This window comes from Balaenoptera borealis, assembly GCF_965194805.1.
Source record: "Balaenoptera borealis genome assembly, chromosome: 9".
Classification (NCBI taxonomy): Eukaryota; Metazoa; Chordata; class Mammalia; order Artiodactyla; family Balaenopteridae; genus Balaenoptera; species Balaenoptera borealis.
In genome coordinates, this window is record NC_138873.1 from 44,724,023 (window position 1) to 44,868,201 (window position 144,179).

The 144,179-nt window shown below is 37.6% G+C and overlaps 1 protein-coding gene across 2 annotated transcripts; it reads left to right on the forward strand.

Moving 5' to 3' along the window:
- The first annotated feature begins 9,898 nt into the window (after positions 1 to 9,898).
- FRK (fyn related Src family tyrosine kinase) lies at positions 9,899 to 107,250 on the forward strand. 2 transcript variants are annotated; one of them, XM_082404805.1, is made up of 8 exons: positions 9,899 to 10,827; positions 68,471 to 68,592; positions 89,475 to 89,638; positions 91,321 to 91,492; positions 94,033 to 94,191; positions 103,239 to 103,420; positions 104,801 to 104,966; positions 105,349 to 107,250. In XM_082404805.1, exons 1-8 carry the CDS (start codon positions 10,457 to 10,459, stop codon positions 105,555 to 105,557), a joined length of 1,545 nt encoding a protein of 514 aa, XP_082260931.1. In that variant the 5' UTR covers positions 9,899 to 10,456; the 3' UTR covers positions 105,558 to 107,250. The 2 variants fall into 2 exon arrangements, with proteins under 2 accessions (XP_082260931.1, XP_082260932.1); XM_082404806.1 differs by having other exon boundaries at positions 91,324 to 91,492.
- The last annotated feature ends 36,929 nt before the right edge of the window (positions 107,251 to 144,179 follow it).

Consider the following 144,179-nt stretch of genomic DNA (forward strand, 5'->3'; position numbering starts at 1 on the left):
TTGCCAATAGGCAAGCCACATTTTTATAGCAGTCACTAGAGTGTACTTCCTTCAACCAGTCCATTAGTAACATATGGTTTAATCTTCTAAAGTGTGAGTGTTACACACAATTGCTTCTGATAAGCCAGCAGATGAGTGTTTTTGTAATTGAACAAAATTCTGATTGCATCGAACACTAACTGGGCAATGGAGCTTTAGCAGATGACTCCAGTGGCTGGAGACAGACCCTCTGCTGGAGGCCAGAGTGAAGGGTGATAAGAGGGAGGTTTGTCACATTCTATACGTTTGGGGCTAGGTTTGTAACATGGATTTGTAACTCAATTCATATGTACTCTTTTAAGTTTTGATATTCTGTAATTTCTCTTAACTGAGGAGATGTAAAAATGTGTACAGTCAACCATACTGTAATGAAAACTCCTTTCTGAAGATGAGCATAGCACACAGATTATAGGCTTTTCATGCTAACGTGAAACAAATGCATATATCACTCTGTACATGGGGGTCAAGATGTTACTTATGGTTTAAATTCAATTGAGGAAATGCAAACTACCTTCTAATAGGCTTTTATAATATGTTGAACATATTTACCTTGATGATTCTCCAAGGAGCATTAATCCTCTGAGACTTGGTTACATTTCCAAGATCATCAACCATTTTTCAAGGTCCAGGACAGCAATTACACCACGTACAAGTCTGTAAATTGTTGTGCCATACAAACCTCTACATATTACATGGTTTAACAAGAGAGTTTCAATATAAATATTGCTAAAACATCATTATTACGAGCTTAGTTATTAAAATTCCAAGAGCTTGAAAAAAATCTAACCATCTAAAGTCTTTTATTATTTTTGAAAATTTATTAGAGGTATTTATCTGAAGTCAACCAAAATATTTTTTTTTTTTAATTTTTTTTAAGGAATTCCTTTATTTTTTATTTATTTATTTATTTATTTATTTTTGGCTGTGTTGGGTCTTCGTTTCTGCGCGAGGGCTTTCTCCAGTTGTGGCAAGCGGGGGCCACTCTTCATCGCGGTGCGCGGGCCTCTCACTATCGCGGCCTCTCTTGTTGCGGAGCACAGGCTCCAGTCGCGCAGGCTCAGTAATTGTGGCTCACGGGCCCAGTTGCTCCGCGGCATGCGGGATCCTCCCAGACCAGGGCTCGAACCCGCGTCCCCTGCACTGGCAGGCAGACTCTCAACCACTGCGCCACCAGGGAAGCCCCAAAATATTTTTTTAACCTTGACTTTAAATAGTAGGAATTTATGAAGATAATAGGATTGGTTTTTCTTTTAAATCAAGGAACAAATGAAAAGAAATGCTTAAAAACATGAGACAATTAGACAATAACCATTTATATGAGCAGTGGAAACCTGAATGTGGTTACTTAGGAATAGTTCAATATCAAAATAAAGAATGACAAATATACTACTTATTTATTGAGACACAAAAAAAGGCCTAGCTGAACAGGAAATTTGTGAAGCTCTGCCCAATTACTTGGCATGGACATTGGAAAATTCTAAATCTGGGAAGTTTTGTATAATAATTTTTTTCTTTGATTTTATATAAAATCATGTATGTATAAGTAAGAACCAGTACATTTGTTATTGTTGCTAGTGACTAATAGAAATAAATCTATTACAATCTCTTTCAATTGGAGAATGCCTATTAGACGTATGGCAATGTTCTTTTTACCCCTTGGGTTAGGATTTTTGTAAATACTCTTGGAATTTTGCAAATACTAAAAAATACTAAGAATGCTAAAAAAATTACTACTGGGATTTATTGTATCATAAATGAAGCATTATAAGAAAGGGAAGCCTGGGTTCAGGTTACATGATTCGTGGACATCATAATTAGAAGGATACAAAATAAGCTGTCCAGACTGAAAATCAGAAGATTGGAGTCCTACCCCAAAGCTCACATAATCCTCTTCTGGGATCCTGGATAGGGTCACATCAAAATGATCCTTGGTCCTTTTCATCTTCTACTCCTTGAGTCCTCTTTCCCCCAACTATGACAACCACAGATTGTATGGAATCCTCTTTTGACCGGACTTCTTGAAGAGGACGGCCGTGTGGTGGAGAGGAAGGATCCTCCCGGGCAGGAGTGCTGGGTATTCATTCCTTTGTCATCAATATAGTAGCTCAGTGACCTGAAGCAAGTCACTTCCTCATTTCTGAGCTATTTCCTTCATTCTAAAACGAGGTAATTGGACTAAATGGTCTTTAAAATCTCTTTCAGGATAAAAAGAGACTAGACGATAGCATTACTTTCAAAGGTAAATGATTGTCAGCTGAGCATTTGCTGATGTCCCACTCAGAGAAGCAAGCTGTGATTTGTCACTAAATTCTGCTACACAAACTGTGGTCTAGAAATCAGCAGCATGGGCATCCTCTGGGACTTCGTTGGAAATGCAGACTCCCAGGCCTCACCCCAGATCTACGGAATCAGAATTTACGTTTTTACACGATCCTCAGATGGTTCACAAGCACATTCAAGTTTGATGAGCAGCTGGACTAGATCAGGTTTGTGAATGTTGATGCCTGCTCAGCTCTGCTTTGTGTCGAAGGTGAGAGAGAGAGAAGGTAGCCCAAAGCCCCAGCCAGTTTCCCTTAACCATCTGCAGGTCTCCCAGCCTGAATCCTTTCTTGTTTGATGTGACAAATTAAGCAGAGTTGAGTCTGCTCTGTACCTGGATAAGACCTCCTGGAAATGTCAGGTGAGGGTGGCCTTTAGTTCTCAAAAGACACCAGCTCTTGTGTTTCCTCTGGATCTTTACACTTGCTTTGCCTCTACCTGGAGCCCTTTCTTTCACTCCCCTTTTCACTTGGGTAACTCTTCTTCTTTCTTCAAGTCTCAGTTTAGATATCATTTCTTGTTTCTAACTGCCCTCTTTTCCCACATGCTTATCTGGGATAGATTCCTCTTCTATATGTTCCAACCTATCTCATTAACAGAGAAATTGGGGTGCGTGCGTGCATGCGTGCACACACACAAACACACAATCTATTTACTAATGACGCTGTTAACTTACATGGCTCATACAGACCTATTCTCAGACTTTTCAGAGGTCCTTCCATGCTGAAAGCAAGAGCAAGAAAGAGACTCCACCCCATCCATGGGGCTAGGGCATAATAGATTGAACAAAAGCATTCTAGTGTTCTATAACATTATTTTATCATTTAAAATTTTATAATAAATGTTGGTATTTTGGAATCTTTTAATGCCAAATCTTAACATAAAATATAAGATTGAAACATACTTTAGTTGATCTACTGGGGGCGATGCAGGTGTAATTTTATTTTATTTTATTTTATTTATTATTATTATTATTTTTGGCTGTGTTGGGTCTTCACTGCTGCACGTGGGCTTTCTCTAGTTGTGGTGAGCAGGGGCTACTCTTCATTGCAGTGCTCAGGCCTCTCATTGCGGTGGTTTCTCTTGTTGCGGAGCACAGGCTCTATGCTTGCAGGCTTCAGTAGTTGCAGCACGTGGGCTCAGTAGTTGTGACACGCGGGCCCTAGAGTGTGCAGGCTTCAGTAGTTGTGGTGCGTGGGCTCAGTTGTTGTGGCTCGCGGGCTCTAGAACTCAGGTTCAGTAGTTGTGGCGAAGGGGCTTAGCTGCTCCGTGGCACGTGGGATCTTCCCAGACCAGGGATCAAACCCATGTCCCCTACATTGGCAGGTGGATTCTCAACCACTGTGCCACCAGGGAAGTCCTGTAATTTTAATTTTAGTTCATACAAACTTATAAGTTGATATTTTCCTGAAAGAAATATGCGAATGAAAGGATGATGAGAGATGGGGAGAGGGATACAGCTGCGGAGGGTGAGAACTAAGAAATGATGGGTGGGATAGCAGTCATATGGAGAGAATTTATGGGGAAAACCAGAGATTTTAAAAGAGGTTTAAAAAGGTTGTTTTCCCATGCAATGTAACTGTCTCCTTCACATCCTCACAGATCCATAGTTTTAGCTATGTATGTAGCAGTGCTTTTGGAATTGGATATATTGCCTGCATTTTGCTTTTGTTTGAAGTGGGAGTGAGCTGGGAATGTGATAATTTCCTATAACTATTTTTAGTAGTACAAGGAGAGGGCACAGGTACCCCAGGGGTGGTCCAGTTACATATTTTCATAATAACGGCTAATATTTATTGGGCAGCTACCATGTCCTGGACTGCAGGCTAAATATTGTAATGCATTTTCTCATTTAATTCTTATAACTCTACGAGGTAAATGTTAGTGTCTAGGAATTGTCAGCATTTTACAGATGAAGAAACTGAGGCTAGGCGGTCAATAATTTATCCAAGACCACAGAGCCAAAGAGTGCCAAGGGAACAGGAATTCTCACCCCCAAGCCATGCTGCCTCCTTGAGATAGTGCACCAGAGACCTCCACTCAAACAACATCGATTAACAAGCTATGCTATTTGGGTTCATTTCTTCAGCCAGTTGTGATTCTATCTAACTTTCCTGTTATCTCATGTACATTAGAAAAGTCTTTTCCATAGCAATATTGAGTAAGGATTAATCTTTTGAGAGGAGTTAAACCCCAGCAGAGTCATGGCTCTGCTAATCTTATTTTGCACATGGAGTTTGGAATTAGCCAAGAAACTTAAAAGATTAACCCTAGGAATCATACTTTAATACTATATATGCTCATGCTCTGTCTACCCAGCCACAAATTTTCTATCGCAGGTTTGTCAAAATATCAGAAGGGCTTAAGGAAAACAAACAAACAAACAAACAGACTTCTAGGTGTTTCCATTTTCTATCATTTGGGGGAATTGTGATGGTTTTTAACAGACTAGAGAGAGTCCTCAAGATTACTAAAATAATTTTGCTGCTAGATAGATGAGAACCTTGATTAATGAAGTATTTGTTTAACAGGCAAGGACAAACCACCTGGGTGAAACATGTTTACTTATTTCCATTTTGGAAAAGGCTTATCAGCTGCTTCTAGGAGATTGTATACATGAGAATATTCAGTCCTTTTTGAAAGCAAGTGAGACTTCCCTGGTGGTCCAGTGGTTAAGACTGTGCTTCCACTGCAGTGGGCACAGGTTTGATCCCTGGTCAGGGAACTAAGATTCTGCATGACGTGCGGTGTGGCCTAAAATAAACAATAAAAATAAAAAATAGTAAAAAGAAAGCAAGTTCTTTATCCCTTTACAGATATCTCTAGAATATTTTTTTCAGTATCATGCTGAAATCTAGACATACTATGCCTATTTCATGTCTTTGATAGTGCCAAAGAAAGAAGCAAAGAGCTTTAAAGAGGTTTTACCATTTTTTTAATGAAAGATTTTTAAAATTTTTTCTTCCAAGCTGAACTGATTTACTTGCAAGCAAGAGAACTCATATCAGTAAAGAAATCCACTGCCTAGTTCACTGAGGGGAAATGTCATGGTTTCTGAAGCGTTAGAAATGGAGTTTCCTGGTTATACTCTTTAAGTATTGAAAACAACCCTTTGGATAGGAAAGGATGATTCCCGTGTTGGCTGATGTTTAAAGTAGTCCATTGTCATTGGTCAGGAAAAATACTTCAGTTACGAACAGTAAGGATCTAACGTGCAACGGCTCCTCAAAGTTCATATCCTTCAACAGTTCTAGCTTGTTTCAACTAATGCTGAACAGCATTTGGCTTTGATATTCCCTAAGTGCTGCTGTCAGTGAAAAATTTCCCCTTTATAATAGCAGTTCCTATGACAAAAGAAAATTGAGGTTAATTTAGCATCTTTTTTTTTTTTTTTTTTCATTTTTGAGTCCATGTTGGCTTCTAATAATTAAGGTGTCTGCTGGAGGTCCAGCCATCTCAACTGAGTTTCAGGCAAGAGGAAAAAGAAGAGAGGGAAGGGAAAGAGAGTAGATCCTTCAGGTGAGTCTGCCTTTTTTAAGGGACTTTCCTGAAACCCCCACCCAATGACTTCTGCTTACTTTCTTCTTGGCCACTTCTAGTTGTAAGAAATCTGCAGCCTTTCACTTCTATAAAAGTAAGGTTCTGTTAGTAGGAAGAACAAACTGGATATTGGATAGGCAAGTAGATGTTTTTGTCTCAGGGAGAAAGAAAGTGCAAGGATTTGCCGATGTAGATAATATTTTTTGATGCAAGAAAAGGACATTGAATCGGTTAATATTGAACAGATTTGGAGTTTCTGTGACAAGTTCATCATTAGAGAAAAAGGATATCTGCAGAGAGTCTAAGAAGAATGGTGGACGATTTGGAAAAGTGCTACTAGAAAATGAGGAGAAGCGCATCTAAGTGGACCAGCATGTAAAAGAATGTTGAGCAGAGCAAAGGGCTTAGCAGGAGTTGGAGATCATTAATTTGTCCTGGTATAAAACTGAGTAGCTGTGGGATTTTTTTCTGTTGCAGTGCTCAGCAAATCAGATACAGGAGCATGGCTAAATTCATTTAACGCTGTGTGTGTGTTGGATGTGGGGTTGCAGGAGCTAGTAAAACTCAAGGAAGAGAAAAATCATTTTGGCAGAAATGGACAAGGAGGTTCTAAAGGAGGTATGGGATTTTTATTCAGGCCTCAAAATGCAGGCAGAAGTCTGTTGGGAGGGGAAGGAATACCAAGAAAAAGCATGGCAAAGGAGACAGGATCAGAGGCGGGAATGAACAAGACCTATTGGAGACACAGTAAACCTATTTGGCTGAGTGGGAGGGTTAACATAAGGCAGTAATGGAAGGAGGATGTTGAAAGGGTACGTCTGATAAAGATGGGATAAAGTACAAATTCTTTCGTCTTGAATTCCAAGCCGTATCTTCCAGGCAATGTGAGGATCTGTTGAAGGTTATTGTGCAGGAGAGTGATTTAAGAAGATTAATGTGGTGGCAGTGTTTGGTAAGGATGGAAGGAGAGTGGCTGTAGGCAGGAGGCTGGCAAAGGAGTCTAACATTTGGGAAACAATGCGTGGAAAAAAGGGGACTGAGAGGCAATAGACAGAACGTCACTATCCTTTGTGGTCCCAGCTCTTTTCACACTCTTTGCTCTCATTCGTGAATACTTGTATACGTGTTTATCTTACCCCAGTGGCTCCTTCCCTTCCCTTCCCTTCCTTCCTTCCATCCTTCCCTCCTTCAACAAATACTTATTGGGTGTTTACTACTTACATACTGGACATTGTACAAGGCACTGAAGACTCCAAGAAGGAAATTTTATTCTCCTGGGGAAAGCAAACAAGTAAGGGCATCAAGTGGAATTTAATAGGAGACCAATAGAAGTGTGTGTGCCAGGTTTTAGGGGCACACAGAGTAGAGGCCCCTAATCTATTATGGCAGAGAAGGTGCTACTTGAACCTGCCTGGAAAAATCACAAGGAAGTCACCAGGGGAGCAGGTACAGAAAGGAGCAAAGGTGCAGCAGGAAAGAGGGCCTTGGGCTTCAGGGGCGGCTGGTGGCTTGGTGAGCCTGCATCACAGTGTGTATATGTAGGAGTAAAGGGCCGTGAGGTTCGAGAAGTTACCAGAGCCTTGTGTGTCCTGATAAAGACAGCAGGTTCTATTCCAAACATGTTGGAGATCCGTGAAGGATTTTACACCGAAGAATATTAGCCTTTTTTTTAGAGTCATTGAAACACAGGAGTTAAAATCTCAGACTCTGGAGTCAGATTGAGACCAGGGTGTTACTCATGGTTTAGCCACGTGGGGGCTGTGTGACCTTGGGCAAGTTACTTAACCTCTCTGCTTCAGTTTCTTCTTCACTAAAATTTAAAAAAATACTACCTTCCTCACAGGTATTGTTGTTTTTTATTTTCTGAGAGTTAAATGATGTATCATTTGTAACATTCTTAGCACAGTGCCTGGCACATAGAAAGCCCTCAAAACTGATAGCTACTTTTACTAGTACTCATATCACCTCTGGCATTGTTGCTATTATAAAAACTGCTCTGGGAGTGGTGTGCAAGATGAGTCAGAAATACTAGATAAGCTGGAGGAAAGGGGATTAGTTACGAGCCCTCTGGAATAATCTAGGGAAGAATATTTGTTTTGTCCAACACCCAGCTGTCATTCAGAAGGAATAAAAAAAAGTGTAGAATAAATGGAAAGACAGACAAGTGGAATTTAGTGATTGATTAGCTCAAAGAAACCAGGGAAAGAGTAAAAGATGACTGCAAGGCTTCAAGCTTGGGTGACGGTAGAATTCTGGTGCTATCGACACAAGGAAACCTTTTCTCTCCCCACCCCTTGCCTCAGGTTTCTCAGGCCATTACTTACCTGATGTCTTTGGATGGCTGGTTTCTTTTTTCAGTTTCATTCACTAGCTCAGTGACTGTGCTGTGCAGATCTACCACTCTGTCTTTTTCTGGAATGCCTTGTCATAACCATAATGGAGGCATATTTGAATTTAGAAACTTCAAATTTCTTAAGTCTTAAACTCCACTTACAAATTGGTTTTGAATACATCTCTCTAGTTGCTTCCAAATCTTATTTCATATTCTAGATCATGTAGATATCTCTGGAAGGACTTTAGCATCTATGCCTCTGTTTAGGGGCATTAATAGGATCCTACACTTTTTATAATTAATATTGTGTTTGGAACCAAATATTCTTATGGCTTCTCAATATTATATAATCATTATTTTCTCTTCTGTTTTATATTGGAATTATCTTTTCGGTCCCATATCACAAATAAACAAACAAACAAACAAACCTGGCTTGGCTTTTGGCTTTTCTCTTCCTGCCAAATTAGTACTTTCTACTCTGACTCTGAAGACAATTGGAGAAACCTAGAAAATGAGATCTTGTTTTAACCAAATGATCTGTCCGCCATGAATGCCTGATTTTAGTACAAGGAAATAGCAGGAGGGGCTAAGGCCGTGGTCCTCTGGTTGTCTTTCTTTTCTTTTTTTTTTCTTTTTCTTGAGTTCAGTTATTCCGATTACTAAAAATGCCTTGCTATTTGACAAAGAACAGGAATTTTGAGTTTGTACTGGGGTTAGGTTAACCAGGTTCAAGGCTCCAGCGACATTTAGAGAAATTGTTTTTAAGAGAGCAACTTTGTAATAAAGGCCTTATACAAAAAGAAGTGACACATGATAAACAAGTCTGCAGTGTACTCTGCTAGTGAAAATGGTCTTGTGTTGACCCACCTATACTTACTGCCTAGGTGTTCTTGGGACCAGGGCACCCATTTGTGAGACAGCTGCCCTGAACTAGGGGAAGTAGATCAAAACTCACTGCCTATCGCGATGGCTGCCCTGATGTCGGCTTCATTAGTTCCTGAGCTCCTGCCAACGAAGTTAGCAAGAACTAGTGCAGACCTGGAGTCAACGTGGAATAGAAGGAGCTTCCACAGCAGCTCACATGCAGCCCTCCTACTCTTTCTCTCTGCTGGTCACCTAGTCTGTGTGTGTGTGTGTGTGTGTGTGTGTGTGTGTGTGTGTATGTGTTTCTGAAGGATGGGAAATTACATGTCTTTGTGGGAAAATGCAGTGTTTCGGTTTCTCACCATTTTAGTCAGCTGCTCTTGTATTTTTCCAGACTGTAAATGCATTTTGAGGCTATTAAAATCTATTCACAGTGATTAAAAAAAAAAGGTAGGAACTCAATGGCTCTTTCCCAATTGCCCTTTGTCCAGTAACAAATACCTAAACACTTTAATTTTCCATTTTATTTCCCTTAGTGGTGGCAAAACTATCCTACTCGTCCTTATGGAAGAAAAATATCTCTGCCTTTAATTTCTGTGCCGGTAGCATAGCAGGACAAAATGCTCCCTGGGCTAGCCCGTCTGTCCAGGAGCATGGATTTTGACAGCTGCTCTTAAGAGTTTGGTTCCCTGGTGAGGGCGCTAGTCTCTCTTGGGTGTGGGAGAAGGGAGAGGTAGAGAGGCCGGGAATCCCATTTAGATCACAGACACAAAAGAACCAGGAAGTAAGAAGAAATTATTACAGTCTGTTCCCAGCTCAGGATGTTAAAGGCAGTAGCCTGGGCCGGTTGGTTATTCATTGGCATAAAAGAGCGAGCCGTGGGGGTCAGGACTGGTCAAACCACAGAGACAGACCTGACGCGGAAGAAGAGCTGCTGGCAAAGGTAAGAGGTGGAGATCTTACCTGGAGTTCACCTCTTTCGCTTGGTAACTTTTTCTTGGGATGAGAGGCAAGAGGACTCTTTTCTGTTCTCAGACGTTTGTCTAAGTAAAGCCCTCCCATATTTATTTTTGTGGTGGGATTCCTAAGCAGACAAGAAGAAAAGCCACTCTCCCACCGAGCAGCTGCCCAGCTCCCACCCGGTTTTTCTCTGGGGCAGCAGCTACGGCCACAGAGAGCAAGCCGGTGAGTCTCTCCAAGCAGGTCGGCCGGACTGCTGTGAACCAGGGCTTGGTACACGCTCCCCAAACCTGGAGGACTGGTGCTGATTTCAAAGTTTCCAGGTGGAGGAAGAGAAAGTGGATCTGCAGAGAGTAAGGGGAGAGGGAGAAACCCCTCTCCCCCACTGCCTACGGGGGCGCCATGGGTAACATCTGCCTGAGGCTCCGGACGTACCTGGAGCCCTGTCTCCCCTGCTTGTCTCGGGAGGCAGACAAGTCGGTGGTGATTCAGAACCCATGGACTGTCTGCCCCCCCGATCCTCCCCGGCCGCCGTGTCCGGAGCCCGAGAGAAGCCAGGGCCAGTACTTTGTGGCTCTGTTTGATTACCAGGCTCGGACCGCAGAGGACCTGAGCTTCCACGCGGGTGACAAGCTCCAAGTCTTGGACACGTCCCACGAGGGTTGGTGGCTCGCCAGGCACTTGGAGAAAAGGGCAGACTGCTCCAGCCAGCAGCTGCAGGGCTATATTCCTAATAACTATGTGGCTGAGGACAGGAGCCTCCAGGCAGAGCCGTGAGTAGTACACACATTTTATTTCTCAGCTCTCTGAGGGCGGGTAATGAGGTTTCCTTCTTACCTATCTGCAAACCCACTAATTTTCAAAGAACTGCCTAGAAAGTATAAGGAAGTACTGGCAAGAATCTTCTACTTGAAACACACCTCCCCTGCTAGGTGAGAGTGAAACTGGAAGGTAACTGTTGAAATGACTTCTATTACAGTTTGTATACCCACAGGCCCTGGGTGCATTTTCATCAACAAAAATGAATGGTGCATTTAATGCTCTATCTTTTCTTTGGCTATAAAATAAGTCATGCCTCATTTTAACACAGAACTGCATTTTATTTGCAGGTATATCATAGATCTTCCTTAAACTACACTTGCAAATCTAAAGTCCAGCTCTCTCTTTTTTTAAACTTTTGGAAGCATCAACTCCAGTTCTGATATGCACACACAGTGGTAACTAATGTAGAAGGTCACATTTAGAAGATGCTACATTTTCCCAGTGAAATTATAACTGGATATTTTTCTTTGAGTCCCAGGTATGGAGTTATGCTACCCAAATTATGATATTTTTTGGGTTTTATTATGATTAGAAACTAGCCAGCTACAGATGTTTAGGAAGTTTTAACAAGAAAAATAATGACATTATTTCTCCAGAAAAGGAGATTAAGACTTTACCCTGATATTTGAATAAATCCTATGAGTTATAGTGGAACCAAGGAAGAAAATTTTATGTACTTATGCACATATCCATCCGTCCATCCATCCATCCATGCAAGTGTCAGGTGGAGTAGTGGCATGGGGGGAGAAGGGGCAAGGTTATGCTAGTGGTAGTTGAATATAAAGTAAATAAAGCAAGGTCTTGACAATGGATACTTGGGGTCTGGTGTGTTGAGAAGCAGGCACAGACTGCTACTTGCCCTAAACTTCTTGCTGCCTGGTTCCAGTGAAACCTAAGACTGGGAATGTCTCTCAGGACTCATTTTATAGAGTGGGTCCTTAGTAGAGGAACCTCTGGGGATTCACTCATTTTCTCATGTGTTTTTTCTTTTGATGTGAGCTGCAGCATCCCTTACTGGCCCAGGGAATAAAATTGTAGGAAGAGCCATGGTGCATTGTTGCTGCTTTCCAAACTCAAAGTCAAATACAAAAGGGAGTTGGGGGGCTTTTGAGATTCTTTCCAACGCCAAGGGCCTATAAATGTTAGGAAGCGTCTTATTTTACACCTAGATAGAAATGAACTGAAATCTAGAATTTTGACAAATGGAATCGTTCAATTCTCAAATGAGAAAATCACCTGTATGAACATTTATTTCTGTGATAATCTATACGAAATATCCTTACTTATTCATTGAATGCTTAATTATGTGCATTTATGATATGATTTTCACTACTACATGATTTCCATGTAAGGTATGGTATTATGTATGTTTTATATTCAGTGTAACATATACTATTAAATTAATGCTGTAATATTAATACTAGTGCCTTGAATTCATAATCTACTAGTCTTGGATATTTTCAATTCATTTAACTGCTTAGGGCCTCCGTTTCCTCATCTGTAAGGTCTCTGGGGTCTTCTAGCGCTCTAGATTCCTTGATTATCTGGGAACATGACTTCTTATGTTTCAAGTGTAGTGGTTCAGCTACATTCATACCTGACAGAACAGCAAATGCTGAAGAGAGCAAGTAAATTAATACAAGACAAGCAATTCAAAAGAGATAATGTTTTGGGTAACAGGATCAAGCACAGCACCCTTACTTATTTAGATTCTTTTTGCCTACCAAAGACAAAATAAGACAACTAAAGTATTGTGGATATTTTTTCATTCTCAGGGGCTGTCTGTAGCCAAGAATACTCTTTTCCCTCTGTATATAACTCCTGACCTTTCCTCTTGGAATTTGTACTCAGCAGTGTTCCCCTGTGTCGCTACCATCTGGTGTCTCTGTGGTGGGCTTTTCTTGGGATCGTCGCTACCATCTGGTGTCTCTGTGGTGGGCTTTTCTTGGGATCTTCGCATCCACTGGGATAAAAACTTGTTGCCCAGGTGCTGCTGTTACGCCTCCTGGTCAGCATGAGCAACTTGTTTCCTTTTAAGTGTACACCATGGCTTTCACCCGTGAACCCAGATTGCTAATGAGGTTTCTTGCCACCAAATGGCAAAATTGCTTCAATACTTTTAGTGCAGGTGGCTGTAGCCTCTAGAATTTCACCCCATTTCAAGTAGAAGCAGTTTTAACTTAGTCTTCTAAGTGAGGGTGTCCAAATGACCCATAGTGCCTTAATACCCAGGGAATTATTAAAAAAAACTTCTTTTAATAACTTTCTTATATGAGTTTTCAAACTTGTACTTCATTTTTTTCCTTATGAATACTATGAAAGTTAACGTTTATTTTACAATGAGCTCAGTATACAGTATTAAGTAAAGATTATTGTTTATATTCACATGTGTGAGATGAGAGGCAATGGGAAACCAATGAAAGTTGAGTCATCTAGTTCCTTATTAGACTAGTTTAGTGAATGTATTTTAGTGTTCATCTGTTAATGTCTTTATTATTGACTTACATTAATAAGAAGACAGTGCAAATACTTTTGGAGTTATTAGTGGCAGGGCAAATCAGATAAGTTTCAGTGTTTGGTTTGTTTCTTTTTTTTTTTTTTAAAGTTAATTTTTAATAATCTCCCAAATAGTTGTTTTTTTTTTTAATTTATTTTATTATTTATTTATTTTTGGCTGTGCTGGGTCTTCGTTTCCGTGCGAGGGCTTTCTCCAGTTGCGGTGAGCGGGGGCCACTCTTCATCGCGGTGCGCGGGCCTCTCACTGTCGCGGCCTCTCCTGTTGCAGAGCACAGGCTCCAGACGCGCAGGCTCAGTAGTTGTGGCTCACGGGCCCAGTTGCTCCGTGGCATGTGGGATCCTCCCAGACCAGGGCTCGAACCCGTGTCCCTTGCATTAGCAGGCAGACTCTCAACCACTGCGCCACCAGGGAAACCCTGGTTTGTTTCTTTGTTTCTTTTAACACTAGGAAGTAAAGATGTTAAAAAAAAAGAACTAGACTATTATTAAAAGATAAAGCAATTTTATAATTGACTATTAAATTCCACCTAGAAATGCTTTACCTTTTCTGAATATTTTACATTAAGTGATATATTAAACCCATTCTTAATGATTTATTTTGTTTCTAGGAAGAATAATTGTTTTATCTTCAATTTGAACTCCTAGATCCTTTCATAGATGAGTGTTTTCCTTCCACATCTTCAACATGGAATCCCTCAAAAATCTTACTCTTAGGCTCTGATCACTCAATACTCTCTGTACACTTTTTAAATTCATAGTGTTTTTAGAGATATAAAGTTCACCCAAAAAATAATGGTATGGAAATTACATACGAATCATGGAGCCAAGAGCAATGGCTTTAAATTGCATTGTTTTTATTATTAAAAAAATTCAAGTAATGCAATATGTTGATGAAAAGCAAAATGATCAGCAGTTGTATAATTTACACAAAGCATCATTCATCTACAAAGAGTTTAAAAGGTGTTTGTCTAATTGTTTAAGTGTGCTTTATGCTAAATTGCTCTAGGCTCAGAATTACTTTGTGGAAAGATTTTCCTACTCCTCTTATTGCCATGTAAAGGTAGATTATTTCCAATTCCTCTCCTATTCACCATTTTATGGGCTGCCTTGAAAAAGATCTCAAGAATAAATATTTGTAACTTGTAAGTTTGTTGTTAGTTTATGCTTACGGGATAAAAGTGTTAGAATTTTATGAAGTTTGAAGGTAATGGAATTTCTCTCCGTTTGTTTAGGGAATATTTTCCTGATCGTGGGCCTCTTTAATGTGTCAGACTAGAGTGCTGTCAAGATTTTATCTAATTTAAAGTCATTGCCATTGTCTGGCTTGAAGAGAGTAGCATGGAGAAATAAAGTAGTATATGCTCAGAAAGAGAATTCTTTTATACCACCATGTAAAAATACAATTGCAACTTTACTATTTGGTGATTTGAATACTGTGGAATTTAATAATTATCTAATACAAGTTGTACACAGTGTTCCTAGTCATCTTCAGCCTAGATGTCAGTGGATTTCTTTCTCTGCTGGGATATAAAGCCTGCTTTTGAATCTTAAAGATAGAGGAACAAGGGGGTTTAAAAATCAAAATTATTATTAATAAAGAAAGAAAGAAAGAAAAAGGCATCAGAACATTCACAAACCAGTCTAACATATCTACTTGGGTAGATATGAGTAGTTTAAATCACTAGAAAATAGTGAGTAGTTTAAATCACTAGAAAATCACCTATCGGCAAGCAGTCCCATAAATATTCTTTTTTTTTTTTAAGATTTTTTTTTGATGTGGACCATTTTTTAAGTCTTTATTGAATTTGTTACAATATTGTTTCTGTTTTATGTTTTGGTTTTTTGGCCGCGAGGCATGTGGGATCTTAGCTCCCCAACCAGGGATCAAACCCGCACCCCCTGCACTGGAAGAGGAAGTCTTAACCACTGGACCCGGGAAGTCCCTCCTATAAATATTCTTAATCCAGATCATTTATTTCTTTTTCTTTGTGCTAGTTTTCAGGGAAGACTAAATGCATATATGTAGAAATTGAAAACAATACATTTTCAGTTTCTTTCCTCTAAGACAAAGTATACTTAGATCTATAGTTTAAGAAACTAAAAAAGACGTTTATGTATATAAGTTAAATGCATTATAAAAATATATATGGCTGTTTATCAAATTAAATGTTTTGGATAATCCCAAGATAAGAATTTTAAGGCAAATAATTTAAATCAACAAAAGCATATTTATATACCAAGATTGATTAGAAAACTCTATTGTTAAATGACTGCATTATAGAATTATAGATGAATTATGAATTCATCTATAGAATTATGATGTAGTCTTCTTTCTTTATCCTTTGATATAAAATAACAATATGACAAATAGGTTGCTAAAATAATTTGTAAAAAATTACATTTCAGGTATAATGTTATATGATTTTTTATATTAATATAACTGTACTACATTTATGTTTATATAACTGTTTATCTCAGTTATTTAATGCATTTTTATATACATTGTCACCATTTTTAAGAAAAATGATAATTAACTGCTAAATTAAATACACTTTATAAGAACAATGGCAAAATCACAGAAGTGAGGGAAAGAGGAACCAACTGAACTTCATTAAAGTCACAGTTAAAGTGTAAGTGTAATTAATAACAGTTTAAAATAGTTGATTAATAGAAGTAAAACTTGATTACATGCATTTCAAAATACCTTTGAGAAGCAATTAAGTGCCATAGTATGGAGTCATTAAAATAAGTCAGGAGTCATTCTTAATCTTTTCTAGGAAAATTGATAATACTCTGGAAATTTCAACTGCAATATGCCATTCAGAACCACTCTCTCTTAATAAAAACATTGATTATATTTTTCTTTTCAGGTTTTTAACAAATTACTAGTAGTGGAAAAAATTTTGTGAGTGAAATAAACTCACATAAACTACTTTGCTTCAGTCTTAAAGATTAGAACCTAAATTCCAACTTGATTGAATTCATTCTTTGAAAAAAAAAGATAGATTCTATTGGTTTGTTTTTTCAAATTGGTTTGTTTTTGTTCAAGTGAATTTATTGAAATGTTTGGTTTGTCTCTGTAGATATATCCTAGTGTTAACTTTTTCAAGCATTTCACCAAACTGACATCTAAGTAGACACAACCTTCTATATAGTAAAGTAAGACTGTTGTTACGCAACTAGTATGTCCTGTGTACTAGGTCTTGAGGGTCCCCAAAGAAAAACAAACAAGACTTTGCCTCAGTTAACTGTCTGGTTTTCAGCTCAGAAAACTCCCTTTGTATTTTCCAACTGCCAATACCACAGTGAGAATCTATATGGTAAATAAAAATCAAATAAATTTTTGGGTTTTTCTGGTGGATATTTTAACTAGGTCCAAACGTTAGTGGTACAGAGTTTTGACTGAGGTATAATGCTGGTCGCCCTTTTTGATCTGCCCTGTGGTGTGCTTAAAAACACAGACTATGGGCCCCAAAGATCTGAATTTGAATGTGGCTCTGTCATAACTTAGCTGTGTGACCTTGAGCAATTTATATTAAATAGGAATAAAAATGACCCCTATCTCATAGGATCGATATGTGGCATAAATGTGATTATTTGTGCAGAAAGCATGCACCATAGAGAACCTGACCATAGTAAGGGTTTGAGAAATGTTATCTGTTATTTAGCTGGGCAATTCTTCCTTCACCTCTGCCTAAATATATAATATTTTGCGCACCTCCACTCCAGCCTCAGCTCACAATATTTTCTCCCTATAACAGCACTCACATGCCAAGCGTCTTTACATCTTTCTTCCATACTTTCCTTCACCTGTGGTCTTGGGCTTCTTATAGGAGTGGGCTCTTCTCCTGCTTGCCAACTCTCCCTCCTCTTCTTTTTCTGACCAACTCTCATTCATCCTTCAGGTCTCAGTGTCTATTCCTCTCTCCCTGAAGCCTTTCCTGACATTCTAGACTACATTAGGTCTTCCTGCTCAGAGCCTTTAGCATCATTTGTCATTATTCTCATTTATTTTCTGTAAGACTTGTAAGCTCTGGATGGGGAGGGGGGAAGAGGAGCTATTGCCATGGGCTCTGGAGCTTAGTGTGGTGCCTGTGCCTAATAAACACTCACAAATGTTGGTTGAGTAAATGAATAATTAAATGATGATCGCTTATCTACCAATCTCAGGTCTTTTAAAAAGCAGCTGTCAGAGCCACCTCTTTTCTTCAACTTTTCCTCTCTGAGTTGCTTTTTTACCTACCAGGAAAATCTACTGAGTTTCCTTGTTAAAGGCATTAGGCCATTTTGCATTCTTTTCTCAGTGAATTGTTCATGCCTCAATTTCTGGTTGGACTCATAATCATAATAGTATAATTTACAGGCTTCTAGAAATTAGTGGCTTCAATCTGTCCCTGGGGGAGAAATACTAAGGGTGTCACAGACTGATTTGTATATTCTTTGTAGTGTGGAATGAATATGAAGCCAGGAACTGATTGTGAATCTCACTGAAGTGATATCTAAAAATGACATATATACACGGTAAACTATACTGTGGTTAATTTAAAGTAAAGGAATCATTGGCCTGAGCTTTTAATGGACAGAAAACCAAAACCCAGTTTGCAAAATTATTGTTGTGGGGCCAGAGTTGTAATTTCAGTTTTTATGGTGAACAGACATAATTTCAAACTATTATGTATATGAAATATTTTTCAGTTCATGCATGCTGAAAGTTTGACTCTTTTACTGAATATTAGTAGATTTTCACTGTTACATTCTAAAACATTACCAAACAGAATAATTACATGTTCTTTTCACTAGTTTTCTTACTGATTAGCTGCTAATTTCTCTGCAGCATTCTCTGACTCCCATTTTTAATGGGAGTTCTTAGCACTGGAAAGATTGGGCCAGTTTTTCTGGGGAAGGTAGTTATGCAGATTAATAGCAGTTTGAATAACATTTCAGACCTCCTGATGGCTATTTTCTTGGGACTGCAACTTTAGCGGTTAGTTTATGTGAATGTTTCTTTGAAGATTAACATAACAGAAGAATTTTGCTAAAATGCATAGATGCAAACATAGAACGTGTGATCTGTATTACCCAACTTCTTGCTTGTTTGGCTAATTTCAGGTACTACACTAGACTATCCCTTCTGTAATATCATTTTTTTCTACAAAGGTTTTCAGTTAGATTTTTTTTTCCTATTTAAAAATTGAATTGATTTTAGTGTTAGCTTCTTTCATTGTTTTATTCATGCTTTCTTTTTTATTGATAGGACATCTTTTATACTGCCTTTAAATCCAGACTAAATTTCTAAATTAGAGGTTTTTTTCCATTAATTTTGTGCCTTCTTAAGGGTAAAATGAGAATGTAATTCAAGAAATAGTATTACTGAGAACTTTTTTGAACTTTTTATTAGGTTGCTAATTTGAAAGGCATTTAGAATCTTATTTCAAAATAAATATTGCCACGAACACAAATGTTGCATAGCACGTTGGCAGCATGATTTGGATGATTCAGAAGAATCCTATATAGTTCCAATGAAAGGCCAGTAATTCAATAGATTTAAGTCACTCTAATGCTGTTCCAATATCACATATACTTTTAGCCATTTCTGAAAATCAGTTATGACATACCAAGATTCCCATTACAGGAAGGACATTATTGCAAACCCCAGAATTGTGCTGCTTGCAAAGTCACTGCCAGGAAGTCATCTCAGGAGGGTGCCTGTGTAATTTCTGTGAAGTAGGACTCAGGACACTTTCTCCAAAATCTTTTCAGCATTTCTAGTCATTGAAGAAGATACAGTCTATGGGATTCATGTATCCATTCAATAAACTTTTTGTCTATATTTACTTTGTTAAAGGCACTGTTTTTGAGCAATAGGAGACCCCAAATGAATAAGACAATTCTTTTCCTCCAGAGAATTTTATAATTTCCGGAGGTAAGACTATTAAACCAAGAATGTATGTCAATGCCTATTAGACAAAGACTACCAGCAACACACCTGTAGTAGTTTATTGTTCATTTCAGGAGAGGAGAACACACACCACGGACAACAGTGGAGCATCTCAGTAAGAGTGTGTTAGGACACATTACAGGATTTGGGGTTGTGACTCTGGGGAGAGTTGAAGGAAGCAAGACTTTGCTCTGGATTGACTGCTGTCAGGAAGTGAGGGTAACTGTATGATTGTGTATTTTAATTAATCTTATAGAGAAAGAGGGAAGACTAGATCAAGATTAAAGCTATAATTATATATATTATATATAAAGCTATTATATATTAATTATATATATAATATATATATAATATAATAATATTATAATAATATAATATTATTATAATATTATTATATTATATATATATTATATTATATATTAATATTATATATATATAATATATAATATAATATATTATATATTATATATAATATATATATATTATTATATTATATATTATATATATAATATAATTATATATAATTATATATATTATATATAAAGCTATAATTGGGAAAGAAACAGCAGTCACTTATATTAGTTAAGATAGGGGGATGCTTGGTTATTTTTGCTGTTGGACAATGTCCAGTCTTTTGTGAGTGTTCAGATATGATTAAGAGTGATCGATCTTGATCGACCTTCAAGATGGCGGAGGAGTAAGACGTGGAGATCACCTTCCTCCCCACAAATACATCAAAAATACATCTACATGTGGAACAACTCCTACTGAACGCTGGCAGAAGACCTCAGACCTCCCAAAAGGCAAGAAACTCCCCACGTACCTGGGTAGGGCAAAAGAAAAAAGGAAAAACAGAGACAAAAGAATAGGGACGGGACATGCACCTCTAGGAGGGAGCTGTGAAGGAGGAAAGGTTTTCACACAGTAGGAAGCCCCTTCGCGGGTGGAGACTGTGGGTGGGTGGAGGGAGGGAGCTTCAGAGCCACGGAGGAGAGTGCAGACATGGGTGTGGAGGGCAAAGCGGAGAGATTCCCGCACAGAGGATCGGTGCCGACCAGCACTCACCAGCCTGAGAGGCTTGTCTGTTCACCCGCCGGGATGGGCGGGGGCTGGGAGCTGAGGCTTGGGCTTCGGGTGGATCCCAGGGAGAGGACTGGGGTTGGCGGCATGAACACAGCCTGAAGGGGGCTAGTGCACCACGGCTAGCTGGGAGGGAGTCCGGGAAAAAGTCTGGATCTGCCTAAGAGGCAAGAGACCATTGTTTCAGGGTGCGCGAGGAGAGGAGATTCAGAACACCGCCTAAACGAGCTTCAGAAATGAGCGCAAGCCGCGGCTATCAGTGCGGACACCAGAGACGGGCATGAAACACTAAGGCTGCTGCTGGAGCCACCAAGAAGCCTGTGTGCGAGCACAGGTCACTATCCACACCTCCCCTCCTGGGAGCCTGTGCAGCCCGCCACTGCCAGATTCCCATGATCCAGGGACAACTTCCTCGGGAGAATGCACGGTGTGCCTCAGGCTGCTGCAACTTCTCACCGGACTCTGCCACCTCAGGCTCACCCCGCATTCCATACCCCTCCCTCCCCCCAGCCTGAGTGAGGCAGAGCCCCCTAATCAGCCGCTCCTTTAACTGCCTCCTGTCTGGGCAAAGAACAGACGACAAAGGGTGACCTACACGCAGAGGCGGGGCCAAATCCAAAGCTGAACTCCAGGAGCTGTGCGAACAAAGAAGAGAAAGGGAAGTCTCTCCCAGCAGCCTCAGGACCAGCGGATTAAATCTCCACAGTCAACTTGATGTACCCTGCATCTGTGGAATACCTGTCTATGAATAGACAACGAATCATCCCAAAATTGAGGCGGTGGACTTTGGGAGCAACTGTAGACTTGGGGTTTGCTGTATGCGACTGACTAGTTTCTGGTTTTTATGTTTATCTTAGTATAGTTTTTAGCACTTGTTATCATTGGTGGATTTGTTTATTGGTTTGATTGCTCTCGCTCTTTTTTTTTTTTTTTACTTTAAAAATTTTTTTATTTTAATAATTAAAAAAATTTTATTTTAATAACTTTATTTATTTTATTCTATTATTTTTTCTTTCTTTCTTTTTTTTCTCACTTTTCTTCTGAGCCATGTGGCTGACAGGGTCTTGGTGCTCCGGTCAGTTGTCAGGCCTGAGCCTCTGAGGTGGGAGAGCTGAGTTCAGGACATTGGACCACCAGAGACCTCCCAGCCCCATGTAATATCAGTCGGCAAGAGCTCTCCCAGAGATCTCCATCTCAATGCTAAGACCCAGCTCCACTCAACGACCAGCAAGCTCTGGTGCTGGATGCCTCATGCCAAACAACTAGCAAGATAGTAACACAACACAACCCATTAGCAGAGAGGCTGCCTAAAATCATACTACGTTCACAGACACCCCAAAACACACCACCGGATGCAGCCCTGCCTGCAAGAAAGACAAGATCCAGCCCCACCCACCAGAACACAGGCACCAGTCCCCTCCACCAGGAAGCCTACACAGCCCACTGAACCAACCTTACACACTGGGGGCAGACACCAAAAACAGTGGGAACTACAAGCCTGCAGCCTGCAAAAAGGAGACCCCAAACATAGTAAGTTAAGCAAAATGAGAAGAGAGAGAAATACACAGCATATGAAGGAGCAAAGTAAAAACCCATAGACCAAACAAATGAAGAGGAAATAGGCAGTCTGCCTGAAAAAGAATTCAGAGTAATGATAGTAAAGATGATCCAAAATCTTGGAAACAGAAGGGAGAAAATACAAGAAATGTTTAATAAGGACCTAGAAGAACTAAACAGCAAGCAAACAATGATGAACAACATAATAAATGAAATAAAAAATTCTCTAGAAGGAATCAATAGCAGAATAACAGAGGCAGAAGAACAGATAAATGACCTGGAAGATAAAATAGTGGAAATAACTACTGCAGAGCAGAATAAAGAAAAAAGAATGAAAACAATTGAGGACAGTCTCAGAGACCTTTGGGATAACATTAAACACACCAACATTCTAATTATAGGGGTCCCAGAAGAAGAAGAGATAAAGAAGGTGACTGAGAAAATTTTTGAGGAGATTATAGTTGAAAACTTCCCTAATATGGGAAAGAAAATAGTCAATCAAGTCCAGGAAACACAGAGAGTCCCATACAGGATAAATCCAAGGAGAAACACACCAAGACACCTATTAATCAAACTATCAAAAGTTAAATACAAAGAAAAAATATTAAAAGCAGCAAGGAAAAAGCAACAAATAACATACAATGGAATCCGCATAAGGTTAACAGCTGATCTTTCAGCAGAAACTCTGCAAGCCAGAAGGGAGTGGCAGGACATGTTTAAAGTGAGGAAAGGGAAAAACCTACAGCCAACATTACTCTACCCAGCAAGGATCTCATTCAGATTTGACAGAGAAATTTAAACCTTTACAGACAAGCAAAAGCTAAGAGAATTCAGTACCACCAAACCAGCTTTACAACAAATGCTAAAGGAACTCTAGGCAGGAAACACAAGAGAAGGAAAAGACCTACAAAAACAAACCCAAAACAATTAAGAAAATGGTAATAAGAACATACATATCAATAACTACCTTAAATGTAAATGGATTAAATGCTCCAACCAAAAGACATAGACTGGCTGAATGGATACAAAAATAAGACCCATACGTATGCTGTCTACAAGAGACCCACTTCAGACCTAGGGACACATACAGACTGAAAGTGAGGGGATGGAAAAAGATATTCCATGCAAATGGAAATCAAAAGAAAGCTGGAGTAGCAAATCTCATATCAGACAAAATACACTTTAAAATAAAGACTATTACAAGAGACAAAGAGAGACACAACATAATGATCAAGGGATCAATCCAAGAAGAAGATACAACAATTGTAAATACTTATGCACCCAACCTAGGAGTACCTGAATACATAAGGCAAATGCTAACAGCCATAAAAGGGAAAATCAACAGTAACATAATAATAGTAGGGGACTTTCACACCCCACTTTCACCAATGGACAGATCATCCAAACTGAAAATAAATAAGGAAACACAAGCTTTAAATGACACATTAAACAAGATGGACTTAATTGATATTTATAGGACATTCCATCCAAAAACAACAGAATACACTTTCTTCCTAAGTGATCATGGAACATTCTCCAGAATAGATCATATCTTGGGTCACAAATCAAGCCTTGGCAAATTTGAGAAAATTGAAATTGTATCAAGTATCTTTTTGACCACAACACTATGAGACTAGATATCAATTACAGGAAAAAAAACTGTAAAGAATACAAACACATGGGGGCTAAACAATATGCTACTAAATAACGAAGAGATCACTGAAGAAATCAAAGAGGAAATCAAAAAATACCTAGAAACAAATGACAATGAAAACACAACGACCCAAAACCTATGGGATGCAACAAAAGCAGTTCTAAGAGGGAAGTTTATAGCAATACAGTCTTACCTCAAGAAACAAGAAAAATCTGAAATAAACAACCTAACTTCACACCTAAAGCAATGAGAGGAAGAAGAACAATAAAAAAAATTGAAAGTTGCCAGAAGGAAAGAAATCATAAAGATCAGATCAGAAGTAAATGAAATAGAAATGAAGAAAATGATAGCAAAGATCAATAAAACTAAAAGCTGGTTCTTTGAGAAGATAAACAAAATTAATAAACAATTAGCCAGACTAATCAAGAAAAGAAGGGAGAAGACTCAAATCAACAGAATTAGAAATGAAAAAGGAGAAGTAAAAACTGACACTGCAGAAATACAAAGGATCATGAGGCATTACTACAAGCAACTATATGCCAATAAGATGGACCACCTGGAAGAAATGGACAAATTCTTAGAAAAGCACAACCTTCTGAGACTGAAACAGGAAGAAATAGAAAATATAAACAGACCAATAACAAGCACTGAAATTGAAACTGTGATTAAAAATCTTCCAACAAACAAAAGCTCAGGACCAGATGGCTTCACAGGCGAATTCTATCAAACATTAAGAGAAGAGCTAACACCTATCCTTCTCAAACTCTTCCAAAATATTGCAGAGGGAGGAACACACCCAAACTCATTCTACAAGGCCACCATCACCCTGATACCAAAACCAGACAAAGGCGTCACAAAAAAAACTACAGGCCAATATCACTGATGAACATAGATGCAAAAATCCTCAACAAAATACTAGCAAACAGAATCCAACAGCTCATTAAAAGGATCATACACCATGATCAACTGGGCTTTATCCCAGGAATGCAAGGATTCTTCTATATATGCAAATCAATCAATGTGATACACCATATTAACAAATTGAAGGATAAAAACCATATGATAATCTCAATAGATGCAGAAAAAGCTTTCAACAAAATTCAACACCCGTTTATGATAAAAACCCTCCTGAAAGTAGGCATAGAGGGAATTTACCTCAACATAATAAAGGCCATATATGAGAAACCTATAAGCAACATCATTCTCAATGGTGAAAAACTGAAACCATTTCCACTAAGATCAGGAACAAGACAAGGTTGCCCACTCTCACTGCTATTATTCAACATAGTTTTGGAAGTTTTAGGCACAGCAATCAGAGAAGAAAAAGAAATAAAAGGAATCCAAATCAGAAAAGAAGAAGTAAAACTGTCACTGTTTGCAGATGACATTATGCTATACATAGACAATCCTGAAGATGCTACCAGAAAACTACTAGAGCTAATCAATGAATTTAGTAAAGTAGCAGGATACAAAATTAATGCACAGAAATCGCTTGCATTTCTATACACTAACAATGAAAAATCTGAAAGAGAAATTAAGGAAACACTCCCATTTACCATTGCAAAAAGAATAAAATACCTAGGAATAAACCTACCCAAGGAGACAAAAGACCTGTATGCAGAAAATGATAAGACACTGATGAAAGAAATTAAAGATGATACAAACAGATGGAGAGATAAATCATGTTCTTGGATTGGAAGAATGAACATTGTGAAAATGACTGTACTACCCAAAGCAATCTACAGATTCAATGCAATCCCTATCAAACTACCACTGGCATTTTTCACAGAAGTAGAACAAAAAATTTCACAATTTGTATGGAAACACAAAAGACCCCGAATAGCCAAAGCAATCTTGAGAAAAAAAAATGGAGCTGGAGGAATCAGGCTCCCTGACTTCAGACTATACTACAAAGCTACAGTAATCAAGACAGTATGGTACTGGCCCAAAAACAGAAATATAGATCAATGGAACAGGATAGACAGCCCAGAGATAAACCCACGCACATATGGTCATCTTATCTTTGATAAAGGAGGCAAGGATATACAATGGAGAAAATACAGACTCTTCAATAAGTGGTGCTGCAAAAACTGGACAGCTACATGTAAAAGAATGAAATTAGAACACTCCCTAACACCATACACAGAAATAAACTCAAAATGGATTAAAGACCTAAATGTAAGGCCAGACACTATAAAACTCTTTGAGGAAAACATAGGCAGAAAACTCTATGACGTAACTCACAGCAAGATCCTTTTTGACCCACCTCCTAGAGGAATGGAAATAAAAACAAAAATAAATGGGACCTAATGAAACTTAAAAGCTTTTCCACAGCAAAGGAAAACATAAACAAGACGAAAAGATAGCCCTCAGAATGGGAGAAAATATTTGCAAATGAAGCAACTGACAGAGGATTGACCTTCAAAATTTACAAGCAGCTCATGCAACTCAATATCAAAATAACAAACAACCCAATCCAAAAATGGGCAGAAGACCTAAACAGACATTTCTCCTAAGAAGATATACAGATTCCCAACAAACACATGAAAGGATGCTCAACAGCACTAACCATTAGAGAAATGCAAATCAAAAGTACAGTGAGATATCACCTCACGCCAGTCAGAATGGCCATCATCAAAAAAATCTGCAAACAATAATTGCTCGAGAGAGTGTGGAGAAAAGGGAACCCTCTTGCAGTGTTGGTGGGAATGTAAATTGATACAGCCACTATGGAGAACAGTATGGAGTTTCCTTAAAAAACTAAAAGTAGAACTACCATATGACCCAGCAATCCCACTAGTGGGCCTATATCCTGAGAAAACCATAATTCAAAAAGAGTCATGTACCACAATGTTTACTGCAGCACTATTTACAATAGCCAGGACATGGAAGCAATCTAGGTGTCAATCGACAGATGAATGGATAAAGAAGATGTGGCACATATATACAATGGAATATTAGTCAGCCATAAAAAGAAATGAAATTGAGTTATTTGTAGTGAGGTGGATGGACCTAGAGTCTGTCATACAGAGTGAAATAAGTCAGAAAGAGTAAAACAAATAACATATCCTAACACATATATATGGAATCTAAAAAAAAAAAAGGCTCTGAAGAACCTAGTGGCAGGACAGGAATAAAGAGGCAGATGTAGAGAGTGGACTTGAGGACACGGGGAGGGGGAAGGGTAAGCTGGGACGAAGTGAGAGAGTGGCATTGACATATATACACTACCAAATGTAAAATAGATAGCTAGTGGGAAGCAGCCGCATAGCACAGGGAGATCAGCTCCGTGCTTTGTGACCACCTAGAGGGGTGGGATAGGGAGGGTGGGAGGGAGACGCAAGAGGGAGGGGATATGGGAATACACGTATACGTATAGCTGATTCACTTTGTTATACAGCGGAAACTAACATAACATGGTAAAGCAATTATACTCCAGTAAAGATGTTAAAAAAAAAAAAAGAATCTGATCTTGTTTTTGTCCTGATCCGTCATGGTCACAGAGTGGCCTTTTCTGATGTTGGTATTCTGTGATGTTGTTTGTGTTCAAGAGGAGAACACCCAGGCCTAGTCATAAGTGCCAGGCAAACTCCTGGATGCTAGGGTCTGCTTTTCTCTTTTTCAGCCAGCATAATACAGATGCTGAAAAATGCTGTAGAGTCGCACGACTCTCTGTCATATAGAATGCACTTAAAAATAATATGTTAATGGATGAATGAGGAAACAAATACGTGGCTGAATGTATGCAGACGTAGAAGAGACAAGTCCTGGTTTGGGGAGAATCACACCTTTTTGACAAAAATAGAGATTGAAAAGGGCTTGCATGTTGGGGCTTGCTTTCTTTTTGCTCTTGGAGTTCTGCAACTACTACGAAAAAACTCAAGCAAACCTCCTGGAGGAGGGAAGACCATGTGAAGAGAAGCCCTATTTTGTCCCAGCTGACTTACCAGCTGAGTGGAGACTCATGATCAAGCCCAGCGAAGGTCAGTGGAGCCCATCCCAAATTGCTCACCTTTAGATTCCTGAGTTAACCAAACACAGTCAGCTCTTCATATCTATAGGTTTTGTATCTGTGTATTCAGCTAAATGTGATAAAAACTATTTGGACAAAAAAAATCCAGAAAGTTCCAAAAAGTGAAACTTGAATTCGCCACATGTTGGCAACAGTTTACCTAGCATTTATGTTGTATTAGGTATTATAAGTAATCCAGAGATGATTTAAAGTATCTTTAAGGAATGTGCGTAGGTTATATGCAAATAGTACACCATTTTATATAGGGGCCTTGAGCCTCCACAGATATCAGTATCCTGGAACCAATCCCCCTCAGATAAGCAGGGAATACTGTAGTTGTTATGAAGCAAAACCTAACTCATACAGGGAAGAAGAGCCCCTGAAGGAAACAATGAGCATCTTACTCAAAATAAGAAGATAAAATGTCAAGAAGGAGGTTTTGGGTCAGATGCTAAACAAAGGTCAGAGTAATGAGGAAGAGGTAGAGACCATTAGATTTGCTGGAAGATTACTGGTGACACTAAAAAGCTGTTTTATAATGTAAATACAGATGATGTCATTCAGTAAAGAGAATGAGCGAGTTATAACAAGGAACTTCGTACTCTGTCTGGGACTCTGCACTGGGAGGTTTAGGCTGGGTTGAGCCATAGAAAAAGTATTGTATGATAAGGCTCTACACGTTGGACTTGGGTCCATCCTGAGAACCTGAGCCGAGGAAAAGCAAAATCAAAAGAGGCAGTGGAACTTAGCTGCCTTCGTCTCTGAGCAGAGTATGCAGGGTCCTAAGGACTATGTCTGTTTGGTTGGGATTTACCAAAAATTTCCCCTTCTCTAGGGCATCAAAGTTGGTAGCTTTTAAACATCCTCTGATAAGTTTAGATATTTAGATTTAGAAGTTGGGGCAGAGTGAGGATAAGTCAAGGGTTTACCTTTAGTGCAGTTTGGCCTTCCCAAAATTGTGGGCAAAATTAAAGAATTTTTCTCTTGAGTGCTATACTCCCAAGTTTTGGGGTCATGTGGAAAGACTGAGTTCAAGGTCTTAAAGTACAGGCAGCAAATATATGTAACTTTTAAAGAAGTTTGTCTGTGAAGGTAAGCCCTGTTGTCTTCTATGATATACTATAGTTGTAAGATATTCCTCAGTTTACTTCAGGCTATTATCATGCAGAGAATACAATGATGTTTCAGATAAAAACAATAGAAAAGTGACTCAATATCTTTTTTTTTTTTTTTTGGCTGCGTTGGGTCTTTGTTGCTGCACGCGGGCTTTCTCTAGTTGTGGCGAGCGGGGACTACTCTTCGTTGCGGTGTGCAGGCTTCTCATTGCAGTGGCTTCTCTTGTTGCAGAGCATGGGCTCTAGACGCGCGGGCTTCAGTAGTTGTGCCTCGTGGGCTCAGTAGTTGTGGCGCACGGGCTTAGTTGCTCCGTGGCATGTGGGATCCTCCCGGACCAGGGCTCGAACCCGTGTCCCCTGCATTGGCAGGCGGATTCTTATCCACTGCGCCACCAGGGAAGTCCCAGTGACTCAATATCTTGTATCTGTGTTAGGCAGTAGTTTATAGGAATCAGGCACATATTGGTGTTGATGCTGAATCACTCTGAACTCTGTACTACCTCTTATTAAAAGCTTCACTTTAAAAAGCAGTAGTTTAGGAAAATGGAAAGTCGTGCTATTGATTTAGCAGGTCCTGGTAAAATGGTAGAAAGCAAAATAGTTACATAATAATTAATGGAGATCAAAGGATCCCAATAGATGATTTTTCTCTTATGATAATTTTGGTGCTTACTGAAACCCCTGATATATTTTAAAGCATAATTGTACATTTTCTGAAAATTTTAATATTAGAAAATATTCTAGTTTACCAATTTTTTTTAAAAAAAAACTTTATTTTTTAAAAAAACATGTTTGATAAATACAAAACAGTATGTGCAACTTTAAGGTAAGATTTAAAGCATGATGATAAATGAACATCCATTTAACCAGCTAGCCTATGACCTAGACTATTACTAACAATGAGCCTATGAGTTCTTCCCTTCCCCCATCTCTATAGTAAAACCTTTTCCTAGGAAATGTTGATAGCAATTCAATTTCTAATAGCGAAAGACTGGAATCAATCCAAATGTCCATTAGTAGGAGAGGGATAAATTGTGGTTTATTTATTCAATGAAATATTATACAATAGTGAAAATGATGAAGTGAGTGGCATGCAACAGCATGGGTATGTTTTTGAAATATGTTGAGTGGATAGTAAATTTCAAGAGATGGCATATAATATGATTCTAGTTTGTGAAGTCTGCAAATAAAACCAAATAATATATTGTTGAGGCATGTTTATTAGTAAACTGTAAAATAAAGTAGGAGAATGATAAACAGCTATTTGATTTACTTATCTGAGTATTGTAGATTCTGTGCTTCTGTTGAACATTGAAAGAAATGATTAAAAGAATGATTTTCATGATTCAATCATGAAAAGTAAAGGTTACAAATATTCTGGCCAAAAGTTCAAATGTAGATATTGATTGATCAGATATTGTTTATGACTCTGCCCTCTTCACAATACTATTTTCACTGAATTATCCTTGAATATTATCCTCCTAATATAAGAAAGACATAAAAACTTATAGCTTTTGGGACTTCCCTGGTGGCACATTGGTTAAGAATCCACCTGCCAATGCAGGGCACACGAGTTCGAGCCCTGATCCGGGAAGATCCCACATGCCTCGGAGTAACTAAGCCCATGAGCCACAACTACTGAGCCTGCGCTCTAGAGCCCGTGCTTTGCAACAAGAGAAGCCACTGCAATGAGAAGCACCCGCACCTCAAAGAAGAGCAGCCCCCACTCGCCACAACTAGAAAAAGCCCACGCACAGCAACGAAGACCCAACGCAGCCAAAAATAAATAAATAAATAAATTTATTTAAAATAAAAAACTTATAGCTTTTGCAATTACTGTTGTCATTATCCACTCTGACTTTTAAGATACTCCTTCCCCAAATTCCAGTGATAAGAATTCTTAACCTTAGACCATGAACTCCTAAAGGTTCCAGAGAGGGGCTTGAGACAGTCTATGAACCCTCTGAAATTGCATATAAAATTTGTGTGATGTATGTTTGTGCATTTTTTAGGATAAGGGGTTATAGGTTTTATGATATTCTAAAAGGAATGGTGTTTAAAAAGTGTAAGAACCTGTTGTAAAATTAGCACAGGCAAAGTTTGTTTGTTTCTCTTGAAAAATTGATTTACTTCTTTATAGCAGGTAATAAATTCTTAATTTATTATACATCACATTTTTATTCTTAGCTATGAGGAAGCTCAGAGTCCAGTTAAATGCTTGTTCACAATAACTGTATTTGACCTTAATTCTAGCTTATTTTCTTCCTTCTCTCTCTCTTTCTTTTTTTTTGAATTCTTTTTTATTTGTACTTTCTAGAACATAATATTGAGTTTTGTAGGGGTCTGTTGTTATAACCTACTTTAATACGTAAATAATGATGATCAGTCTAGACGTGTCTTATGTTTTAGGATCTTAAATTATAAATAAAAATAATTTTATATCTTTATATACTAATTAAAGAGTACTTTAAAAGATTGTCTTTCTGAGCTTTGTTGAGCGACTAGTTCTAAGCCAAACTGACAGGTTGTTTGATAGAATACAATTAAAGACTGTTGGCCAAAAACCTACCTCGCTACTCCCTTACTTGGCTCCCACTTTGCTTTTCTGGCTCTAACACTGTTTGGTGCTGTCTCCTCTGCCTCTTACTTGTTTGTTTCATTTCTTTTCAATTTCAACCAAGGGCACACATCTTTGTCTGCTGGAGAACTTGATACAACCTCCCCGCCATTTCTCCGTGTTTCCGGGATTGCAGTCAGCTTGTGTTTGTGCACATGTGTAGGATTCATTCTGATTATCTCTTGATCTGCAGAGTGAGGCAGAAAAGTGCCCTCACTAGAGGCTTCAGCCCTGTGTAAGACCCACATGCATTAGAGGAGAAACACACAAGGAGCCAAGAAAAAAAAAAATAGAGACAAAGGGAAGGAAGGGACATAGTTTAAAATGTTGGTAAAAAAGACAGATGAATTTTTAATAAACATCAGAAAAGGAGATGTAAGGAACAAACCAAAGATCCCATAAGCTAAAATAAAATAAAATAAAATAAAATAAAGCTAATGTTTAAGGAATACAAAGTGAGAGTATGTGAGAAATTAGAGAGGATAGGAAAGGGGATTGAGGAGCAGACAGACAATATGGCTTGGTTTGTAGTTGAGGGAAGCCTAGGTAAGGATACCTAGCATTTCCATGCTAAGAATGGAAGTATGTCAGACACATGTGTTCTGTAGGGAAGTTCATGATTCTAGGCTTATAGTATTTAACCGCATTAAAATAAATATCCCTGGAGCTTTTGCATTTGTGTTACATAAGCATTTATACTAAGGAGACTATAGCCAATGTAACTTTTCAAAGGCAGGCTTTCTGTTGGGTCCATAGTGAAGAAAATAAAATGCTAATCATTGTCACTGAAAGTGAGTTAAACCCTTTTCTTCCCTCATTCTATACCCTCTTTCTACCACCCAAATGGTATGTTACATTTTAGGGTTCATCATCTTTCACAATGTAAAAAGAAAAGAACCCACAAAAATATGCATATTCATCATACAGAGAATGAAACCAAGTGACTTCAGGGACCTAGCAATGAATTGGCCTCCTGCCTGGACTGTGGGCAATTCGGATTAAAGCAACTTGATCGTGATATAAGAAGTCTTTTACATTCACTAATGGAAAATTGGCTGTATAGGCAAAGTGGTACAACAGAAGACTTCTGTAGGGAATGAGAGGAAGTTAACAGCCTTGCTTGCTCCCACTGGTTGAGAAGGTCTCACAAAGAAAGTACTCCATTAGGGCAAACAAGAAGGATTTATTATTTGCTGATTTAATTGTCAAAGAAATACTATGTTCATAATAGTAAAACCAACTTTTGTTCTGCTGACATGTTCACATGTAGACTATGAAATCTCTTATGAAGAAATAATAGATAGCTGAACATTTATCAGGGAAGGTTTACATGAGCTTCTGCACAGTTCCAATGATGACTTTTCCTAGGACAGAGGTCCCTTACTTTGCTTACCTTATCTATACATTTACATTTGCAATTAAGAAGACTAATATTTATCTTGTAAAGCTTTCATTTCATTTATTTAATGCACAAAATACTATTTTTTTCCTTTCCAAAGGAACATTTTCAGTTTGACTTTGAAATTAACTTAATAGAAGCTAATCTTCTTCAAATGCAAAGAAAGAACATCTCCCAGGAATCTTTGCTTAACAGTTCTAGGAAGATAAAATATTTCAAAAAGCATTTAGTTTTAACATTCTAACTGCATTGTTGCAGCTGACAGAGATCACTGAACATGCTGAGTGGTTTAGTTTTGTACAGGGGTTGTTGTGAGAAAAATGATCCCAACTTGTTTTTCAAACCTATGTTCTTATCCATTTGACATATTTTAGTAACTTTTGGTTATTATAATTTTGTGCCATTGTAAAGAAATAGGAGTATAAATAACATACAGTTTAGTTTGATCCAGCAGAAAGTAAGTATATTTGCTAAGGGTAACCCAAGTAATTGGCAAGGTTACTGCATTCCTGGAGCTTAACCTATCTGATGGATCTCAGTCCCTGCTGAAAGAGGGGAGCAAACTATCCTTATCACTGGAGGATTTGTCATGGAGAGAGGCTTTGTCCAAGCAAAGAAGGTAACTTTGTCATTTCTTCTTAAATTGCTTTTCTATTTTTAGAAACCAAGTATTTGGTCAGACAAACTTATTAAAAAAGAGCAGACAGATCTCCTACTGCATGTCCTTTTTCTGTCCAGACACTTTTCCTAGAATGGAAAATTGAAATGAAATCATGTTTAATGGAACTTAGAGGTAATGGTCATTGAGAAAGAGAGCCAGATGAAGAGAAAGAAAGTAGATGGAACGCAGACAAGACAGAGGAGAGGAAGGAGAGGATAAGGAAGGAGAAGGCAATTTCTATTACAAAGGAAAGTAACAAGTGTCAAACAATCACTGAGCATGTTCTTCTCTACTGTAAATAGAAACCACAGAAACAGACATTCACCCTGCTCACTATTTATTTGTGAGAATTTGTTGCAACACAAAAATTCATCACCTGTTAGCTTAGCCACTAATATTGAAAAAAGAAAATCAGTACAGTGGAGTATTAAGGAAAACCTTTAATAATAACTCGATTAAGAGGTCAATGAGTTGGAAAGCTTGATTTTAACGAGTGGCTACACAATTTATATGACAATTTCTCTTGCTTCTACCTTTTTTTGATTCAGTCATTTTGTTACATTTAGTTCAAATGTATTGACTATCATGCACAATACTTTGCTAAACAAATATGTTAGCAGATTATAACTTTGAAACAGAATTTTTCAATCAATGTTATTAGGTGAAAAGTTTCTGGTAGTATGTTTTTGGTGGGTGCATAGGAGTGAATAACGGCTGAGGGAGCATATTGAAAAAGAATTAGCAAGTTTAGAATGTGCCTGAATCTTAAGCATTCTGTAGGTTCAACTGAAATTGAATCTATGGATATTCATTTCTTATAAAAATTCTTGACCTCTCTTAAGTTCACCACTATAATTTAAATTCCAGTTAGTAAAGAATTAAATTATTTTTCAGAACTAATTTCCTCTTGGAAAGCCATGCAGCAATAAGCAAATGAAATCAACATTCTTAACTCTTAAAAACAACCCTTAACTCCTCTCCCCCTCTGGCTATTGCACATAATCTCTTCCCTACAGCAAACCTTTGAAAAAGTTGCCTTTACTTGGGGTCTTTTTCCTTTTTTTTTCCCTCTCTCTCTCAACCACACTCCTTCTTTAAATGTTTTTACTATATAAATTTTCCAACATTTACAAAACTGTAGAAAACAGTACCCCTTGTCTCATCACTCAACTTCAACAAATATCCTTATACTCCTTTTTCCCACCTCTGCTCCCACCCCACCATGGGTTATTTTGAAGCAAATCCTAGACATCATATAATTCTATCTGTAAATTCATTTGTAAGTATCTCTAAAATACATGAAATACTCTTAAACAAACAAACATAATTAGAGTATGATGATCACTCCTAAAAATATAAAATAACCCTAATATCATCAAATATCTAGTCAGTGTGAAACTTCCCATAATTTTATAAACGTTTTCTTAATATTTGGTTTGAATCTAAATTTTTGTGGATTTATTTTGTGATTTGTTTGTGAATCTAAATAAAGCCCATACATTACAATTGGTTTATTTGTACCTTTTAATCTCTCTTAACTTGGATTCCTCTTCTATGCTCATTCTTTTTTTTTTAATTTGATAAGTGGTTTTTTTAAAATTTATTTATTTTATTTATTGATTTTTGGCTGTGTTGGGTCTTCGTTTCTGTGCAAGGGCTTTCTCTAGTTGCGGCGAGCGGGGGCCACTCTTCATCACGGTGCGCGGGCCTCTCACTGTCGCTGCCTCTCTTGTTGCGGAACACAAGCTCCAGACGCGCAGGCTCAGTAATTGTGGCTCACGGGCCTAGTCGCTCCGCGGCATGTGGGATCTTCCCAGACCAGGGCTCGAACCCGTGTCCCCTGCATTGGCAGGCAGATTCTCAACCACTGCGCCACCAGGGAAGCCCCCTATGCTCATTCTTGATACATTCCTTGAAATGTATTTCCTTTGCTTCCCAAGCTGGATTTTGCTGACTGATTCTCTCTTGAATTGACTGCAGTTAGACTTTGTCACTCCAGGAAGCTGCTCTTATTAAAGGTCACCAAGAAACTCCACATTGCAAAATCCATCGGTCAGTTCTTAGTCCTCATCTTAGTTATCTTACCAATACTATAATATTTAACACACTTGATAACTCCACCATCCTTAATACACTTCTTTTAATTGATCTCCAGGATACCCAGTCACCTGGTTTTCTCCTGCATAACTGACTGAGACATTTGGGCTGGCACCCTCTCTTCTCCCTGACCATTAAATATCGGAGTGCCCAGTCCTCTGACCTTAATCCTCTTCTCTATCTGGCCTCATTTTCTTGGTCACCTCGTTCAACTTGAGACATGTATACTTGACATCACTATATCCTAATGGAAGTTTCCAAATTCCAGGCATTTCCAACACTTCCAAAACTGAGCTCCTACATTCCTCCTATGAACCTGTCCCACTGTCTTCCCCAGCTCTGTCAATAGCAACTATGCCTCCATTTGCTCAGGCCAAATATCTTGGAATCACCAACTGCCATTTTCCTTTCAGACCTCACTTCTCATCAGTCAGAACATCATTTTGCCTCTATCCTCAATAAATATCCACAAATCAGTACCTTACCAGCCCCTGCCGTTGTCTGGTCCAACTCATCTTGATCTTTCAATATGGCTTAGTGTGATAGCATCCTAACTGGCCTCTCTGATTTGACTGTTGCCTTAAATATAATCTATGCCCAACCCAGCAGGCAGAATGACTCTGTTAAAATGCCAAAAAATTAAAATTACTTCTCTGCTTGAAACTCTCCAGCAGCTTCTATCTCACTCAGAGCTAACTCCCAAGTCTCCTTGAAGTGACCACCGTCCCCCCCCCCCCCATTTCTACCATTACCTCTCTGACTTCACTCCTCATTTCTTTCCCTTTGGCTTCTACCTCTGCCACCTGACTTTTTTGGGGGGAGGGGGAGTGCAGATCTAGCTGAAAATGATTTTGTAAAATTTTGTTTAGAGTCTGGAATTTGAATTATTATTGCTCATTAAAGTTGTAAGACATAGGGAGAAATAAAGAACTTTGTAGGTGTTCTCATAGATGCAATAACTTGCTCTACCCTGAACCGTTGATATACAAGGTATGGCCAAATTACTCCTAAATCATTAATTTTGATATTAAGGGAGAGGAAGTCTTTCTTGGTCCATGAATATGTATATTTATCCTAAGAATATTGGAGAACATAACCAGTTTCAGGTCTATTGATCGGGTACGAAAGACTATTATTTTCACTTAGATTTTGGAATTGAAGAGTGGCCTTTTAATTAGCTTGTGCTGATGTTTCATCTGTGTTTGGCATTTCAAACTGATTCTCTTTAATAAGGGACAGCCTATGTGCCATTGTATAGTTTTGAGAACACAGCCTTTCTTGCTCATTGATGCTGAGGGCAAAAGGGGAAAATCTGGGAGTTGAACAAATTGGTCTCTTGTACTAACATCAGCAAAAGGCTGTGTTATTACTAAACAGGTATTTAGATTTCAGTCCCAGGCATTTTAAGATCCTTGACATTGCATTTGCTTTTCTCTTATTTATGTCTTTATAGGAGAATTTTTCTTAATGAATTCAATGCAATGTATGCACATCTAAAAATAGCTCTAAACACACAAAAATAATGAGTAATTCTGTGTTGTCATCATGTAAAATTACCTTCTGCATCTCAAATATGTTTCTCCTTCCCCTAAGAAATTAAACACAAACATGAAAATATAAATAAATATGTTCTTGCTGTAATGCTACTTGACATTTTAGCTGTAATTAAAAGGACTTCGAATATTAACCAACATTAATTAACAATGTAAAGTGCCTTAAGCATGAAGTGTAATAACAATGCTGAGTAGATTAGGCACATTCATCAATACACTTCATGCTTATTAAAGATTTGTTTTTGAATGCTGCATTATTAAACAGGTTTATTCTGCCTACTCTATGAATCTTGAGTTTCTGCTATATTTGTTCCGTAGATACTACTCCTTCCTGAGGCTGTGTGGTGTTGAGGACAGGCTCCATTGTCTGAGTATGCAGAGTGAGAGGCTGATTGGAGGTGTGCTTCTGGGAGAAGCAAAGCCGCCTTCTGTTTTTGATTTTGGTTATGCTAGTATTTTATTTTTCTTAAGTCCCAAAGTGCACAGGGGAGTTGAGGGGGGAAGCAGAAAGGAGGGAGAATAATACCTCAGGAGTCCCGCAAAATGCTATTTCTTTTGGTGTGGTAGGCCTGGCACTTTATGATATTGCTAACTTACTTCTAATGAATCCAAGAACTCAGCAAAAAAGCATTCCCCAGGTGGTGCTATTTGTGGATACTGTTCACTTATAATGTCTACGCTGGTAGTTTTCATTCAAGTAGCTTGTGGCTAGAATGGCTTTGTGCCTTAGCCGCCCATCCTCTCATGACATTATGTTGCACAGTCCCTGCCTTGGACACTTTTTATGAATATTATAATGATTTTCAGTTTCCCTTTCTTGTAGATACTGGCTGGCTTCTCCCTCAACCCCTGATCCTCCCTCTGAATAGTTCTTTTTGACCAGTGTCTCTAACTATCCTGACTCACTCCTGTACATTAGCATTAAACAAACAAACAAACAAAACCCTCAAAAGTTCTTGTTTCTCTTTGAAGTTTTCTTCTAATTTTTTAAAATCTTAACCTTTTTAATCATATTTTTTCTTCTTTAAGCCATTAACATTTTTTTGCTTACTGAATCTTTTGTAGACCTATAATACTGGATTAAAAATCTTCTGTTTTCCCTTTTAATTTCAACTACTTCTTGCTTTATGTTATTTTGATTTATACTACTTTATACATATTAACATATTTTAATTTTTAATTATGATTATCAATTACAATGACCTTTTTATTCTGATGCTTTCAAAAACCTCCAAACTCTACTTCTTCTAAATTGATATTGTTTTTTCAAGATTAAAAAAATTAAGTGGATAACCATCTATCTAACATTTTACTTTTATTATTTCTGTATCTTTTTACCTTTGGTGCCCCAAATAGTAAAACATGCAGTTATATTTGGTCTTTTAAACCAGTCTTAAATTCTATGACCTGATGGACCATTTAGGCTGCTTATATCCATTATTCATTATATAATATTCATTTGCTTACATAATATTTATTGTTATAAGTATTGTCATTTATCATCCTATTTGACACTTTAAAAATTATAGCTCCTTGTCTCTTTTCTATCGAGGGTCTTTATTTGGGACTGTTTTTATTTTGCTCTACTAATATGACGGATGGAAGTTATTTCATCTTAAAGAGTAGAAGTGTTTAAACACTACTAGATGATTTAAATATGTTTTCTCATTAGTCCTTTCATCATGTAAAGTAATTAGTAATTATTATCTTCGACACATCAGTCAGTTTAGGGTGGTCCATGGCCAACTCTTTAAGGCCTGATCCTAACCCTGTGGGAGCATATCACTCTGCATAAAGCAAACATGATGGCCGTGTCCAATACTTTTTGAGATTTGTTATGAACTCCTTATCATCTCTTCCCTACTCCATACACTTATTTCTTGCCCCATATTGACACCTTTCTCTGTTTCTCCAGGTCCCAAGTCATGGCATCCTTTACTTACAGGCTGCATTTCCCTTCTTCTGGTAAATCATTTGTGAGGATTATCTCTTTAATAACTCACCTTTTGTGTTCTCAAGATCTTTCCTTTTCGATTATTCTTGTGGGAAGAGTAGCCAGTTTTCTCTAACTTGAATCCCTAAGAACTTGGCTCCTTGAAGTACCCATTATTCACATACCTGACACTTTTTCATCAGTGAAAACAAATCTTTATCTATCTATCTATCTATCTATCATCTATTATTTTCTTATGGTAACTGGTGTTTGATCTACTCTGGCCCCTTTATTGTCCGTATTATGCTTTGGCCATGAATGTGGGAACTACTTAAATGACAACAACAACAACATCAAATTTCTGGGCACTATTACTCAAGAATTACTCTAGGTGCATCTCTTCTTCAGTCACTTAGAATTTCCTTACTAACCAGTATGTCTTGTTTGTCATCTCACTGACTTCAAACATTTTACTGGAAAACTGGGGCACAAGGATTGGTGCCCTGTGGCTTTTTCTCTGTCATCTTTCTAGAAGTGGATGTTTATCTCCTCCTTGTTCTTTTTCTTTACATTTTTTTTTAACTTTATCAGTATATGTTATTTTTGCTTGCTGTTCAAATTTGGTTCCTTGAAAAGAGTAGCAACTCAATTTCAACTAATAATTTGGATACCTTTAAATATATCACACAGTTGATATTTTAACATCTTGTGCCACAGTAATTTATAATTGCTACAACCATTAATGCCTGCAGCATAGATAAAGTAAACCTCAGTTTCTTCTTTGTAGGTCTTTTATTTATTAAACAAGAAAGCATATTAAATTATAAACAAGTGGGATAACTGATTGCACTCTGAGTTTTAAGAGACTGGGCAATTTGTAAACATCAGTTTTATTTTAATTGAAGTAGAGTTGATTTACAATGCTGTGCCAGTCTCTGCTGTACAGCAAAGGGACTCAGTTATACACATAGAGACATTTTTTAAAAATATTCTTTTCCATAATGGTTTCTCCCAGAAGATTGTATGTAGTTCCCTGTGCTGTATAGTAGGACCTTGTTGTTTATCCATTCTAAATGGAATAGCTGTAAACATCAGTTTTTTAAGTTAAACATTTTATTTTGAGATAATGGTAGGTTCACATGGAGTTGATAGAAATAATACAGAGAGATTCAGTATATCTTTCCCCCTCTTTTCCCTAATGGTAACATCCTTCAAAAGTATACTGCAATATCAGAACCAAAATATTGATATCGATGTAGTCAAGATTCAGGCAGTTCCATCACCACAGGAATCCCTCTTCTTACTCTTTTGTAGTCAGCCACTGCCCTGCTTCTCACCACCCTACTCCTGGTCCTTCCAGCCCCTGGCCCCATCCCCTGAAAACTATTAATCTCCATTTCTTAGTTGTATTTCAAGAATGTTACATAAATGGAATTATACATTTTGAGACTGGATTTTTTTCCCACCCAGTGTAGTGCTCTGGCAATTCATGTAGGTTGTTGTGGGTATCAGTAGTTTGTTCCTTTTCATTGCTGAATAGTATTCCATGATGTGGATGCACACAGTTTAACCATTCACCCACTGAAGGGCATTTGAGTTATTTACATGTTTTGGGTATTATAAGTAAAGCTTCTATAAACATTCTTACTCAGGTTTTTGTGTGAACATAAGTTTTCATTCCTCTAGGATGAATGCCCAAGAGTACAATTGCTAAGTATATGATAGTTGCATTTCAGTTTTATAAAAATTAGCCAAACTGTTATCCAGAGTGGCCGCAGCATTTTATATTCCCGCCAGCGATGTATGAGTGATCCAGCTGCTCTGCGTCCTTACCAACATTTAGTATTGTCGTTTTTTATTTTAGCCATTCTGAGAAGTGGTAATGATATCTTTTGATTTTAATTTGCATTTCCCTAGTGGCTAATGATGTTGAAGATCTTTTTATGTGTTTATTTGCCCTTTGTATATCCTCTTCCATGAAGTGTCTCTTTATGTCTTTTGCTCATTTTCTTAAAGGATTTTTTTTTTTCTACTGTTGAGTTTTAAGAATTCTTTATTTATTCTAGACACTAACCCTTTGTCATATATGTGGTTTGCATGTAATATACATATTTTCTTTCAGTCTTTAGGTTGTCTTTTTATCTCCTTAATGGGGTCTTTCACAGAGCAAAAGTTTTTAATTTTGCTGAGGTTCATTTTATCATGTTTCCCTATTATGTATCATACTTCTGGTGAAAAGTTTAAGATCTCTTTGCATAACCCTAGATTCTGAAGATTTTTATTTTTATTTTACATTAGTGCATTTTAATTGGAGACTTACTTGCTGCACTCTTCTGAAGTGAAATCAGTAGTCTTGATTCCAAAGTCAAAAACTATGTAAATGAATAAATGTATGAATTAGCCATAGTCTATATCACTGGAGTCTTTAAAAAATATTTTTGATGGTTTTAGCATTATGAAGAAACACAAAGTGCCTCTACTGTAGGTACTGTCATGAAGGAAGAAGAGCATGGAATGATAGGACTCCTGCTCTCTGTGCCTTATAGAGTTATTGGTAGATTACCAGAATAAGAGGCATCCAATAGAAATGTCGAGAAGGAAGCTGAGGTCAGAGGTCATGCAGCATGTAAAACATATTCATTTCCAGAGAGTAAATGGCCGACTTTGGACTCAAGCATAAACCGAGAACTTTTAGCTTGTTCTCCTAGGTGTGTTTACTGTCCTGTATTACAGAATCTATGTAACATGACTCATAACAACAAAAGATTATAACCCATGAAAGGTTAGTAATAGGTAAGAACATTGCTGAAAAATAGACTATCAGAGAAAGATATAATCACATACCTTGGGTGTTTGGGCCTTCTAATAAGCCTGGTCTTTTAAAAAGGTCAAAATTATAAGGGTGTGGCTTCAAGCTTTATTATTTCTGAAAAGGGCTTGATTACTTTGAAAATATGTTCAGGGTTCAGGCATAAATTCACAATGCCTTCATCAGTAGTGGTAGTTTCCTTTTAGAACTGAAAATTAAAATAATTTTTTACAGTTAAATAAGCATAGAGTCCATATATAGATTTTAAGATGAAGTTTATAGTCATTTTTCAAATAAAAGTGAAAGCAAACAATGTATTTTTGTTTACTTCTTGGTCTTAATATTTCCTTTCTAAAAAAAACTAGCTAACCAGAAGCATAGCTTTGTATGACATATTGAAGATTAGATATTTACTTTCTTGACTTCAGGCTTTGAGCACCAGTTAGTCCCCTGAAAATGTGAGTATGTCTATATTGTCATAATCAAAGAAGCAGTGGCAGCCTATGTGGTATCATTTGACAGATGTTATGAGGCTGCACTAATCCCAGCTTCTCCTTTTCATGGAGCCTGGAATTTTTGCTGTCCTTTTGAGTTAAAGCCTTCTATGCAGAAGATCTTTTTTAAAAAGGTAAATATCTTACCAGGGAAGTAGATATTAATATCCTCAAGAGACTAACATTTCCATACCCATCCCTTACCTGAGAATAGAATCCTAAAGAAGCAGAAGCCAGGACAGTTATATTCATATGGGGCATCTAAAAAGGGAGGGTGGACATTTGTAGGTGCCCAAGGCAGCACAGACACATTTTATTAAAGGGAGATTTCTGAGGAGGTCAAACTTTCCAAGTGAATCTTTTTTGCAAATGCCAACCTACTTATTTTCAAGTATAACTAAGGAAATATTGGCATTATAAAAACTACATAGTGTGGTTTTTTTAAAAAGTAAGTTTATGAAGTACAGATTACACACAGCAAAATGCATGGATCCTAAACTTACATTAAGAAGAAGTTTGATAAATGTATACATACGCCCATACAAACAACACAATTAAGATGTAGAACATTCCCATTACCTCAGAAAGTTCCCTCATAGTCCTTTTCCAGACACTCCCTCTTCCCTTGCCCCTGGACCAACACTGTTGTGATTTCTTAGTTTTGCCTCTTCTGGCACTTCACATAAGTGCAGTCCTACATTTATTTTTGTGTGTCTTGCTTCTTTTGCTCAGCATAATGGTTTTGGGACTCAACCATGTTGTTGTATTACCATTAGTTTGATTTTTAGTGTTAAGTCCTAGTTCATTGTATGCTGTACCACAATTTGCCTTTTCATTTTCTCTTTGATGGATATTTGGGCTGTTTCCCATTTTTGCCATCATGAGTAAAGCTGCTATCAGTACTTTTGTGCAAGTCTATTTGTGGACATGATTTCATTTTCTTAAGTCAATACCCAAGAGTGGAATGGCTGTGTCATAGGGTCAATGTATGTTTAACTTTATAAGATATTGCCACATAGTTTTTCAAAGTGCTGTACTATTTCACACTCTTACAACAACATATGAAGGATGCTTTGTATCTTGCCAGTGTTTGATATTCTTGGTCTTTTTCATATTAGCCCTTCTACTGGGTATAAATATCTCACTGTGGTTTAAATTTGCACTTCCTTAATGACTAATGATGTTGAGCACCATTTCCTGTGGATGTTGGCCAGTCTTATACCTCCTTTTGTGAAGTGTCTGTTCAAGTCTTTTGCCCATTTTTAAACCCAATATCTGGGCCTACTTGGAGTTAATTTCTATTGACTGCATTTTTTTCTTGAGTGTGGATCACACTTTCCTGTTTCTTTGCAATACTGCTAATTTTTGGTTGAATACAGGACATTCTTGCAGCTACTCTAGACTCTGTCACATTCTTCTGAGAATTAGTGGCATTCTATTTTAGTAGTTAGTTAAACTTACTAGGCTTTAGCTGCACACTTTGCCTCTTACAAGGTATATAACTACTTGTATCTCTATCCTGTTCTTATTTCACCATTGACTGTGATGTTAGGTTAGGTTATGTAGTTATTATTTTTAGTCCATTAACATGGTCAGTTACATTGAATTTTAAATATAAATCAACTTTCTTTATCCCCAAGTGGGGATAAGCCCCACTTGACTTGTGAGATATATATATATATATATATTTGGATCTAATTTACTAATATATTTTAAAGGTTTTGCATCTGGGCTAATAAGAGATATTTATCTGTAGTTTTCTTTTCTTGAAATGTCTGATTTTAATATCAGAGTAATTCTGGCCTTATAAAATAAATTGGAAAATATCCTTTCTTCTTGTATTTTCTGACAGGGTTTGTGTGTAAGATTGATATTATTTCTTCCTTAAATTTTGGTAGAATTCACCTGTAAAGCCTTGGGGACATGGAGTTTCCTTTGTGGGAAGGTTTTAAATTATGAATACAATTTCTTTAATGAATGTAAGGTTATTAAGAGTTTATATTTCTCCTTGTGTTAGTTGGGTAAGATGTATTTATCAAGGGACATGTCTATTTCATCCAAGTTGTCAAATTTATTGATATATAGTTGTTAACAATATTCCTTTATTCTTATTTTAATGTCTGTGGGAATCTGTGATGGTCCGTTCTTTAACTGCAGATATTGATCATTTGTTTTTGATTTTTTTCTTGAATAATATTGTTAGAGGTTTATACCTTTTATTAATCTTTGAAAAAAATCAATTTTTGTCTTGTGGATTTTTTCTGTTTTTTGTTTTTTCCACTGTTGTTTTTATTATTTCTTTCTGTCTGTCTCTTAGGTTCAATTTGTTCTTCTTTTTTCTATTATTCTTAAAGGGACTCTCTGGTACGGTTTTGAAAAAGCACTAGGAAGATATGTATACGTTTGCTTAGAAAATTTATGTTAAACAGTTTTGCAATCTTATTTTTGTTATCAGGGATTTCTTCTAAAGTGACATGATTACTGCTGTAATTTAATTTCAGTTAATTACATACAATGGACATGAAGATTGTAGGCAGCATAGAGAAATTATAAGGCAGAAAAATCCTTATTTTTTATTTGTCAAATCAAACTCCTAAAAATAGCACTTTAATTTGAAAGTAGGAGTATAGTTATATATTTCAGGCAATATACAGCATTAGTCTTTTTTTTTTTTCATAGTCTCTGCCTTATCAGCCACTATATGTGAAATTTTTTCTGCACCGTTGACATATTGATCATACATGTCAATTATGAAACACTTCACAATACATTTCTTTTAAAATGTATTTCTCCAATTATCTGACATCAAAATGATATATGATATGGTTAGGTAGTGTAAATGTTTTGACTTTTTTTTCTTTTTATACTGATCTACATGTATGTTTTTCCAATTATAATTTAAATTTGTAAAAGCAAGCATAGTCTCAGAGTAGGCCTCAGTAAATGTTTATTTATTTTAACGTTTTTCCTTCTAGATATTTCTCAGCATTTAAAACATTCTAAAATTTATTTTTTTAGTTTCTAAAGAATATGAAGAATCTGATTTTAAAAGTTAGTTGATCATAAAATGTCATTTTTAAAAATTAACATAAAACCATTGAAATTTTTGTAGTTCTTTTTATTTTACTCCAATTTTCCCGCCAAATATTGGAAACCCTGTGTTGAGTAAGTCTATTGGTGCCATTTTTGTATTCAGATCAATTAGATATATACAGGCATACCTTGTTTTATTTTGCTTTGCTGTATTGCACTTCTCAGATATTGCATTTTTCACAAATTGTAGGTTTGTGGAAACCCTGTGTTGAGTAAGTCTATTGGTGCCATTTTTCTAATAGCATTTGCTCACTTCGTGTCTCTGTGTCACATTTTTGTAATTCATGCTGCATTTCAAACTTTATTGTTATTAATACATTTATTACAGTGATCTGTGATCAGTGATCTTTGATGTTACTATTGTAATTGTTGGGGGCTCCACGTACCACATATAAAACAGAGAACTTGATAAACTTTGTGTGTGTTCTGACTGCTCCACCAACCGGCTGTTCCCTCATTTCTCCCCTCTCCACCAGCAGGCATCCCTATTCCTTGAGACACAGCTATATTGAAGTTAGGCCAGTTAATAACCTCTACGTGTTCAAGTGAAAGGAATAGTTGCATGTCTCTTGCTTTAAATAAAAAGCTAGAAATGATTAAGCTCAGTGAGGAAGGCATGTTGAAAGCCAAGATGGTCTGAAAGCTGAGCGTCTTGTGCCAAAGAGTTAGCCAAATTGTGAACAGAGAGAAAAAGTTCTTGAAGGGAATTAAAGGTACTGCTTCAGTGAACACACAAATGATAAGAAAGCGAAACAGCCTTACTGTTCATATGGAGAAAGTTTTAGTGGTCTAGACAGAGATCAAACCAGCCACAACATTTCCTTAAACCAAAGCCTAATCCAGAGCAAAGTTCTAACTCTCTTCAGTTCTACGAAGACTGAAAGAGGTGAGGAAACTGCAGAAGAAAACTTTGAAGCTAGCACAGGTTGATTCATGAGGCTTAAAGAAAGAAGCCATCTCCATAACCTAAAAATGCAAAGTGAAGCAGCAAGTGCTGAATGTAGAAGCTGTAGCAAGTTGTCCAGAAGATGTAGCGAAGATAATTAATGACGGTGACTGCACTAAACAAGAAATTTTCAATGAAGATGAAGTAGCCTTAGGTGGGAAGAAGATGCCATCTAGGACTTTCATAGCTAGATAGGAGAATTGGTTTTAAAGGATGGGCTGACTGTCTTGTTAGGTAGGGGCTAATGTAGCTGGTGACTTTAAGTTGAAGCCAGCGCTCATTTTCCATTGCAAATATCTTAGGGCCCTTAAGAATTATGCTAAATCTACTCTGCCTTTGCTTTATAAGTGGAACAACAAAGCCTGGACGACAGCACATCTGTTTACAACATGGCCTACAGAATATTTAAAGCTCACTTTAGAGATCTGCTGCTCAGAAAAAAAGATTGTTTTCAAAATATTACTGCTCATTGACAATGCACCTGGTCACCCAAGAGCTCTGATGGAGATGTACAATGAGATTCATTTTGTTTTCATGTCTGCTAACACAACATCAATCCTGCAGCCCATGGATCAAGGAGTAATTTCTACTTTCAAGTCTTATTATTTAAGAACTACATTTCATAAGGCAATAGCTGCCATAGATAGTGGTTCCTCTGAGGAATCTGGGCATAGTAAACTGAAAACCTTCTGGAAAGGATTCACCATTTTAGATGCCATCAAGAACATTTGTGATTCATGAGAAGAGATCAAGAAATCAACATTAAAGGAGTTGGAAAGAAGTTGATTCCAACCCTCATAGATGACTTTGAGGGGTTCAAGGCTTCAGCGGAGGAAGGAACTGCAGATGTGGTAGAAATAACAAGAGAACCAGAATTAGAAGTGGGGCCTGAAGATGTGATTTAATTGTTGCAATCTCATGATAAAACATTAACGGATGAGGGGTTGCTTCCTAAGGATGAGCAAAGAAAGTGGAATCTACTTCTGGTGAAGATGCTATGAAGATTGTTGAAATGACAACAAAAGATTTAGAGTATTACATAAACCTAGTTGATAAAGCAGCAGCAGAGTTTGAGAGGGTTGACTCCAAATTTGAAAGCAATTCTGTGGGTAAAATGCTATCAAACAGCATTGCATGCTACAGAGAAATTGTTCATGAAAGGAAGAATCCATCGATGCGGCAAACTTCACTGTTGTCTTATTCTAAGAAATTGCTACAACTGCCCCAACCTTCAGTAACCACCACCCTGATCAGTCAGCAGCAATTAACATGGGGGCAAGACTCTCCCCCAGCAAAAAGATTACAACTCACTGAAGGCTCAGATGATGGTTAGCATTTTAAAGCAATAAAGTATTTTCTAATTAAGGTATTACATTGTTTTTGTACACATAATGCTATCACATACTTAATAGGCTACAATATGTGTAAATATAACTTTTATATGTACTGGGAAACCAAAAAATTCATGTGACTCACTTTATTATTGTGATATTCACTTTATTTCAGTGGTCTGGAACCAAACCCTCAATATCTCCAAGGTATGCCTGTGCTACAAGAAATAAGATTTTAAAAATGTTGATAATTATTAAAGTTGACTATTGGGTAAAAATGGGTCATTAAACTATTCTCTCCACTTCGGACTGTGTTTGAAAATTACTATAATGCAAAGTTTAAAAATGTTATGAGTATGTACATGGAAACTAAAGGAGGTGGGAAACTTGTGTCTTGTCATTGAGATTTTCTGTCTAAGAAAACATTTCTGAACATGGGTGGATCTAGGTTTCATGGGCCTATAACTTACATAGTCTGGAGGGGGAGGTTCTCTTTAAAAAAAGAATTCAAAATTATGTAGACAAAATTTGGTAAGAAGGGGAATATTTATCAAGAACAGAAGGTGAAATCACTACAAATTATTTAAAGAAGCTGACACATAATAAACATTATAACTATAGTAAGATATTAATGAACTACATTCTCTATAAATTTTTCCCCTGCTTTTTTTGACTTCATTTTCTTTGATTGGCTCTTCATGTGAAAGTGATTTTGTAATATCATTTTCTATAGAAAGAATAAGTGATAATTTGGTTTTATTTTTGAGATGCTTAATCAATTTTTTGGTTGATAGTATAGAAAAGCTGCTTTAAGCTTCATAATTCATTATTTGCAATATCATCTATAATTTTAGGATTGTTTTACTTATTTAAATATGTATTTGAATCTTATTTTGCTTTCCATTTTCAAATTTTGATCCTTATGCAACCGAGCCTACCTCTGAACAACAAACAGGAATTAGTGTTTAACTTTAAAAAAGTATACTCTGTTATTCTGTGGGAACATTTTTTTAAAAGATTTTTTTGGTGTGGACCATTTTTAAAGTCTTTCATTGAATTTGTTACAATATTTTTTCTGTTTTCTGTTTTGGTTTTTTGGCCGCGAGGCATGTGGGATCTTAGTTCCCTGACCAGGGATCGAACCTGCACACCCTGCATTGGAAGGCAAAGTCTCAACCACTAGACCACCAGGGAAGTCCCTGTGGGAACATTTTTAATAAGTTGGCTCTTAGTAAGTCAAAACTATTGAAAGTGAACAATACTTTGTGTTGCATATAATATTTTTTTAGGCAGAATGTCAAAGAAAATAAAGGGTAAGTATCCTCATGTGATTTTCTTTTTTTTTTTTTTTTGGTGGGAAATCAGTGAAGTTGAAGAGAAATTTAAAAAATGAAAAATGAAAGTATATGATTTGTTACAATAGTCCAAAGCAATGGTTCACTCTGTTTAGCATTCTCTCTGGGAGACAGCTAAAAGAACTTATCTATTCACAATGAAAGGGATGTGTCCCCAGACATCCTGTTTTTTACTAAGACCACATTGTGGGGCAGTTTTCTAAGAATTTAGGTAAAATTTTTAAAATGTCTTTTTATAATAGTTTCAACCTGATGCTCCTCTTTATGCAATTGTTTCTTTATATTTCTGACCCACTCTGTAGAGTAAAATTTTGATTTGAGGACAAGTCCACATTTCCTACACACATTTCCTGCAGTTTTAGAGAGGTCGTACCTAACTGCTTCGGACATCTACCAACACACTGGCACTGGTTGCTCTCTGCATGACTTGATCAGGTTATGCAATTTCTTCTGGCTCTAGTTTCCCCCTCCACAAAATGGGGATATTGAAGCGCCTGCTCTGACTACCCCAAGATTTGCCATGAGAATGAGTGCCATGATATAGGTGATGACGCTGTGAATTGTAAAGTGAAATCCAAATGTTATCCTTATGGTGATTGTTGTTACTGTCACCCTTTTTATAGGACTGTGATCATCTGATTGGCTACGAGGATATTCAAGACTGATAAAATCTGACTTATTCTTTTGCTCTCTGTTCCAAACCTTCAGACAATTCTCTCTATAATAATGATCTGTTTTTTGAAGTTATTTGGTCAGCTTTAACTTTGTAACACTCACTTTAACTTGGTAAGACTCATATCCCCAAATAATAATTTGTTCATTCATTCATGGTATTTATTGAGATTATATTTAATACCAGGTGTTGTGCTAGGCTCTGAGCATTGCAGTGATGAGCAGAAAGATAGGGTTTTGCTCTCTTGGCACCTGCAAGTATTATGCGGAGACAAGGATTTCCTAGCCCAAGAGGCTTGAGCTGCAATCCAAAGGAGGAGTAGGAGTTGAATGGGAAGGAGGTGTCTTATATAATAAATCTACCATCACTCAGCCTTGCAAAACCTGCCCCTCGTTCTTATTGCGGGTCCCAATCCTGAAGCTCTAGGGTACTCCTGTCCTGTGCTCTCATTCCAACAGCAAGTCTTTTCAAATGTGTAAGATTTAAAAATCTCTTTGCTGGGACACAACTGACAGGTCAGAGTTTAGTGTACTCTGTATTTCACTGAGTTCTTCAATTAATCCCAGGCCAAGAAGTTAGCATACTGTTATAGTAGCTGGAAAAGTCTTTGTATCACCAAAATTATGAAATGAAACCTTATTGAATTGCAATTGGCTAATTAGTAAGGTGGCCATCCACGCAGGGCATATTTCAGCTTCTTAGAACACATACTTGTGTACAAATAGTTATGTGCTATTTATAAGTAATATTTACATTGTGTATCATTAGAGTTTATCCCCTAATGAAGACACTCTGAGAGAACAAATATTTTAACCTAATTAAAGTAATTCATTATTTTAATAAAGTTGCATTATTTAAAGCATAAATTGTAACTGGACGAAACTTTGCCCCTTCACCCTTATGCTTGGGTGTGTCCTTGTCCTTGTCAGCAAGAGAATGCATATCAGAGGGCGGCATAACTGCATCGACGCCCTCTGATATGGACTATGGTGTGAGAGATGCTCTGCCTAAGGATTTGATGTGCTGAAAAAAATTCTATTTTCAAAACTCTGACTGTTGGTGCTGATGAGACTCAAGACCTGGAGTGGATGGGCCTTTATTGGACAGAATAATTTAATGTCTATTGGAGTATCCAGAAGGAGGCCCAGAACCAAACTGCCTTGCATACAAAAGCAGAGGGTATTTTGTTGTAAAAGCAGGTGGCCCTGGACCTGAGGGAAAAGAGGTGATGGGAAATTTTCTCCTCAGGGGAGAGGATATAAATTTCTAAGAACAGAGACTTCTGATACATGTTTGAACTTGTTTTCTATTCTAGATTGTACTTAAATCTTTGCTCTTCACAGATTTTGCATGAAGTTTGGACTGAATTTATATCTTGTTGGATGGGTTGAAAATGAGAGAGTGAAGTCCAGTGTGGGGCAGAGTAGACCCGAGAGAACAAAGGTTTGGGGTCGATGATAAAGACATAAGAGAAAGGCTTTCCACTCAGAAAACAGGGCTGTACTTCTCAGACCATGGTACCTGGTTCCAAGCCTCTGAATTGTGTGCTGCCCTTGGGAACCTGCAGCACCCGGAGCTCCACCTCAGGCCTGGGGGCATTTGCCTTGTACACATTCTTCCTGGCTTTCTTAGGCAAACTGGGGTTGGAAACTGAGGCCCTGGAGGAAGTTAAGTGGCCCTGGTGTGTGTGGGGCAGGTGAGGGACAGTTTTGCTTTTAACAGACAACCTTTCCTCATAACAGTTCCCAGGAGTGAAGCTTTAATATACTTGTGCAACTGCCTTTTCCTCTAACTCTAAGCAAAAACAAGCAGAAAACCAATTTTCAGGTTCAGAAAAATCCTCCAGGGTTGGCAGAGCCTTCCTTTTGTTTCCTGACAAATAGCTTGTTGACACTGAAAACAAAAGGTGTATTTTCTGGCACTGCTTCTGGCTTTCGTTTTGACAAGAACCAGCTGCTTTGTGGACGCGTTCAGCTTCTACCATTTCAAAGTCCAGTGGGTGGCATTTACATAGGTTATAAACTTTGGTTATTTATGCTAACATTATTATTGGTAATTATTAATGATGTCATCTTTAGTGGGTAGCTGGGTGCACAGGGTCAAATTATTAAAAAAGAAAAAAACTGTTTTTTCTGACCTTTAGTGAACTCTTTGTCTCACTCTTTGTCTGCCTGGGAACACCTGCTTCATTTAAACCCCTAAAAAGGCAGTAAAATTAGTGCACATCTGTGATGGTAGCTGCAGGCATACACACACACACTTACACATCCACATCCACATATATATGTGTGTCTCTGTGCCACATATGGATAAAGATTAAACAGTAGAGATTTTGTTTTTCATTGTATGTTTGCCAAATGTGAAAGACAATTTCATTTAAACATTTTGATTTTTATATGGATTTAAGAGATATCTATGAACAAATCCTACATTATTTATTCTATTATAATCAAAAATATTATTTCTATTCTGTGTATAGTTATTTTTCATAAAATGGTGCTCTTCCCTTTAAACAGATTGCTCACTTTTCTTTGGCTAAGGAGCCATTGCTTCCAAGAAGACCCTTGGAGGAAACTCGTAGCTCCTGTTGTTTTGCATTTCCATAAACATCAGTGATAGAAATGAGTGGAGTTGATGGACACTGTTTATTCCTTAATTAGAAAAAAAACCTGCTGATAGATCTTGGCCAAACTGCAGTTGAAAAACCTGGATATTGGCTTCAATCCTAGAGTGGATTATGATCCTCACTCATTTACTTCTCTCAAAGATTCAATTCAGTTTTTCTCCACAGCTCTATTTATTCTGATTACTTTGACTTTAGGAACACACAGGAAAACCCTCTGGAATTACTGCCGCCTACTAAGAGTGATTTTAAAAATGCACTCTCCCTCTTCCTTCTTTTGCTTCTTTTTTCTTTCTCCTTTGCACTTATCACCTTCGAACACACTATATAGTTACTCATTTATTTTGTTTATTGCTGTCTTTCCCCACAAGTACGTGAGCTCCACAGAGGCGGGGCTTCTTGTTTCTTTCATTGACTGCTGTAATTCTACCAACTAGAACTGTGCCTGGCACAGTGTAGGTGCTTGAATGAATTGTTGTAATTGTTGAATGAAAAATGAATGAGTGAATGAATTTTTTGGTGGTAGACTCTGGTTATAGCTTTGTCACCAGCTCTTGTGTGAACCTGGAAAAAACACTTAGCCTTACTGAAGAAGATGAGTATTTTCTGTCACAGGCGTCACTGAGAATTTAATGAAATGATGGATTCTTTTCCCAGAAAAATGCATGTACTCTTTAAAACACATTTACAGTGAGTTTCAAAGATTTACCCGTGAGCCCAGATAAAAATTTCTTTCCAGCTCTAAACTTCTGACCAACTCTCCTGTGTTCCTCCCACAGAAGAATTCTTCCTTGTTCCCACCCTCCATACTGTCATCTCTTAAATTTATTGTTTAAATAATTTTTAAAGAACAAGTCAAAATTTTCTATCATTTTTGCTGGTGTGTCCCAAACTTAATATTCTCTACCATGCTAAATCTTAAATGCAATATCTTATCCTCCTAATGAACTTTTTGAATTTTGCTGAAGATCTACTTCTTCCATGGAGTTAATAGTTTCCACATGGAATTACCTATAAACATCAAAGAAATGGTTTTCTTGTTTCTTCCTTTAATGGACCCTTCTCCCCCGGTGTTGCCCACCAAACCTATCTGCTCACAGACACCTTGTTGGTTCTTTACTTGTGCACATGCCCTTGCCCTTCATTTCTTCCGATTTCTCATCTTTTCCAAATCCGTATTCACTTAAGAAAATACACTTGAAGCGTATTTTCTTTAAGAAGGCTTCCATCGTTGACTCACTGTTAGTTGTTCATATCTCTGGTGGTACACCCTTGGTGATTAAATGTTCTTTTTGTTTTATCACTTTCTTTTTTGAGTTATTACTCAGTCAAAAACGTCTTTTATCCCTCCCTCGATACTCTAAGATTCTCAAAGGAAAGGAAATACACCCTTCTTTTCCTCTTTTGCTTTTTCACCTGTTCTCCATATAGTTATTATGAAGTAAATATTACTGATATATTTCAGCTTATAAAGCACATAGAAAATTATATCAATATTACCCTGTAGGGTAATAAGAAGGTTAAGATATTTTAAAGATGTTTACTATCTTTTATTTGGATAAAGGATTTAATGAAAGTAAGGGATGGCACAGTGCATCCTTTAGTGTTAAAATGATAAGTACCACGGCTGAAACGTGGAAGTGAGCCTCTGCTTTTGCTGGTGTCTGTCCTAATAGTGGGTACCTGTGCTGTATCAGTCATAAAATACTTTGAATATCACCTCCAATATTGGCAAAAAAGAAGACAGATACTCCTCATTTTTTCTTTTTGTATGAGAAACCTGTATCCAGTAAATGCAGACTGGGCTGCAAGTCCAAAGCATATCATTATTAACCCATCCAGAGCAGGTGCACACAGGGACTACCAGCTGATTAGAGTCAAATGTTTGGTCTTGTTTATTCCATGAAAGTAGTTCCCAAAGAACAAGTTATTTTGTAGCTTTTTAAAGGATACTCAGCGGCTTAAATAAAGTGGGATGAGATAATATCATTCATGACACCAGAAATTAAAATTCTTTAAAGTTAAGTGAATTTAAAAGTTCATTTTATTTTTGTCTTGGAGTGAGAAAGGAAATGATTCATGAAAGTAGATAACTATTTTTTTGGTAGGAAACTAAGTGAGGCTGTCACTCTGAAATTGGTGACCCATATAACTATTAAAAAGAAGTGCTACTACCCCAAAGCTTATTGATATAAGGAATCCGAATGAACATTTGTGGTGTTTTGTGAAGTAAAGCATTTCCCTAGGAATTATAAAATCAACTGCATATACTTTCTTTGGATGGGACAAAGATAGAAACTCTTTAATGGTTAATGCTTTCAACTCTAACCCATATTCCTCTAGTTTCTAGGACAAACATTATCACAAATGTACAAAAACAAAGCAGACAGATTTAAATTTACACTTTTATCTCAGGCTTGATGATTGGAAATACCATAATATATGTGCACATCTTGTTTTTTATTTTAAAAGAGACATCAGTATTAGCTTTTATTTCCTTTTACACAGTCGGGAATTGTTGTGAAGCAAAAACACTGCCTTGAGATTAAATGCCCATCTGAACTTCGCTGTATTCTCTGTAAACTTTTTGTGAGGAATTGCATACTTTTGATGACTAGACTCAGGGAAGTGGAGTCAGGTTACAATCAGATTCTTTCATAAACACACGGTACACACCTTCCTCAGTGGGGAAAGTACCAATTAGTTCACCTTACTTCCTCCCTAAGAAAATTCCTTCAAAAGTCCCCTTTTGTGATGACTATAAAGGTGAATAATAGCAACAAAATAGCTTTATCGAATGACCCACGCAAGGAATTTCCTGGTTTCTCTGTGACTGCAAGTCGTACTTCAGATACTGGCTGTGACATTGTCATTCATTCATTCATTCATTTATTTATGGCTGTGTTGGGTCTTCGTTTCTGTGAGAGGGCTTTCTCTAGTTGCGACAAGCGGGGGCCACTCTTCATCGCGGTGCGCGGGCCTCTCACTATCGCGGCCTCTCTTGTTGCGGAGCACAGGCTCCAGACGCGCAGGCTCAGTAGTTGTGGCTCACGGGCCCAGTTGCTCCGCGGCATGTGGGATCTTCCCAGACCAGGGCTCGAACCCGTGTGCCCTGCATTGGCAGGCAGACTCTCAACCACTGCGCCACCAGGGAAGCCCGACATTGTCATTTTATCACGCACAGTTTCCATGTGTGCAGCCCTGACATGCTCGTGTTTTGGAGAACAGAAGAGTCAGCCTCATTTTTGGGCTCTACATTCATGTGGAAGTGTTTTTCCTCTTTGGGAGAAGAGAGTGGTCAGATTGGTATCCGTGGTTTGAGGCCAATTAACATTCGAATCTGTGCTGCAACTGGCCCAGAGCAGGTAAGGCTTCTCTCTTAAGTGCTTTACCCTCCACGCTCTGTGGCAAGCACAGATAAAAGATTACATGAAAACACAGGTGTTATCTAAAGTCCAACATTCAGTATAAACCAAAAGACTATATAAGATGCCCACATTGAGGTACAATGTGTTAACTGTTCATCAACAAGTATTTATTTAACTGCTCCAAAAGACATATGTGGTGTTATCAGACTCAGTCTCTGTGCCAGGGAAGTCTGCAGCCTCAAGTGAACACAGGGAATAATCTAAAAATAAAAAGTAAAACTGTGCAGCACTAGCTTTTGTGTGCTGCACTCCAAACCAGACGGGTAGAGGCTGAGAACTGTGGGAATTGTGGGTAGGCAGGTTTAAGTAATGCTACCACCAACAGCGGTGAGGGGATGTGTTTAGCTGGAGCACAGTTGATGTAGGGAAGATAAGATTGAAGAAATGGCTGGCGTCTAGATGGAGGTGGGCTTGGAATTCCAGGTTAATAAGGGTTTTCATCCATAAGCAAAGGGAACCCTTAAAACTTTTTTAATGTGTATGAACCAGTGAGATGTAGCAGGTCATATTTTCAGATGATTAATCTAGTGGTGGTGGTGTAAGCAAGGGGGAGAGAGACTGAGGTGATGCACATACAACTTGTAGCAACAGTGCCTGGCTCCTTGTGTGTGATCTGGAAGTGGAAGCTGTTAAGATTAAAGGTAAGAGATAGTAAAATATTACCAAAGTCCAAATGGTGATGATGCATCGGACAAAGTTTGTGGTGGGGGAAACGGAAAGGAAGGAAAGAATAAGAAAATACACGGAGCAGTATTATTATTATTATTATTTTGTCCTTATCATGGTAGGGGAGCGGGGAAAAGTGACAGGGTTCATTGACTGCAAGCCAAGGGGGATGCTGAGCCTAAGGAGATTTTTATAGAGGGGAAGGGACATGATTACCTGGACCGTAAGGAACTTCAGTAGAGGCTTTCCTGGCAATGTTGCTGAAACACAGATCAATGCAGGCGAGCCATATAGAACTTCCATAGCTCAAGGGGTCATGACTCCAAGCCTTACATTTAGGTACCATAAATGGCTAAATGTGATTATGAGTGTACCCTGCAAACTGTAGTTATTTTGCAGAAATGTTAGTGTCACTGATTCTCCCAAACCACACTGGTGAGGACAATAGGTGGGTTTATCCCTGATAACGTGTGTAACTGTGATGACAACAATAAAAACACCCCTAGCCTGCATTCCACCAGGGGAGGCACCCAGGGTACTTTCCCGGGGTTGGCTATGTGTCAAGTTGATCTACCCACTTTCCCTTTTGCCGTTTCTGGGAAGATCCATGTGTTTTTCTGGGACTGGTTTTAGGAGTTTATATTTTTAGGGTCTGTCTACTGTGGTTTAAGGTCAGCTGTCTTGGATTTTAGGGAGACATTGGGGAAAGAAATTGTTTGTTAAATTTTGTAAACCTTAGCCAGCAGTTACTGAGGATGGGTTTTCCCTTTTAAAAAATGTAGGAGGAATTTACCTCCATCTGATTGGAATTATGAGTGTCCTACTTCATGCCAGTCAGTGAGGCAGCAGAGTGGATAGAATAAGACTTTAGTAAATGAAATGAGGAAACATTCATGGAGATACCACATCTATTAACAGGTTGATTTCCCTCAATTTTGATTGATATCTATATTATTTAAATGCTTTTTTTTTCTTAAGGAAAAATGTAATACATACACACAATCAAAAAAAAAACTGTACAAAACAGTGTTGGGTAACATTCCACAAATATTTTATAAATATTCAAGAGTGTGTATAAACACATCCTGCTTTTCTTCTTTTAATTAATTAATTTTTTTATACAGCAGGTCTTTATTAGTTATCAGTTTTATGCACATCAGTGTATACATGTCAATCCCCATCTCCCAATTCATCCCACCACCGTCCCCACCCCCTGCCGCTTTCCCACCTTGGTGTCCATAGGTTTGTTCTCTACATCTGTGTCTCAATTTCTGCCCTGCAAACCGGTTCATCTGTACCATTTTCTAGGTTCCACATATATGCGTTAATATACAATATTTGTTTTTCTCTTTCTGACTTACTTCACTCTGTATGACAGTCTCTAGATCCATCCACGTCTGTACAAATGACCCAATTTCGTTCCTTTTTATGGCTAAGTAATACTCCATTGTATATATGTATGACGTCTTCTTTATCCATTCGTCTGTCGATGGGCATGTAGGTTGCTTCCATGATCTGGCTATTGTAAATAGTGCTGCAGTGAACATTGGGGTGCATGTGTCTTTTTGAATTATGGTTTTCTCTGGGTATATGCCCAGTAGTGGGATTGCTGGGTCACAGGGTAATTCTATTTTTAGTTTTTTAAGGAACCTCCATACTGTTCTCCATAGTGGCTGTATCAATTTACATTCCCACCAACAGTGCAAGAGGGTTCCCTTTTCTCCACACCCTCTCCAGCATTTGTTGTTTGTAGATTTTCTGATGATGCCCATTCTAACTAGTGTGAGGCGATACCTCATTGTAGTTTTGATTTGCATTTCTCTAATAATTAGTGATGTTGAGCAGCTATTCACGTGCTTCGTGGCCATCTGTATGTCTTCTTTGGAGAAATGTCTATTTAGGTCTTCTGCCCATTTTTGGATTGGGTTGTTTGTTTTTTTAATATTGAGCTGCATGAGCTGTTTATATATTTTGGAGATTAATCCTTTGTCCGTTGATTCGTTTGCAAATATTTTGTCCCATTCTGAGGGTCGTCTTTTCGTCTTGCTTATGGTTTCCTTTGCTGTGCAAAAGCTTTGAAGTTTCATTAGGTCCCATTTGTTTATTTTTGTTTTTATTTCCATTATTCTAGGAGGTGGATCAAAAAAGATCTTGCTGTGATTTATGTCAAAGAGTGTTCTTCCTATGTTTTCCTCTAGGAGTTTTATAGTGTGCAGTCTTACATTTAGGTCTCTAATCCATTTTGAGTTTATTTTTGTGTTTGGTGTTAGGGAGTGTTCTAATTTCATTCTTTTATGTGTAGCTGTCCAGTTTTCCTAGCACCACTTATTGAAGAGACTGTCTTTTCTCCATTGTATATCCTTGCCTCCTTTGTCATAGATTAGTTGACCATAGGTGCGTGGGTTTATCTCTGGGCTTTCTATCTTGTTCCATTGATCTATGTTTCTGTTTTTGTGCCAGTACCATATTGTCTTGATTATTATAGCTTTGTAGTATAGTCTGAAGTCAGGGAGTCTGATTCCTCCAGCTCCGTTTTTTTCCCTCAAGACTGCTTTGGCTATTCGGGGTCTTTTGTGTCTCCATACAAATTTTAAGATTTTTTGTTCTAGTTCTGTAAAAAATGCCATTGGTAATTTGATAGAGATTGCATTGAATCTGTAGATTGCTTTGGGTAGTATAGTCATTTTCACAATATTGATTCTTCCAATCCAAGAACATGGTATATCTCTCCATCTGTTGGTATCATCTTTAATTTCTTTCATCGGTATCTTATAGTTTTCTGCATACAGGTCTTTTGTCTCCCTAGGTAGGTTTATTCCTAGGTATTTTATTCTTTTTGTTGCAATGGTAAATGGGAGTGTTTCCTTAATTTCTCTTTCAGATTTTTCATCATTAGTGTATAGGAATGCAAGAGATTTCTGTGCATTAATTTTGTATCCTGCAACTTTACCAAATTCATTGATTAGCTCTAGTAGTTTTCTGGGGGCATCTTTAGGATTCTCTATGTATAGTATCATGTCATCTGCAAACAGTGACAGTTTTACTTCTTCTTTTCCAATTTGTATTCCTTTAATTTCTTTTTCTTCTCTGATTGCCGTGGCTAGGACTTTCAAAACTATGTTGAATAATAGTGGTGAGGGTGGATATCCTTGTCTTGTTCCTGATCTTAGAAGAAATGCTTTCAGTTTTTCACCATTGAGAATGATGTTTGCTGTGGGTTTGTCATATACGGCCTTTATTATGTTGAGGTAGGTTCCCTCTATGCCCACTTTCTGGAGAGTTTTTATCATAAATGGGTGTTGAATTTTGTTAGAAGCTTTTTCTGCATCTATTGAGATGATCATATGGTTTTTATTCTTCAGTTTGTTAATATGGTGTATCACATTGATTTGCGTATATTGAAGAATCCTTGCATTCCTGGGGTAAATCCCACTTGATCATGGTGTATGATCCTTTTAATGTGTTGTTGGATTCTGTTTGCTAGTATTTTGTTAAGGATTTTTGCATCTATATTAATCAGTGATATTGGTCTATTATTTTCTTTTTTTGTAGTATCTTTCTCTGGTTTTGGTATCAGGGTGATGGTGGCCTCATAGAATGAGTCTGGGAGTGTTCCTTCCTCAGCAATTTTTTGGAAGAGTTTGAGAAGGATAGGTGTTAACTCTTCTCTAAATGTTTGATAGAATTCACCTGTGAAGCCATCTGGTCCTGGACTTTTGTTTGTTGGAAGATTTTTAATCACAGTTTCAATTTCATTACTTGTGATTGGTCTGATCATATTTTCTATTTCTTCCTGGTTCAGCCTTGGAAGGTTATACCTCTCTAAGAATTTGTCCATTTCTTCCAGGTTGTCCATTTTATTGGCATAAAGTTGCTTGTAGTAGTCTCTTAGGATGCTTTGTATTTCTGCGGTGTCTGTTGTAACTTCTCCTTTTTCATTTCTGATTTTATTGATTTGAGTCCTCTCCCTCTTTTTCTTGATGAGTCTGGCTAATGGCTTATCAATTTTGTTTATCTTCTCAAAGAACCAACTTTTAGTTTTATTGATCTTTGCTATTGTTTTCTTTGTTTCTATTTCATTTGTTTCTGCTCTGATCTTTATGATTTCTTTCCTTCTGCTCACTTTGGGTTTTGTTTGTTCTTCTTTCTCTAGTTCCTTTAGGTGTAAGGTTAGATTGTTTATTTGAGTTTTTCTTATTTCTTGAGATAGGTTTGTATAGCTATCAACTTCCCTCTTAGAACTGCTTTTGCTGCATCCCATAGGTTTTGGATCATTGTGTTTTCATTGTCATTTGTCTCTAGGTATTTCTTGATTTCCTCTCTGGTTTCTTCAGTGATCTCTTGGTTATTTAGTAACGTATTGTTTGGCCTCCATGTGTTTGTATTTTTTACATTTTTTCCCCTGTAATTCATTTCTAATCTCATAGCGTTGTGGTCAGAAAAGATGCTTGGTAAGGTTTCAATTTTCTTAAATTTACTGAGGCTTGATTTGTGACCCAAGATGTGATCTATCCTGGAGAATGTTCCATGCACACTTGAGAAGAAAGTGTAATCTGCTGTTTTTGGATGGAATGTCCTATAAATATCAATTAAATCTATCTGGTCTGTTGTGTCATTTAAAGCTTGTGTTTCCTTATTAATCTTCTGTTTGGATGATCTGTCCATTGGTGTAAGTGAGGTGTTAAAGTCACCCACTATTATTGTGTTACTGTCGATTTCCTCTTTTATAGCTGTTAGCAGTTGCCTTATGTATTGAGGTGCTCCTATGTTGGGTGCATATATATTTATAATTGTTATATCTTCTTCTTGGATTGATCCCTTGATCATTATGTAGTGTCCTTCCTTGTCTCTTGTAACATTCTTTATTTTAAAGTCTATTTTATCTGATATGAGCATTGCTATTCCAGCTTTCTTTTGATTTCCATTTGCATGGAATATCTTTTTCCGTCCCCTCGCTTTCAGTCTGTATGTGTCCCTAGGTCTGAATTGTGTCTCTTGTAGACAGCATATATATGAGTCTTGTTTTTGTATCCATTCAGCAAGCCTGTGTCTTTTGGTTGGAGCATTTAATCCATTCACGTTTAAGGTAATTATCGATATGTATGTTCCTATTACCGTTTTCTTACTTGTTTTGGGTTTGTTTTTGTAGGTCCTTCTCTTCTCTTGTGTTTCTCATTTAGAGAAGTTCCTTTAGCATTTGTTGTAGAGCTGGTTTGGTGATGCTCAATTCTCTTAACTTTTGCTTGTCTGTAAAGCTTTTGATTTCTCCATCGAATCTGAATGAGATCCTTGCCAGGTAGAATAATCTTTGTTGTAGGTTCTTCCCTTTCATCACTTTAAGTATATCATGCCACTCCCTTCTGGCTTGTAGAGTTTCTGCTGAGAAATCAGCTGTTAACCTTATGGGAGTTCCCTTGTATGTTATTTATCGTTTTTCCCTTGCTGCTTTCAATAATTTTTCTTTGTCTTTAATTTTTGCCAATTTGATTACTATGTGTCTCGGCATGTTTCTCCTTGGGTTTATCCTGTATGGGACCCTCTGCGCTTCCTGGACTTGGGTGGCTATTTCCTTTCCCATGTTAGGGAAGTTTTCAACTATAATCTCTTCAAATATTTTCTCGGGTCCTTTCTCTCTCTCTTCTCCTTCTGGAACCCCTATAATGCGAATGTTATTGCGTTTAATGTTGTCCCAGAGGTCTCTTAGGCTGTCTTTATTTCTTTTCATACTTTTTTCTTTATTCTGTTCTGCAGCAGTGAATTACACCATTCTGTCTTCCAGGTCACTTCCTTTCTTCTGCCTCAGTTATTCTGCTATTGATTCCTTCTAGTGTATTTTTCATTTCAGTTATTGTATTGTTCATCTCTATTTGTTCTTTAATTCTTCTAGATCTTTGTTAAACATTTCTCGCATCTTCTCGATCTTTGCCTCCATTCTTTTTCCGAGGTCCTGGATCATCTTCACTATCATTATTCTGAATTGTTTTTCTGGAAGGTTGCCTATGTCCACCTCATTTACTTGTTTTTTGGGGTTTTATCTTGTTCCTTCATTTGGTACAAAGCCCTCTGCCTTTTCATCTTGTCTATCTTTCTGTGAATGTGGTTTTTGTTCCACAGGCTGCAGGATTGTAGTTCTTCTTGCTTCTGCTGTTTGCCCTCTGGTGGATCTATATTATTTAAATGTTGATGTTCAGTAACACTGCATAAATTTCGATTTTTTGTTTTTGAAAGACGCATTGTGCCTTTTTTTGTAAAATAAAGTCCAGTTAATCACCATATAGCTTTCGTTAGCCTTTTTGGTTTAGTAAAATGGTCTACTGCCACCTGGTGGCAGCATGACCTAGTCAAGACTGGGCAGGCAGAACGACAAAGTTAGTACAAATACAGTTAGAGAAGTGAGATCATGTTCACATATTCACTCATGTTCTATCTTTACCTCAAATCCATCATGTCTAAAACCAAATGTATAATTTCTCCCTTAAATCAGTTATCTTAAAATAGGTGCTATTTATTAAGCATGAATGTGGCCTGGCATCAAGCACTTTACACACGTTATTTTTCTTCATCTCAAAACAAGCCTACAGGGTAATGATTATTAGTCCCACTTACAAATGAGGAAATCCAGGCATAACTTTCCCAGGGAGTTGCTGTAGCTCTTACTTGTTATTACAGTCTGCCTTCTGATGCGCTGCTGAGTACATTGTCCTCCAGTCATGCAGATTTGAAACCCTGGTGTCATGTGTGATCTTCCATCTGTTTCACTGCTCATCTATAATCACCCATCCCATATTCCTTTGAGATTTTTCTTGTAACTATCAATTCTAACTGCCAAAATCTCTAGTCCAGATCTTTATGACATGTAGGTTTTTGTAGCATATACCTGATTGACTTCTTTCATTTTTTTGTGTATAAATAAATTGTGAAATGATATAACTACATCTTATCGTAAACATCCAATTATAGAGAAGAATGCAGAGTAAAAAGTGAAAGTCTTTTGTCATCTATTTTGTCATCTCTCCCTAATCTCCAGAGAAGTAAGCACATATAATTTTTGGTTTGTTGGTTTTTAAAATATAAATAAAACTATAATATTCCTAGTACTCTGCAATTTACCCTTTTTCATTCAGCAGTATGTCTTGCAGATCTTTCTATGTCCATGCTACAGAATTTACACACAATAGACACTCAAATGTTTGCAGAATGAATCTTAGATTTCAATTACATACTCCTATCATCTAAAACAGGCAGTGTACTTTTTGCTCCATTTTCATCTAACTGAAGCATTTTTCTCCAAGATTATAGGTTATTATGGATCTCCTCTCCTTTTTGGTTATTCTTAAGCAAGATCTCTTTCATGGCAGTATGGCATAGTAATAAAGATTATTTTCATTAAATATCAATAAAATGTGTATGTGTGGGTGTGTGTAGTATCATTTTATTGGATAATTTTTACACATAAGTGCCAAAGCTAACTTATTTTCAGATGTCTTGTGTAAATTTCCAACTTCTTTACTATTTCTGTACCTCAGTAGTGCTCAATCTTTAGTGTGCATAGGATTTACTGGGGGACTAATTATTAAAACCCAGATTTCCGGGCCCCAGCTTCAGAGTTTCTGATTCAGTAGGTATGACGTGAAGCCTGCAGATTTCCAACAAGCTTCTGTGTGATGCTGATGCTGATCCACATTTCGAGGTTCACGATCTATAAGACTCTCCCCTGATGCTTTCTACCACCTAGGATATCCTGATCTCTTCTCAGCACTCAGTGTTTACTGCACATAAGAACTACAGTTTAAAGAGAGCGTTGAAAATGGCTGTGGTGGACAGCGAGGCCTGGGGTGTATGTGCCCTTCCAGAGTGGCACCAGCAGGGGCTCTAAAGGCAGAACTGAGGAGAATGACAGTTCTGCCCACGGCTCAGACCACAAAGTAAGGAACAATTTTCACCTGTGCAGAGGGTAGAACGAACTATCGGTTGCTCATTAGTCTGTACAGCAGCACATGCTCTAGCGATCACAATCTATAGCAGACGCATCATCTTTGAGTATGAAAGATGGCATTATAATGCCACTACATCCAGAAAACAATTATTTATTTTCTTCACTTCTTGATGGTAGCTCAGCCAAGTAGAATTCCAGGTATTAAGTGAGCTGATGCATCCAGTCAAATAGTTACATGTATTTCATTGTTATTTTCAATTCATTACTGGTGTGATGTGCCTTGTAAAGTGATTGTACAAGAATCCAGAATTTGGGGGGGTGGGTGTGGTGGTGTGATGAATTGGGCGATTGGGATTGACATGTATACACTGATGTGTATAAAATGGATGACTAATAAGAACCTGCTATATAAAAAAATAAATAAAATTAAATTAAAAAATTAAAAAAAAAAAAAGAATCCAGAATTGGTGAGACAAAAAAGAATTAAAAAAAATTCACCACACAGTTCCTCTCTACAAATGTAGTAAAATTACTATATCTTTAATCATTTGATTTACAAAACCTGCTTGCTTATACATATATTAAGCAGAGAAAAGACATCATTTTATAAACTTGATTATCCAAAATACAAATGTAATGTATGTATGTAAAGCTTATGTAATGGAGTATTTATTCTTTAGAATAATGAGATATAGGAGATATAATTGTACTTCTAAGAATTTAATCTGTTAGATAAATTGTAATTCTTGTAAAGGTTTACATATTTATATTTGGACCAAACATTTTAATGTTGCTGCATAATTAATGCACTAGAAATCAGGAAAATGCATGGGGTTGATAAGTATATTTGATCCATGTTGCTTCTTTGCTTGAAATATTTGTGTGAAGAAATTTTGCCATTGCTGGAAATGGAGTCTAAAAAAAAATTGCCTGAGTACTTTAACTATTAGCTTTCACTAAGCATGCTATCCATAAAAATATCTAATGTTTTTAATGTGTTTGTTTAAACTTTATATAAATAGTATTATAAAGGTATATATCATTCTTCAACTTCCTTTTGTCCCTCAACAATTTATTTGCTTTAACTGCCATATAGTATTCCATTTTATATCCATAATTAAGTTTATTTATTCCCCTACGGTGGGCATTTAGGTTGTTTCCAATTTTCCATGCTAGAATTCTTCAGTGAATGTGCTTGTGGTATATTTCCTTGAGCACACAGAGTATACAATCTAGAAGTGAAATTAAGTAGCATACAAATATTCACCTTTACTAGATATTGCCAAATGTTCTCTGAATTAGTTGTACCAAATTACGTTGCCACTAGTATTATATAAAGGTTCTTGTTTCACGTTTTTCCCAGTGCCTGAATGTGAGAGTTTTAAATTTTGTCCAGCCTGGAAAGTGTGAAAGTGCATTTCATTTTTTTATATTTAATATTCTTAATATTCCTAATTACTGGCAATAGACAGAGGCTGTACTTCTTTCCTTATTTTTATTAGTTATTGGGTTTTTCTTTTCTGTGATCTATCCAGTTAAATACTGTGTCAGTTTTTCTACTGTGTTGTCTTTTGTTTTTAGTGATTATAGGTCTCTATATAACCTGAATACTAATCTTTTTTTTTTTAACTTTTTGGGTTTATTTATTTTATTTTTATTTATAGCTGTGTTGGGTCTTCGTTTCTGTGCAAGGGCTTTCTCTAGTTGCGGCATGTGGGGGCCGCTCTTCATCACGGTGCGTGGGCCTCTCATTATCGCGGCCTCTCTTGCTGCGGAGCACAGGCTCCAGATGCGCAGGCTCAGGGATTGTGGCTCACGGGCCCAGTTGCTCCGCGTCATGGGGGATCCTCCCAGACCAGGGCTCGAACCCGTGTGCCCTGCATTGGCAGGCAGATTCTCAACCACTGCGCCACCAGGGAAGCCCCCTGAATACTAATCTTATTCTTGTTTATATGCTCTGCAAATAACTCTGCAAAGACTCCTCCAGGTCTGTGGCTTATAGTTTAATTTTATTTCATGGTAATCTTGGTGTTGCAAGTTTTTAATTGTGGTATAATAAATCTTATTAATCTTTTCCCTTAAGGCTTGTATGTCTTCTTTTTCTTTTTGTATTGTGGAAGAAAACTTCCTTAGTCCAATAGTCTCAGAAAGTTTTAGAATGTGCCTTTTACATTAGGTTTTTAATCTCTGTAAAATTGTTGTGTATGCTATAGGTAGCAGCAATTAATTTTTTTATATGGATTATGAATGGTACCAGCATCATTTATTGACTAATCCATCCTTTCATCACTAATTTGTATGTTTGGGTCTGTTTGAGTTTTTTATTATGTTCCATTATTCTATTGATATTTACTTATTTCTGCAATAGTGGAAAACATACGTTTCTATTTTTCTGTGAATTCATTCCATGGCCACCTTGGAATGTTTCCAAGCCTTTTAAAATTTCATTTGGACAAACAATAGCCTATGGACATTAATTTGGTTCCTGATATTGAATCAATATGGTAGTCATTAGTGTAGTCTACCAAATGTTTCCAGTTTTCTGCCTTCAGGGAAATAGTAGGATTGCATTTTCTACTCTCTTTGAATTTAGTATGAACATACAACTTATTTCTCAGTGGGCTCATTCTTGAGCAGAAGGTTTAAATAGAAGCTCCAGGAACCAGCCTGTGATTTGCCACGTTTTCCAATCCAGCCTGCCTAGTCAGTCGTGGAAGCATGGAGATGGAAATTCTTTGGTGGACATAGGGATGGACATAGCACAGATGACCTTCAGTGGACGTGCAGTTGAGTGAAAAACAAATCTTTATTGTCTTAAACCACTGAGATTTTTGGAGTTGTTCATTGTTCCAACATAATCTGGCATTTCCTGGCTAATATAGTTAATATTGTGTAATTTGCAATTTGATGATTGGGAAAATGGTAAACAAACATCTTACTTTTGTTAGAAGGTAATTATATTTTAATGTCTCTTTTTTTTCAATTTCTTCCCCTCTTCCTTTCAATTGTGTCACCCTTAGTGCACTCATATTCCCCAATACCCATGACCTGTCAAACCAATTGGAACCAATTTTTGAGGACCTCTCCCAGCCTGCAGTTTCTCACCTGACCTGTATTTCTTCCCTCAAGCCTACATTTCTTCTCTTTGAGTGTTTACATTTTTAAAGATGATGCCTAGAAAGATAAATGTTTTACCTGAAGTCTTTAATGATAAAGATCGACATTTTGACCCTATAGTGAAAGGTCATTAACGCAAAGCTGACTGTCTCAGTTTCCTCTTATTATCACATTAGTGTCTGCTGACTTGATATATGTTTTAAACTGGTTCTGATATTAAAATCCGTAATTCTTTGTTGGGGTTGATTACATTCACATTTACTGACTCTTGTAGTTCTGGAGTGTTAAGGATAAGAGTGTAAAGATGAGAAGTGGAGGGGACACTAAGAAGATACATCCCAGGCAGAAATCTTTTTCACATAATCTCTCCACTGATGAAAATTTCCTTTTAAACATGCAAAATCATCTTATATTATGGGGGGCGGGGGGTTGGGCAGTGATGGAGGGGAGAAAGATGGGAATTAAAACCCAGAGAACTACATTTTTACTGTTCACACTTTGATGTGAAATATATGAATCCCTGGATTGGAATGTTTGCCTCCTAACACCTAGAAGGTGTTAGGAGAGGCAGTGGGACAGTCTGATGGTGATGTGAATAGTTTTAGAGCGTGGAACACGGCAAACTTACCGTGTGGTGGGCCCGCCCTAGAAGCTTTGGATTTGACAGGAGAACACAGGGTTTCTCAGACAGAATGCAGGTGTGAGAAGACATGTGGTAGCAGAGGCATCAGCCAAATTCCTATTTTGTAATATATTAAAGACTCCTGGTGAGTGTTGCAGACATCCAGAAAAATCATGTCAAGTATCAAAAACTACCATTTATACCTGTTACAGTTTCACTAAAGAGTATAAGCCCTTCTGATATTGGAACTTTCTTGCCAAACTTCTTGCTCCTTAAAAAAAATGAATGTTGACTGGTTAATTAAAGTTTATATCTCTCTCTTTTTTAATTTTTTTATTTTTTTTATTTTTTTTTATCTCTCTTTTTAGGTGGTTCTTTGGAGCAATCAAGAGGGCAGATGCTGAAAAACAACTATTATATTCAGAAAATCAGACAGGTGCTTTTCTAATCAGAGAAAGTGAAAGTCAGAAAGGCAACTTCTCCCTTTCAGGTATGGGCATTGTTCTGTGTGATTTAAATGTGGATTTGAGAGTCTGTAGTCATGAACCTTCTGTGTGAACATGGACATGTTAATTTTAAATTTGCCTTATCTGTTATCTTCACAATAGTACCAAAATTAAATCTATTGAACTACTCAAGAGTAATATAAAAATTAGCAAAACAATTTCTGTCTGTGGCTAGATGTGACTATAAATGTTTCAAATACACACGCTCTACGTATGAGATGAAAAATATATGGATATGCCTGTGTTTTCTCACTTTTGCATTATCTAGGAGCCTATCCGTTTAGGGAAATGATAAACAAGAAGCAAAATCTAAACTGTTGTCAAAATTGATCTTGCCATAATACCCTTTTTTTTTTTCTTTTTGCATTTCATTTGTCTTTGCCTGGTAAATAGAAAATGAATTGAAATGCTGAATGCAAATGTGCTTAATTAACCAATGACATGTAACATTTGGTCAAATGTAGTTTTCCAACTGAAAGTCAAGTGTATGTTTACTTTACAATACCCTAGGAAAGAAAAAGCACAGGAGACCTGAGAATTTTCTTTAAGTGTTACAGGTGCTTATATATTAGGTAGTCATTAGTTAGCCAAAAGCTAGATAAAATGTTTTAGATTCTAGCATTAATAATATAGAAGAAGAATATTTCTATGAGGAAAACAAAGAAAAAGTAGAATTAACTGAGTCATATCTTTGAATAGGCTACAGTGACTATTCTGAACACTTTCTTAGTAGAATATTAGGGAGCAAAACAGCTTTATAGGCTTAGAACAAAGTTACAAGGATATTGGCTGTTATGTGCTGAGAATACTGTAATGCTTGCTTATGGATTTAGGAAGCTTTGTAGGCCCTACTTGGAGACCAGCATAACATTACAGATTCCTTTTCAATGAAGTCAAACCATTTAGAGTCTTTCAAACAAATTATCTGATTGCTGTGTATTCACTAGGGGGCAAAGTAAACGCAGACCATTATGTTCTACCGAAAGGATAATTTTCTTATTAGCCAGAAGGAGGACTATACAGGAGAAAAATGGAAAGAAAAGGGTCTTCGATATAATATACATTAAAACGAACAAACAAGTGAACAACCCAATTGCTGACTGTTGATTACCACCTAGGATCTTCAGGTATACCAGTCATGGATTTATTTCTCAGGGCAGTTGTCTCCTACTCAGTCTGAATTGATGGTCTTCAATTTTGCTGACAGTTATGCTGCTAAAGGAAGGCAAATAATATCCCTTTTCTATCTCTGTCTTTCCCACGTGAGTTTTCCTTAGAAGTATTGTCTTTATTCCTCAGGCGACAGTGGCTCGCAGCTGTCAGAGAAGTGCTTCACGACGGGGCATGATTTATTGATGCTGGGGCAGGCTGCTGAGAAACAGCAACCCAGGGTTGGGGTGGGTGCTAATTGGCTTGTTGGGATCCTTGCATGGCTGTCAGCTCCTGTGAGGTCTGAGTAGAGAGCTGAGGAGAGAGTTAGGGCTATGACACCTCTCATAACGGCAAGACACTAATTAGCTGTGAATTACAGCAGTGCTTTTGGATATTACGTATTATACGTGGTAGCCAGAGAATCCGTCTTCATTAGATGCATGACAGGTAGTTTTAGGGGCCTTACTGTTATTTGTCATTGGTAGAGAATTGTTTTTCTGATGAAAAATATGAAATTCTGACTGCATGTCAACTGGTTTGGCTATTTCTTGACTTCAGTCAATTACTTTAAAGGAAAGTATTATTGTTATTGCCATTAATATAAATTTGATGTTTGGCATTCCATAAGCATTTGTATTATCGCTTAAAGTACACTTTCGGAAAAATACACCTTGAGGGATAAAACTGAATTTCAGGCGAGTTTTTTCAGAAAGGATTTTGCATTGCACATTGTAATTTTACTTTAGGCAGCTCAGCATAGGAAAATCTCTAGGGTAGTAGAGGGAATTCCAGATTCATCCTCAGCGAAAGCTTTTTAAGAGCGAATGATAATAGATTGAAGATAGTTGAAAAATGACAGAGGACATGAGGCAAAAAAGCTCATCAGCAGTGTTCAGGGTGATGCATCTAGTAGCTGATATCATTTATTTATACACTGTCTATTTCTTGAACAAATATTTGAGTGCCTAGTCTGTGCCAGGCTTTTGCTAGGTCTAGGGCAGCAGGGAGAGTGAGGCACAGCCCCTGGCCCCAGGCTCCAGGAGGGTGATAACACAGCTGTCTGGTGAGACGAGAGGGGGCAGGGGCCCAGTCTCAGAGAGGAGTTAGGAAGGTTTCACAGAGGAGGCAGCACTTGTGTTCAGTTTGTGTCACAAGGTAGCCGCGTGGGAATGATTATTCCTGGCAAGGCAAATGCACAGAGTGGAGGGTAGGGAGTGGGGAGGACAGTGCAGGTGTGTGTGTGTGTGTGTGTGTGTGTGTGTGTGTGTGTGCGCGCGCGTGTGTGGATGGGGAGCAGAGGTGGAGGAGAGGAGGAATGGCCAAAAGTGAGCCTGGAAAGGAAAGTTGGAACTAGACTGTTCAGGGCCTTGTATACCATGCTGAGGAATTTGGAGCTTTTTCTACAGGTCCAAATATAGAGGGAAGCTTTAGGCAGAAAATGACTTGGTCTGACCTTTGATGACAGAGTGGAGAACAGAACGGATGAAAGATTTATAGATAATAGTCTGGGGAGGAGTGACGGGGCAAACACAGAGGCATCACTTGCTGCTGTCTGAAATCACAGGTGTGAGACAGCAGAGGCAGTCAGCATTCCGCGGAGTAGGGCCAGGGAACCTACACTCAGCTGGCTGCACTAATGCTCCTCTGTCCCCAGAAGCCTCACGGCCCCTCTGTTGCCCTCCTTTTTTTTATGGGGCAAGTGTGGGAATGGCCTTAGGACTCTTGATAGCAGTCTTTGCTTTGGTGCTAAGAAGTGAGTTTGGACATCAACTATTTGCAGGGTAATTTGAAAAGCCCAGTACCTCTGGACTTCGGCACCATGCAAAATTGCTGCTTCTCTTTTGTAGAAAAGGAAATCGTAGGGCCTGTTGGAAATTGAATTCAGCTGCAGTCCTTCTTGCTGGCCATAGGGGGCGATGGTGGGACAGGCCCAGTGGACCCATTACCATGCCATCTAGAAAGAGCTCCTGGGGCTCTTTGCTAGAGAGTCTTGTTTATCTCCACAGGTGATGGCTTGAACCAGGGCAGTTTTGGCAAATAGAGGGTAGGGCATGGAGGTGAGAAATATTTAGAAGATAGAGCCTACAGGAATTGGTAGTTGATCATAAATGGGGTAAAATAAGGGAGAATGCAGAATCCAGGATGACTTGCAGATCTCTGACTTGAGTGATTGGGGGATAGTGGTCAATTGAGCCAAGATGAGGTCCATGGGAGGAGATACTTACAGGAAGAGAGAAGAGGGGACCAAAGGAATTAAGTTCAGAGGTGTTTGAAGTAATTGCAGGAGGACATACAAGGGGCCATTATCTCTTTTTTGACTTGTGTCTGCTGATTTTGAGCTGAGAACTCACTGTAATACATCTCCATTACAGTGAACATGTAGGTCCCATGGAACGTGCAGGACTTTTATAATAGTACTTTGTGATTGCTATGAAGTCTGTTCTTGAGAATATAGGTAGGTCTCTGTAGCAACATAATTTAATTTTAAAATAAATATACTAGAATTTTTAGAACCAAATAAATGTTTTATCCTTCAAAGGAATAGACTGCTGTTGTTCAAAGTATTGCACAAATGGTAGAACTCCCTTTACAGAAAGGATATCACTTTATGTTAAAGGCCTTACCTGGGCAATTATATGTTCTTTAAGTGCAGCTTTGATACTTGGAAGTGGCCAGAATTATCTGAAGCCACTTTCTGAATAACATGGATGATTAACCCGAGCGAAACCATGGACTTGTAACTTTGTAAATATTTCTGCATGCCTTATAAATTAATTCTGAAGACAATTCAAAAAGTAATGAGAATAACAGCAGCTTCATTAGGGAAGATGTGTATCTGTTCATGTTGACCTTGTGTGTATCCTTCATGTTGAACTTACATATTCAAAGAGTCTTTTATATTTATGAGTAACTCTTTCACTGTAGGTAAAAATGTGCTTCTCAAACTAGTTTATACAGTCCTTGAGCTGAAGCAACATACTTTTATTGCTTCTGTTTCATGCTTCTTCTCTAGCTCCATAGTTTCTAGTACAGTTTGTAAAGACAGTAGATGCTCAAACACTCACGTCTTTACCCTGTCATCTACCAAGAGCAAAGATAAGCAAGGCCATTGTCATATTCTTAAACCTCTGAAGTCTGGACCATGTAAGATCACAAATAATCCTCTTCTTTGCTGTGTTTCAGACTTATTTTAGAAAGACAATTTCTCACCTTAACAGGTTAGTAGTTTCCAGGTAACAAGACTTTTGTAGAGGAGACAAAATTGGAAAAGGATGTCACTTGTATTGTGGCCCTGTCTCTCTCTGCCTGGCACAGGGTTCAGACGCAAACTCACTTTCCACCAGCCACTGAGATACCATTATTGCTCCCAAAATTTTTTAAGACCTGCTGATTCATTCTAATCTAATGCTGACCAATGGCAAAAGGCTGTGTGTGTTTCATTATCAGTCCTCTGAGCCTCCATTTATTCTTCATTTAAAATTAATGTGGACATAGTGGCCACAAGAGTGTGTCAGGAATTCTATTACTATTAACCATGGATGTAAATACAATTGTATATCCCAAGGAGGGGCAAGTATTAAATGGTTGGAAAAAATTGCTCCTTGAATTTATTATGCAATGAAATGTCTATGGATTCTGGGAGCATTTTGATATTGGTTAGAGGTGATGTTTTGCTTTTTAAAAAATACACAAGCTGCAGAAAGAAATTTTTGTTAATAACTCCAGTATCTCATATAAAATGTATTGAATTTTAAACATGTTGGTGCCATCTTAGAAAATGCCTTTTAATTAAAGTCATAATTTAGTTGTGTTCAACTTAATTGCAAATATCATTGCCTATAATAGCAAGTGGCTTTTTGGGTCAGTTATTGTATATGCTGCCTTTTCTTAATGTTACTACTGATAAATTATATTTCAGATGTTTTAAATACTCTATAAAGTTAAATTAACATTTTATTATGTAGTACATATATCTGTGTTTGTGTGTGTATACAAACATACACACACAGATGCACAGGCAAAGAACTTTTTTCTCTAGGGCACTGCTCATGGAGAAATCTTCTATTTTACTGAAAATCCATGGCTAGCATTTCTAGAAGTTGCAGTATTCTTTAGGTTGCTTGCATTTTTTTTTCTTTTGCTTCTCTGTGAACACCACATGTTGACTCATCTAAGTTTTCTCTTCTCTTCTGCTTACCTTATTTTGTTTATTAAAAATATCTTTTCTGTATGAGTAGTTTGAGCTATTTGGAGGCAAGCACAACAAAGAGCTGATGCATATTATTGCCCTTTGAATGTAACTTTATAGTAATCAATTCCAGATATTAAATAAATGAGAAGTTGATAAGTCATGTGGAGGTTGGTGAAATTCCTACCTTTTCATACTTCATGACATATTCCATTCTCTTATTTTTTTTCCATTTTATTGGCTGCCAAATTAAATTGATCCTTTATTTACATTTTGTCCAATGTTGTACTTCAAATGAAGATAGCGGCTAGCTAACAATCATTTAAGTTAGCATCCACTACATTCTATTCAAGAATATACATGAGAGATACAGAATCAGAGTAGCCCTGTAAACTGAGTCTATCAATCAATGATTTGTTAGACTCTAGGTTAATATTCTCCCAACTTCAGTGTGAATACAGGTGAACTGACATATAGGAGCAGACTTTGACTTTTGCATCGGTCAGGGCTAGTCATAAAGAAGGTGCGAGGATGCTTTGACCCCTGCTCAGTGTGTGCCCCTATCTTGGAGAGGCAGGACGTGCAGATACCAGGAAACCAGGCAGCCACTGTTTTGGAACCGACTTAGTGTTTTGGGTCTTCCCTGGGCATCTGTGCATAGCCCCCCCCCCCTTTTCTACATCCAAGTGGAACAGCAGCTTCCAGCATAGTAAATGTTATAAGGGCGGAAGATGACAGATGATGACTGTGTTGCAAATTAGGTGAAGTTAACCTTAAAGAAAGAAGGAAATAAGACCTCTGCTCTCCTGTGATTGTGTTTTTCATACATTCTTCTGGTTAAACAAACAACTCAACATTGCTACCTTAGTTTGGGCTGCTATAACAAAATGCCACAGACTGGGTGGCTTAAACAACAAATATTTATTTCTCACAGTTCCAGAGTCTGCAAGTCCAAGATCAAGGTGCCAGCAGATTTGATATCGGTGAGGGATCTCTTCCTGATCTGCCTTCTTGTTGTATCTTCACATGGCAGAGAGAAAGAGCGCTCTGGTCTCTTTCTCTTCTTATAAGGGCACTAATCCCATAATGAGGATTTCACCCTCATGACCTCATCTTAATTACCTCCCAAAGACCCACCTCTTAATGCCATCACATTGGGGATTAGGGCTTCAACATAGGAATTTGAAGGGAAAACAAACATTCAGTCCATAGCAATTACAAAGGACTGGATTCTATTTCTTATGGCAGGCATGCCAAGTGAGTAGGAGAATATCCACCCTTCCTCCAGCAAAACCACAGGAGCTGAACATTTGCTAGACATCGGAAGTATGTTTAGAGGCTTGGTGTGTTAGCTGCCCTGCTGTGCGTGTGCTAAGAGAAGGAAATGTACACTCATCTAAGTGGATGGAAAGGAGGACAGGTTGCATATGTTTTTTTCCTGAGCATCAAATTTCTTTGCATTCAAGGATGAGTATAATAAAAACAAAAGTCATGAGATTCTGGATGCTCAATAACAAAATTTTCCAACTTATGTTCTAGAACAGGAATTCTTTGGTAAGTCAAAAGCGTTCCATAGGACAGAGGGTTCAGGAGTTAAATACATTTGAAGAACACCTCATATTATATCCTCTGACTCAACAAAAGCACATTAAAGTCTCAGAAGTCCTACAGCCAAGAAAGTTAGCTTTTCAACCCAGAGTTTTCCAAATTACTTGATCATAGATCCATTTCTTTTTCTCTCAAACATGATTTGGGAAAAAATAATTGTATAATAGATGATAAACAATAACCTGAAGATGTAGAGAAAACTCATTTTTTGAAACATATTCACTAAAAGGAACAGAAGAAAAAAATTGAAAGCATTTGATTTGAAACTATAAAATACAAGAAAACACAAACTCTATGAAATTAGGCATCAAAAGGAGCATGAAAAGGCAATAGATGGGAGATAGGAAGCAGAAAAATTGTCACTTTAGGGATGTAAAGGGCAGACTTGAGTGCTCTCTGGAGAGAGAAGAGAAATCAATGAAAATATGTAAGGGTAGATCATGCACAAACAGAAGACATTTCTTTGACATTTAGTAGATAATTAAATGGAAGCAACAGTTAAATATGTAGTAGAAGAAAACTTTCCTGAGCTAAAAAAAATCTGTGCTTGTAGATTAAAAGTACTCCTAGTTGTTCTAAGTAGCATAAATGAAAAGATACATACCTAGGGTATCTTTTCAAAATACTTTAATATCAGGCATAAAGGAAAAATTCTCTGAGCATCCAGGAAAAAAAATAATTGCAAAACAACTCCACACCATTAAATACCAAAACTCCATATAAACATATAGAGTCTTTGTTTCTCCCTAACTTTATTTTTAAAGTTGAAAAGATAACTATGTCCTTTCACCTAAATTCATCAATTGTTAACACATGGTGACATTTACTTTCCATCATTCACATATCTATATATGTCTCATATATGTAACATATATGTAAGTTGCAGGTATTATGTCACTTCACCTTTAAAAGCTTTAGTATTAGTATGTATGTCCCAGGAATAAGGAACCTCTCTTACATTATTACAACCCTATTATTAACCCCCCAAATTTTCACACTAAAGCAATAATATTATCTAGCATAGAGTACGTACTCAAATGTCTCCAAATGTCCTTGCTAACCCTTTGTTTATTTATTTGCTTTTTGATACAATAAAGGATTATGCATTGCATTTGGTTCTGTATATAAAAAATCAATTTTCAAAAATATTGGCAAGAATATTTTGAATTATTTTTTAACCATTCATGTATTCATTGATTCATTCATTCACCCGTTCATCATAGAACTTTCATTTGTGTTTGCTATATGGCATAATTGTGTAAACAACTAAGGAGTTCACACTATAACATGCACTTGATTATTATGCATATAAAGCACTAATATGCAAAGTGCTTTAAGAATCCAGAAAAGAGAACAGTTATTTTCTGAAAGGGATTAAAAAAGGAGGGCATTACAGGGAAATGAGACAACAGTCAACACTATACCAAATAGTGAGTAAGAGTAAATGGAAAATAGCATGCATAAAACTTATTTTTCTCTTTAGATAATGTTCATTCTTAAGAATCTTTCTTCCTTTGAAAAATCAGGTGATGCTCCTTAGATTAAAAATAAATCATTTTCTGTGATGCACTTTTGAACCCTTTAAAAAATAAAATTGAGATCTGTAAATTGTTCATCCATTGCCACCAGTATGCTTTAATAACTAACAAGGTGCTAGATTGTATGTATTATAAATGAGATCATGATAAATTCAATATGGGTTATATTTTTGGATAGCAAGACATTGCCAGACCTGAGGTGCCCGACCAGTTCTCTCTGGATCTTGGGCTTTGATAATATATAAATTTAATGATCTCAAACTGGGAAAAGGGGGAAGGATTAAAAGCAGAGTTGAGCAGTGGAATACAAAAGGAGGCATAGATAAGGAAGAACATTTGAGGCATGGTGCTGAATTTTGGATTGAACAGAAAACTAAGACATCTCTGCTCTGGAAATGAAAGTCAGAGACCAGCAGGCCTTCCAGTTCCTCCTCCTTACCGCCAGGCTTGAGCAATTTAGTCCATTTTATACTTCAGGGAAATAATTGCTAAATAAACGTTTACATTTCAAGGTTACCTGATTCTTAAAGTATCTAAGCAATTTCTTTTTGTTACTCTGAGTGGCAAATACGTGTTACTGAAAAAAAATTGTAAAATTAAGCTTAACCAGAATATTTCACATAGTGTTTATACAAACAGGGACATTGTCTGCAATGCTGAATGCTATATGTGTACCTTTATTTTAAAACCAAAACACCATGCTGGCTTCTGCTTTCTGCTCCCCACTCTTTACAACTGCAGCTACTGAGGGCTTTCAGTCAAACATGTGCCCCCTCTTGTGGCATGTCAAGAAATAGCATGCCATCATGGAAACAATACAGTAGTTTAGATTGTCTGTTTTCATGACCCATTAATTTATAGGAAGGGGAAGAATATCTGATTTTAGTTGAAAAGAAGTTTGTAATTTTAAGATACCTCTAGCAACTTGTACTATAAATATTAAAAACACCCGACTGGCAGTAATCTTACTTTATTAATGTCAAAAAATTGACTAGGGTTTACATTTTTCTTAATGATTCAGGTATCTAGTTTCTTTGTAGTGAAAGTTACATAAGATGTGTTCATGATGTAAAAAGTGAATGAAATAAATACAGTCCAATTTAATAAAAGAGTAGCTCTAATTTTAAACTGTGTATTTAAAATGATATATATATATTAGCTACTTTCTATTTGTCAGCATTGCATCTATCATGAAGTCATTTCTAATGCATTTTAGAAACGTGCTTTGCATTAAGCTATTAGGCGCTTTGGCACAGGGATTACAATTTAAGAAAGTATTCTGTTGTCTTAAAAGCCTATGCATGGCAGAGACTAAATTTATTTCCTTGTTTGTTTCAGCAGGGCAGGGACTTTCCTTAAATCCTCTCTCATAGCTATCTCCCTTTCACCTGCAGATGCTTTTAAAAATGTTTTGCTAGAAATAAAATATGCAGGAAGCAAAAACATAAAAGGAAAGAAGCAAAAATTATTTTCCTATTTTCATATAATTTTAGTAAGCATCATTTTCTGTATATCTCTTATGTGTATAATCCTGAACAAAATGATGATCCAGGCCTTAAAGAACTTGGGATTCATTCATTCATTCATCAAATACTTATTTAATGCATACTATGTGCAGTTGGTATTCAGAAGGCTGGGCTACAATGGTAAACAAGACAGTCCCTGCCCTCGTGAAGTGTATATTCTAGTTGGCAGTGGAGGGGAGATGCCAACTAAATAGAAAAGACACACTCGTATAGGAAAGATATCTACTTATTTGTTGTGTTACTCTGGTTTTTACAAGACTAAGCAAATAGTTGAAATCAAGGAAAGCATTTTGATTTTCTTTCTTTTTAAAAAATTTTTATTTATTTTTTGGCTGCATTGGATCTTTGTTGCTGCACGCGGGCTTTCTCTACTTGCGACGAGTGGGGGCTACTCTTCGTTGTGGTGCGCAGGCTTCTCATTGTGGTGGCTTCTCTTGTTGCGGAGCATGGGCTTCAGTAGTTGTGGCGCTCGGGCTCAGTAGTTGTGGCTCGCGGGCTCTAGAGTACAGGCTCAGTAGTTGTGGCGCACGGGCTTAGTTGCTCCGTGACATGTGGGATCTTCCTGGACCAGGGGTCGAACCTGTGTCCCCTACATTGGCAGGCAGATTCTTACCCACTGCGCCACCAGAGAAGTCCCACACTTTAATTTTCTATACAGACTCATGATGGGTTGGAGTAGAAATGAGGATTGCTTTCTTACACTGGAAATTTGAGAGAAATCTGGAAGCAGAATATTATGCTAGGATTATCTCGTTTGGGAAGATGAGGTCATCAGAGTGTCAGTTGGATTCTCCCACTAAACAGTAATAAACTCTGCAGCCTGGGTATGGCACTCTCCTTGGAAGGGCAAGGGGGGAAGGGGAAGACATACTGTTCAGACTCTTTAAAGCTTCTGCTAGGATGTGCCATATATTGTGTTTGCCCCCACTCAAAAGCAAGTACAAAGCTGCATCCTGAGTTTATGGGATGGGGAATGATGCGCCACCTATTGCAAGCCATTGCAAAGGCCAAGAGAGAATGATTCACTGACCTCATGTCTCATATTAGTAAATGCAATCAAAGGGCTCAAAATCCAGTAGGAGAGGTACAGTATAAATTACAGGAGCAATACTGTGGAATGACTTCATAGCAGAAGTCGATGTGCAGTGGGATATGAAGGGCCAAGTGAGCTGCTCTGCTTGCTTGAGTCTAGGGGCTTCATCGAGGAGGAGACGCCTGAAATGGGCCTCGAAAAATGAACTTGTCTATAGCACGTAAATAGAGTGGCATTGTAGTTGGAGTAAATAGTCTGTGCAAATGCACAGAAACAGAAAACACCATGGTGCATTCAGGAAACTACAGATAAGTGTTTAAACCTTGAGGGTAGGGTGCAGGAGAGAATTCCGTTAAGGCGTGTGAACTTTAGGCAATGGGGTGCACTTGAAGAGCTTTAGAAAGGAGAATAACAAATTCAGATTGTGTTATAGAAGATGACTCTGGTGACTGTGGAAGCTGGACAGTGACGCAGGACACAGGGAAACCAGTGTATGAGCTTACTGCAGTGATCCAGAAGAGAGGCTTTAAGGGGCGCGCCACAAGGTGATGGCAGTGGGGAGTACGGGCTGACAGGACATAATGCTGGGCCAGAGATGAGAAGTCAGGGAGAGGGAGGAATTCGGCATGACCCCCAAATCTCTAGCTTTACTGTCTGGGTTTCAGGATGGCAGTGCCCTTCACTGAGATAGAATATTCAAGCTGGGGAGGAAACTTGGGGAGTAAGATAATGTGAATGAAAATTTTGACTTTGTACATTTGAGGTGCTGGCAGGGAAGTTGAGTGAGCAGCTTAGCAGAGAGAGACTGGGGGGTCATTGCACATTCAGTACAGTCATCAGAAGCCAAATGTCTGCAATATTCCTAAGAATGGTTGTGAGAGCTGATATGGTGGCCCAGGTGAGAACCAATATAGAAGGAGAAGATGGAGGCAGAGAAGCCTGAGAACCAGTAAGAATAAGAAAAGTAGAATCACTGTGTTAGATGGAGGAATGTTCAACCTGTGTTTCCCTTTAAAAGTGTCAGTTGCAGAAATAGACCTTCTCTGCAGCATTATCCTCACCTCAAGATTAAATAGTACCAATAAGCCTACTTGCTCCCGGAGCTGTGAGCAGTGTCTTGTGAGAGTTGCCTAAAAATACTTGCTGTTTGGCAATAGAAGGAGACAGCTAGTGGAGGGATGAAGAGTGTGGCGTGGGATTCAGAGTCTCGTTCCCTGGTTTTGACTCACAGAGTGAATATTTTACCTGCTTTGTATCCAGGGGAAAAGTATTTAAATCTCCCTCGACTTTAGTTTCTCCTCTGTAAAATGATGAAAATAATATCCATATCCCTTAGGGTTGGTATGAGAATTAAATAAAATACTTCACAAAAAAGCACTTAGCACAGTGCTTGCTGAAGGCAGGTGCTCAATAAAAATCCAATTGCTTTTATGTTTATGCGTCAAGAATATTACCTTTTGCACAGAAAGATGGAGGTGTTGGCCCACCTTGCATTGGAACATGTACTTTGAACTGTTTTTCTGGGGTAGTGATGAATCATCCTGAGTACCCACGGTTGTTTACCTGGTTCACCCCTGAACTAGTGAGAGTCATTAGGAAGATGGTTGGCCAGCCTTCAAAGTGTAGCCTGTGACTAGGAGATGGTTTGTCTTTATATGAAGTGTTACCTTAACGTGACCAGAACTGTGCTGGCCGGAAGTTATGACAAATGAAACCAAATCTAAACAGACTTGTGTAAACTTTGCCTAATACTTGTCTGAAATAAATAGCAGGAATATATCTTATATCAAGGGTCCTCATTTAATATGAAGAAATTTCCAAGAATGAGAGCTCTCTGCTTTTGGAAACACGAAGGAATAATGAGCAAATTACCAAAAGTTGTCTTGCATATGTAAAAACAATGAAAAAAAGGAAGGAGACGGTATTCTGCTGTGAAAATCAATTAGCTAATACACGAGAAGGTCCTCTGTATTTTCACAAGAAGATAAAAATTGATTTCAAGGTATTTCAATTATCATCCATTACATATCTCCAGGACTTTCATGTTCACTCTGTTTAACATGTCTCCTCATTACCGAAATGGGGTGCAGAGAAGAAGAGAGATTCAGGGACTGAGTTCTCCTTCATCATAGAGAAGGCTTCCTCAGGGTTTGGGGAGAGTTTGATAGGGAAGGGAAAGATGGCATTCTAAAAGTCCTAAAACATTCTCCTGAGACGTTAGTAAATTATTACTTGAAAAAAAAACAACAACAACTAAACAAAATAGGAAACAGGAAATAAACAGTTAAAGGTTTCTACTATTTCTACTGTCATTCACAGGACACCCTAGATGACTAGACTTGGATTCCAACCCTGCGAACAAATAGTAGTTTATTTTGAAACTCTAGGCTCATCAGTAAAAGAGGCATTTAGACGAAATCATCTTTAAAATTTCTTGTCATTCAGATATCATATTCTCCTTTCGTTGATAGAATAGTAGGATTTGCAAAAACTGTCTAGTCTCATATTGCTCTTTCTAAGATCTCTTATAATTTGAAACTTCTAAGGGGAGCATCAAACCTCCCATGAACAGAAACCCCAGAGAACCAGCCTATTCTGGTGTTGGGCAGTTCATTTCATTAGAAATTCTTTCTTATGTTTAGTAGATGTGCCATTTTATTTGATTATTTATCACTTCATTTGTGAATGTGTTTATTTACTTCTACGAAAGGATTTAAGTTGGCTTACATTGCTGAAACACAGTGCAAAATACAGCTAAACATAAAAAAGGCAAATCAATGAAAAAGAACAAAGAAATAGATCTTGCTGAGCCTCAAGTGGGAGATAAGTATCACAGTTTAGAAATCAGTTTAGCTGGGAGTTCTCCGGCAGTTAAGGCAGAAAGGGAACCATATTGCGCTTCTCACTGGGTTACGGAAGAAGAGATGCATTATATTTTAAGCGTTAAGTTCAAAGAGAAATGAGTTCATGGGGGGGTCTTTATATAAAGAATATCAAGTATCATTATAGTCAGTGTCTTGAGCAGTACATGTGGACATTGTCTTAGGTAGTTAATTCTTACGTTGCCTCTCTAAAAAAGTGGGAAGCATTATGTATATATTTTTATTTTAAATTCACTATACCTTCATTACAGTTGGTTTGGAAAAACAGAGTGAGTAAAATACTCACAAATCTGCCAATCTCACTCAGCTGTTACCATGTTGGCAAATTGAATCATCTTGGCCCTCATGCAGTTATGGTTTTCACAAGGAACCTCAGCTGGAAAAGGCTCCAGGATGTTTGAGCAGCCAGATGTATCCTCATGTTTAAAATAATACTATTCTCTTAATTTTGTATCCCAATTATTTCACTTAACACATTATCTATTTTTTCTTGTTACTACATAATTTTTATGATTATAGTTTTAACTCTTAATTTTCAGATTTGCTACAATTTTCCAGTCATTTAATGCTGTAAAAATGCTGCAGTGAACATTCTTATACATATTGCTTTCCCTGTTTTGGCTGATGAACAGTAGTTAGTTTCCTATACAAATGTTTTCATTGAATTTCATGTTGGAAATGGGCCCACATTAGTGGACATTATAAGAACCAGCCCTTTGCAATGTGTTAGTGTATTTACTATTAAGAATCTTGACGATGATATTGCTCATTACATTTTCTCTGTGTGTGTGTGTGTGTGTGTGTGTGTGTGTGTGTGTTTTATGAAGACCTATGTGAGAAATTTCTCTCTCATTTCAGTACCAGCAATAGTGTTTTGGTTTTTTTTTTGAGTAACAGTTTATTAATATTTTATTCAGGGACTCAGGTAACTGAATGAGTTTCTCTCATGGTTTTGAGCTGTCAAAAATGCGGAGAGCCAAATCTTTGGCCCACATCTAGCAAACATGGATGGAAGTCTAAAGAATACCCTACATAAAGCATACCAGCCTTGTTCCTGGAGTCATCGTCCTTTCCTTTCCTTTTTGTCCACTTATCTTAAATTTCATTTTATTTTGATAATGTATGCAAGCCTTTGGATCTTTCTGGAACAAAGCAGATATATAACTAAATGAATGCATGTAAATACTTGGATTATTTCCTTAGGGTAAGTTTTGGAAAGTAGAAGCACTGGCTTTCATGTCACATTAAATCTTAGTCCAGTGAAAGCCTTTCTGTAGGAAACTGAGATAATATAATCCATGGATGTAAATTCCTGATGATTTATTGCAGATATAATACTGAATGAGAAGTTAAGAGTCCCGAGAGGAATAAAAAGTCAAGTTGTTTCCCAGAGACTTTCTGTGCAATATCAGATGCTACAAATGCTATTTTCATGTAAAACTGTGGTAGATGCTTTTTAATTAAATTATATGACAAAATATTGAATGTTATATTATGTATTAATTAAAGTGATGCTCATCTTCATAAGGTATCATATGTATAAACAACAAAACTGACATTTTGTTCTGAAAATTTAAGAGCCAGCTTTGATTGGGGATTGGCCTGTTTTAATAAGGAGTTAGACCATAGGGGTCTTGAGGATAAGACCAACAGTTTTCTCAAAAATATCCTAAGTATTTGGACAGATATGTGGTTCAGGCTCATGGATTTCCATGCTATATAATATGGAAGAGATAGTTGATGTTTGCACGTAAGGGTAGTTGATTATGTTGTCTTTGACTATGAAAGTACCTCAGCTGGTCTACTGGACCGGTAACAATGCTGGAAGACCTCAGGACATGAGAGCTATCAGATGTATCTTCAAATAGATTTTTTAAGTTTTTTGAGTCACCTAATGTAGACATTCTCTTAATGAGTCTTCACTTAACCTAGCAGTTTAGTAGTCAAACTTACTGACTGATGTCCACAGCACACTGAATATGCCTGGCTGGGAGACAGGTGACCTTGGGGACCCAGTAGTTGAGTTTTATGCATGAAGAGAGTCAAATCTGTTTGTTCCTTTTGGTTTAGTGGATTTTTTCTTCATCAGAAAAGAACAAGTCTTCTACATGATACCACTTTAATATTTTGAGAGAGGTGTAATTTCTTCTTTCAAAACTACTCATACAGGAATTCTATTCTGTTTGCTGTAGAACAAAACACAGTGTAAAATGGGTGTGTGTGTTAGATTCTGTTTTAATGGGGGAGACAGTGTAATAACTCAATTTAATGTTATTTACTTACTGGTGTAGAACTATCTTAGCATGATTTCTAAAGCAATGGTATAGGAGGTGTTATCATGATTATCTTTATAATAGTTTTGAAAAGTACAAACCACCCTTCCAAAGAGAAATCAAAGAAACAGGAGTTTACATGTGTAGGAGTTCTCTCACACAGAATTAATGGCAGTTTCTTCACTTAATATGTTTGGTAGCCACTATGTTATGTAGCCTTTATTGTGCAAAGAGTGGAAACTTTTACTTTGGAAGTGGCTCTCTTGTTGACAAAGCTATTTGATAATACTGATATTCTAGTATAGTACTCACACATTGCACATTTAGAAATGTCTATCATCCTTTGTGAATAATGACACTCAAACTATCCCTGTGAGAGTATATAGATAAGATCATTATTTTCATTTTCTAGATAAGGAAACTGAAATGAAATTCCTTGCCGAAGGTCAAAGAACAAATCACTGGGAGAATTAGATTAGGGCAGTGAGTTCTTGATTTTCAATCCTTTGCTCAATCATCTAAGTCATATTGTTTTACCCAGTATGGGACCAGATTATTTTCAGTCAGTAAGAATAAGGCTGTGCCCAGATGATGCCAGAAGACCAGCTGAAAAATGAAACTCTGCTCAGTCATTTGTTTATCTGTAAAATGCCAAACTACTTGTTATACTGATATTTTTCACTAAGCCTAATAGGTTGTCTCATGTCTTGCAGACATAGCCTCTAACTTAATGTTTATATTGTACTAAAATTAACTTTAATTTCTGGAGGTTCTGTCTTTTAAAAACTTAATTTTGGAATATCATAATTATTTAATATGTTCTGAATAATATGTTAGTCATGTGGTAAATTGAGGAAAAAAACTCTTTGAAAGTGTTTTTTGATGAAATCTCACTCCTTTGTGCAGTGGTAGACAAACTCTTTTCTATCATCAGAGACTATACGATAAGATCTCACCATTAGGAGAAAGCTGGGCTTCTACGTCTGCCACCAACTCCTTATAAATTCATTTGGGCCTGGCATTTAGGACTGAAATCATAAGACTCCATCTATATCACATGCATTCTCGCAGAATTAGTTACCCTGGATGTGAAGGTGGCCAAATAATCAGGTGACCAGTGCCATGGTCCTTATAGAAGGTCATGGGCAGAAATAGCTGAATCCTTTCAATGTTCAACAAACCTTTATTGTACTCCTCATACATACTTACCTTCATCTCTACAATATATTCTAATTCTTGGACATGTTCTGGTAGATTAAGCAGTTGACAGGTGAAACATTTTCCCCTAGGTCAAACAGCATAAATGAGAGTCAAGATGTATACTCAGAATGCCTGGCTTTTAGTAGCTCAATTCATTCAATTGTGATGCTACTGAGTTTGTTGATGGATGATTCCATTATATTTTATATAATGTTTACATGTTTTGCAGTTAAACTACTAAAATGCTTAACTAATCTGAACTCATAGTAATTCACAATAAGAATGGCACAAGCATTATCATTCACTTAATAGCCTGTAGAATTTGGAATAGGTTTGGTTCAATAATAAAGATCAAAGCAAACCAGAAAAGGAATAGAAAATTCATTTCTCCTTAGTTCTGAGACCTTCTGAATTCAATCTTTATTAGGAATGACAGTTTTCAAATGTGTGGACTCACTACTAACAAATTAAAATCACTTAAAAAAAACACTTATTTTGGATTTGATTACTCAGGAATACAATATTAAAAGTGCCTTCATCCTGACTATGGTGTATTGAATTTCCCTGATGTAGCTTCTGTGATCTAATTTAAAAATTATATATATATATATATATATATATATATGTATATGTATTTCAGTCTTGGCTAGACTGAAAACTTAAATGAACTGCATATAAGTAATCTATGATGCTGGTCAGAGATGGAATACTTATTCCTGTGTTATGTTGCAAAGCTCAAGAAATTAGATATAAACATGAATGACTGTCCTCTAATAGTATTTATATGCTGGGGCTAAGTTTTTTTCCTCTATTTAAAAATAAAATTCCAGGGAAGTCTTGACTTAAAAGTATTTGTATAATTACCTGTTTAATTTTGCAGCAGACATTTCAGAAGCTTACATTTCTCTTCAAATCCAAGAGTTAGTGACATCATTCATTCATCTAGCAGATGGTTATGTTAGTTGTTACTCTGTGTCAGGCTCTGAGTAGGTTTTAGTTCAAGACACAGAGTCCCTGCCCTTCACAGAGCCGCCTCCACTGAGATAAATCCACCGTCACAATTAAACTGGGTAATGTGATAGAAAGGAGCTGGGAGGAGTACATGCAACAGGGTGATGGGGGAAGGCTGGTTCTGAGTATTTAAATTGAGACCTGAAGAGGGGCTGGCTACTAGAAAATTCATAGAAAAAGCATTCAAGTGGTGTTCAAGGCTCCAAGGTGAGAATTACTTTTTTTTTGGTAATGTGTAGTTTTCACAATTTGTAGTTTTCTGAAAGCACTACAGAAAGAAATAAGAATTCAGAGAGAGAAAGCAACAGCCATTAGAAATGTTGGAACATTAGAGTGGAAACATTTGGAAATTTGGAGTTTTCTTAAAGCCTGCTCTTTTAATGATGAAGAAATGGAGGCCCAGTGACATTGCCATGTTTTGGTCACATACTAGTTAAATTGTAACCTGGGTCTCCCATCTTCCTGTCTATAGCTTTTTTCTATTATACAAAATTACCTTTATTGTGCTTGACAACTCTAGATGTATTGAAAGTATTGGTTTTTACAGTTGAGAGTTTAAACCTTTATCTACAAATAGTTGGCAAACATTTATTTAGGCTTCCTTTACGATCATTGGCAATTGCCAAAGCCATATCAATCATTGGGATTTGCATCCCTTATTAAGAAAATCACAAAGAGTATTTTAACCTTTCAGTCGTCTATTGACTTTAGTTTCTAGCTTAGAAATCATTGTCTTTTGTGATGCATTAAAAGGGAATTCCTAAGTTTAATTTCCATGTAGTCCACTTCAGTTTGGAACCAGATATGGTCCATCTTGATTAAAAAAGGAGAATTTTTTTATTGCCTCCCATCATTTCCAATTATAGATCTGTTGGCTTGCTAGACATCTCAGTCATACTTTATGCACTTTTCTTTTTGATAAATGGCAAATGAATTTTCAGGCCAACAATTTATATAAATTGCAGGTATAATTTATACTTAGCTACCTTTCTACTTATAATATTTTTATTACTTTGTGGAGAAATGAATTGGGGCTAAAATTGTTTACATCTCTCTTTGATTTTTTTGTTAGCCTTTTAATCCATAAACGGGAATCTGTAATGAGCTTAGCTCTGTATCCTAATAAAACCCCTCTGTTTGGTGATGATTATATAAGGCAATTAACATTGCCCCAAGAGTTGTAGCCAGTGGGAATGATAATTTGACAGATCAGAGAGTACAAGGATGTGTTCCAGACACTTAAAAAATTGTAATTTAAGAAACTTATATTACTTTTGGAGGAGCTAAATGTTTGCCTGCTCTCTGCATTTTATTATAAAGAACCAAAAATAAAATATTCTCCTGTATGCAGATGAAATGATTTTTTTCAGTTTTACTGAGGTATAATTGACAAATAAAATAAAAAGGTATTTAAAATGTACAACATGATGATTTGAAATATATATACATTGTGAAAGGATTCCCCCTCCCCACATCGAGTTAATTAACATATCTGTCACCTCACATATTTCTCTCCGTTTTTGGTGAGACCATGTAAGTTTTACTCTCTTAGCAAATTTCAACTGTATAATACAGTGTTATCAACTTTAGTCACCATGTTATATACTAGATGCTTAGAACTTACTCATCTTATAGCTGAAGTTTTATGCCCTTTTACCAACTTCTCCCTAATCCTGCTCCCCCCAACCCCATTCCCAGGCAACAATTTTTCTACTCTGTTTCTATGAGTTTAATTTTTTTTTTAAAGATTCCACATATAAGTGATACTACGCAGTATTTGTCTTCCTCCGTCTTATCTCACTTAGCACAATAGCCTCAAGGTTCATCCATGTTGCTGCAAATGACAGGATTTCCTTCTTTTTTTAAGGCTCAATAATATTTCTCTCTCCCTTCCTCCCTCTCTCCCTCTCTCCATCTCTATCTGTATTTATATCTATATCTACACATAGATTTTGCTTTCTGAGAACACTATTTTATTTTAGTGTCCATGTTATAGAATTTCATGGGAGGAAATCCTCCTTTGTCTCTGTACCAGAAAGAACTGTTTCTAAACATCTTTAGTGATTCTATCTTATGAACACTGTGGTTTCTGAAACTCTTTCCTTCTTTACATTGCTAGAATGATAGAGTCCATTTTATAGCTTGTTTTAAACAAGTATACTAGGCCTCAAATCAAAGTTTTGTTTTTAGTGCTAACTGTACTCTTTTATTTTTATATTTCCTTTAAAATATGATTCCACATTCTTTTTTCCTTTTTAGTCTGCTGTATGTCCTTTGTAAGCTTCCTGAAGTCTTTTCTGAAACAAAGTTGAGAAATAAATAGAATTTGTTAAAATTTTATTCCATGCATTGAAACTATCATCACAAAATAAGCAAATCTAAAAAAAAAAAAAATAAGCAAATCTCCTTTGCTTTGGCAAGAAGTTTATTAAAAGGACTTATTTTGGGTTCCAGTTTTAGACGAAGGGGTTGTGAAACACTACAGAATCAGAAGACTAGATGCAGGGGACTTTTTCCTCACCCGGAGAAGAACCTTTTCAACACTGAGTGAATTCGTGAGTCACTACACCAAGACAAGCGATGGCCTGTGTGTCAAGCTGGGAAAACCATGCTTAAAGGTGAAATGCTTTCAAGCTGTGTTCCTTTATTTTTGAAGTTAATTTTTTTCCTTCAGGTGTTGGAGTTATTTGTCATGTGATATGTCAGCTCAGAAAAAAAGGTCCTTGAATACCCAAGACACAGATAGGCAATCTGTGGCCCCTGAGCCAATACGGCCCCACACTTATTTTTACAAATAAGCTTTATTGGAACATACATGCTCATTCATTTACAGATTGTCATTGCTTTTTTGCTATAATAGCAGAGTTTAATAGCTGAAACAGAGACTATATGGCTCACAAAGCCTAACATATTTACCGTCTCATTCTTTTCAGAAGTTTGCCAAGTCCCAACCTCAAGCAACCACTGAACACAGAAAATGTTCATTCTTTGCACTAAGAAACTAATCTGGTATCTTTGTTATTGCAGCATTTAATGATATGGCTGGAGGGGGAAAGAAGTTCTGGAATACAATTCTTACTTAGATGATCTGTATTCAAGATTATTAACATGAAATGACCAGGTTCATTATCTGGTTGTCTGCATATAGATATCATTTAACTGTTCTAACAGTTTGATTGTTTGGCCTGGCTGTTTAGTGGGAGGAGGTAGCATTTATAGAATTTATCTACATCTGTCATTAAATTCTGTTGTTTGCATGTTTTACCTAAATGTGTTTAAAGTTAAGTAGTGGTCATACACCTCAGTGGGGCAAGCCCTCAGTTTCGCATCAGAGTTCAGGTCTCAGGTACTGTCAGTGGTATAGCCAACCCTGTGGTTTATACCTGGATGACCGGTGAAAGCTTCCTTGTGATGCCTGATTAGAACTCTACAGACAATTAGAAGCTGAAGAATTCTGTCCCATATGCAGGGAATTTATGAGTTAAATCCTGAGACATGAATAGGCAATTTTGGTATAAGTATGTACATCTTAGATGGTACAGGAATGACCTCACAAGAGTATCTGAGCTTATGCTAAGAAATAGTTCGCCTGATACAAAGATATGACTTAAAAATTCTTAGTTTAACCAATATTGTTGAATTCTGGTAGGGAAAAGAGTTTACAAAGCGTAGATGATTTTCTGTGCACTCAAGATGCTGATGACTTAGTGGAGGAGATAAGATAAATTTCTAAAGGCAGATGACAAACTAGACTATGCACTCTAGGAGAGCAGAGACCTTACCTATTTTATTTACAGAATGGAACCTAGTTGGTGCTTGAAAAAAATTTATTTATTAAATAAATGAGTAAATGAGTGAACAAATAAGTAAATGAATTTGAAAAAAGATGAAATTAATTATGAGAAATTTTGTGATACATATGGTAAATGCTATAGGCCAAAGAGTTGGGGAGATAATTGTGGATGAGATGGAACTTCAGTTTAGCCTTGAAACTTGATTTATGTAGGCAAGGAGGCAAAGGGAACTCCCACCACATAGGTGGGAGGGAGGTATTTGGGTGTCATGTGGGACAGATGGACAGCAAGGTGCCCGACTTAGCAGGATTTGGGAGATCAGCTGGAAGAGGCAAAGATACAGATTCTACCACAGTTGCTTTCCATTTAAAAGTAATTCGAATAAAATTTACAATATTTTGTTTTTAAAAATGATCTCTTTTCAAAAGTACCTAGACTGTTATTTTCAACCAAAAAGTTGTTGAATGTAACTTTTTTCTTACCAGTATTCTAATTATTCTGTGAAGCAGATACAAGTCCCAGCTCCCTTTGATTTGTCATATAAAACCGTGGACCAGTGGGAGATCGACCGCAGCTCCATACAGCTTCTGAAGAGATTAGGATCTGGTCAGTTCGGCGAAGTGTGGGAGGGCCTATGGAACAATACCACTCCGGTAGCAGTAAAAACATTAAAACCAGGTACGAGAACGAGAATGGCAAAGGTTAAATGGCATATGTTGATACTTATAAGCTCAACTTGCCAGTGTAAATGACCAAGAGGTCATGGGACAGCCAGTGTGGGCACCAAGCAAGTGTTATAATCACTTTCTGTAGTGACCACAATGATCTATCCCAGCACCTGAGATTTTCAGAATTACTGCAGATATGATTATGATTTTGAATCCTAATCTTATTAACAACTGAGACTAAACTTTATTGTCCAATCTGATCATTTTTTTCCAAAAAAAGAAGCAGCTAGCTATCCATCCTAACACTGCTCTCTAAGGAAGGCCTTTTGGAGGTCAAAAGAGAACAAAAAAATCAGATTTCTTGTATTAAAAAATAGCGCCATGATAGTTTTCTCTCCAAGAGGAATAATTAATATTGATTTACAGTGTAATAGCAGCAAACAGCTTTGGTGATTGCTTAAATGTCTTCACTTCACTGGGGCCATTAATCAATCTTCTCAGCTATTTATTGCTTAGCAGACTACCACGCAATAAAGACGAGCCTGAAATCAACTCCCACAGTAGCTTTGACAGGCAAAAATTAATATTTAATGTTGCATTACTAGCTGAGTTGAGATTGGGTCTCTTTTGCTGTGCAGCTGGTCAGCTGTAACCAGCGTAGCCAAGGAGAGCTCTGAGCAGGCTTCCCCTGCAGAGGCTCCTGACGTACCATGGTTTCAGCTCTAGCGGATGGTGTGATTTGGCAATGGTTTAAGTGTCCTGCATTCCATGAATCTGACGGCCACCCAAAGCATCAACATAGAAACATATTGTAGATAAATCATCTGAATGGAGATCATAATTGCTGCTATCACCGGAAACTTCATCAATCAGATTATTTGGGGGTGGGGGAATGATCCTACTATATCCGTAACTAACCATAGGCCAAACTAATTATAATAACCAAAAATGATCCTTTATTATGGTTTGGATGCCTCTTTTATTCTTAGCTCCATTTTGCCACAATGATTCAGGACTTCAATCCTATTTGATTATGTGGAGCAGAATAGTGGTAGAGATGGAAGTGAGGGAGCTCAGCAAAAATTGATGGAGAACAGAATAGGCCATTTCCCCCTATTCTCCCTCTGTAAGTCCTTGCCTCTTCCCCTCAGCCTGTGAAGAAATGCTTACAGTTGATCTGTCTGGTTTTCCTAAGAATATGCATATTATTAATAATAATACAAATATAGTCAACACTCATTGAACACATATGTACCAGACAATGCTATTATCCTGACAATGATTTTATGTCAGTAGGATTATTAGCCATGTTTTACAGATGAAGAAACTAAAGTTCAGAGACGTTTGGTAACTTGTTCAGGATCACACAGTGAGCTAGGATTTGATCGAGCCTGGGTAGTGAACTTCTAGACTCTCAAAAGGCATACCAAAGGATAGATTGCCTAAATGCTTTATGTGAAATGATCTGCAGGTCACATGTAACTCTTTCTAACTGCATATTAATAAACAGAGTGTTAGCTTGGAATGTCAAAGCTTATCCATGCCTGGGGTTCAAATATTAGCTGTGAAGTCTTCTGTATGAGAGAATGAGGAACGAAACAGACTCTTTAAGCATCAGTGACAATGATATTTGCACTATCCATAGTGAATACTGAGACGTGAAGCGACAGTATTCCTTCAGTTACAACAATGGCTCTGAAACATCATATCCTAAAAGAAATAAAAGAGTTTTAAATGACTAAAGAAAGGTAACTCCAGGTATTCTTTCCCTTAGGTTTTATTTGATGTTAACTGTTGATACTTGGCACTTTGCATGGTGAGTCAGAGTTGAGCCATTTAAGTGCAATTTAATTGTAGATGAGTCTTCAAAATAGGCTCCAATATCTCCCTTATCATTTGGTCAAGCTATTAAAACCAACTGTGGAGATATCAATACAGGAGAAAATGTTGAATATCAGCTTCAATAGGAGGAAAAAATCACTAAGTTTTGGGAGTGCCCCTTGAATGTTTTCTACTTGGCCTACACTATGGATATATGTCCTTGCAGAATTAAAGACATAAATATGGCAGAATGTCATTGCTTTTTAGGAAAGTTATCCAGCTCTTCCCACAGTGGGTACCAAGGACAGGGCAACTATTAGTCTCTGCATCCTGGACAGAAAAACTCGCTGCAGTAATTAAACATTCCGTGTCTTCCAGTGTTCATATTAATAGAATGTCTTCTCTTTGTGTTCCTAAGATGCCTGCCTTGTTTTATCAATTAGACTGTCAGTGTTTCCTTTTTCCTTCATTTTTCACATGAACCTGAATCAACCTCTCTTCACCTACAGGTCATAATACATAAGCTGCACAGCCCTGATGCACCAACACATCAGTTATTAGGTTGCCCTGGTTGAACTGATTCTCTTCCTTGATAAATCTGAAGATTTGTGACACTGATGCTCTTACTTTACTGAGAGGCAGGAAGCAATCTTGGTGATTCCCACCAGGCTGCTGTGAGGATAGGAATGCCTCAGTAACATAAAGTGATTTCCCCTCTTCTTGTTTCAGGTTCAATGGATCCAAATGACTTCCTGAGGGAGGCACAGATAATGAAGAACCTAAGACATCCAAAGCTTATCCAGCTTTATGCTGTTTGCACTTTAGAAGATCCTATTTATATTATTACAGAGTTGATGAGACATGGAAGTCTGCAAGAATATCTCCAAAGTAAGCTAAATACTTAATAAAAGGAAAAAAGAGGAATTTAGTTTAGCTAGTCCTATAAATGTCAATTTAGCAAGGCTTCTATAACCCAGAGGATATCTACTATGGTATATCTGTGACAATGAATGTCTTACCATTGAATTGCTCAACTACTCTTTAATAGGGTATATACTGTGTACTCAAAGGGAGGAAAAATATTTATGTAGTGGAAGAACAAATTGTTCACCATAGACATATCAGAGTACTTAAATGTCATGTGGAAAATTGAAGAATAGATGTTTTTCACGATGCTTTGTTTCCTACAATAACTAATTGAACATTATCAGTCATGGACCAGTATTTTCTATGGCCCAGAATTAGGGGACATGGAATGCTTTCGGGGGAAGGGAGGGACAGGCACCCTCATTTTTCTCTTTGCCAGTTTTGGACAACATTGTGCTTGTTGGAATTTAAAATACTTCCAACCGCTAGGCAACATTAGAATATTCAGACTAAGAAGCAGAAGTATACTATTACTTTATTTTTACATCTGCTTCCTGTAGTCTGAGAAGACTTAAGGGCACTGTAGAATTTTGACGTTTATTACAAATGAATAATTTAATAAGCAACAATATTATAAGCACTAAAATGAGATGTTCAAAGAAGTAGAGATCAAGTAATGAGAGAATAATCCATGCTTTAAAAAGAGGCGTTTTCTATACTTTCTTGGAATGTCAGAGTAGGACTGATAGAATGTATAGAGGTAAAGGGAGGTGAGAATAATGGAACAAAGATATCGGAAAGATAGGGGTATTCTCTCATTTCAGAGTGACCTGTGAAGCTGGTGATATTAAATTGCAAGACTAGATAGGAACAAAGGACATAAGACTTGCTAAGTGCTGTTAAAAACAAAAATATACCTAGCTCCCTTGCATAAAGATATCAAATTTAACAGTATTAGATTGTGTTACCCACCATAGAGAGACTAACCTCAGCCATTGACTCCTTTTGCCTTATTCCCAGGGACAAAAGTACAGGAACCATTTCAGGTCATCTCTAACGAAAATGCTTTGTCAAATTATAAACATTCGCGCTGTTAAATCTCACAGTCAATTCTCAATCCTCAGATCTATCAGCAGTATTCAATTCAATGGACACTGTCTCCTTCTGGTAACACTACCTTCTGGAAACACTACCTTCATTTGGCTTCTGGGACACTTCATCCAATGTCCTTTTCTCTTCCTTTCTTGCCAGTTCTTCTCAATCTATGTGATTTCTCTCATCTCCCACACCTCTCAATATCTTGGAGTTTCCCAAGACTCTTTTGCAACATCACCAGATTCCTTGCTAATCTCAACCAGTCTTATTGTTTAATAACATTTATGTATTACCAATTGCCTAAATTATATCCCTCCATTACTTCAGAATCATATATCCAACTGCCTTCTTAACTTTTCCACGTGAACACTGTATCAGTCTGGATAATATGGGTATGACGCAGTAACAAACCCCTCCAAATCTCAGAGTCTTAACACAGGTGTTTATTCTTGCTCATGCAACATGTGAGATATAGATTGGCTGGTGACTCAGGTCTTTTGATCACCTTGGCAGCAGCAGGGGATATGACTAATCTCATTCTGGCTCTTAAAGCTTCTGACCAGGAGTGATAGAGGTAATTTCTGTGCCCTTTTCATTTGGTTAAATCAACTCAAAGGGAGTAGAGGAGTATAGCCCTCTAAAGTGCTTAAAAGCAGGAAAAAACAGAAGTTTGCAAACAGCCCTCATTTCTACTACATATGTCTATTAGATGTCTCAAAATAATTTGTCCAAAAACCGATCTCTGATATTATCCTCAGTAATCTGCACCTCTTGTGGTCTTTCCTTCTCTGACAATGTCAACACACAGGCCTAACATCTTGGAGTCACCTCTACTTCTCACATCCTATATCTGACCAACCAGCAAATCCCACAGGCTTGCTTTCCAAATATATCCAGGATTTTACCACTTCTCCTACTCCAGTCCGAGTCATCATCACCTCTCTCCTGGATTCTGCAGTAGCCTTCCAATTTGTCTCCCTCTTTTGGTTCTTGACCCCTTCAGTCTCTTCTCAACACAGTAGCTGGAGAGATCCTGTTAAAATGTAAATCAGGTCACGTCCCTCCTCAGCCCCAAACCTTCAGTGACTCCTTTGTTCTCTCTGTGTAACCCATAAAGTCCTGCCTGACCTGGCTCTCCATTACCTCTCCGACCCCATCTCCCACAGCTTTGCCCTGGTTCACTCTGTCAACTACACTGCCCTTCTTTGCTGCTCTTTGTATCTTCCAGATGTGCTCTGCTGCAGGCCCTGCGCACTTGCCGTTTCCTCTACCTGAAAAATTTTCCCGTTACTTATCCGCACAGCTCATTTTCTCACTTCCTAAAGTCTTTACTTAGGTATTCCCATTACAGCGAGTCCTTCCTGGGTCACCCTCTAAATTCTAAAATTTAATCTCCCTTTGCTGACTCACTGTATTCCTCTTTCCTGCTTTTTGTTTTCTCTTCCTAGCTGTTAGTCGTCATATAATGCATGACATATTTATGTAGCTTATTTTTAGTGTCTTCTAAAATACAACTTGGAGATGACAGAGATTTTTCTTTGTTTTAGTGCTAGAACGGTGTCAGGCACACAGCAGGTGTGCACTAATTGTGTGTTGGCTAAGTGAATGAATAAATTAATGGATAGATTAAGTCAGGGCTACCCTGAACCTAATACAGTTGGGACTTGTTTTGTTGTGCTTGGTATCAGCTTGCAAAGATACGCTTAGTATATTGCAAACTCCTTTGACATTGAGGATTTCTGTGGCTTGTTGATGTGTTTTACTCAGGGTTGAGCACGAACTCTGTCATCTTCTGGGTTGAACTATCAGGGTCAAGTTTACAAAGGCCTTCCTTTGCCCGGATACTTAGCAGCCAGGGGGAGTAATGAAGGCATGCTCATTACAGACAATCCCTTCCCAATCAAGAGGATTTGATTTCAGCAAAGTGATCTTAAAGTGTATCTGCCGCTCTTAAACATCCCATAATGATAAATATTATTAAGCTGAAATGCTCTTGAGTAATGGAACATAATTGAAAATATTTCCTTGCTGCAGATGTAAATTGTCACAGGTCTATGAACGTTTATATCAGTTTTGACATCTGGCTGCTGTATTAGAAGTGTGCTCTGAGGTTGTATGCAGTTCCTAGGCCACTGTACTTTTCAGGGCAGGAAATATGTTACTACTCAGTTTCCTTCACTATTGTGCCTGTCAGTGAAAACATTTTTATATCCACTGTAATAAGATTAGATGTTGTATTTGATAGCTGAAATAACACACATTTTTCTATAGAACCATCTTTGTAGTCCCTAAGCTTGGCTGAATCTCTTTTTGTAATAAATTTCTCCAAAATGGAAAAGGCTTGTCAAAAAACTTTAGCACTAAGGGTAATTGATGCCTGGTATTTCTTACTGAAGTTTAAAGAGGATAAATATCTGCATTTTTTAGTTTAGCTGGGCTTGTTTTCTTTCCAATAAATACTTATAGAGCATCTAATATATGTCAGTATATTTTCTTTGTTTTACAAATCAAGTCCTAGCATGTTGTTCATCATTCTCACAGACAGTTCAGTTAAGTGGATTGAAGCAGACAGGAATGTTTTCACTGAGATACCGTTTAACTGAACACAACTCCATAACTATTTGCTGTCTGCATGAATGGAAGTCTCTTCATAGCCCCTGACTTTGGGTGCTCAGGAGTGTAAGGTGGATTTTAGGGAGGCAGTACAGAATAAATTTATGACGCATGACATTTCAGCCTCCAACATATCCTGGATTTGAATCTCTACTCTATAAATTATTACCTGTTCCTCTGAGTGGTAGGAACCCCTATCAAACAGGGTAAAATACTTCCTATAGTTGTTCTGAGTATTAAATGAGGTGATTTACTGGAAAATCAACCATATGGGATAGTGGTAGGAGAGGAGCATATATATTTTAATTTTTTTTTTCCTCTAAAAAACACTATATAGCACTTACTGTGTGTCAGGAATTTTTCTAAGTCCTATACAAGTATTAATTTAGTTCATTCTTCTAACAACCTCATGAACTAAGTATTATTACTATCATCCCCATTTTGCAGTTGAAGAAGCTGAGGTATGGAGAGATTAAGTAACTTATTCAAAGTGGTTGAATGAGAATTCAAACCCAGGAAATCTGGCTCCATAGTCCATGCTTTTAACCATATACATAGCACTGATATTATTCTCCTAATATCCACCTATTATTTATTGCTGCACGACAAATTACCCCAAAACTTAGTGGCTTAAAGCAGCAAACATTTATTATCTCACAGTTTCTGTGGTCAGGAATCCAGGTGCAGCTGAGCCGGGTCTTCTGGGTCAGGGTTTCTCACAAGGCTGCAGTCACGGTGTCAGCCGGGGTTCCAATCATCTTTATCCATTCATTTGTTGATGGACACTTAGGTTGCTTCCATATCATGGTTACTGTAAATAATGCTGCTATGAACTTTGAGGTGCATATATCTTTCGAATTAGTGTTTTTATTTTCTTCAGGTAAATACTCAGGAGTAGAACTGGTGGATCATGTGGCAGTTTTATTTTTAATATTTTGAGGAATCTTTATACTGTTTTCCATAGTGGCTGCACTAATTTAAATTCCCACCAACAAAACACTAGGGTTCCCTTTTCTCCACATCCTCACCAACACTGGTTATTTCTTGTCTTTTTTTTTTTCTTTTTAATTTGTTTTTGGCTGTGTTGGGTCTTTGTTGCTGTGCACGGGCTTTCTCTAGTTGCGGCGAGTGGGGGCTATTCTTTGTTGTGATGAGCAGGCTTCTTATTGCGGTGGCTTCTCTTGTTGAGGAGCACAGGCTCCAGGCGCCAGGCTTCAGGAGTTATGGCTCACGGTCTCAGTAGTTGTGGCGCACGGGCCTAGTTGCTCCGTGGCCTGTGGGATCTTCCCGGACCAGGGCTCGAACCCGTGTCCCCTGCATTGGCAGGCGGATTTCCAACCACTGCGCCACCAGGGAAGCCCCTATTTCTTGTCTTTTTGATGATAGCCATTCTTACAGGTGTGAGGTAATATCTCATGGTTTTGATTTGCATTTCTCTGATGATTAGTGATTTGAGCATCTTTTCATGTGCCTGTTGGCCATCTGTATGTCCTCTTTGGAAAAATGCCTATTCACGTCCTCTGCCCAATTTTTGATCAGATTGTTTATCTGTTTTTGATGTTGAGTTGTATGAATTCTTTATGTATTTTGGATATTAACGCCCTATTGGATACATCATTTGCAAATATCTTCTCCCATTCAGTAGAGGGTCTTTCCATTTTATTGATGGTTTCCTTCATTGTGCAAAAGCCTTTTAGTTTGATTTCGTCCCATTTGTTTATTTTTGCTTTTGTTGCCCTTGCCTGAGGAGACAGATCCAAAAAAATATTGCTAAGACCAGTGTCAGAGAGATTACTGCCTATGTTTTCTTCTAGGAGTTTTGTGGTTTCAGGTCTTACATTTAAGTCTCTAACCCATTTTGAATTTATTTTTGTATATGAGAAAATGGTCGTTTCATTCTTTTACATGTAGTTGTCCAGTTTTCCCAATGCTACTTATTGAAGAGACTTTCTTTTCCCCATTATATATTCTTGCCTCCTTTGTTGTAGATAATTGACCAGGTGAGCGTGAGTTTATTTATGGACTCTTTATTCTGTTCCATTGAGCTATGTGTCTGTTTTTGTGCCAGTACCATACTGCTTTGATCACTATAGCTTTGTCTGAAGTCAGGGAGTGTGATACCTCCAGTTTTATTTTTCTTTCTCAAGATTGCTTTGGCTATTCAGGGTCCTTTGTGGTTCCATACAAATTTTAGGATTATTTGTTCTAGCTCTGTCGGTATTTTGTGAGTATTTTGATAGGGATTGCATTGAATGTGTAGATTGCTTTGGGTAGTTAAAATGGACATTTTAACAATATTAGTTCTTCCAATCCATGAACACATAACATCTTTCCATTCATTTGTATTCATTTGTATCATCTTCAATTTTTTTCATCAATGTCTTACAATTTTCAGAGTACAGGTCTTTTACCTCCTCGGTTAAATTTATTTCTAGGTATTTTATTCTTTTTATTTGCTTGTATATGGGATTGTTTTATTGTTTTGTCTTTCTGATAGTTCATTATTAGTGTATAGAAATACAACAGATTTCTGTATCTTAATTTTGTATCCTAAAATTTTACTGAATTCATTTATTAGTTCTAATAATAAATGAATCTTATTTATTATTGGGATTTTCTGTATATGGTATCATGTCATCTGCCAATAGTAAAAGTCTGACTTCTCTTCCAATCTGAATGCCTTTTATTTCTTTCTCTTGTTGATTGCTCTGGCTAGGACTTCCAATACTACGTTAAATAGAAGTGGTGAGAGTGGGCATCCTTGCCTTAGTCTGGATCTTAGAGGAAAAGATTTCAGCTTTTCACTATTGAGTATGATGTTACCTGCAAGTTTGTCATAAATGGCCTTTATTACTCAGAGCCTATTTAAATATGCTGCTTGCATTAAAAAAACACACACACTCACACACAAACTGTGCTTAGGTCTTTCCCATTTGAAAACTTCCCTTGACTCCATTTATTTCATTTTTTTAATTGTAAAAGATGACATACATGTAGAAAGGACATGCATGATTTACGTCCTTTCTACATATATATTTATCATGTAATTATAAAGTGAGCAAGTAAACAACTGTGTAGCCACTATGCAAATCAAGAATGACAACATAACCAGCAGCCCAGAAACTCCTCTACTACCTTATCAATGACAATCCCTCACTATCAGGAACTTCATGATAATTGCTTTCCCTTCCTTGACTTACATTTTTCTCTGCTAGCTTCTTCTTGTCTTCCCTTCTTGACTAGGTTTTTGGAAATTGACATCTCCTCTTGCTATCTCCACATCCTCAGCTCCCCCTCAGCCCTTAACCCTTTATACTGCATCTCCAGCAAGACTCTCTTCCTGCAACCAGTGTTTCCAGTGACTTCTTAATTATTATATTTTAGAAATGCTTTTTAGTTCTTATCTTGCTGGACTTATTTGACAATGGTGGTGATTTCTCTTCTCAAACCTTTGACTGTTATGATGTTCTCTTCTGGTTCTTCTCTCATTCTTTAGGCTGATTCCTCTCAGTTTTCTTGAAGGTTTATTTTATTTTATTTATTTATTTATTTTAAAGAGTGGTTTTTAATTTTATTTATTTATTTATTTATTTATGGTTGTGTTGGGTCTTCGTCTCTGTGCGAGAACTTTCTCTAGTTGTGGCAAGTGGGGGCCACTCTTCATCGCGGTGCGCAGGCCTCTCACTATCGCGGCCTCTCTTGTTACGGAGCACAGGCTCCAGACGCGCAGGCTCAGCAATTGTGGCTCACGGACCTAGTCGCTCTGCGGCATGTGGAATCTTCCCAGACCAGGGCTCGAACCCGTGTCCCCTGCATTGGCAGGCAGATTCTCAACCACTGCGCCACCAGGGAAGCCCCCTGCAGGTTTATTTTTATATGCGCACTGTAAATGTTGGCATTTCTCATGATTCTATCACTTTCTAGCAATCTTACCCACTTTTAATGTTTAACTCTTGCTCCTAAACAATGACTGTTAAATCCATATTTCTAGCTGCATGCTCTCCTCTGAGCTTCAGAACCATATGCTTGTCTTCTTTTAGACATTTCCTCTTGGGTAATCCTTATGCATCTCTAGCTTAACAAATCTTAAACTGTTTAATTCTGATCAGGCAGAAGCAATGATAGATAATAAGAACAGGTAGGCTTTACTAAGTTCTTCTTAGGTGCCAGGTACTGTTTTAAGTGCTTTACATGTACTAACTCATTTTAATTCTCATTTTAACAAATAAAACCACAAGGTTATGATAATTATTGTTGTATATATGGAGAAACTAAGACACAGGAGTGTTAAGCAGCTTGCCCAAAGTCAGGAAGAAACATAAGGCAGAGCCCTGATTCAAATTCTGGCACTCTAGCTTCAAACCAATCTTCCTCACTCCTGTACTGTAGTTGCTCAAGTCAGGAATTGCGTCTGGGACTCTTGACCATAAATTCAATGCATTTTTGGTAATATTTGGCTTATTCAGATAGGGATAATGATAATTTGGATTTATATGAGACCTCTTCAGTTCTCCAGAAATTTGAAGACATCTACTAACAGTATGGCAGCTAAACACTTATCCAGGGATGGCTGACCCCATTTCACAAAGTCACCACAAAATAACACTAATCTCTCTAGTAATGATCAAACTGACTCTACTACATAAATTTCCTATACTTAGTTATACAGAATCAGCAGGAGGAGAAACTATGTCTTCGAAAGGTATATCATGCCTATACCTTCATATCTCTCTTCATAGAGAGATGAGCAACCTATTCTAAGAATAACAGGCTAAGAAAGGAAAATTTAATGCATGCATCAAGCTTAATGGAGTACAAATGTAATATACACAGTTTATAACTACATATATAGAGCCTTCATTATTTTGTGAGCTAGTTTTTAAGAACAATATGATGGAAGAATGAGAACTTTTCATTGGTTCAGCCATGCAAATTAGTATTATTTTTAGGTTTAAAGACTAAATCAACTATGAAATGTTTCAAAGAAATCCAGAGGCAACCAAGTAACAATTTCCATGAAGAGATGAGTCAGTGACGTGTGGTATTAAAAATGGCAATACCTGGACTCTTTTAGATATTTATAGCTGTGTTTGGATCATGTGGTACTGTTGCTCCTTTCTCCCAATAATGCTCATTTAGGGAAAGGAGGGCCTCAGCTTTGAAATGTGTTTGAGCTCTGAAAATTGTTGCCTCATTAACCCTTCACAGGAAATGGAACAGTTTGTACTTGTTATATTTATTTTCTCTCAGTGCTATGGCACTTAATCCCACTGATAGCTCATTCATCAAAATTCTTAGAATTTGCTTCAATAGTTCAAATGTTCTCCAAAGTGAATCTCTTATTTTCTCTTTTTACCTAGATGACGCTGGATCAAAAATCCATCTGACGCAACAGGTAGACATGGCAGCCCAGGTTGCTTCTGGAATGGCCTATCTGGAGTCCCAGAACTACATCCATAGAGATCTGGCTGCCAGAAATGTCCTTGTTGGTGAACATAGTATCTACAAAGTGGCAGATTTTGGACTTGCAAGAGTTTTTAAGGTAGATTTGGCTTTGTTTTAATTAGTTAGTAATGGGTCAAAAGGCTAGACCAGTATACTAATAGATTTACTGTTATTTTTCGACATATTTCTCCAAGTTCTATTGGTCCATAGACCATTTCAGGATCCCAGGGCTCTACAGACAAACTACTTCTTATTTCTATTTCTTCACCAAAGAGAAAGAAACAGAAAAAAACGATGATCAACCAGATGGGAAAGTATGTAATTAAGTTTGCAGTTGAATAAACGATCAGTTTTTCAGTACCAGTAGCCTCTGTTTGTCTGCCTCTGTTTCCCTTTAAAAAGGCAGCACACTTTGTACAGAGTTACCCTACCCGTCGTTGCTCACTTTATGCCAGACTAATATGCATGCTGCCAAAATTCTTCAGCAAACATTGGCTTTTAAAATCCTGCCACCCCCGCTCCCATTTTATGACATTAGGCCAAAAGACACTAATATAGGAGATATAATGTTAGGTGTTTTTATCTGAATTTAATTTTTTATTTCTACATTGTATCGTAAAAATATGAGTGTGGGGCATGAAACACAAGTAAATGATTCTCTTTTGATCTTTATGAATTTATCATCTTTTCTCTTTGTAAATTAATTAGATCCCCAGTGAGTTGATATATTAATTTAAATCATTTGGATCCTACTTTTCAGTATTAGAAAATGGTTACATGGTAATTATCAACATCAGTGGCTCTTCAATACCAGCAGTAAATCAGAAAACAGGCTTTGCTTTCACTTTCTATATTTGCTAAAGACCAGGTGTAAAGCCAGTGTCATCACAGATGAATTTCCCGTATGTATTACAGTGCTCCTCGCAGTGCTACTTTTAGCACATAGTAGGCTCTCAAGTAATATTTCATTAATGAATTCCCGCAGATTATTCAGTCTTGTGTGTCAGATTTGGAATTTGCTACTGTAATTATCATTTGAACTAAACTCATTTTTTTTTTTTAATTATTTTATTTATTTATTTATTTATTTTTTGGCTGTGTTGGGTGTTCGTTTCTGTGCGAGGGCTTTCTCTAGTTGCGGCGAGCGGGGGCCACTCTTCATCGCCGTGCGCGGGCCTCTCACTGTTGCGGCCTCTCTTGTTGCGGAGCACAGGCTCCAGACGCGCAGGCTCAGTACTTGTGGCTCACGGGCTTAGTTGCTCCGCGGCATGTGGGATCGTCCCAGACCAGGGCTCGAACCCGTGTCCCCTGCATTGGCAGGCAGACTCTCAACCACTGCGCCACCAGGGAAGCCCTGGACTAAACTCATTTTGAATCTTGTCCCTCTAAATTTTAATGCAAAGCAAGTTACAGATGAATGAGGGTGACCAAAAAAAACCCCACTTTAACTTAGCTTGATTCCTTAATGCATTAACAGGTAGATAAGGAAGACATCTATGAATCTAAACACGAAATAAAGCTGCCGGTGAAGTGGACTGCGCCTGAAGCCATTCGTACTAATAAATTCAGCATTAAGTCTGATGTGTGGTCATTTGGAATCCTTCTTTATGAAATCATTACTTATGGCAAAATGCCTTATAGTGGTGAGTAATTAATTCTGAAGTGGGCCTTTCTGCTGCAGGTCACTTACTTAGGTGTGACTTTAACTGCTTTGCCCAGACTTAGAGGGCAGAGTTATGAGGCTGACCACACCATGTGCCTGTGGGAGCATAACAGATAAAATTTGATGATGATGATTTGCATTAATGAGGTGGTTTATTGCCTCCTTCTCCTTTGCTCTTGAACTGCAGTCTTATAGACATTACTTGCTGCAGGATTTAGTTTAGTCTCTGCAGCCTGGGAAGGTAGACTTCATAGTTTCTCTGGGGAAGTCAATTTGCTTTGTCCTCTAGAGTGTCAGTATCTATGAATTTAAGAATCTGATTTCCAACTTATTTTTTGTTGGTTCCATTTTATATTTTTTAGGTATGACAGGTGCTCAGGTAATCCAGATGTTGGGTCAAAACTATAGACTCCCTCAACCACCTAACTGTCCATTGCAATTCTACAACATCATGTCGGAGTGCTGGAATGCAGAGCCTAAGGACCGGCCAACATTTGAGACACTGCATTGGAAATTTGAAGATTATTTTGAAACAGAGTTTTCACATTCAGATACAAATAACTTTGCATGATGAACACTGAAGAACATCAAATAATGAAGTAGCAACAGAGTTCAATAATCAGTTCAGAAATACAATCATATTAACCAACTGTAAAAATAAATTTATCTTGACGTATTCAAGTGATAAGGTAAATTTGGCCATATAATACAAAAAAGATTATATGCGCATTTTATCAACTGGGCAATACTGCAGGACAGTCTAAGATGAAATATCATCTCCCCACTGCCTGGCAAAATCAAATGCACTACACAAAGTTATTTTTCTTCTTAAAAGAGACACATTTCTATTTATTGTTTGAAATGCTGTTCAAGAGGATCAACAGATGATAGCGAATTTTTACTCAGTGACTGTTGTAGCATTTTCCTGTTTACTGATTAAGGTGGTTATTCATTATTCCTCGGATTGCTGAATCCCATCAGGCTGTTATTATGAAGGAATTTGATTGCTTTGCTGCACAGCAGGACCTGTGCTTTGAGATTTTTTTTTCTCTTTTAAAATACCTGGAACTACAATGATGGCAAAGACATGTTAAATGACTTGATTGTACTTGGAGTAATTGCACATATTTTTTTCCTATGCATAAAAAAATGAAGCAGCTGTTGAGGAAAAGAATTAAAATCTCTCTCATTTTGTAGAAGGAAATGATGGAATTTTTCTCTACCTCGGTATGTGTCATCTGAGATTCATCTACATTAGTTTTAATCCCTTAATGCTAAGAATCAGCTTGCAAAGCTGATGAGTTATTATCTTGGAAATATGCAAGAAACATCTAATAGCCTGCCAGATCTGAGAAATAAGTATCAAAATAGTTTAGGAAAATGAGAGGAGAGCAGTAGGATTGCTAAGGCCTGGGATTTCTGAATAATTTTAAAAATGTACCTTTGGTATATAGGCTACAAAACAGGCCAAACTCTGTTTCAGATCTAGAGAGTAGGAATAAGGAATAATAAGGTTTCATAACGTTGGTTATGAAACTGTATTTTTTGTCTGATAGGACAAGAGGGTTTTTACTCATCTTAAGTTTTCATTAACCTGTGTAAGAATGTTATTTCTTCTTAAGCAATGGGTGTATCAAGTTCTGTGCCTCATTAGATGATTAGGGAGAGCTCTCAAAGGGGGTTTCAAAATCAAATATATATTCAAAGATCTTCTAATGTAAAGCAATATGAATGAAAAAATTCATAAGAAAATTTTGAGTATATTGAGAATATTTTGAGTATCTTCTTTCATCTTTCTTTAAAGGGGAAGAAGAGCATTTCTAAGTGGTTACAGAAACCTCAACACAAAGTAGATTAAGCACTAAGTAAATCTGTATACTCTGTAACTGGAAGACAGAAGTTGTTAAAAAGGAGACAACAGGCCCCAAATGGAGTCATTTGTACTAAGCCCCATATCAGCAAACCAAGACTTAATACTTAAACTAATTGCAGTTTCAGCATTTCCCAGAAATGTAATCTTTAACCAGTCAACCTGGAATTACCTGGCCAGCATGATAGACCCCTTCCATCCCACTTAGGAGGGCAGGAGGGCGACCTTGTCAGAAACAATGCATTATTTGCTAATGATGTTCTTTTCCCACCCCCTTTCTGCTTTTAAAAACCCTTGCTTTTCTACAGCATGGCCGAACTCCTTTCTGTTTGTTAAATGGGATGCTGCCCAATTCACGAATCACTGAATAAAGCCAATTTGATCTTTAAATTTACTCAGTTGAATTTTTGTTATTTAACAAGATAGAGAGGACTCCATGCACAATACCATTAACAATTCAATGATCCAAAGTCCTTTCCCAACCTTCCCTCCAGCCATCAGCATTGTCCTCATTCCTCATTCCTATGGTCACAGATGGCTCTCAGAACAAACTGGGGTTCCCTCTTCTCTTCACCCAGCAGGAGAAAATGGAAAGCCTCTCTCTTTGCATTTTCAGCTTACATAAAAATCATTCTTTTTCTTTTTCTTTTTTTTTTTTAATTTAATTTAATTTAATTTTTTTTTAAAGATTTTTAAAATTTTATTTCTTTAATTGAAGTGTAGCTGATTTACAATGTTGTGTTAGTTTCAGGTGTACAGCAAAGTGATTCAGTTATACAATATACATGTATATATATTCTTTTTTTTGTTTGTTCTTTTAGTTCTAAAATTTTTTTTTTTCACACACACACACACTGTATTTTATTTTTACAAGAGATAAATAGACTGACACCAAGCATTGTATATGGATGACCACAACAAAAGCAACAATGATTGCAATTACCAAACATGAAACACACTCATACTATGTCATAATATTGACATTCATTCCGGTAATCCTCCACTGCAACAGCTCCTTTACTTTGCAGTGAATATTGATTTGTATATTCTTTGCCTCTGAGTGCTTGTGGGATTTTTTTTTTTTTAATTCAGACAGAAAGTCACAAAAATTATACTCATCCTCATCAGTTCACTCAGTCCCATGTAATTAATTTTTTTTTTCATCTTGATCTTTTGTTAGCACTTTTATGAGTTCATCAGTTTTTCATTAGCGTTCTGAAAATGCTTATTCATTCAGTTCAGCAGTACAGTCAGTTACCAGAAACCTGTACTTGTCAGAGTCTTTTCCATGAATTTCTTGAAGATGAAACCCTTTTATAGGAACATATTTGCAAAATCATCAGAGTACACCCAGAACTGTCTGTAAATGACAAAAGACTTAAAAATGACCACGGTTAAAGATTTGATGAAAGTTCATAATAATGCAGTTGACAAGAAAATTAGTTATTTCTGAGATATACATTTTAAAGTAATAACTAGGATTATTACTTATAACATTATACCAGAACATATAAGATTTTTAGAAATTTCATGTAATGTCTGAAACATTTATATTAACATATTTCCATACATATTTCCATACAAATACAAATATAAGATTTTTAGAAATTTCATGTAATGTCTGAAACATTTATATTAACATATTTCCATACAAATAACCCAATGAAAGTTTAGTATTAGTTGTTTTGTTTGTTTTTTTATACTGCAGATTCTTATTAGGCATCAATTTTATACACATCAGTGTATACATGTCAATCCCAATCGCCCAATTCAGCACACCACCATCCCCACCCCACCGCAGTTTTCCCCCCTTGGTGTCCATATGTCCATTCTCTACATCTGTGTCTCAACTTCTGCCCTGCAAACTGGCTCATCTGTACCATTTTTCTAGGTTCCACATACATGCATTAATATACGATATTTGTTTTTCTCTTTCTGACTTACTTCACTCTGTATGACAGTCTCTAGATCCATCCACGTCTCAACAAATGACTCAATTTCGTTCCTTTTTATGGCTGAGTAATATCCCATTGTATATATGTACCACAACTTCTTTATCCATTCGTCTGTTGATGGGCATTTAGGTTGCTTCCATGACCTGGCTATTGTAAATAGTGCTGCAATGAACATTCGGGTGCATGTGTCTTTTTGAATTATGGTTTTCTCTGGGTATATGCCCAGTAGTGGGATTGCTGGGTCATATGGTAATTCTATTTTTAGTTTTTTAAGGAACCTCCATATTGTTCTCCATAGTGGCTGTATCAATTTACATTCCCACCAACAGTGCAAGAGGGTTCCCTTTTCTCCACACCCTCTCCAGCATTTGTTGTTTGTAGATTTTCTGATGTGCCCATTCTAACAGGAGTGAGGTGATACCTCATTGTAGTTTTGATTTGCATTTCTCTAATAATTAGTGATGTTGAGCATCTTTTCATGTGCTTCGTGGCCGTCTGTATGTCTTCTTTGGAGAAATGTCTATTTAGGTCTTCTGCCCATTTTTGAATTGGGGTGTTTGTTTCTTTAATATTGAGCTGAATGAGCTGTTTATATATTTTGGAGATCAATCCTTTGTCCGTTGATTCATTTGCAAATATTTTCTCCCATTCTGAGGGTTGTCTTTTCGTCTTGTTTATGGTTTCCTTTGCTGTGCAAAAGCTTTGAAGTTTCATTAGGTCCCACTTGTTTATTTTTGTTTTTATTTCCGTTACTCTAGGAGGTGGATCAAAAAAGATCTTGCTGTGATTTATGTCAAAGAGTGTTCTTCCTATGTTTTCCTCTAAGAGTTTTATAGTGTCCAGTCTTATATTTAGATCTCTAATCCATTTTGAGTTTATTTTTGTGTATGCTGTTAGGGAGTATTCTAATTTCATTCTTTTACATGTAGCTGTCCAGTTTTCCCAGCACCACTTATTGAAGAGACTGTCTTTTCTCCATTGTATATCTTTGCCTCCTTTGTCATAGATTAGTTGACCATAGGTGCGTGGGTTAATCTCTGGGCTTTCTATCTTGTTCCATTGATCTATGTTTCTGTTTTTGTGCCAGTACCATATTGTCTTGATTACTGTAGCTTTGTAGTATAGTCTGAAGTCAGGGAGTCTGATTCCTCCAGCTCCATTTTTTTCCCTCAAGACTTCTTTGGCTATTCGGGGTCTTTTGTGTCTCCATACAAATTTTAAGATGATTTGTTCTAACTCCGTAAAAAATGCCATTGGTAATTTGATGGGGATTGCATTGAATCTGTAGATTGCTTTGGGTAGTATACTCATTTTCACAATGTTGGTTCTTCCAATCCAAGAACATGGTATATCTCTCCATCTGTTGGTATCATCTTTAATTTCTTTCATCAGTGTCTTATAGTTTTCTGCATACAGGTCTTTTGTCTCCCTCGGTAGGTTTATTCCTAGGTATTTTATTCTTTTTGTTGCAATGGTAAATGGGAGTGTTTCCATAATTTCTCTTTCAGATTTTTCATCATTAGTGTATAGGAATGCAAGAGATTTCTGTGCATTAATTTTGTATCCTGCAACTTTACCATATTCATTAATTAGCTCTAGCAGTTTTCTGGTGGCAGTTTTAGGATTCTCTATGTATAGTATCATGTCATCCGCAAACAGTGACAGTTTTACTTCTTCTTTTCCAATTTGTATTCCTTTAATTTCTTTTTCTTCTCTGATTGCCGTGGCTAGGACTTCCAAAACTATGTTGAATAATAGTGGTGAGAGTGGACATCCTTGTCTCGTTCCTGATCTTAGAGGAAATGCTTTCAGTTTTTCACTATTGAGAATGATGTTTGCTGTGGGTTTGTCATATATGGCCTTTATTATGTTGAGCAAAGTTCCCTCTATGCCCACTTTCTGGAGAGTTTTTATCGTAAATGGGTGTTGAATTTTGTCAAAAGCTTTTTCTGCATCTATTGAGATGATCATATGGTTTTTATTCTTCAATTTGTTAATATGGTGTATCACATTGATTGATTTGCGTATATTGAAGAATCCTTGCATCCCTGGGATAAATCCCACTTGATTGTGGTGTATGATCCTTTTAATGTGTTGTTGGATTCTGTTTGCTAGTATTTTGTTGAGGATTTTTGCATCTATATTCATCAGTGATATTGGTCTGTAATTTTCTTTTTTTGTAGTGTCTTTGTCTGGTTTTGGTATCAGGGTGATGGTGGCCTCATAGAATGTGTTTGGGAGTGTTCCTTCCTCTGCAATTTTTTGGAAGAGTTTGAGAAGGATGGGTGTTAGCTCTTCTCTAAATGTTTGATAGAATTCACCTGTGAAGCCATCTGGTCCTGGACTTTTGTTTGTTGGAAGATTTTTAATCACAGTTTCAATTTCATTACTTATGATTGTTCTGTTCATATTTTCTGTTTCTTCCTGGTTCAGTCTTGGAAGGTTATACCTTTCTAAGAATTTGTCCATTTCTTCCAGGTTGTCCATTTTATTGGCATAAAGTTGCTTGTAGTAGTCTCTTAGGATGCTTTGTATTTCTGCGGTGTCTGTTGTAACTTCTCCTTTTTCATTTCTGATTTTATTGATTTGAGTCCTCTCCCTCTTTTTCTTGACGAGTCTGGCTAATGGCTTATCAATTTTGTTTATCTTCTCAAAGAACCAACTTTTAGTTTTATTGATCTTTGCTATTGTTTTCTTTGTTTCTATTTCATTTATTTCTGCTCTGATCTTTATGATTTCTTTCCTTCTGCTAACTTTGGGTTTTGTTTGTTCTTCTTTCTCTAGTTTCTTTAGGTGTAAGGTTAGATTGTTTATTTGAGATTTTTCTTGTTTCTTGAGGTAGGCTTGTATAGCTATAAACTTCCCTCTTAGAACTGCTTTTGCTGCATCCCATAGGTTTTGGGTCATCGTGTTTTCATTGTCATTTGTCTCTAGGTATTTTTTAATTTCCTCTTTGATTTCTTCAGTGATCTCTTGGTTATTTAGTAACGTATTGTTTAGCCTCCATGTGTTTGTCTTTTTTACGTTTTTTTCCCTGTAATTGATTTCTAATCTCATAGCGTTGTGGTCAGAAAAGATGCTGGATATGATTTCAATTTTCTTAAATTTACTGAGGCTTGATTTGTCACCCAAGATGTGATCTATCCTGGAGAATGTTCCGTGCGCACTTGAGAAGAACGTGTAATCTGCTGTTTTTGGATGGAATGTCCTATATATATCAATTAAATCTATCTGGTCTATTGTGTCATTTAAAGCTTCTGTTTCCTTATTTATTTTCATTTTGGATGATCTGTCCATTAGTGTAAGTGAGGTGTTAAAGTCCCCCACTATTATTGTGTTACTGTCGATTTCCTCTTTTATAGCTGTTAGCAGTTGCCTTATGTATTGAGGTGCTCCTATGTTGGGTGCATATATATTTATAATTGTTATATCTTCTTCTTGGATTGATCCCTGGATCATTATGTAGTGTCCTTCCTTGTCTCTTGTAACATTCTTTATTTTAAAGTCTATTTTATCTGATATGAGTATAGCTACTCCAGCTTTCTTTTGATTTCCATTTGCATGGAATATCTTTTTCCATCCCCTCACTTTCAGTCTGTATGTGTCCCTAGGTCTAAAGTGGGTCTCTTGTAGACAGCATATATATGGGTCTTGTTTTTGTATCCATTCAGCAAGGCTGTGTCTTTTGGTTGGGGCATTTAATCCATTCACGTTTAAGGTAATTATTGATATGTATGTTCCTATGACCATTTTCTTAATTGTTTTGGGTTTGTTTTTGTAGGTCCTTTTCTTCTCTTGTGTTTCCCACTTAGAGAAGTTCCTTTAGCATTTGTTGTAGAGCTGGTTTGGTGGTGCTGAATTCTCTTAGCTTTTGCTTGTCTGTAGAGCTTTTGATTTCTCCATCAAATCTAAATGAGATCCTTGCCGGGTAGAATAATCTTGGTTGTAGGTTCTTCCCTTTCATCACTTTAAGTATATCATGCCACTCCCTTCTGGCTTGCAGAGTTTCTGCTGAGAAATCAGCTGTTAACCTTATGGGAGTTCCCTTGTATGTTATTTGTCATTTTTCCCTTGCTGCTTTCAATAATTTTTCTTTGTCTTTAATTTTTGCCACTTTGATTACTATGTGTCTCGGCTTGTTTCTCCTTGGGTTTATTCTGTATGGGACTCTCTGTGCTTCCTGGACTTGGGTGGCTATTTCCTTTCCCATGTTAGGGAAGTTTTCGACTATAATCTCTTCAAATATTTTCTCTGGTCCTTTCTCTCTCTCTTCTCCTTCTGGGACCCCTATAATGCGAATGTTGTTGCGTTTAATGTTGTCCCAGAGGTCTCTTAGGCTGTCTTCATTTCTTTTCATTCTTTTTTCTTTATTCTGTTCCGCAGCAGTGAATTCCACCAGTCTGTCTTCCAGGTCACTTATCCGTTCTTCTGCCTCAGTTATTCTGCTATTGATTCCTTCTAGTGTAGTTTTCATTTCAGTTATTGTATTGGTCATCTCTGTTTGTTTGTTCTTTAATTCTTCTAGGTCTTTGTTAATCATTTCTTGCATCTTCTCAATCTTTGCCTCCATCCTTATTCCGAGGTCCTGGATCATCTTCACTATCATTATTCTGAATTCTTTTTCTGGAAGGTTGCCTATCTCCACTTCATTTAGTTGTTTTTCTGGGGTTTTTTCTTGTTCCTTCATCTGGTACATAGCCCTCTGCCTTTTCATCTTCTCTATCTTTCTGTAACTGTGGTTTTTGGTCCACAGGCTGCAGGATTGTAGTTTTTCTTGCTTCTGCTGTCTGCCCTCTGGTGGTTGAGGCTATCTAAGAGGCTCGATGGGAGGCTCTGGTGGTGGGTAGAGCTGACTGTTGCTGTGGCGGTCAGAGCTCAGTAAAACCTTAATCCACTTGACTGTTGATGGGTGGGGCTGGGTTCCCTCCCTGTTGGTTGTTTTGCCTGAGGCAACCCAACACTGGAGCCTACCCGTGCTCTTTGGTGGGGTTAATGGCAGACTCTGGGAGGGCTCACGCCAAGGAGAACTTCCCAGAACCTCTGCTGCCAGTGTCCTTATCCCCACGGTGAAACAGAGCCACCACCCGCCTCTGCAGGAGACCCCCCAACACCAGCAGGTAGGTCTGGTTCAGTCTCCCCCAGGGTCACTGCTCCTTCCCCTGGGTCCCGATGCACACATTACTTTGTGTGTGTCCTCCAAGAGTGGGGTCTCTGTTTCCCCCAGTCCTGTCAAAGTCCTGCGATCAATTCCCACTAGGCTTCAAAGTCTGATTCTCTATGAATTCCTCCTCCCGTTGCCGGACCCCCAGGTTGGGAAGCCTGACGTGGGGCTCAGAACCTTCACTCCAGTGGGTGGACTTCTGTGGTATAAGTGTTCGCCAGTCTGTGAGTCACCCACCCAGCAGTTATGGGATTTGATTTTACTCTGATTGCGCCCCTCCTACCATCTCACTGTGGCTTCTCCTCTGTCCTTGGACGTGGGATATCCTCCTTGGTGAAGTCCAGGGTCATCCTGTCAATGATTGTCCAGCAGCCAGTTGTGATTCTGGTGCTCTCGCAAGAGGGAGTGAGAGCACGTCCTTCTACTCCACCATCTTGGTTAATCCTCTTTTTCTGTTCAGGCAAACTGGGGTCATGTGCCTAACCCTAGACCAATAATAGACTCCTATGTGCTGACTGAGAATAAATTCTGCCACACTGAAGCTGGGAATATGGTTACCTTTTCTGGAGACATGTTGGGAGATTGGCTTATCTGAATAAAATTAGAGAAGATTGGATCCTGGGTAGGTGTCTATTAAGGAGAAAGTCCCCTGAGATGAAGTATCTATACTATACATATAAAATAGGTGTATGTATGTGTATATACACTTAAACTTTTTTGAAACTAAAATGGATCATATGGAGCTAACAATTATAGAGCCCCTTGATTCCTTTATGAACAGCAAATATTTGTAAGGGAAGGTCAACACTAATCTTTCTAATTAGTTGACTATGTATAGGATGAATTCAATTATTTATTTAAAGTCATAGAATCTAATGCAAAGAGCAAATTATAAATAACCAGTTATTAAAAATTAAAAGAAAATAGCTCATTTTCTTTGAGTTTATTTCTTGGAGTTCAGTCCTGCTTGAACATATACAGAAATGAATTAAAATATTCCCATTTCATTGTGAAAATTCAACTACTATATAATTTACTTTTTTTGTAGCAGCTAATAACAATAAATTTTTTAGTAAGATCTGATTTTGAAATGTAAAAAGAAGGTTATCCTTTCTTGTTTTTATACTACCTGAAACCCGTTTGACTTACCACATTTGATTCTTGGAGATATTTATGTTCAAGTTGCTGTCAAAGCAATCTATTATTCTTGTTTTTACCTGATGGATCATAGAGAAAAATAATGGATTCAGTTACGAGAAGCAGGAATAGATTTTTTTTTAACTGACATAAATTTCTTTCCCTGTATAGAATAAAAGGATTAGGAAAAGGTAAGTTGAATTTTCCTACAACGAGCCAGGTCTTGTTAAATTTACGTCCCCTAAATTGTAGCAAAGCACTTTCTATGTAATGTTTTATTTATGTAATTCAGTTATTTGGAGGTAGTGGTGAGGGATGTGAGTACATCATTTTCTGTGGTATTTCAAATCTCTTTTGACAAAAACCTAAGAATTTTTACAATAGAAAAAAATTCAAAATTCCATTAAGGCTCTTTTAAGAAGGTTATGAAGGAAATAGCTTTACATTGTCTAAGGTCAAAAGAGACACAGAGTACAACTTCTAATAGTTTTGAAAACTGAATATTGTGTCATCAAAAACAAAGATAAAGTCTAAGTGACCAGCAATCTGCAAAATGGGCTGTGGCAATGGGTCGTCTTAAAGGACACCGAAGAACAAGACATTGGGAAATATCAGGCTGGGCACATTCACTCACAAATTTTGCTCACAATGTGTGTCTGCATGGATGACTGAACTATAGGGGGCCCAAACTCTTTACATTCTCTGATGGCCCGATGGGAACCATTGCCCCTGGAAGGATGCCGACTGTCACCCAGCTGGTGTTTCCTGGAGGAAGCAGGGCTCAGCTGGTGATCCAAGGCTTTGCCAAGCATCTGCCCTATCTGAAATACTGTTTTTCATGGTGTACTTGAGCATATGGTTTCTGGTCCAAAAGGCCTGGTTGGTAGTGTGTTTTGTGCTGACTTTTCAGGACTCTTTGCAAAGATATATTATGTGAATTACAATGGTGATACTTTGGATACTTATTCAGATTGTGTGAAAGGCCACTTTAAAAAAAGTAAATGAGGCTTTTATACATGGGTATTGGAATTGCCAGTGGGTTCATCTGGAAATGTTCAGTTCTTGTATTTCCTGGCATCATTACAGAGAAGTTTTGATCTATAATCTTCAACATGATCCCAAAATTCCATGGAGTAGGCTAAAAAAAAAGAAAAAAAAAAAGCTGGAAAGTTTGATGAAGAATACTTACAAATCTTTTAAATCCATGACCCTTGAAATATTTTAATTTTCACAGTGTCATCTTTTCACTGCCTACATTGCCCCATTAAACTCCTTCAGATTTTCCTTTTTTATATTAAGGAACTGATAGTAAAACTCTTAAATTATTTATTATATTTAGAAATGAACTGGAGAATAAAAATAGTGTACAACCCTGAATCTCAGAGCCTTTAACAAGTTTAGCTTCAATCTGCACTCAGATGACACTATCTACATAGGCGTTATAAGATTAAGTTATAAGGAAAGAGACACCCAATTATTTCCATTTACACTTCTTGCTTGGGTGGTTAATCTATTAGTCATCTAAAGCAACTGACTGCAATGTAACATCTTTTTCATCCTCATAGAAAATAATCAGCTCTTCCAGAAAAGGGTAGCAAATCTCGAACATGCCTTGAGTATCTAGTTAAATGTATTGCTGTACAGGAGATTCACATCATATAATATAATAACCATGGACTCGTATGTTAGGGGAAAATGGTTAAAAGCAACTAAAAGCGCTTGGTTTGGAAGAAGCTAAATATTGTCTAGTAATAATTTTTTGAAATTTTAGAATAAAGGCTTTAATTGTACTATTTGTGAAGGATAAAATTGCTTGATATTAGCCAAATTATGTTTAATTTTTATGGCCTATACAATTTCAGGATAAAAGATATGATAGCTTTTAATCATTTTTCAAAATCTACATTTAATTATAGATTCAGAAAGTGGGAAACAAAGCAGATTAGCCAGATTAATATATTTTAAAGGTACCTCAGTGAGATTTTTGTCTCTAAAAAATGTGTATTTCTATATTGTACTCTTTAATAATATTTATTAGGTACAATTACATATGAATGTATTACCCGTGCTTAATTTATATGTGTAACAAAAAGGATAAAAAAGACCTCTTTTAATTGTACCACTTGTTATACTGCTATTACTTACTTTGGTTCAAATGCAAGTATTTAATTTTTAAAAAATTTTTATTTCTGTGTTCTTTAAAATACTAAGGTAAAGGCTTTTCTTGAAAATATATTTTACCTTAAGTGTTCTCTTTTCATTCACACTGGGTTTGTTTATTATGCTAGTTATTTCAAACTGATTATTTTTAACTTGACTTTTAAAAGTTGACTTTATTGTTTCAGAGGTCAAGTTAGTTGTGAATCCACTACATAAATTTAATGTATTTCATAGCAAGTAAAATGTTTCCTCAGTTGACTATATTAAAAGAATTTACATTTGTATGATGGGGAAAGTCTGTGAATCCTGGGAATATGGTCTTGCTTATGTCACATATTCACTAAAGGTTGGCTACTTTATATCACCTTTCTCAGAAACCCAAGCAAATGGAGAAACTACCAGCTCTTAAGTTGTTGGTTGCTCTGGCAGTGGGAATGAGAGTGCTGGTGGGTCTCATGTTGGCAATTAAATCCTTCAGCTTACAACTCATTGGCCACAATCACAGGGCTTCACCCAGACACAAGGAGTGCTGGATGTGCAATCCTACCATGTACCCAGATATAGGGCACCAGAGATACTCAGTAAATAGCACTAACACTATCATACTGCATTAACACGTCAAGTAAGTTTTAAGAGATATTGTGTGGTGGAAGGCCATGTATACTCATTTATCCATTTCTTTTCCTTAATTATTTTATTCATTTATTCAGCAAACATATATTGATTACCTATAAGTAGCAGACATTGGGCTAGATGCTTAGATAAAATTGTGAACACGAGAGAAATAGACCCTGCTTTCCTAAGTTTACAATCTATCAAGAGAGGCAGATTGGGGTATGTGAATCTCAACTCATAAACCTATAAGCACAATTTTACTTTCTCATTTTCTTCCTAAGAATTAACATTGTCTGCAAGCTGCTACCCAGTATTCATTCTCTCCTTGCTCCTTAATAGCAGAACCTGTTTTCTTGGATCCCAGCTAAAAGATCACATTTCTTAGCCTCTTTTGCAGCTAGGGGTGCCTAGGAGATGTAAGAGAAAGTTGTTTGGCAAGACTTCTAGGAGTGTGTGAAGTGAGGGAGAAAGACACAAATTAGGGCTAACCAGGCAGGTATGGGGGAGGCTGTGTAGTCCTGGTTAGTAATCTTAATCTTCCTGGACAGACATTGATAGCCTTTAAATCGGTAGCATAATCAAATTTGAACTTTTAAAATATTATTTTCATAATGTATGGAGAATGGATATGGGGAGACAATCTAGGAAGACTGATTGGGGGAGCGATGATAGTGGGTCAGGTGAGTGGATGGCAGGAGATAGAGAAAACAATGAACACACGTGAGACACCGGAGGTAGAACCAGCAGCATTTGATAACTGTTTGGTTATGTGGATGGGGAATAGTTAGGTATCAAGGATGACCTCACATGTCCTCTAGGGGAAACTAGATACGACATAACAGAAAAGAAGCAGGTAAGGGAGACGATGATCATTGGAGCTAATTAGCTGATCAGTTGTCATGACATCCAACTTGAGATGTTAAGGAGTTGAGTCTTTGTACCTGGAGCCTAGAAGTGAAGTACGAAGCCAACTGTAAATTTGGGAGGAGTTGGCATAAGAAAATCACGTAAGGGAAGGGGACCACTGAAGGAGAGAATGGAGAATGAGGAACATGAAGAGTTCAGCATTAGTCCCTGAGGAGATGGGACATTTAAGTTTGGGTGGAGAAGAAGCCAGAGAAGTGGATGAAAAATCAGGAGTGTTTTCACAGAAGCTAAGAATTAAGGAACAGACAATTGTATTGCATGTTAAGGACAGGTCAAAGACCTTGGAAAGTGAAGGTTTTCCACTAGCTTTTAGCAACTTGGCGGTCCTGAGGAAGTGCATTTTCACTGGAGAAATGGGATCAAAAGTGAGACTGTAGTGGGCTGAGGCAGAAGCGAGAGATGAGTGGGGGACAACGCCTATGGCCCTGGCAGTCTTTCCCCATGTGTGGTCGTGAATGTAAGAGAGAGGCAGCAGCTCACCGTGAATATGGGATTCGGGAGGCGGGAGGGTGTGTTTCTAAGAATCAGGGAGACGACATCTTGTTTGCATGCCGTTAGGATGGTTGTTGGAATTTATTTTAGCAGGAGTAGAGTACATAGTGTAGGAACAAATAAATCTGAAAGAACAACTGCTGTCTTGCTCACTGAATTTGTATGAATTTTATAATATGAATATTTCGTTGTTAAACGAAATATCTTTGCCTTAGGGGAACTAAGGCCTGGAACCTACAAAAACATGTTTTGAACTAATACGTCTCTGTTCCAGGACCATTTAGTTTTAATGAAAATTTCATGGGGAAATTTTCCTACCTGTTTGTTCAAGATTGATCTAGTTTCCTAATATTCTGTGAGTAGATAGGTGGCTTTTCTTTGGAAACGTAAGTTTTATCTGGATTAGAGAAACAGGGCAAAAAAAAAAAAAAAAAAAAAAGAATTCAAGTAATTCCAACTAAAGTATCTATTCATTTTCCTTCAATATGGATGTCAGGTCTAATTGTTCAAAATGAAACAATATGGCTTATTGCAGATGAATTATGAAATCCATTTAAGAGCATGTTAAAATAGTGTCAACGAGGTGATAAGAAAGCTGGAGTTTTAATATTTCAGGGAGAAGACATATGAACCACCCCAAAGAATATAATTATAAGAAAGAATAAAAGGGAAAAAGAAAGGAAAATAAAGCAAAGAAAGGCAAAGCTATTTTAAGAAAACATATCATCAAAGTCTTAGGAGAAATTGTTCTTCCTTTATTTGGTTAATCGGCTTATGAATAATGCAGAAACGTTCTTATTTGCCTTTAAAATATCCTTAGTTCAAACTCTAAGTTTTAGGACCTGAGTCAGACAGAAGTGATTTTGTAGTAAAATCTTTCCTGGGCATTATCAGTATCAATCTATTTTCATAGAACTGCAGAATGTTAGAGCTGGTAGAAACCTTGGAGATCATTTGTCAGTCTCTCAGGAGTTCTTCTCCTTCTTTTGGAATAAAAACTCAGAAGCAAAAATAATAAAGAGAGGTATTTAGTCATTTGAGAGAGATTTTCCTTCAAATAAAACTGCTTCATAGACTCCTTAAATCCTTGCAGAATTATTTGCAAATCTTCAGGAAAAGACTTGGCATAAATAAAATTGTTTCAAGTTAATTGTCTCTTCCCTGTATTTTGGAGAAACTTATGGCACTTAATTTAGAGAACAGCAAAGATAAACTTCAAGAGTTGATTTTGTGGCTGCACATTAAAAATATTTTAAAGCATGCAAGTTGTGCTATGTTGTGCAAATGGGAATGGGTGCCAATCTTAAGTAACAGCCAAAAGTCAAAGCAGCAGGATAAATTAATTCCATAAATTCTCAAGCTGACCAGCAGGTGGGGGCCCAGATTGCTGCCAAAGAGCTTTTGATTGGAAGAAAAAAAGAAAAGGGACCTTAAAATAATCTAAAATTCTCATGTAATATTCAGTCCATGTGAAAAAAATTACTGGAAGTAAGCTCTCTTGATCGTAGGTAACTATGCTCAGACCTGCAATGAAGACATTGATTACAGATTACAACACAGGGCTCCCAGTTTTAGGGAAATGCAAAATTACATAGTTCACTTCTCACCAAACTCTAATTATCAAAGTAACTGAGTGCTCCTCACCAAAGTAGAGTTACTGGTACGTAGCCCACATGAATGTTTCTTTTTCTATATATAGGTTCTAATATTTCAGCTCTTATTTTTATACATATTTTTATGATGCACTCAATATCTTCCCACATGCCCAATTATATTTCAAAAGCACTGAAATTTTTTTATATATCTTTGCTTGCTTTCTTTGCTTATTCACTCTTTTAACAAAGAAGTATGAATAGACTTCTGTAAAATCAATTTTAAAAAATTACTGGCATTTGGATTTTGTTATTAATACAAAAAGTAAAACATTTTCAGTACCAACTTGCAAAACTGACAGCTAATCATAGTTCATTTTTTCAACCATAGGAGAGTTAAATTATTATTATACCAGTGAAAAATTGTGCAATTTTTCCTACTGTGGTTTAGAACTTTTAGTTCACAAAACAGTGAAAATGATATATTGTTTGTGGCATTAACTCTACTTAATTTGGAACCTTAGAATAATTTTATTTTCTTCCATTAAATCTTTAATGCATTTTCAGCATAAAATTTAAATGTATTAATATGTCAAATATTGATTCTGTGTTAACCTTTTAAGGCTATCTAAATTACATAGATACTTTTTGGTGGGTCCGAAAACCAGTTGATCTGTACTTTATTATCTACTCAATATTATGATTTTAAGTTAATTTGTTGACTAAAGAAGAATTACATCCTTCAGGTTCATTCTATTATGATAATAAAATTTTTAATACTGTGTAAAAGACTTAGGAAGATTCACGTACTTTTTCTGAATAACTGATACAATTGTATTTTCTTTCTCATTTTTGACATTACATGGTTAAATTCTGGCAGTCTCTTCCATGGTGAGAAGGTTTTAAGAAAGGGAGGCACTGCTTGATTAATGCTGGAAAAATGCCAATGGAAGGTTGACTTTACATCTTGTTGGTCTTATTGTTTCTGGGGTAAGATGGATGAGAAAACTAGAATGTTAGAACCCCAGTCTGGTTCTGACAGAATGCTGTGCTAAGAGAAAATTTGCCTTTGGGCCCATTTAAGAGAACATTTGATTTACCTATGGAACAAGCTTTCAGTAATACCTTTATAACTACTAAGTGGTTTCAGGAAAAGGCAAAGCTTCCTGAAAGGGAAAGGGTGGATGCTTTCTGAGGAATTCAGGGATTTTTTTCTTTATGGATCCCACAGGGGTTGTCCTATTTTCCCTACAACATACTTCCTGTGTTTGGCAAAGGGTAGGAATGAGATAAGAGGGAAAAGGAGAAAAAGGGAACTAGGAAGAAGAAAAAATGTAGTTAGCAGCAAGATGGTGAGCTGGTGGGAGAAAACTGGTTCTTCCCTCTTGAGACTTAGTAGTCAGATTTATAGTATCTATTTCAGTCTCAGCCAGAGATTTACTGACAGATCTCTGCCAAATCAAATCACTTAATTCTATAAGCCTTTTTTTTTTTTTGCTCTTGGTAAAATATTATTGTTAGTATTTATGAATTGCAATGAGGATTTCATAAATATAAAGCCATGAATATTTCATGACGATCTTGAGATATTTGGATCTAAGTATGTGTTATCAAATACAGCCAACTCTCAAATATCACTTAGTGGGTAATGCGTGGAGAACTTAGTTCTGGACTGATATCCCCTTGCCACATATATATTTCTGAGCTGTCGCCCTTCACAAGTTAGTCAGTGTGTAGTTAAGGAAAGCAATCTAATTTAATTTTAGTCTGGGCAGTAAATCTCCTGCAATGAAGGTTGAGATATAAGGAGGTGGGGGAGTGGTGGAGGAGGAGCTGATCTGGGCTTTCATTCAATCATCAGTCCAACATGTAATGAGCATCTGCTCCACGCGAGGGACTCGGTTAGTGTTTGGGAGTAAAAGTATGAACAGTAGAGGAAGGCTGGTGTGGTTATGCGCTAAGGCTTTGGAGCTAGATTTATAGAATTCTAGATTTGGGTTACTAGTCCTTAACCTTGAACATGGTACTGAATCTCTTTTACCTGTTATCTGTAAAATGAGGATAGTACCTAGGTCAGAGAGTTGTTTTGAAAATTAAGTGAGAAAAGCACTTGGAGTGAGTGGTATCTGGCACATGGCTATGCACTCAATACATGTTATCTGTCAAGATCAGGTCTCTGTCCTCCAAGATAGTCATCTATGGGGAATTTGGGTAAGTAACTGATGACTATAACATAGTGTGGTAAGTGGTGTCACCCAGACATGCATGGGCTATTAGGAAGGCTCAGGAGACACACTGAAATCAGACTAGAGGGTTAATACAAGTTGGAAGAGGATGTCAACATCAGGTTTTGAAGGGAATTGCATGCTAAGCTAAGGACCTATATTCTAGTCTGAAAAAATATTGGTATAAAATTTACAAGCTTCTAGTACGAGTTTCAAGCTTGGGTGATATTTGAAAACTGACTAGGTTTTCAACCTGTGACCTCTCTCTTAAGACATGAAAGAACTTAGTTTTACATCTTTGGCTTTTGACCCTTTTAGTCCATCAAATATTTCATTTAATTTTTAGGGATCCCTTTACCTGATCAAAATTTTAAAAATTAGTTTTATGTTTGACCTATTTTTATCTACCTTTATTAGCCATATTTCTCAATTTATTCTTTACATTTTATTCCTATTTAAAAACTGTAATCTCTTTCTTTAGAGGATTTTGGAATTTCTTGGCCCTCATAAAATATGTTTATTTGCCTCACAAATAAACAAATATGTTTATTTGTTTATTTTCCTTCCAGTCTGGAATATATTGTGGAAGAGGAAACACTGATTTAGGACAGGAGGCTCCAGGGTAGCAATGCAGCATGTAATGAGGTTTGGTGGAGAGAACTCAGTATGTGGAGGAGAAGGCCTGTTCCCTAACTCTGTGACCTTGAGCTGACTAATTAATCACTCTCAGTCCCATTTTTAAAACTCTTAAAAAATATGTGTATCACATGGAATAATGAATATGAAAATGGCCAGCCCACCAAAGATACTGAACAATCTAAGTTGCATCTAGTTCGTGTTCATGAATAGAACCCCACCTTGCAGTTTACAATTATTTTCTTGTCCTAGAGGAAGCTGGCCTCCTCTACAAATGACCAAATCTTAGCATAGCACTGGCACACAGTAGGCAACCGATATATAATATTTGCATGAATAAATTAAAAAGTGAGACAGCCAAAATCTCCACAACTAAAGCACAGCTTCTGTCTTCTCAGCAGGTTGCAGGTATACCCCAAGAACATATTGGAGATGGTGTAGTTTGCTTACACCTAGATCATCTGGTGCCTGGTGGTCAAGTGGTGAAACTTTCTGCTTCCAGTTAAGATATCATGCAGTTGGTACCATAGAGTAAATGTGAATAATGGAGCCTAAAAGCTCCATGTCAAAAGACATTTTCCAGTATTCGCCTACTCACAATTCTGGTTCTACAAAAAAATCAGGTGATGATAAATCTTTTCTTCAAATGTTTCTACAGAGAGTCACAGGATAGGGTTCCTGATACATTCATTAGAATACCTGCTTCCAGGATAAATAGAAACAAATGGATTAAATTCATCTTTGTTCCGGGCTAAATTTTACAAGGATTCTTTATCTCCATTCCCTTCTCTCAAACAAGTTACCTGTGGTTGGGATCAATAGAATCCAAATTTAGTATAAAGATGGATCATCTCATTTACATAAACTAGGTAAAAGAAGTACTTTTGTTGTTTCTATTTTCATCCATGCTAAGAACGAAAACTAAGTACACATGGAACCTGCTGTGGGTGATATCTGTTTGTCAGGTTTGTGACTTAATAATTTGAAGCGACTTTAAAGTCAGGATACGAAATGATCTATCAAATCGTAGACTGAGAAGTTTCCACACTATGGGCTGGTTCTTAAAAAGAGCCTCCTGAATCATAAAGGAAAATTTCAGGTGAAACAAATTTATCATTATAATCTAATTCAGGTACCCTCAGGCTAAGTCTTTACTCAAGTTCCCAGGATGATTCACTATTAGTGCTTTTCTCCGTTCTGAAGATACATGTTTTAGATCAGGTTAAAGTGATCATTCTTTCATTCATTTTCATCCAGCAACTATTTATTGAGTGTTTATTATGTGCCAGGTATTTTCTAGGGATAATGGGGCAAAGAAAACAGAGCAAGTCTCTGCCCCATAGTCTAAGGATGATTTCATGCTTAACCTTACTATGACCCAGTATTCCTGCCTGAATCCTGCAGTTTACATAATCAGAAGGGCAATATTATGGGTATATAAGGGTGAAATGGAGCTAAAATGCTTCTGATTATGTAGCTAATCTTCAAAGTTCTAAAAGACTCTAATTATCTACTCACACTGCCATAGATGTTTGTTTTCCCCCAAACCAAATTCCAAGGGCTTGATGATTGAAATTGGTCTCAACTGCCCTATGCTTGGAAAACAGAATTGACAATCCCATCTCCTGGTTAAATAAAGATTACCAGATTTTTTTTTTATCCTATAAAATTTCTAGAAATGTTTCTGGTAGAACTCATATGAAATGATTTAAGTGCCTACATTAAAATTTTTTTTTTTTTGCAAAAAATGTAACATTTCAAGCTTAGATTATCATAGTTTACATTAGGGGAGCTACAGCAGCTGTAGCACTGTTGGCAATTATAGGTCTTTTAAAAGAGAAACTGAAAATACAAATATTACTGATACAAATACAGGCATTTCACTCAGTTCTGCTATGAGGGTCCATCTGAGTTTTGTCAGTTGCAGTGTTTCTGTAGCTGTAACAAGAACAACAATATCTCTGTGTTCTTTTAATCATCTGATCAGTAGACGAAAGCTGAAAAGGGCCTTATATCATTTTTCATGAATTTTTGCTCCCCTGCTTTTCAGACTTCTCTGATAAAGCAGGACATTTTGATCTCTACTTACTTCACCTTTTCCAAGTTTGCTTTTAAAGTTAGTGAGAGTAATTTGCTTAGTGACATGGTGATTGCAATCAATTGATTTTCTCCCTCTTTTTACTATATTTATCATTTTTCCTCACCAGTGGACTCAAAGGCAGAACTCTACATTCTAATAAAGTCAAACACCACAAGCTTCATGATGGATGGGAAATTTGTCTCAGTTGAAATATGGGATGTGACAGTTTGTTACTGAAAATATTCACAGGTAAAATTATAGAATCAGCATATGAAAAAATGGGTGACCAGAAGCAAATATCATGCATGTTCCTTCCTTTAAATGCCCTTTCTTTTCTTGGTCCCTAAATATGGGCATTTCTTAAGATTTGCTCCTGGATTTTCTTTTCATTTCTAAATATACTTCTGCTAGAATTCCAGTCTACACTTTTGGCTTTAACTGTCATCTCTACGTAGATTGAGCAACTACTAGGTCTCACTGGACACTGTGCTGGTTATTCTCTGCTTGCCCTTGAGTTCTTCTCTGCCCTGCTTTGTGCCATGAGAGGCTGATTTCCATAGACTGCATTACCCTAGCTCCTTGCCCTGCACTCTGGTTGTATTTAGGCAATGGAAGGATGGGAGGAAAGTGAATTAGGGTTATTATTTATCTTCCCTCCTCACTGCTGAACCTCGATTCTGGCTTCAGCTCTTTTTGGCCGGTCCCTTCTCTACCACCAGCTCTCAGTGGGCTCAGGGTAACATCATTTCCTCCGCTTGCTCCTTTGTACCTGGAGTTAAGGGCAGTTTCCTTCCGTTGCTAGTTTATGTGACTATCTCTTTTGAGTCCCTTAATCCTGCCACACTTTGTATCCTGACAGAGGCAGCTTCTCACTGGGTACCTGGAATCACGGTAAGTGGTTAACAAAACAGGTACTGTTTTTGTCTTTGTGGAATTTAACATCCTAGTCTGTGGGCATAGTTGATAAACTAGCAAACTAAAAGTAAAAACAACAACCACCGTTTATAGTAAAATTTATGGTAAGAACAAGGTGGTGTAAACAACAGACAGATGTGGGGATTTGGAGGGTGAGCTAATTTAGACATGGAAATATGTTCCCGTGGGGCTAACACATGAGGTAAGACATCAGTGATTAGAGGTAAGCTAGCCATTTGAAGGGCAGGAGAAACAAATCAGCAAATACAAAGAGCCTGAGGCAGAAAAGAGGTTAGTGATACTTTAATCAATATCTAAGTAGAGGACCTCATATTTAAAATCTCTTCTTACATCTTAAGCTGTTTATAGATGTATATTTATATAGTAAACAAAGACTTAGGTTGTACTTGCCAAGTGCCAGACACTGTTCTAAGTGCTTTATATTACCTCATTTAATCTTCATTAATATCTTAAAAACAGATGCTATTTCCTCCACTTTATAGAGGTGGAAACTGTAGCACAGAGAAGATATGTCCTATTGTCTTCTCAGATTTGGCAATCCAGGACCTATTTTATTTTCTTTTATTTTTTTATTTTATTTTATTTTTTTAACATCTTTATTGGAGTATAATTGCTTTACAATGGTGTGTTAGTTTCTGCTTTATAACAAAGTGAATCAATTATACATATACATATGTTCTCATATCTCTCCCCTCTTGCGTCTCCCTCCCTCCCACCCTCCCTATCCCACCCGTCTAGGTGGTCACAAACCAGCGAGCTGATCTCCCCGTGCTATGCAGCTGCTTCCCACTAGCTATCTATTTTACGTTTGGTAGTGTATACATAGGACCAATTTTATTATTTCTCACTTTATCAGACATTTATATCAATGGAATTCTCACTATTTCAATCCCACGGAGTACAAACTTTGATATTGGACTTTTTTTTTTTTTCCTTTCTTCTCATTCCCTTTATCAGGCATGAGCCTTTGTCAATTATTCCTTCAACACATCTCTTATATGTGTCACTGTCTTTCCATTATCACCGGCAATGCCCTAATGCAAGGCCACTTCCCCCCTAGATCACTGGATTACAGTAGCATCCTCTGATTGTCCCCCTGCCTCAGAAGGGGAGGGTCTGAAGAAGCTACCAGATCATTTCTTCCTAGAAAAATCAATTCATCACGTTAGTCCCCTTGTGGAAAAAACCCGCTAAAATCCTCCCAATTCCAAGCAAAAGGACCCATCATTAGAGTGTGTGGCAATCTAACTTGGTTCTCTTTATCCTTAATCCCCTGTTCTTTCATCGTGGGTCTTCTGTACCTGCTTTTCTGATTTCTCTACTCTTTTCTGAACATGAAGGAAACAGAAATTCCATGTGTACTGCTGTCTTCAAGCATAAATTAGGTGAACATGTTAGTTGTAGGGGAAAACGTGTTAATCTAGGAATCTATTAATATTTGGAAGATTCAATTAATATATATTACAAAAAGATTACACACATATGACTGAGAACACATTTATAAATATGAGAAATGACTCCCTCTTCCTGCATCCACCATGCTGATTAAATAACAAGGTAGTGTGTTTCAATTGTTTTTGCGTGTGTGCATGTGATTATCACAATTTCATTTTCTTTAGTCAGCAGTGCTTTTGCTAACTTGAATGTTGTATTTAGCTATGAGGGATGTATTTAAGGAAATTAAATCCATTCATTTAATATAGTATATTTACTGAGCCATTATTATGTGAAAATTCTGTTTTAGGAGCCATAGGGAATAGGAGAATAGGATATGCTTTTCCCCCCTAAAGGACCTTAGAGACCACCAGAGTTCAAAATGAAGCTTATAAAAGTTCACCTGGAGGGTTACTGGCGAATAGTGGAAGGAGCTGTTAGAGGAACCCAGGCTCCAGGTAGGTAGAAACCACTCATTAATTGATGCGGTACTTGGATTCACCACTTTGTAATGGAGTTTGAATTTCTTTCCCTTTAGCCCAAAGCTGCTCTCTGGTTCAGTGCTTAATCTTCACTTATACCTTTTAGCATTAAGAAACTGCCAATATTTGTCTGAAATTAAGAACTGAGAAATCAATGTTTTTAAAAAGTCCATAATAACCAATCTCCTAGGGTATTTACTCACTTTCAGAATCACTTCTATTTCAATCAATGCAAAAGCTCTGGATTTATTATCCTGCCTCAAGAGCTAGTCCCTTTTCCCCAACATGATATGTTCTTGTGTCTGCATAACTCGGTCTAGAATAACGCCTCAGGAGTTCCAGTCTGTGGTGGCTTTTGTCGTTCTCTGTACCTCAGGGTAGTTAGGGGACAGGAGAAGGAGTCTCAGTATTTCAAATCCTTTAGAACTCTTTAGGGTGGCCATGTGCACCCCGATTTCAGTTCTCCTTTGAAATCTCCCCATTAATATAAGTTGTATATATGCCTCTTAGTTTTCTCATTGTCTAAAACAGTAACTATAGGAACATACACACATTGTCACTCCCAAAGACAAACATTAGCTCTTACAGACAATACAGCTTAAACTAGGGGGTCCTAAATTCAACTGTGTGCTAAGGCCAGCTAGGAAAACCAGGTGGGAGTGGGGACACAGTGTCACAGGGAGAGATGGGCACTGTGACAACCTCTGCTTGCGCCCATCTTTGTGTTACTACACGGGAATGAGAGTCTTCAGTGTTGTCATACAATTTGAATTATGTCAAGAGGAGCTAGAAATCCATATTTTTAAATTAAAAAGACATAAATTTTTAAGTATTGTGATGATAAATTTTATGTGTCCACCTGACTGGGTGCCCAGGGATTTAGTCAAACATTATTCTGGATGTGTTTGTGAGGGTGTTTATGGATGAGATGAACATTTAACTAAGTAGTCTGAGTAAAGCAGATTGCCCTCCCTAATATGGGTAGGCCTCATCCCATCAATTAAAGACCTGAAGAGAACAAAAATACTAAGAAGGAATTCTTCCTGCCTGACGGGTTGAGCTGGGGCACTGATGTCTTCTAGCCTTTGGATTCAAACTGAAAAATTGGCTCTTCTTGGGCCTCAAACCTGCTGGATTTAAAATTGGAACTCACACCATCACCATCAGCATTCCTGGTTGTCAGGCCTTTAAACTTAGATTGGAACTACACCACTGGCTCTTCTGGGTCTTCAGCTTGTCTCCATAATTGTGTAAGCAGCCAATTCCAACCTCTCTCCCCCCGCCATCTCTCTCTCTCTCTCTGTCTCTCTCCATATATATATATATGTGTGTGTACACTCATACATACATACATATAGTGCCTATTGGTTTTGTTTCAAATAAAATAAAACAAAACAATGGCATGAAGTCCTTCATGACATGCCTGAAAGCCAGTGCCATCACTTCAGACTTTATATTTTATTTATTTATTTATGGCTGTGTTGGGTCTTCGTTTCTGTGCGAGGGCTTTCTCTAGTTGTGGCAAGCGGGGGCCACTCTTCATCGCGGTGCGCGGGCCTCTCACTATCGCGGCCTCTCTTGTCGCGGAGCACAGGCTCCAGACGTGCAGGCTCAGCAATTGTGGCTCACGGGCCTAGTTGCTCCACGGCATGTGGGATCTTCCCAGACCAGGGCTCGAACCCGTGTCCCCTGCATTGGCAGGCAGATTCTCAACCACTGCGCCACCAGGGAAGCCCCAGACTTTATATTAAATCTGTAAGAGAACAGGTAAACATTTCTTAGCTGCTCCACACTTTTCAAAGTTCATTGCATCTCACAATGAAGATATGGTTTCAAGTTAGTATGTAGAACAGTGCTAGTGATTTTATTAATCTTCCTTTTCGCTTTTAATGATCTTTTTTTAGATCTTTGTAAGGCCTTCTAGGAATAAGAACCACCCCGTTTATGGGCCACACACTTGTCAGTGACTGTTCTCTTAGTGACACAAAACCCATGCCAAAGCTTACTGGGACTAGTAAATTCTTAGACCAGAGGCCTCTTCCTCCTTAGTCCCCATTAGAGGAGGTATTAGAGAAGCAGGGGATGGAGTTTCATTATTCCAGTTAGGTAAGTAAAGAGACTTCACTTTTAAGCAAACCAAACCATATACATCAAAAGGGTTGTTGATCTTTAAGGTAGTCTCCTTAAAAATTATACTTTTTAAATAAAGATTCTGCCATTTATTCAAATAATATTTTTATTCCTCTTTCAGAATTGCCTTTTAAAACAATTTCACAAGGAAATTTTCTACATTAAATTAGTTACTCTTTGTGTTTGACTAAAAACATGAACAGCCAAATTAAAAAATTCACCTTTTCAAATAACTTTTGGTTAAAAGGTGAATTTAAATATACCCTCAAGAAAAAAAAAAAGAAAGATTTGCTACCCCTAAGACTACATAAAAGAATGCACCATAGACAGGTGGCTAAAATATTTTAAGCAATGGCCATATCACTGGAATAAATGCATATTATGCAAAGATGGCTGCTCTGAAGGGGTCCCATGGAAGGGCTTTGGTGCATTTTATTAGAACTCAGTCTTGTTACTCAAAGCAAGGGTTGCAAACTCATTGAGTGACTTGGGTTGGGAATAAGACAGCAGGAAATGTGGTGAGTTTAGGAACGAGGCTCTGGCAAGAGCAGGCAGCTGCTCTTCAGTAACACCAGGTGTTGTCAGGGAGGCTTTGAGCCATGTGTTCTCAAACTGCTGGTATTTCAACATCTGTGGAGAATGCAGAGGAGTCTGGTGACATGGGGCTGACTGGTACCATTGGTGGGCATGTTTCAGTCATGTGGTGGCCAGAACAAGAGTGGGGGGAAGTAGAAACCCTGAGTGCAGATTGTGCATTTGCATTTACCTGTGAAAGGAAGAAAATAAATTAGGATATTAGCAAGGTCCAGTGGATTTTCTTTACGGTGGATGTAAGTGGGAAGGAAGGATTCTGAGCGTAGGATATGAGTAATGTGAGTGGAAAGGGAAGAGTGAAAATGTTGTGGAGGGCAGGACTGAGGAACATGGAACCAGGGAACTTGAAAAGGATTAAGCCAAGGGTCCAGGATGAAGGGAAGGTTATGGGAATGAGGAAGGAGATCTCATCCGCTGAAAAAGAGATTTATTGTGGTAGAGTGAGATGATCAATTACTTGGATAAAAATAGAAAACACACTTATCAAATCTGTGCATTCCACCAATCTGTGAAGAATAGCTAATGTGATTGATAATAGAGTTAAGATTCAAGAAGTCATGTTGGAATGTGGGAATAATGAATTGAAACAAAATTAAGTTTAGTGATGATAAATGCAAAATTTTCCCTTTATACTGAAATAAATCATTTAAAGTACAGAAAGGAGAATAAATGACTTTATACCATTTCACGTGGAAAAGATTAGCATTTTACTTGATAAAAAGCTTACGTATTAGTAATAGCAGAAGGGTAACATAATTGCTTCAAAGCTAATGCAAACGTAAGTTTAATGAATTGGGAGAGTATAGGGTCCACCTCAGGAGAGTCTATAATTATGATATGTGAAATGTCTAAAATTGGGGCAGAAGGAGCAGTCCATAACTGGGGCACTAATTAAACAAACTATGATATATCCTTATAATGGAATACTCTGTAGTTATGAAAAAGAATAAGGAGGCTCTCTGTGTACTAATTAGGAACGATTTTCAGAATATATTGTTAAGCAAAAGATGAGGGTGCATGATAGTACATATAGCTGCTACTTCTTGTCTATGAAATGGAGAAAATAAGAATATGTAATGATATTTTTAAAGTTTACATAACAAAATTCCAAAATAATAAAAAAGGAATTAAAAAATGTGGTTACACATAGCAGGCTGAGTGGGAATACAGTAGACGATGACAGGGTAGGAACCATCACTGTCCAAATTGGGTAGGGACCCTATCCAAAATTATATTCTTCCTAATGATGGGGTCTGCACTACATTTATCTGTTCTTCTTCTGTAGTGTCTTCGATAATATTTGTCAGGTTGAAGGCTATCACCTAAATATTTGCCAGTCAAATGAACAAATGAATGAGTACATGAATGGTATGACATGAGATGACAACTCTCCTCAAATGTACAAATGACTTGTGTCAAATAAGAATTAGCCCTGTTTTTAGTTCTGTGTGATCAAACTAGAACGAATGAATGAGAGTTATGGGAAGAGAAAAAAAACCAGTTTGTTCTTTCAATAACCATTTTTGAGAGACTATTTTGTAGTGGGTACTAGAATTATCAAGCAGAATAAGATATGGCTTAAGCTTTCAAGAGGGTCGCAGTTTAGAATCAGGGTGTCAGGCTCAGAGATAAGTACATTATAACAAAACAGACACAATGCTAGAAGCAGGCATAGAAAGTGTGGAGAGTGCTGAATAAACCTGGGATGAAGGGGTATGTGTGAGTTTGGGGTGGTCATAATTAGCTTCCTGGAGAATGGCATGGCTAAGCTCCATCTTAAAATAAAGAAGGGGAGGGAAAGGAAAGGGGAAAGAAGGGATAATCCAGGGAGAGGGAAGGCAAGGGCAGAGACTCAGGGCAGAGGAGAGCGGAGTGTGCTGTGAGGAATATCAACCAGTTCATCTTGGTGGGAGCATAGAGACCAGAGCAGCGATGGCAGGAGATGTGACAAGAAAGGGACGCCAACAACCCTGAACTCAGTATATTAAAGAGATTTCTAGCAGGCTGCGTCATCTAAAGCAGGAAATGATCCTCAGTGGAGGTTTTCATGTTCAAGCCCAGGCAGGCTACACGACCTCTTGCTAGTGCTGTAGAAAATAAAAGAGCATGGGCTCAGAATTTAAAGTAGATTTTTGTCTTTTAAAAGAACTGCCTTGCAGGAAGAAAGGAGGGTGGGGGTGATTACATTTGAGTTCCCTGACACATCAGAATTGCAGGTTTTCTTTTACACAAGTGCTACTTGAGATCACACCTACCATTGCCTGCTGGGTAGCAGGAGAGAAGGGTGTCATGACACTCAGGGAAAGGAGAGGAGACCTCATGATACTAAGCAGTGGGGAGAAGGTGGATCTTGTAGTGAGTAAACTTGAAAAAGGTTGTTTGCAAAGGGTGTTGATAACATGCATTTGAAAAAACCTTGTAAGCAGTAAAGCATTAAGCAGCTATCATTTTGTTGAGGCTTAACTTTCTCTAAGGACTCTCATATAGAGCGGTCTTATTATGGAGAAGCTGATTTTTTTTCTTCAGAAAAGACAGTAAAGAGAAGAAATCTAAGCATAGTGTAAGGGGTTGCACGAGATGGTCATTTATGATACTTTACAGTCTTGAGTTCAGAATGTGAAAGATCGCTGTTAAAACCTGCCTTAGCACAGTCTGGCCTCATATCATTCCGAGAAAAAATCTTTTTGAGAGGAAGGAAGGTTTTTTGTTTGCCTTTGCTTCCCACAACTTACTACAGAAGCTTGCTACCTAGTAGGGACATTAAATAAGTTCTTTTTATGAATGGATGTGGTATAGGAGCACCAGTAGTTCTCCGATGTCTTCTATCTTTATACTAATGGCTAACAGTGCTATGTGCTAAGTAGCTTCTATAAATCTTTTAATACACACACAAACACACATGCATATCTTTTTCAGATGCAAAAGCTGAGGAGCAGCAATGTTAGGTAATCTGCCTGAGATCACACAACTAGTCAATGATGGAACACACAAGGTTTTCTAACTAACTCCCAAGCTCATGGTCAGAGACTACTGTACTGGCAGATTTATTTGGCTTCTTCTATTATTCATTCTTTTTCTATGTATTTTAGATTTTATTTTTTTAATTTTTTAAAAATTTTACTTATTTATTTTATACAGCAGGTTCTTATTAGTTATCTATTTTATACATATTAGTGTATACATGTCAATCCCAGTCTCCCGGTTCATCCCACCACCACCCCCCCACCACCCTGCTTTCCCCCCTTGGTGTCCATACTTTTGTTCTCTACATCTGTGTCTCTATTTCTGCCGTGCAAACCGGTTCATCTGTACCATTTTTCTAGATTCCACATATATGTATTAATATATGATATTTGTTTTTCTCTTTCTGACTTACTTCACTCTGTATGACAGTCTCTAGGTCCATCCATGTCTCTACAAGTGACCCAATTTCATTCCTCTTTATGGCTGAGTAATATTCCATTGCATATATGTACGACATCTTTATCCATTCATCTGTCGATGGGCATTTAGGTTGCTTCCATGACCTGGCTATTGTAAATAGTGCTGCAATGAATATTGGGGTGCGTGTGTCTTTTTTAATTATGGTTTTCGCTGGGTATATGCCCAGTAGTGGGATTGCTGGGTCATATGGTAGTTCTATTTTTAGTTTTTTAAGGAACCTCCATACTGTTCTCCACAGGGGCTGTATCAATTTACATTCCCACCAACAGTGCAAGAGGGTTCCCTTTTCTCCACACCCTCTCCAGCCTTTATTGTTTGTAGATTTTCTGATGATGCCCATTCTGACTAGTGTGAGGTGATACCTCATTGTAGTTTTGATTTGCACTTCTCTAATAATTAGTGATGTTGACCAGCTTTTCATGTGCCTCTTGCCCATCTGTATGTCTTCTTTGCAGAAATGTCTATTTAGGTCTTCTGCCCACTTTTGGATTGGGTTGTTTGTTTTTTTAATATTGAGCTGCATGAGCTGTTTATATATTTTGGAGATTAATCCTTTGTCTGTTGATTCGTTTGCAAATATTTTGTCCCATTCTGAGGGTTGTCTTTTCGTCTTGTTTACAGTTTCCTTAGATTTTAAATAATTTTCAAAAGCTACACAAAGGAAACAGGGTGGGATTCTTTCCCCTTAAATTACACCACAAGGTCCTCGTGCTTGTTAAGAAGGAATCCCAGGGTAGCAGCCTGCATTCCACGGGGAGCCCGTGTCTGCTTTAGAGATTTGTCTTGTAATTTGGAGAATGGTTGAAGCTGACAGTGTAGTGAAAAGGGTACAGTCAGCTTCCTGACATGGGAAGAAAGCCTGCTAAGAGGTAGTCTCCCTGGAGCCCCTGGGTGCCAAGTGTGGGACAGAGCTAACAACTTCCAGAGGGATTTGGGGCCAGCCTTTCCTCTCCAGATGGCTCATTGCAGGATGGAGGGTCCCACAGTGGGGGGCTGTGGAAGGGGCTGTCCTGGAGGCAGGAGCAAGCGATAACAATGAGGAACCCTTCCGATACCAACTGGGGCACGCTGTCCCTGAAAAAGAAGGATCTGAACTACTGTCGCCTCACAGCAGGAAGCTGCCTCTCACACTGCTCAGCTGGACTCACCCGGGCACTCCTTTTGATGTGAATAATTATAAAAGCACTAGATACAATCTTGCATATGTTTCATTCTTTGGCAAAAGTGTTTATACTAATTACTAGCATTTTGAAGGTGTGTCATTGTAGCCAGACACCTGAGGTGAATGCTTTTTTTTTAACCTCATAAGAGAAGCTACAACACCCTACACGTGTGGTCCTGTATTAATGAATTACCGAGAATACAATTTAACTAATTTGGGCTGTTTTCCTCTTCTGTATGTTATTTCCTTCCTACTTCCCTGAGCGATTTGGCTTGCAAAGTCTGCAGCAAATGGAACCCTGTAGCCATCATTTCTCTAACAAACAAGAAGAAAAATCAAATATAAAACCCACAAAGTTGGTTTCCCTTCACATAGCTATGATTTTCTGTTTTCTACCTTCCTCCTACAAATAAAATCCAAGAGAAACATAATACTTTCCAAGAACTTTTTTTAGTTTTTCTAAGACTGTAATTATGATAACATTCAGTTTTACCTTCTGTTGTACGTCTAACCTCAAAGACCTTGTACACTTGCTAAGACATTAAATTTAACACACCTGGAAACCACTGTTTGACTCCTCGTTTCACTGTTGCTCGTTTGTCAAACTGCTGTTAACACTTTACACTTTTTTTGCTACTGGGCGGGGCCAGCCCGGCCCCCGCCCACCCCTCCTCCACCCTCCAGGTGGCGGACCTCGCCTCCCAGGCCTGAAGGCCCCCGCGGGCCAGCGGGCCGCCTGGAGACGCGGGGCGAGCGCGGCCGTGTGGGCCGCCCTCCTGCCACAGACACGGTGACCCTCGTCCAGGTTCCCGACTCTAAGCCCTAACGCCACCACACAGACGGCGCCCGCCGGGCCTGCGCCCACCTTGCTCCTTACGCCTCAAGACCCGCGGAGGAAGAACCTACCCTGCCTTTTTGCAGGTGGGAACCCGGGGACCAGACAGGTCCCGTGACTAGCCAAGGTCACACTGAACGGGGACAAGGGCAGCGGGGACGGGCCGGGCTGGCCGCCTCCGAAGCCAGGCGGTTCGTCGAGGGCCCCGCGGCAGCCCGCCTTCCCGCAGAGGCCGCAGGGCGCGCCTTGGGGCCGCGCTGGGCCGCACGCGGGCGAGAGCTACCAGCTGCCGACCTCGGAGTTGCAGGGTGACGACTCAACGCCAAGGCCACCCGAGAGCAGGCGACGGAGGCAGGTAGGCGAATCCGAACGAGGGACTCGGAAGCGACACCTCTCACCTCCACAGCAATGTCCTTCCAGACTGGGGGAGAAACGGACCGATAGTGTATACTTTTAAAGAGCTTTTCAGACATACGTTATGTGCTCATTAAAATAATTAGTCCTATTTTGTAGGAAGTTGAGTGACTTGCAGGTTGGCAGATGGTAGGTGGTCTCTGATTTGTAATTTAGGGCTTCGATCATTGCGTTTTCTTGCTTTTCTGAGAGAGAAAATTTATCTCAGCTGCTAGGAACCCTTCGGCCATTTTCCTCTCAGTTTATGGCTGCTTCATGTACGGCTATTTAAAACAGGGGGAAGAAGCGGAGGGTGGAATTAGACGAGTATCTGGGGAGGTTGGTCCTTGACTGATTTCTTCTGCCTCCCAGGAATATTGCTCTGGTCACTGTTGTTCAGTTGGAAGCACCATTTCTCTCACAGTTGGTTTTTTGGGGTTACTCCAGAAGAAATAAAAAGGATCAGGAGAAACTGAAAGATCAAACAACCCACCTCCTGAAAGAAGTGGGGAATGTGACAAGAAGACATCACTCAACCCTCCAGAATTTCCTGGGTCTCTTCTGCCATCTTCTCTTCTGCATCTTCTCTCATCTCTTTCTTAATTCTCTTTCCCCTTTCCTTCGGTGTTGATATCCATTTCTCACCTTCATCGGTTCTGTGAATCTCTTGCCCTTTCGCTTTCCTTTTCAGTCTTTCTGTGGTATCTGGAGAGGGTATGACATTGGCTGTAGGTAGAACAAAGGATCTCGGTCTGTTTAACAAATAGTTAAGGAGTCAAGAGCTTAGTGGCCACGATGTCACGTCATGCTTGTCTGTGTCAAACTCTAATGAACAGTGGTACTTCTTCCTTTCACCAACAGCTCGTTTAGCTAGAGTGGGCAGTGTAGTCAGGATATAGCTCTCTATCTCCATCTCCATCTCTATTTGCATCTGCATCTCCACCTCTCCTCTATTTCTGCATCTTCATCTATGTATCTGTGTATCCATGGCTCTCTCTCTTTCACTCACTCCCTTGCTCTCTCTCTCCTTCCTCCAAAATGAAAAGGAGAAAACTATCAGTTATATTTTGGTTTTACACATCTAAGTAAAAATTTATTTTCTTATTTGTCCCAAGGATTTGTAAAATAAGAGTAATGTAATGATACCTATAACCAATACGTTGATATAAAAAAGTAACATTTAATAAGAAAATTAGAAAGTGTTACAGTTGGGCTGGGGATGCTGAGAGATGTCTGATTCCTGCTAGACAAAATTCATCTGAGGAGATTCTTAATTATAAAGGTCCAGATATCTGGGAGTCACTGAACTTGAGACTTTGCCCCCTTTTAACAAATTTAATGCTGAAATTTATGGAAAATTTCCATACTACATAGTGATATTTGTTGTTAAAAGTCCGTTATCAGTTTAGTAGACAGTAATATGACAGCTTTTCCTATGTTTTTTATTAAAGGAAAATAACAAATATTTGTGGTAGTCAAGCAATTAGGAAAGACTGGGAGCAAAATGCTGAGAGTGGAGAAGACTTCAACAAGAAGTAAACTGGCTATATGAGTGGGAAAAATGACTATGTTCTTTGTGTGAAAGTTTAAGGCAATAACTGGAGGGAAAAACCCTAAGTACTTAATACTAAAATTTATACTATTAGTTTAAGACTCTCAGAGAGACAGGAGATCTAAGATTAATTACAACTTTATATTAAAACTATTGTGGCAGGAATTGTTAGTTGCCTACCCAATATCCACTTGCCCTTTTCTTAATTCATTAAAAGAAATGTTATATCAATGGGTGGCTATCTACCCAGCTAAAAAAACACTTCTCAGCCTCCCTTTAGATATAGGTGTTAATGAGCTATAAGCAGGAATCTTTACCAAGGGGACTTACTCAGTGACAAGTGCCTTTTTTTTTTTAAATTTTTATTTATTTATTTATTTATTTTTGGCTGCGTTGGGTCTTCGTCTCTCTGCGAGGGCCCTCTCCAGTCGCGGCAAGCAGGGGCCACTCTTCATCGCAGTGCGCGGGCCTCTCACTATTGCGGCCTCTCTTGTTGCGGAGCACAGGCTCCAGTCGCGCAGGCTCAGTAGTTGTGGCTCACGGGCCCAGTCGCTCCGCGGCACGCGGGATCCTCCCAGACCAGGGCTCGAACCCGCGTTCCCTGCACCGGCAGGCAGACTCCCAACCACTGCGCCACCAGGGAAGCCCACAAGTGCCTTTTTTGTGCCTCTTTATCTTTACTTTTACCTGGTGTGTAGACATGATAGATGGAGAACAGTGGCTATCTTGTGACCACAAGGTGACCTTCAGAATTGGGGCCATGGGCCTGGCAGGCTGATAGAAGAGCCTAGGGTATCAGTTATACCTTGGAGCTTCCATACTAGCTTTAGTCTGCAGTACATCAGAAAAATTATCCCATTTATACATATGTGTGTATAGTTTGTGTATTTCATGTATGTATATACACACACATATATCAAAATCAATCTGGTTGATTCCCTCAGTGTTTCTTCTCCAACTTTCAGCAGTCTCAGTCACATTACACTGTTCTACCTTTTCTTTTTTTCTATGCGCTTATCACTTTTTCACTGCTCTACAGTTTCTTTTGTATTATGCTTATTGTCTGTCTCTCTTTGATAAAATATCAGCTCTACTAAGGCAGGGATCACTGTCTGTTTTGCCCACTGAAGTATCCAGAGTGCTGAGAACAAGGTCTGGCACATGGTAGGTGCTTAGGAAATATTTGCTGGATGAATGGATGTGCTGCTAAGTACAAATAATGTCAATGAAATACTTGGCAACATCGAAGAATAAATTGTGAATAATAGAGAACATAATCTTCCATGCATATATGGGATATTTGTCCCTGGATTTTGTGTGTAATGTTGGTTATTAAAACTTGAGAAAGCATAAGGAGATTGGGGAAGGACTACAAAAGGACAGCTAGAGAGGGCTGGATATGAAGGTGGACTTTAAAAGATTAAGATTGCTTAGTTTGGTCAGCCAAGCTGAAAGGAAAGTTAACCAAAGTTCAAAAATTCTGTATGGAAGTTTCTTCCACTGTGAAGTACCTTGTTCATCCCTACCCTGCCCTCTCCCTCCACCTCCACCAGTCAGAGTTAGAGGCCCCTCCTCTGTCCTTCTCCTCTCTACTTTCATGAGATCTCCTTTCTTATAGAACTTCTGAATGCTTCACTTTCTAAGGCGTACCCTGCGAAGCTGGTGTATTAATAGGTGTTATGCAAAGAAAAATCATGTAAATAACTTTACATAAAGTCTAAGTAAATAATTTTGGATTCTTCGTAAGTAATTTAAAAGAGCTAAGGCTACTTGGAGTATATAGATGACTTTTTGGAAGTTAATATCTACAGAATAAACCCACCTCCCATGAACCTATTTTGGGGTCATTCTCAGAAAAGTGTACTAAAATGGAGAAACTATGAACCTAATTGAGTTTATCAATTTATGTTTTTAATTAATGAGTTAAACTACAAAAGGGAAAATAAAAAATTTCCCTATAGAATGTTGGTTTTTAATATCATAACCATTACTAACCCACTTATTTGTAATCTTTCTCCTTTGGCTTACTTTTCATATTTGTGTAAGGAGAAAATTTGAAAAATCACATTGCCCTGTGCCCATTTGTTTAATGCCAATATGGCAAGACATTTATCTGTAAAATTATTTCACCACATCTTGAAGTTTGTTTCTATAAATGCCCTGATTTTGTATTTTTATAGGCAGTATTCTAAAGGAAGATATTGTGGCATTAATTAACCTTTTTTTGAGAAAGTATAACATGGTTGGGTTTGTATATATGTGCAAAGATTATTTATATAGAAATGGACTTAGGGAATAATGAATTCATACTCGGAGCATTGTGGTATGTTTATCACAACAAATATGCTATTATTAAAGATGGGGACTTTTTGGATCCTCATTGGCTACAACCAAGGAATGATTCTGGTTTCTAGGGGTGATTCTGGTTTCGACAGGTGGTTCTTTGCCAGTATTCTTCATGATGGCCTTCACGCAAGGAAGTTGGGCCCTACCTATAAGCCAGTACTCTGAAAAATCATTATTAGAAAAATGAATGGCCCTTTTGCCAGCTAAGGAAACTAATACTTTTTATCCTTTATTCCCCTCTGGTCACGATGGATAAACACATTAATTCACTGTGTACAAAGGGCATGCAGCTCAATTATTTACTAGAGGCATAAATTAAATGCTGAGCATAGTTCAGGAGGCAGAGCATCTTTCTTTCTTGAAGAAGTAAAAGGAGAGAGAAAAGCTTTAGATGCTTCTAATCTTGCCTGTTCATATTATAGTGAACAAATCAGGTTTAATCCATTTCACTGTTGGGCTTTAAATTTTCATGTTTTCTCTCTGTTTTTCAGTAGAAGCTGGCGTGCAGACCAGTCATGGTGCTTGTTTGTTTTTATCAGAACAAATGTCTCCATTCCCACCAAAGGGCTTGTGTATTCTTTACCCTTTCTCTTCCAAATGACCTGTCAAAACTCAGAAATGTCATGTTAATGTTTTATGGACAGACTATCCCAGCTGCTTCAGGAAATGGCAGCATCCCTTCAATAATTTACATGGTGTTTCTGCTCTACTTCTTCTTGTGTCTGTGAAGTTTCAGCAGTGAAAAAGCAGACAGCAATAGGGCTTCTAGGTAGCGTATCTATCTCTAGAGCTTTGTCCACTTCGAGTCCAACTTTTTCCTTCTTAAATAAAAAAAGTCAGACAATTTCCATTTTCCAGGCTAGTAGGAACCATCAGTCCATTCTCACACAGGGGCTGTGTTTCAAGTTCATTTTGTGGTTCAAGTTTTACACTTGTTTTTACCTGTTGGATTTATTAACTGTACTTTGTAATTAGCGACTTATTTTACATTAACTTGTTCATTAAGGGTTCCATCCATAAATATCTTGGTTCCTTACCTTGAAGAAAATGTCCTGGCTAAGAAGAGAGTGCATGCTTCTTTTGTGCCAATTTGATTTATTCATCTAAACTCTGGCACATTAGACTCAAGTATTTTTCAAGTGTAAAAAATATTATCATGACCAAAATTTGCCTTTGGTTTACATATGGTGTGGTGGAAAGGACAAAGGCTTTGCAGCCAGGAGGCCTCGAATCAAGTTCTAGTTTTGCCCCTAACCTAACATTTTTGGAATCATAGTCAAGGATCTCTGTTTCTTCATCTGTGAGGTGGGAATTCTAATACTTGCCTGACATCTCACAGGACCTGTGAGGACAAAATGAGATGCTGTATTTATAATGTTTCATAAATAGAGGATCTTTAATCAGATCCTTTCACTCTGTGAGTCTGGAGCTCTCACACATATTGCCCTTTGTATCAACCTTTCCAGGCCTTGGTGCTCTGAGTCAACACAAGTCCAAGTGGGCAGGGCTTATTAGAAGCAACATAACCTCCTGGCTTCTGGAAGTGCGAAAACGCCTCCCAAACAAGAAAGATGTAGCAGGGCGAGTGCAGTTTGGTGCAGTCTTGTGTCAGAGAGTGTGAAATGTGTTAGATAAGAGAAAACCATTTCTGCTAACTTCCTTCCAATAAAAGGATGCCCTACACCAAGGCCTGGTCATCTTTTTCTAAACTCTCATTCTGAGGCATTAAAAGGCATATACTTTTCTGAAGAATCTTAAACTTACAGGTCTTTGGTAGATATTTTTAAAATAAAAGAGCATGCGCTTTTGTTTAGGGATTAATTTCCAGGGCAGGTTAGCTTCTATGCATAATCTAAAGTCTTGGTTTATAAAACAAAAATCTAGCATCCACCAAGAGGTACATACTTTCCACATTGAAAATGTGTATTTGGAATTTTACTTTACATGTAGATTATTTTTATACATAGCACTAAGTATCTATCATGGCTACTGTATGTAAATTTGAATGCATTATCTTATGTTCTGGTATGTTTAATTGCCCTGCATCTAAATGTTTTGTACATAGTTTCAGAGATTTCCCAACTTTATTTCTTATATTATAATATCTCCCTTACCAAAATGGGTTATTGCCTTGAGGTGGGGATAGTAAGTAGAGAGGCTTAACTTACATACACAGCATTTATAGTCTGCCTTATAGTTACTTCTGAGCTTATCTTTTCTTTCTTTTTTTTTTTTTTTGGCTGTGCGTGCACCATGTGGGATCTTAGTTCCCTAAACAGAGATCGAACCCCGCACTGCATTGTAAGTGCGGAGTCTTAGCCACTGGACCGCCAGGGAAGTCCCTTCTGAGCTTATCTTATCTTTTCTTTGGTGCAGGGTATTCAAGCATGTTTTCATAAGTCACATAATTACTTGAATATATTAGTTGCTGAATAGATACTTGTAGAAGGAATTACTGTACTTTGTACTGTCTTGACAGAATGATTTCCTAAATGATTTTCATAATCTTTTCCTTTCAGCACTTTACTATGGCAGACTTAAACCATCTAAACTCTTGGGCCTGTTCAGTGTGAATTCATGAGGCAGGTGATTTCATGTCTCCAGGTATCAGTTTCCTCACCTGTAGAGTGAAGATGCTGACATGGGCAATTCCCAAGTTACCAGAAGCTGATTCCATTGTTTTTCTTATCACTCAACTCAATGCCAGCTCCCTGATTTAGATGCTGTTACTCCTACCTGGAATTTCTCGTGTGCATTAGTGCACACACGTAACCATATGGAATTAATGACTTTATCATTCTATCTGTGTCATATTTCCTTAGAACTTCCTTGCACATTTGAAGTAGAAATTAGGTGGAAGCAGGAGTGTAAGTGAGTGTATGTGTACAGAAATTGGAAAATGTTTGCAAAAATAGGTATTTGTTGTCTGTAGGTGGACTGAGTTTTCTTAACTAATTGAAGAAAAGGAAATCAGTTTGTTGAACCAGCAAAGGATGATTTGCAGCTCTTGAGAATTCTCCAACTCTCTGCAAATT

What these genes read in the sequence shown, in the direction of transcription:
- FRK (XM_082404805.1), top strand. Translation starts at nt 10,457, where the DNA reads ATGGGTAACATCTGCCTGAGGCTCCGGACGTACCTGGAGCCCTGTCTC. An exon ending in TGGGAAAACCATGCTTAAAG is followed by an intron (nt 89,639 to 91,320) that starts GTGAAATGCTTT and finishes TATTCTGTGAAG; the next exon opens with CAGATACAAGTCCCAGCTCC. An exon ending in GACTTGCAAGAGTTTTTAAG is followed by an intron (nt 103,421 to 104,800) that starts GTAGATTTGGCT and finishes ATGCATTAACAG; the next exon opens with GTAGATAAGGAAGACATCTA.